This window comes from Sebastes umbrosus, chromosome 24 (assembly GCF_015220745.1).
Source record: "Sebastes umbrosus isolate fSebUmb1 chromosome 24, fSebUmb1.pri, whole genome shotgun sequence".
NCBI classification, from domain to species: domain Eukaryota; kingdom Metazoa; phylum Chordata; class Actinopteri; order Perciformes; family Sebastidae; genus Sebastes; species Sebastes umbrosus.
In genome coordinates, this window is record NC_051292.1 from 3,974,129 (window position 1) to 4,118,307 (window position 144,179).

A 144,179-nucleotide genomic window follows, 5' to 3' on the forward strand; every position below is an offset into this window, starting at 1 on the left:
ATGATGAAGTAACATTTAATTTTTTTATTTTATTAAATATGATTTTTATTTAATTTTAGACAGTTTTATTTAATAATTATAAAATTGTATTTCATCATTAGGTTAATCATTTTATTGGATGCATTTTTTATTTAATTTTAGACATTTTTATTTAATGATGAAGTAACATTTAATTTTTTTATTTTATTAAATATGATTTTTATTTAATTTTAGACAGTTTTATTTAATAATTATAAAATTGTATTTCATCATTAGGTTAATCATTTTATTGGATGCATTTTTTATTTAATTTTAGACATTTTTATTTAATGATGAAGTAACATTTAATTTTTTTATTTTATTAAATATGATTTTTATTTAATTTTAGACAGTTTTATTTAATAATTATAAAATTGTATTTCATCATTAGGTTAATCATTTTATTGGATGCATTTTTTATTTAATTTTAGACATTTTTATTTAATGATGAAGTAACATTTAATTTTTTTATTTTATTAAATATGATTTTTATTTAATTTTAGACATTTTTATTAAATAATGATGAAATATCTTTACATCATTCTCTGCAGCAGAGAAGAAGCTGCTGGTGTGTTTGAGGCCGCAGGAGAGCAGAGCTCCGTGCCCAGAGAGGAGTGTGTTACTCAATGCATAGCCATCGTTCAATCTCTGAAAGTTATCTTCTCTGCACAAAAGTTATTCAGGAAACACTTGCCAAAGAAACATCAGTTTGTCACAGTCAGCCATGTTTTTGTTTACATTTTTACGCCTTGCACCTGTAAAGTTTCCGATCTCCGAGTTGTCTCGAACGCAGCATGAGTGATGGAACTAAACACAGGTGTGTAACAGGTGTATGCTGCGTCTGGCTAACTGCTACATTGAGCTGCGTTAATTGAGGAACTTTTACCTTCAGTAGGTGTGCATAACAGTTGAACAAAGCAGATTGTGAGGACTTCTCTGGCAACAAAACTCACAGCATGACCTTCAGACAGGTCAGTACAACAATACTGTTGTGTGTAAGAGGTGTGTAAAGTGTGTGCAGTCTGTCATTTGCATTTAAAGGGGCTACATTTGAAATTCAGAGCATATCAAAATGGCTGCGGCTGAGCCAACAGCTCACATTAGCTAGCCAGCTAGCTAACCTGGCTATGTCAACAAAGCACAGAGAAACTCAGATTACAACACACACAGAGGGAGAGAGACTTCATTCACTTCTATTCTTGTAAAGTTATGACTTTATTCTCGTAATATTACGACTTTTTTCTCGTTATATTACGACTTTTTTCTTGTAAAGTTAGGACTTTATTCTCGTAATATTACGACTTTTTTCTCGTTATATTACGACTTTATTCTCGTAATATTACAACTTTTTTCTTGTAAAGTTAGGACTTTATTCTCGTAATATTACGACTTTTTTCTAGTAAAGTTAGGACTTTATTCTCGTAATATTACGACTTTATATTACGACTTTATTCTCGTAATATTACGACTTTTTTCTCGTTATATTACGACTTTATTCTCGTAATATTACGACTTTTTTCTCGTTATATTACGACTTTATTCTCGTAATATTACGACTTTTTTCTCGTTATATTACGACTTTATTCTCGTAATATTACGACTTTTTTCTCGTTATATTACGACTTTATTCTCGTAATATTACGACTTTTTTCTTGTAAAGTTAGGACTTTATTCTCGTAATATTACGACTTTTTTCTAGTAAAGTTAGGACTTTATTCTCGTAATATTACGACTTTTTTCTAGTAAAGTTAGGACTTTATTCTCGTAATATTACGACTTTTTTCTTGTAAAGTTAGGACTTTATTCTCGTAATATTACGACTTTTTTCTCGTAAAGTTAGGACTTTATTCTCGTAATATTACGACTTTTTTCTCGTTATATTACGACTTTTTTCTCGTTATATTACGACTTTTTTCTCGTAATATTATGACTTTTTTCTAGTTAAGTTATGACTTTATTCTCCTAATATTACAATTTTTTTCTCGTTATATTACGACTTTTTTCTCGTAATATTATGACTTTATTGTCGTAATATTACGACTTTTTTCTAGTTAAGTTATGACTTTATTCTCGTAATATTACGACTTTTTTCTCGTTATATTATGACTTTATTCTCCTAATATTACAACTTTTTCCTCATTATATTACGACTTTTTTCTCGTAATATTAGGACTTTATTCTCGTAATATTATGAATTTTTTCTCGTAAAGTTATGACTTTATTCTCGTAATATTTTTTTTTTTTTTCTCGTGAAGTCATGACTTTTTTCTCGTAATATTACGACTTTATTCTGTAAATCTCCGATGTTTTTTCCCTCAATGTGGCCCTAATACTCTGTAGTACATTGTCTCTTTGGCCCTCACTGCATTAGACTTATATACTATATACTTAGACTATAAACTGTGTTACCTTCATCACAATGCTCAAATGTTTTGCGGCTCCAGACAGATTTTTTTTCTTTTTTTGCCTAAAATGTCTCTTTCGATAGTAAAGGTTGCTGTAACCCCTGCACTAGTGTGTATGTTGACATTTAATGCTAAGCCTTTTTTGTGATAAGATAATCGGAATGAAATGAAAAGTGGCTGCCAGGACGACAGTCTGGAGTGTTTTGGCTGTGGGATGAGCAGACAGTATGAGGCCATGTGTGAATTATTATACAAGGTACTAGGCTACATCTTTCTAAAGGCAAATAAACGCCCAATTAACTGACCAAGTAATGGCAGTGACTGTCGTACTTGAATAACTACAGTTGTTTGAGCTTATAATTAAAACTACTGATGCCAAGATTTTTTTAATCAAAGCAAATATTTAAATAAAAAAATTGTAATTTATTTCCTAATCCTTTGAATTGTGTGTTTTTATGCAAATAACCACTTTAGATGACAAGAATACTAAAGACAAGAAACTAAACCAATACCTTAATGCAGCCACGAGGTGGCACCGTAAGACCAGTTTAGATCCAAGAGTGTGCACTGAGGCAGGCTGCATGGATTTCCCCTCTCTAGAGCCAAATAAACAGGAAAATTATTTAATAATTTGATGGTAATATTATGAATTATACAAGTTTAATGTTAGAAGAAAGTATAGCATTTAAATAGGCGTAAAAAACAAGTGCATACAAGATCCCAATGGTGAATGTAAATAGAATATAAATATATAACAATATGAAAATAAGAGGACAGTATGATATACCTCACTGTGCTCACAGTAGAATATCTACAGACAACAACAAATACTCTAATAATGAACATTACTGTAAGCAAACCATCATTTTCCTCCTTGTCAACCTGTGATGTAACATTTTGACGAGCATCTGAGGTAATGCGGAGATAAACCTGTTAGTTAATCTTCTGGCTGTGAAAGTGGTTTAACTGCAATTTCCTCTCCGTGGCATTTCATGCAGTTTCCCACAGCAGAGCTCACACATCTCCCACTCAATTTCTCCCTCTAAACCACATGTCAACTGACCTGACATTTCCTCATCTCATGGGCCCCTTTTTCACTGTGCAGACCGTCAGATGTTTGAGTTGGGAAAACGAGGAGAGACTCCTTGAACTTTGACATCTATGCCAAGAAATTCTACTAATTGTAGTTTGAAAAAGCACTTTCTGGGTATGGACGTATCCATTAATGACCAAAATGTGAATGTTCAGATTTGAATACATCAGGAACACCATTCGGAAGCTGCAGAACGATATAGAAACCTATTCAGTAGTGGTTAAATTTCAGTTAGGTAAGCGGATAACTAATGATTTTGGCTCATATAATAGCATTAAAATGTAACGCTGTTCCCTGGTTCTAGATCGAACACACAACGGCTCCGGGAGCTTGTTCGACAGAGTATACAAGACAGATGGGAAGTGACACTTGTGTCCAGAGGGCACCATGTTAGACTGCAGAGTCACTGGACTTCAGTAGTGTTTGTGTAGCACCTTGCTTCTGCACTTCCCTCAGACAAAAGAGATCATGTAAACACATTATTCTCCTTCACTGTGATGTCGGACTGCCTAACTCCTCAAAGCTGCGTTTACAGTAGAAAACCCCAGCTGCTCTGCCTCCGGCAGCAGCACAAAATGCATCCAGCCAGGATTTGTTGTCACCCCTCCAACTCGCTGGTGCAGCGGGGGTCTTTGATGCAGACGATGCCAGGCGTCGGATGGATGGTGCGTTGGTCGAAGGGTTAGCCGAGGTGTCAGGTCGCTGGAGCGTTTCGGGGCGAGTTAGATGCCAGTTTTGTTCAATAAATAAACTCAGACTAGAGAGGGAAGTGGGCAGCGAGAGGACGAGATGTGGGAGGGATGCTGGCATCTCCGATTCATTTAGAGCGTGTGACAGCGAGAACACAGACTGGGCTTTTTGGTGTTGGTTGGTGGTGGGCTGTTTGATTTAAACACAAGCGCTGTACAGTATGTAGGGTTGTCAGAGTTAACGGCATTATAACGCAACTTGTGATGTTTAGGTTGTAGCGGGCTCAGTTTTAAAGCTAGAGTGAAGATACTGGCATCATATGAAACTAGAAAACCTAAAGAATCCATCGGTAACAACATGTCATACTAGGTTGTCGTGAAGGAGGTTTAATAACGCTCCAAACTTACGCTAAATTTTGTTGAGGAAAAACTGTCATGGTCATTTTCAAAGGGCTCCCTTGACCTCTGACCTCCAGATATGTGAATGAAAATGGGTTCTACGGGTACCCACGAGTCTCCCCTTTACAGACATGCCCACTTTATGATAATCACATGCAGTTTGGGGCAAGTCATAGTCAAGTCAGCACACTGACACACTGACAGCTGTTGTTGCCTGTTGGGCTGATTTGAGCATATTGTTTATGCTAAATGCAGTACCTGTGAGGGTTTCTGGACAATATCTGTCATTGTTTTGTGTTGTTAATTCATTTACAATCATAAATATATCCATACATTTGCATAAAGCAGCATATTTGTCCACTCCCATGTTGATAAGAGTATTAAATACTTGACAAATCTCCCTTTAAGGTACATTTTGAAAAGATAAAACGTGTGCAATTAATCACGATTAAATATTTAATCGATTGACAGCCCTTATTTTTTGAAATTTCTATTAAATCATGCTTTTACTTGCTCTAGAAAAATAAATGCAAATCGATCACATGTGTTGTTGACACATTGTTCACATCCCTCAGCTTCATGTGATGCGTTAGCCTTGAGCTACTGCCGTCCCTGTTTGTTTGTTGTAATGCAGTTATCAGTGAACGCCATGGTGATGAGAAACACACTGAAGGTGATGGCTTTCTTTTTCAATGTCTGCTCTCAGGTGGCTCAGTTTTGTAGCCGAGGACGAGAGTTTAATGGGAAATATAGGCTGGGATTAAATCCCGGAGGGCACAGGATGATCGTCAGTCTGGATGTTTTTCATCTCACAGCAGTTATAGACATGGATATACACTACATGAGCTGATTTTAATGAAATGTGGCAAGCTGTAAATATAATTTCGATTGTTGGCACACGCTGCTTTATGTGGAGTCAGCTGACACGATGCGACGTGAGCAATGCAGGCACATGAACTCATCTTTTTTTCCCACATGTCCAAGAATCTGTAAGAAGTCACAATTGCCAGATGGCTCGCGAGACGCTCCCGGCTGCACCAGACATTTAACAGATATCACTCTTTGTGAATCTCCCCCTCTAGCTTCTTTACACTTTTATGCCTCTGTATTTTTATTTTCCACTGCATGAATCATTCATAACAGTGTGCCGTATAACTGAGCTTTAAGTGAGTGATGGCACTGAAATGTCACAGCAAAGTTTTCCTTCAGCGAGCACTTACCATTCATAAGTGAGCCTTCTTCTTTGCCATCAATCTATTTTCCTCCTTTGAAAATGTCTCTAAGGTCAACACGGGTTGCCTTAGCGACAACACGACATGAATTCCTCATCTTCTCCGTCAGCACGGACGAAATTGAGGATACCAACGCACAGCTGTGGCTGTTAATCAGTCTGATCTATAGTTCAGGGTGACACTCTGTACCGCTGTGGACAAATAATTAAGCCCTTTGCCATTTTGTCTAATTAGAGCTGATATTATCATCTTGCTCCTACTTGAGGAAAAGCGTTAAGAAATCGAGCAACGTAATCACAATCAAGACACTCAAGAGTGAGAAACGCTTTATAAAGGTCAGTCGCAAGGAGTTAGATCGCCTGGCAGACAGAAATTACACTTTGTTCTGCTGATGATTTTGCAACGTGACATTTAATTTTCAGCATGCAGGGTGTACTGTTAAGAAGTTAAAAAGCCCACTAATACAATGTTTGTTTGACAAATTTAACTATCCAACATACAGTATTAACCCCTGACCGTTCTGCCCTCTGTTTTTAGAGGGGTCGAGGGGATGTTCAGCGGGAGATAAATAGTCAACAGTAGATGTCACTTAGAAGTGGTGTACATCATCTGAAAGCTAGGGACCTGAAGATTAATTTGAGATGCTGCTCAGCACTGTGTGTCAAGTTGTTCTAGTCATAAAGTGTATAAGAACATGCAGCAGTTTTTGTGTTGATACCATTTGTTACACAGATTTGGTGCTAAATCTAACCTTGTTTTACCACTTGAGAATTGATAAAAATGATAAATAATCCCTCCAAAATACCACATTAAGACACCAAGACCTTGAGGAACACCATAGAAAAAGCCATGCTGTGATTTGGTATCAAAAAACTTTTGACATTTGGAGATTTCTGCAAGAATTGCATTTTTCGGCGATTGGATGGTGAGCACTTCTGTTGTGTAAACTGCACAGAAACCCCCTTATTGTCAATCTAGCTAGGAAAGCCATCCATCCTCTGAATGTACCAGGTCTCTAGTTTGATCCATCCATCCTCTGAATGCTCTAGGTCTCTAGTTTGATCCATCCATCCTCTGAATGCTCTAGGTCTCTAGTTTGATCCATCCATCCTCTGAATGCTCTAGGTCTCTAGTCTGATCCATCCATCCTCTGAATGCTCTAGGTCTCTAGTCTGATCCATCCATCCTCTGAATGCTCTAGGTCTCTAGTCTGATCCATCCATCCTCTGAATGCTCTAGGTCTCTAGTCTGATCCATCCATCCTCTGAATGCTCTAGGTCTCTAGTTTGATCCATCCATCCTCTGAATGCTCTAGGTCTCTAGTCTGATCCATCCATCCTCTGAATGCTCTAGGTCTCTAGTCTGATCCATCCATCCTCTGAATGCTCTAGGTCTCTAGTTTGATCCATCCATCATCTGAATGCTCTAGGTCTCTAGTTTGATCCATCCATCCTCTGAATGCTCTAGGTCTCTAGTCTGATCCATCCATCATCTGAATGCTCTAGGTCTCTAGTTTGTGGCTGTAAAGTTTCATGAGGCTGTGATTATCCTAGAGGTCACCAAAGGTCATTTTATACAGTGAGGTCAAAATAAGTTAACATAGGTAGCCTAGCCTGCTGCTGAGTTTAATTCTGCAAGCTGGCAATGCTTTCCACTTTTAGACAGAACACTGTTTACAGGTCACAATAAAAAGCTATTCATATTTAGATTCATATCATTTTAATTAAATCTTAAATCTGTGGGAAGGTAAAACAAAAGCAGCAGATGCTCTCCTACACTAATGAGTGGTGTAATGATCAGAGTTTATTAATAGAAAGAAAACAGAAATAATTAACTTTAGAAAACCTTCATCTACCTGCTTCCAGTTTGAAGTTGGATCACACAAGCTGAACAATGCTGACTCATATAAATATCTTGGCGTCTGTATTGTTGACCATATGAGTTTGATAAAAGGTGTTAAGGTTCTTGCTGAATCAGCAGGTAGAGCTCGGACCATCTGGAAGATATGAGTTGTTTCAGGCTTGTGTGTGTCCTGTACGTGATTATATTGCCGGGGTTAGAGGCTTTAGAAATATTGCAAAACAGTACCATAAGATATTTTTTGGGTGTGCACAAATACGCACCCGATTGAAGATCTTTATACCTCAGTTATGGAACCGGTTACTCGATATTTGTGAAAGTACTGTAGGTTGAAGAGGCAAATATTTATCTGGGATAAGCAGACTATTGGTTCTTGGTCTAAAGATATACTGTATGCACATTGTTTTAGTGACAAATTCTCAATATTGGTTTGTTTAGAGAATCTGTTTTTGTCAAGAACAAAAGGCAGTGGGCTGACGATGATAAAAAACTGAATATGGTACGGGAGAATTATGTTGTGCATGATTTGTCTAAAAAGCAAAGGTGTCTATTTGCTCAGTTGAGATCTGGTATTTTACCTTCGACTGTTGAAACTGGACGGTATGTTAATCTAGACAAAGAAAAGCGGAAATAAAAAATGAATGAATCAATATTTATAGTTTGGAGTTAGCTATACATGTGAGTCATTTGTATTTAATTAGCTTTTGGATAAACTTCATGGTTGGGCTTATATTGAGTATGGAAATTATGTAAAATATGTACGGAAACGCGCTACAAACGTCACTAAAAACACGTCATAAACGTCACTAACGTAACTTACAAAACTAAACACCGGTCTTGCACAAAGTCGTGTGTTTGTCGGACCCATCCACCTCTCCACCAGCCTGCCATTTATACGCCACGCAACAAAACTACGGTAACGTCCGCAATTAGGTTTAGGAAAAACATCAGGTTGGGCTTAAAATAAGTACATAAACTAAGTAAAATGCGTACAGAAATTACTACAAATTAGTACTAGGTTTAGGTTAGTTTTAGGTTTAGGCAACAAAACCACTTAAAACACGCTAAAAAAGTCACTAAAAACACGTCACTAACGCAACTTACAAAACTAAACACTGGTCTCGAACACCGGTCTCCTGGTTTAAAGTCGCTTTTTATTCTACGTCACTAGCTCTGAGGGTAGTATATAACACGGATGTGTTTACATTGCATGACACGCCAAAAGCAAGACTGGCGTTCTTATTGCATGCTAAATGCTTTGTGCATTATCGTGGCATTCATATGCCTTTTCATGCAAACAGGCTGACCGCTCAGTAAGTTCATCTTACCCTGATTTAAAAGTCAGCTCTGTTTGCAAAAATTCAATGTCTAAAGGTTGTTTAAGGCTGTCAAATCTTTGTGGAAAACCCACATTGATGTGAAGTGAAGTTCAGTCAAATAATGTGAAGTGAAGTTCTCATTAACCCGCATTGATTTTAGACTGAAATCTATCGAGCTGAAATTGGGCTTAATGACGCGGTTGAAATGTTCACATTCAGGCTTCAGGCAAGTTGTCTTTTCCTCAGGGGCAATTACAGCTGTCATATTCATGCAGGTCCCTCAGAGGGAGCTGGAGAGAATCTGCCACTAAGCGAAAAATGTCTCAGAAATAGCAAATGGATGTGCTTTGAAATAGGTGATTTATACGTTTCTGTGATTACGGTACGGCACAAAACACACACCGTTTCAAATCAATGCGTTTCTCCCACACAGCGAGCGTGTCGGCATGCAGGACGGCGTCGAGTGCGGTGCGACCGAGGCTGCTGGCTACCTGATTACCTGGAGGGGACGGAGAAATCATGGGGTGCAAACACTTAAAACCCACAGCACCCACACACACTGATTCGAATCAGGGAAGGACTGAAGAGCGGAGAGCGAAGTGATTGTTGTGGAGAGATGAGAAGAACAAAGCCCCGGACTGCATTTAAAAACACAGCTCTTTTCTATGTCGGAGAGTCAAGTAGCTCTTGTGCCTCGCTGGTTGAAAACGTACAGTGTGTGTGTTTACTTAAATTCTTCACCCCCCTCTCTACAAACATGACATCGTCCCCTGATAAACTGCTGCTGATAAATTACCCTTTAATCTTGAAATCATCAGAATTTCCTTCTGGTGCTAAAAATAATTTGACTCCAAATCAATCACGGAGCTCTTTGGCCTCGGGGCAGATGGAAGAGATTGGTCTTCACTACAACATAATCACTGCACCCTTTTGTGGTCATAGTTTCTCTTTAATAACTAATACAGCAGAGGGGTATTTTAGCACTTACGTAATTTAGTCATAACTTAGGGGTATGTAGGAGATCTGATAATAATGAGCTGAACAACTTCATCTTTTGCCTACCCAAACATTTCCCTTGGAGGGCCAAAACTGGAGGGCCATGGGCCAAAATGAAACACCTATTGTATTGTATTGTATTATTAAGATGCAAAATGGTACTAGGATCCCAAGTTCCCTTAATTGAATATGTTTTACATAGTTAGCCCCTTAAAACCCACCTGCTGAATACAATTGGGCTCATTTATGCAATTTATGCATTTCCAAGACTGTTTAGGGACCCCAGTATGTAGAAATATTAAAATACACCATTTTTAGAACAAGCAAAAATAACACATTTATACTGCATTCAAAGAACTGCATGTTTTCCCCAAACTGCATATGATTATCATAAAGTGGGCATGTCTGTAAAGGGGAGACTCGTGGGTACCCATAGAACCCATTTTCAGTCACATATCTTGAGATCAGAGGTCAAGGGACCCCTTGACAAATGGCCATACCAGTTTTTTCTCACCAACATTTAGCCCAACCTTAGAGTGTTAGCCTCCTTCCTGACAAGCTACCATGACATGATTGGTACTAATGGAGTCCTTAGGTTTTCTAGTTTCATATGATGCCACTATCTTCTAACCATAAACCCGAGTTTGGTACGGCCTCCAAAAGACAGTAAAGTCGGTTGGGTATTTTAATAAAAAAAAAGAATTTGCTAACATCTGGTGGGCCAAATCAAACCTGATGGCGGTCCAACTTTGGCCCCAAAAGTGAAGCCAAAACATCTGGATCGCCCCCTGGTGGCTGGCTGCAGTATAGCTCATAAGTAGGGATGCACCCTATCGGGTCCGATACTGTGCTCATGTACTCGTACTCGCAAAACGGCTCCGATACTACGGCACCAATACCACTTTACGGCAGCCTGACGTTAACCTCTCGTCACCATCTTTCGGGTCCTATCGCACGCGCTCACGCTCCACCTCCTCGACGGTGCGGGCGAGACGGGTCGGGTGGGTTGCAAACATCGCCGCAGACCTACCGAGGTCCAAGGACCTACCGCCGACAAACTACAAAGTCAAAGTTCACGTCAAATACATTTTTCCCGATTCTGATTGGTCAATTATGGCGTTCTACAGCCTGTTATTTCTTTATAACAGACTGTTGTTATGTATAACAGACCGTTGCTATGGCACAGTTCTAATGTCGGACTCTGACGGACAATTTCTGTGTCAAATAATTGATTTCTTAAGTAAGTAGTCGTGTAATAAGCGGGATAATGTACAGCTGGTGGGTCAAACCCCCTTCAGGGCGATGAAAGACCTCTCCTCCATCACCCTGTCGGGGTTTCTCTCACAACAATAACCGGCTCGCGGTACATTATCTCTTCCTTATCTCGTGTTTAATTCATACACAAACAACATGTACAGGAAGTTACAAGCACTCTCACTTTCAAGCTAAGCTAATTGCCTGCACTTGCTCCAGCTTCATGTTTATCATACCGACATGAGTGGTATCTAGTTTCTCATCTAACTTGCTGCACTTTTCAAAGACACTTAAAGCTCAAGTATTAGCCCGCCTGCGCTAATGTGTTGTTTAAAACATCTCTGGTGAACGTTGCAGTGAATTTCAGGTACAAAGTAAAAGTGTCTCTCTTATGTCCAAGAGCTCAGGATGTCCTCTTCACAGTCTGCTTGGTTTGGAGGACTCCTGCACTCTTGTGCAGCTTAAGAGGTTGGAAGAAAGGAAGGTAACTGAGGGTGAAACGCCTGTTTGGTGTTTTGTTAAATGCCCTGTCAGTTTCAGTACGGCACACTTGCTTAAAGGAACAGTGTGTAACATTTAGGGGGATCTATTGGCAGAAATGGAATATGCAATCTGCAACCACACCACTAGATGCCGCCAAATCCTACACACGACACCTTTCATTTAGTACCTCAGAATGATTTTATTTCCAGTGGAAAGCTACTGGCAGTGCTGCAGGCATGCAGGCGCAGAAAGCTGCTGTCTTTAATTTCATCTGAAGTGTGATTCTTTCCAAAGACGCTGTCATAAATAAATCAGTTTAAAGACACAAAAGGAATGAGATTAAATCATCACTCAACAGTCCCGGAATTGGGAATTAATGTTTCTCCGAAGCCTTCAGTGAATAACTGAATGAACATCCTTATGAGTATAAGGCACCTTTTATTTCTATCATACAGAGAATAGAGAAAGCACACGCAGTAAAAACAGATTAACAAGCATGTGAAAAGTCAATTTACAGGATGAATGAATTGTAATTAGTCTCCTCGTGTGAGCTAAACGATCACCTGACGACAAACTCTGCTAGTGAAACGTCTGAATTCAGTGTTCCTGGGGAAAGAGATGAATAATGTGAGCAGCCTGGCAGGCACACACAATTGTTAGACTCATAAGGCTTAAGAAACTTTGAGTTGGAAGTCTCTGAGCGGAGTATAATTCATTCTCCGACCAGAATCTTTCACGGTTAGGTGGAGTGATGGAGGGAAAAAAACTCTCAAATCTCATTTCCATAAATGGGCTATTCTGTAGAGCCACGCGGTGTGAATACATTTCGGGGGGGAAAGGCAGTCTCAGAGAAGCCAGATTGAACTTTTGTTATGTCAGTGTTGTAGCAGCAATGATTTCCAAAACCCCTGCGGAGGGCCAGAGATATTTCACTGCAACAAGCGTGAAAATAAACAGCTATTATTGGGGTTAAAGCCAAGATCTGACAGTGAGAACATCAGCGTGATCCATCACTTCTCAAGGACAGACACGAATAGAGACCAAGTTGGCGGTGAAATGGTGCCTGACGTAGCTGCTATTACTGTGATGGTTAATGCAGTTTGAAGAGAATTAGCATTTCGATAAAGTGGAAGCCCTTAATAAGCATAAACATTAAAGAAATACGCCTCCCTTCCTTCCTGTTTTTGCTTTATTGCAAGTGCTATTGCATGATTAGCTTGCTGGCTGAACAGCAACTATGCAACACTTGAACTTGACTTACCAAAAGGGAAATTCGCTTGGTTGAGGGTGCAAAAAATATACAAATAAAATCACTATTTTTATATTAATAATGGATCAAATCAATGCTTGTAATGTGAAAATTGCAGCCAAGGCTGTCTCAATAACTGCAACAATACAATACCAAAAGACCTTCGACTGGTGTTGGTAAGGAGTCTACAGAGAAGAGAGTCCTTCATCTCTGAAGCCTTTTCTCTCACTCTCTCCTGTCAGCCTCTTTTGAAGCGGTCAGGCTGATATTCTCTGGCTGTTTCTAATATTTCTCAGACTTTATTTTTGTCCCTTTGAGCTCTTTACAATGACATTCAATGACAGCAATATTTCTTTGCTGTTTGTCAGATATTCAGTTCGGTGTCGGCTTCTGCAGTAAAAGCTCGACTTGTTTTCACTTGTCAGGAATTTATTTACTTCAAAAACATGTTTAGATCAACCATCTGAAACTACGTTTAAAGGTGCAGTGTGTAGGATTTGGCGGCATCTAGTTGGTGTGGTTGCAGATTGCAACCGACTGAGTACTCGTCCACTCACTCCTCCCTTTCCAAGACTGCGGTAACGTGAGCTGCCGAGTACAAAACCGTGCACTCTGCAGCTCACGTTACCGCAGATTCACATTCGAGTCGGAGAACTACGGTGGCCTTCAGGTAACGTAAAAACACGAAAGTCTCTCTCTAGAACTAGGGATGCATCAATACCACTTTTTTTCAAACCGAGGAAAAGTACAAGTACTTACATTTGGGTATTCGCCGATATCGAGTACCAATACGAGTACTTCTCTGTGCCAAAAGACCCTCGTTAACAGCAAGCTGGAGGGTGTGAGCGACACACGGCAGGCTGGGGAGTCCCACATACGAGGCAGTGCGCCGCCACCGGCTCTAGGTCGGCTTGGAAAGGCTCGGGGTGAAGGTGGCTTGCGGCCGCAGCTTTACAGCGCTCCCTGCCCGGACCTTGTGACACAGTGGACGAAGGGCACGCTGCGCCCTGTCTCCCCGCCGGGGAGGGACGGGGCCCCTTTCTCTCGGTGCGACTGTCGACCGGGGCGGACTGTCCTTAGTGCGCCCCAACCGCGTCGTGCCCCCAGGGCGGGGCTCGGACCACGTAAGAGGCGCCTGGGGTCTGTGGCGATGTCTGCAACCCACCCGACCCGTCTTGAAACACGGACCAAGGAGTCTAACGCACGCGCGAGTCAGAGGGTGCAAGCAAAACCACGTGGCGTGATGAAAGTGAGGGTTTTGCACGTTTCACCCGCACCGTTGGGGAGGTGGAGGTTGAGCGCGTGCGATAAGACCCGAAAGATGGTGACGAGAGGTTAATGTCAGGCTGCCGTAAAGTGGTATCGGTGCCGTAAAGTGGTATCGGTGCCGTTGTATCGGAGCCGTTTTGCGAGTACGAGGACGGATACATGAGCACAGTATGATACCTGATACTCGGTGCATCCCTGTCTAGAACTAGTGTTTGGTTTGTCCGTTCTGGTCGGGACCTTTGCTTGGTCACCAACTGTCAGTACAACAAGGCTTCTTACTTCACTGATTTCTAATTAGTTTCAGCTCAGTGGGTGATTATAATCTATTTCGTCATATACGCACAGAAAACAAGTCAGGCCGACAACGAAATGCTGTAAAAAAACAACAAGTGAAAGAAAGCAGCAGGAGCTTTAAATCACTTTGAGGCTACTTAATTCAAGAGACTGTTTGTGGATGCTGATTTATGAGGCTGTGAAAAGGCCCGTGCAGCCAGTTTATCTGTCTGTCGTCTCTTTTCTCCAAGAAAACTGTGTAAACATTTCAAACAGAGCCATTATCTCGCCGTTGGAAGTTTCAGAGAATTATCATATTTCTTTGAACTTTGAAGGGAACGTGTCATTTTACTTCCACGGCTCCGAAATTGGGATGTAGTGTGAGTTTGACTGAAGAGACGTCATGTATACAGTAGTTGTCATGGTACATATGGGGCTTCCATCTGGAGTGGGGATCTTGTGAACGGCTAGTGATCTGTACATGGCAAAATGTACATATTCATGCATAGACGCCTGTATTTGTATGCCGAGAATACACATTACAAAACATATTTTCTCATTATTGTGTATCTTACTGTATCTTAATGACATTAGTGACACTGCTGTGATTTTACGCAGCCTGCACACGCTCTGTAATTGTCCATTATACAGTTTTAATACTATTTTCTTCGTCTAGTCCATCCGTCTTTGTCATATTGAATCACAGGGAACATTGAGTCTTTCTGTACTGATCAGTTTTTTGGAGATAATGTTGCACAGATGAGGCGCAGATGAATATAGTTTGACAAAAAAGCATTGCAACCCACAGCAGTGGATCCCAACCTTTTTTCCTTGAATCCCCCCTTACTTTCATCGAGAAAAAAAAGGTCATAACGCTAAAAACAAATTACAAATCCTCAAACTAAATCCTCAATTTGCATAAAATGATTGAGTGTATTGAATGAGTTAGTCTATTAAATTAACTTTCTTTAATAAATAGAACTCCTCAGTTTCGTCAACATAAAGTGATGATGTTTTGACATACATACATATGATCTTTCTTTTGGTAATGATTTAATTAATTTACTTTATTACACGGCTTTGTTGAATACTTGATTTTGATTGGTTAATCACTGCATTCTACGGTCTATTATTTCTTTATAACAGACCGTTGCTATGTATAAAAGACCGTTGCCATGTATAACAGAACGTTGCCATGTATAACAAACCATTGCTGCCATGTATAACAGACCGTTGCCATGTATAACAGACCGTTGCTATGTATAACAGACCGTTGCCATGTATAACAGACCATTGTTATGTATACCAGACTGTTGCTATGTATAACAGACCGTTGCTATGTATAAAAGACCGTTGCTATGTATAACAGACCGTTGCTATGTATAAAAGACCGTTGCTATGTATAAAAGGCCGTTGCTATGTATGACAGACCGTTGCTATGTATAACAGACCGTTGCTATGTATAACAGACCGTTGCTATGGGCGCAGTTCTGATGTCGGACTCAAAGTCAAAGTACACGTCTAATACATTTTTCCCGATTCTGATTGGTCAATCACTGCGTTCTACGGTCTGTTATTTCTTTATAACAGACCGTTGTTATGTATACCAGACCGTTGCTATGGACGCAGTTCTGATGTCAGACTCTGGCGGACCGTTTTTGTGTCAAATTATTGATTTCTTAAATAAGTAGCCGTGTAATAAGCGTGATAATGTACAGCTAACGGGTCATCGTTGTGAAATAAACCCCTTCAGGGTGATGCTATTACCCAACAATGACCGGCTCGCTGTGCATTATCCCTTTCATAATAGGTTGGGATCCACTGCCTTACAGTATTTCAGGCTTTTGTTATCGCCTGACTGATCTCCCTCTTTAGGAGTACAGCCTGCATCTTGAGAAGCCGTCAGACCACAATTCATCCAAACCTACTATAAAGCTAATTACGAAGCATGAGCTCCCTTTAACTCTGACTTTCACGTCACTGGAGACCTTTTGGGTTTGCCCCGAACGTTTTAAAGAAATGAAAGCAAACCATATTTTGCTCATCAAGTTTAAAGACGTAGCGCAGCTTGTTTACAAATTGGGCAGAAATGAAAAAGTGCAGTTCAAGGGGTCAATATTTGCATTGAGAGGCTTCAACTTCAAATAGATTAGAATTAAAATTTAGCCTCAAAATGTTGTTGTTATAACCTGCCATGCTGGTTTTAGAAAAACATCATGGAGGAGATTAGCACAATGAAGACAAGGACAAATCTTTTAAGCAAACCAGGCTTATTGACTTAAGGCTTTTACATGCTGTACGACTTGTTAAATAATAAGTCAAATGTTTGTAGGCTCACCTTTAGCATGATACACCTCGAAGGTAAAGGGCACAACAACATTTGCACAGTGGAATAAGAGCTCCGGCATGTGACACCTCGGGTGTTGATCAGCAGCTCAGAGATAAACACTCAAAACCAGACGACTGAGAGTCTTTAAAGGGACATTATTCTTTATTTATTTAAGTTTTTTCCTCAGGTTATCTAGTTTCATATGATACCAGTACTTTCACCCTCAAGGAGCGGAAGAGGTACAAAACCCAGAGCATCAAATCAACACGTTAAGGTTATAGAGGGGTTTATGTGCTGGTCTGTTTCTTGGCAGGTGCAGTATCACCTTGAGGTTGCCAGGCAACCAGCATCAATTCAAAGAAGTCACTACAGCCGGCCAAGAAATAGTCCCGAGATAAAACATGTTGATTAATTAGCTGTTTCCATTCTTTATTCTAAGCGGCTACTGACTGTGGCCTTATATTTAACATCCGCGCATGAGTATTAATCTTCTCAATCTAACTCTGCACTGTAAAAAAAAAAAAGTTCTTACAGTCTTTTATTATATTATAGTATATTATATTATATTATAGTATAGTATAGTATATTATATTATATTATAGTAAAGTATATTATATTATATTATATTATATTATATTATAGTATTTTATATTATATTATATTATATTATATTATAGTATAGTATAGTATATTATAGTATATTATATTATTTTATATTATATTATATTATATTATATTATAGTATAGTATATTATAGTATATTATATTATATTATATTATATTATAGTATTTTATATTATATTATATTATATTATATTATATTATATTATAGTATTTTATATTATATTATATTATATTATATTATAGTATAGTATAGTATATTATAGTATATTATATTATTTTATATTATATTATATTATAGTATAGTATATTATATTATATCATATTTTATTATATTATAGTATATTATAGTATAGTATATTATAGTATATTATATTATTTTATATTATAGTATAGTATAGTATAGTATAGAAAGAAATACAAGAAATTTTACATTTTTTGTCTGTATTTCAAAATAACAGAAAAAAAATGTAATAATTACATGTTTCATTTGTAATTTATATGTAAATGGTCTTAGATTTACAGTATTTTTTGTGATCACAATCGTAATTATGTGTATTTAAGCTTTTCTTGATAATTTTTAAAGATAATTATTCTGTTTTTTAGAGGTTTATGACTCTATTTAACAATTAATTTATGTATATTATGTAAAAATACAGATTTTTTTTTGCAAAACGTCTGAGTTAATGTCAATTTGGGCTTTTGCAACGTAAAATTACATGTTTCATTTGTGATTTATATGTAGATTTACAGTGTATTACTCTAGTCTAACAATAAATATATGTTAAAAGTAAAATATTTCTTGTAAAATTACAGTAATAAAGGCTAATTATATAAAGATAATTACTGTTTTTACAGTTTATTTATGTTAATTAACGGACAGTATTTTTTCCGTTTTTTAACAGACATTTTCTGGCGCCCCTGCTGCCGGAAAATTTACGTTATTTTACACTTTTTACAGTGTAGGCAAGAAAGCAAATCAGGATATGTTCGCAAAACGTTGTACGTATTACTCCTCAGGATTCAATCCATATCTGTCAAACTAGCCTTGGACAGCTTGAAGGTTCACTCTAGACCTTGCAAACTGCAGTTTGATAAAAACAAATGAGTCAATATAATATTGAATTTGGTCTGGTACATCTCGGTGGGCGTATAGGCTATACTTTGCCCTGTCAGAGCTCTAAATTTCATACTGTATATGCACATATTCTGCTTGTTGAGTGTTGACTATGATCTAAATCTCTGTGTGTTGTTTGATGATCGTTTTCGGCCTCCAGCAACTGACCTTTGTGGATTTTCAGTGGTTGCCTGTTATTTTTAGCTGACCTATGCTGACTGACTGCAGAAAATAAACTCCTCTGTCATTCGTCACCTACTCTCTCAGTGTGGGCGGACACTGACTGATGATTTTAATGGAAAGAACAAGCAAGAGGGATACTGTACATTAAGTTTTAGGGGATATATAACAAGCCTTCTCTTTATATGGATGACCCAGCGAGCACACTCTACCTTTTGCTCATGTGACTGCTCACTCTCAGTCCCTTGGGTGCTGTGCCTTTCAAGATGATTGACAGCATCCCGCTAGGTTAAGTCAACATTTCTCCGCTGGATCAGTCAGAATGATGTTTCTCCCGGGGGGATTAAATTTCATATTTCATGTGCCACTCTAAGAAAAATGGCAAAAATCTTAGACGTACTCCCACATTTGTGACATTTCACATCAGCAGTGAGCAATGAAAGTGATTTGAAAAGGCATTGACTCAGCTTTTCCCATGCAAAGGATAAGATGAGAGTAAAATTACAGCTTAAAAAAGCTGCTACTCTCCTGTAAAACACACCGTAACATGCCCATATATACTGCAGCAGCCACTGGACACCTGCTGCCAAACATCCACTAAAAATCCCTTACATTTTCCCCACAACAATGTATAGTTTCTACGTTTGTCTTGGCGGAAAGAAGAGTATTTTTTTAGCGTGTTTTCTTGGTTGAAAGGTTTCAGCCACGATGGATGTCACTTCCTCATCTCATCTCCACCTCCCCTTTCACAAAACATGAATCGTCTGGCTCCAGTACAGTCTTTAATACATTTAAGTTGTCCAGTATCTAGATGGCTAGTGAACAGTTCATTAACTAAAGTGGATGCATTCACTGACCTATGCGGCTCTCTTGTTCACTCTGATTTATTGCATTTTGTATTGAAATTCTCCCCTTTACAGACATGCCCACTTTAAGATAATCACATGCCGTTTTATGCATGCAGTATAATTGCATTATTTTCTCCTATACTAAAATGGTGTGTTTGAATATTTCTGCATACTGGAGTCCCTAAACAGTCTTGTAATTGCATAAATTGGTTATCTCTGTAAAGCTGAGACTCTTGGGGATCCAATGAGTCCAACTGTATTCATGTGTGGTGACGTTAATCCCCATAGGAGACATTTCATTGTAGTGAGACCATATTTTGAAACGTGACCTCACTGTATAAAATGACCTGTGGTGACCTCTAGGATAATCACAGCCTCATGAAACTTTACAGCCACAAACTAGAGACCTAGAGCATTCAGAGGATGGATGGCTTTCCTAGCTAGATTGACAATAAGGGGGTTTCTGAGCAGTTTACACAACAGAAGTGCTCGCCATCTAATCGCCGAAAAATGCAATTCTTGCAGAAATCTCCAAATGTCAAAAGTTTTTGACACCAAATCACAGCATGACTAGCGTGTCTTAATGTGGTATTTTGGAGGGATTATTGATCATTTTGATCAATTCTTGAGTGGTAAAAAATGGTTAAATGTAGCACAAAATATGTGTAACAAATGCGATCAACACAAAAATTGCTGCAACAACTTATTCGACATAATAGAGCATGGGAATGACCATCATATACTTCTATCATAATGTTCTAAGCTGCATCCCAAATTAATCTTCAGGTTCTCAGCTTTCAGATGATGTACACCACTTCTATGTGACATCTACTGTTGACCTGCTATCTCCCCCTAAAGATCCCGTGTACCCCCCCTAACAAAGACAAAAATAGGTCTGTGAGAAAGAGGGTCGGAGTGGAAAAGGTTAATCTAAACCACTACAGTCCATGTTTGCTCAGCCAAAAATGTTGGAGACATTAGTGGTGGTAAAAGTACAGTGTGATATCTCAGACCAGTGAACAGTGAGGGTTGGATCCAAAACACAAACTGTGGCCGTAATATCCTGCTTTATGTTCCATCTCGACCCTTTAAGGTGAGACTGTGAAGCTTTTGAGAAAAGAAATAACACCGTCTCTTACAAGCAATGAAACACCTTCAGTACACTCAGGGGTTGCAGTATGCTGCTGATGTGTTGTAAGCTAATGTTAGATAGATTTTGCTGTGTCATAGCAAGAACTCTGAAGCTTTTGAAGTGACACATCCGCTCTCATGCTGCTGGAACAAATCTCACGCCAAGTAAGAGGAAGCCTCACAGCCACTTATTTCTTCATGTAAAATATATAGTTACATATGTTAAATAGGCTTTTCTCTGCACACAAGATTAAGTCTGAACTTCAGGCTTTTTTTTCACAGTTTGTGTGGCTTTAGTTGACAGACAAATCACCTTTAATGCAAATTCAGTTTTCTCTACAATTTCATATTTAATCAGTATAACAGTAGCACAAGCAACGAACAGTAATAAAGTCAGCAAACTTATTCAGTAAAATCAGTTGTAGCTACACAGAAATATCTGTGTCTCCTACATTTTTGGCTGAGCAAACATTGACTGTAGCGGTTTAGATTAAGCTTTTCCACTCCACCCCTCTTTTTCATAGACCTATTTTTGTCATTTTTAGGGGGGTACAGGTTTAGGGGGAGATCGCAGGTCAGCAGTAGATGTCACATAGGAGTGGTGTACATCATCTGAAAGCTGGGAACATGAAGATTAATTTGGCAGCGTAGAACATTATGATAGAAGTATAAGATAGTCATCTCCATGCTCTATTATGTCTGGGTTGATACCATTTGTTACACAGGTTTGGTGCTAAATTTAATAATTTTTATCACTCGAGAATTGATAAAAATGATGAATAATCCCTCCAAAATACCACATTAAGACACCAAGACCTTGAGGAACACCACAGAAAAAGCCATGCTGTGATTTGGTAGCAAAAACTTGCAAGAATTGCATTTTTCGGTGATTGGATGGCGAGCACTTCTGTTGTGTAAACTGCTCAGAAACCCCCTTATTGTCAATCTAGCTAGAAAAGCCATCCATCCTCTGAATGCTCTAGGTCTCTAGTTTGCGGCTGTAAAGTTTCCTGAGGCTGTGATTATCCTAGAGGTCACCACACTGTTGCCTCCTTCAGGTTTTATCCATCCACTACCCGCCAAAATATCTGCCTGCTTCCACACTCAATGATCTGACCGTTTTGAGTACAACATCCGGGTACTTCGAGTGCGCTGCATTTTGCCGAACTTCCCAGTGTGAATTCACTTATGCACTCAAAATAGTAAGTGTAAGTACGGAAGTACGCGGATTGAAGCACTCTGGAGGTCTAAATTTGATAACGTTACGCTACTGGTCATACCAGACCAAGTACAGCTGTAGCAGCCAAACTCCTGGGAGTACTGAAGTGAACAAGGGTGTGTTTTATTGCTAACAAAGTCAACTTTTCATTTGTTGTTTCTTCTTTAAAAGTTATGATCTCACATCAAGAAAAACTGAAATAGATACTTTCACAACAAAATTGATTGCAATGCAAAATCCATGCGCTTGTTTCATCTCTGTGTCTTTATCGTTGAAGTCTGTGCTCAGAGTGAAGCTCCTTTCTCTGTTTATGTCGAGCTTAATCAACACCTAATCCTGCTGCTTTGATGTCACACTGAAGGGCACGTTCATCTCTGGGAAACGAGGAAGCAACCTCAACCTCAAGGGGCTGCGTTCGACTTGATCTGAGAAATCCTTTGGAAGCTGTGAGGCATGTGTGATATTTCAAGCCGCTGTGCCTAAGTGCTGTCTTCATGTATTTTGGAGGTAACCAGCAAAACACATGTCATATCAGTCTTGATTTATAGTCCAAAAGTATGTTCACCTTTTCTTATTCTTCTCCCTGTCATCACACACATATTCCCTCACATCACCGAAAAGCAGCATCCTCTGCTTTCCCCTCCCGCCCCCCCGTTGGCTTACCGACTCTCTCAGAGAGCGGAGCCAGCAGCAGGCGGCCCCGTGCCACCGTGCCATGTGGCGCGGCCTCGGAGATCACCATTTTTATAATGAGGTGTCAGCGAGGATGACGGATGATGTCTCTCCTCTCCTCCTCAGTTTGGACTCCGAGGCACTTGGTAATCGGAGAGCAGAGGAAATGTGGGAGATGTGGGCAGAGTGACTGAGTCGCAGGTTTTTCCGTCTCTCCCGTTAACACAGACATCAGCCGTGACGCAAGCGCGCGGAGAGAAGTGCCACAGTCCCAGATATTACTGCCAGGATCAGCCTGATCTGCTGATTTCCTTGGTCTTAATAATCTGATTCCCTCTGAGTCATCGGCTCTGATCAACACCCTGTAATTCTATTATGGTTATTTGGCGCTGTGGGCCTGTAAAATTATATTCATTGCCTCTTTAAATGTACATTAGACCAGGTTGTGTCATTGCTGCCTCCTCTGCTGGCTTTCTTTGCGTCACTCTCTAAATGTCACCACGGCTTCATGTATGTTGTAGCTACAGGTGCGTGTTGCATATACAGAGCTCTGTTTATGAAACAAGCTTAGTAGGTCATTGTAAAGACATGATGACATGAAGCATTGTTTTCATTCACACAAAAGAATATATAATAATTTATATTTGACTGTTGGGCTGTTTATTTATTTACGGACTTGGACAGACGTTCGCTGAAAGCTATAGCGAGCTGTGTGTTTGTGTTCAGCTCAGTCTCGGACTGAACTAACTCCCCTCCAGTCTTTCTCCCTTTCTCTCGTATCTATACATTTATGAAGCAGATTCATTCTGTCTGAACACCCGACACTCTACAGCTCTTAGAGGCTCTACTTGGGCACAGAAGTGACAATGCCAACAATAGATATATGAAAATAGCACATTTTACACTGTTGAGAGGATACCAGTTTTATGTAGGTTCTCACCATAGACTGTTTTATAAGAAGTGTCGTGACATGACGTCAACCATTGGTTTGTGGACTGCCGCTTTCAATTCAATTCAATTCAATTTATTTTTGTATACCGTCAAATTACAACAGAAGTTATCTCTAATACAAGTAGGACTAATAACACAAAACCAATAGTGGTGGATGGAAAGAGTGATAATACAACGGAATTGATGTCATTGGGTCGTCCTCGGACGGGCTTTCAAGCGGAGTTTCCAGCTGTCTCAGTCCACCATACATCTGGCTAGCTCGCCAGCACTGTCCAGCATCTCTCCTCAGTACGTCCATGTGTGTTGGTGTGGGACGTCCCTGTGATTGATGCCCGTGTGTTGGTTCCCGCAGCATCAGCATGCTTGCTGGGAGTTCTTGATGTCTTTGGCAGTGATCAGCAGTGACCGGCTTTGAAGCCTCGAGTTCGGCATTTTTTTTCAGCCGCCATCGTGGTTTTTGTCCTTCGCCATCTCAGTTATTCGCAACCAGAAGTGACACGAGAGATTGGAGCTAAGTACAATGCTGAATAAGACATTTTAAGGCGACTAAAAAGGTTATAATTAACTTTCAAGAACTGAAAACACACTGTGAAATGGTTAAAGTTGTAAGACAAAAACACGGACAACTCCCAGACTGGACAACACCGTGGTAGCGACCTGTCAATCACAAGGTTGCCACGCCTTTTTGACTCTAAATGGAACCATAATTTACTAAATGAACATCATGCTGTATTGAAGAAGACTTGGAACTAGCGATTGAGACCCTAAACTTCATGTTTATAATGTTTACTGAGAGAGAGAGAAGTAGGCTAATTTCCTTAAAGACTTCTATACAATCAAACTTCTTTTTGCAACCCTATGTAGCCCAATGATTATGAATGTTTCTGCTAAAAGGTCATGGCAATCCATCCAATAGATGCTGAGATATTTCAGTCTGGACCAAAGTGGTGGACTGACATTGCCATCCCTGAAAAATGAATAAACGAAAACACTGTATTTAACCTTTCAACCGATGAATTCTTAATCGGTTGAAACACAACACCCTTGTGAATAATCCACCACCTCTACATGTAGGTCAACACATTACATCATTAAATCAAATACGTCTTAGATAGCTGGTGTTTACATGGCCAGATAAATGGAGAGTTTGAATCCAGACACTAATTATGACCTTACTTTTGTTCCGATTGTCAAAATGAGGAAAGACTTAATCAAATTACCAACCAATTACGGTTTGTGTGTGTGTGTGTGTGTGAACCGGAGGTATTCCCAGTGTGAACTGTGCAGGAGCTGCTGTTGTTTGATGTCTCTCAGGCAGACTTGTAATAGACTTGGGTGTGCAGCTGCGTTCAGTAATTATTTTATCCAGTCGGGTATTCCTAATTAGAAAATCATACTGATGGCAGGATGGAGATGAAATTAAATTCCATGAATAACGCTTAAAAGCTTTCCTTTGATTTCATCAGCCACATACATGACACCCGTGCACCTTACACATGAACAAATTAAACATTTTATAAATGATGTTGTCACCGTAATGATTACTGCTTCTGTAATTATCATGTTAATGAGGGCCCTGGTGATGGCGCTCATTATCGGTTATTGAGAAAATAGTCCCTTAATGTGATGCGGCTACTTTTAGAAACTCGCTAACGGCTCAGCATTGATTTATTTTTCAGCGCCTGTGAATTTCTCCTGGAGGGTTGTTCATGCAGTAGCGAGACGTTTCGTACTGTTGCTTCTTCACTTTGTCCCCAGTGGCTGTGGTTTACATTAAAAATAAACCAGCCAGATACATTTCTCATGACGCAGTATCTCAAACCTATTGAGATATAGTACATAGAGGTCTTATACCGAACACAACACACTCCGTACTGTTCGGAGACTGAATAAATCTTTTATGTAACTTCATGTTAGATGCTTGGGCTGTGTCTGAAATCTCAATACTCCCTATACAGTGAGCTGTTTTTGCATCTATAACATGCGGCATAGCTAGCAGCTACTTTTTTCTTTCCATTGTGGGAATTTTTGAGGAGAATGCAACTGTATAAAGTGGAAACATCTCTCCAAACTTTACTACTTTAAAGGGACTATTTGTAACTTTCAGAAATGCTTGTTAACAGCGACACCTGTGGCCGTTAAGTCAACGAAAGTCAGCGTCGGGATCGCTCTAAATAGACATGAACGAGCATCGTTTAAAACAGTGAGGCGACACACGTCAGCTAAAACCACAACATCACTCTATATTTCAGCTGCTTGGCAGTAATGTTAGCTGACCAGACGAAGGTCTCTCCATGAATCACTGCTGATCCTAGTGTTGGCTTTTCGGCTGAAGCAGGAAAAGCGGGTCGGTGCCTCGGCTGAAGCAGGAAGAGAAACGCTATCGCCTCCCGACTGCGCCTGCAGGGAGACAACGACGATAACGTTTCTCTCTGCAGAGCCCCGTCACTTCACAAGACACGGGAAACCTCTGTTGGTCTGGAGGAGCTGCAGCAGTTATTTCTGCACAAACGTCCACTGTACATTCACTAGATATTCTCAGAGCTACTAACTCTTCTGCAGTGTGGAGTGAGCGCGCATGCACGTCTAGAGGTGGAGCGAGACAGCGAGAACGCACGCGGTATGTGAGTGAAGACCAGCAGGCAGAGGAGCAGAGACCCGGCCACATGCAAACGTGCATGGGATTCCGACCCGGCAGATTTATACGCTTAAAAAGTTAGAAACAGTCCCTTTAAACAAGAGTTGCTGTGTAGTTGGTTGCACCAACGATAAATCCACAAACAGTGGTGCTCCGATTTGTTCCCCCTGCCGTGTCCTAACAAAGATATAATAGAGAGGCTTTATGGCTCCAGGCTATAAACGCGTCTAAATGATGCTGGTGACAGTTGCGTTGCTACTGATGGATGGCTAACATTACCTTGAATTGGAGGCTGCTGCAGTACAGTCATACATATAGCAGCACCAGTCTGTCGTCTCCAACTACAGACCAATCCGGCGACTGCTTTGAGTGTTTTGCCATCTAGCGCTGCCGCCATTACTGCGGTGACGAGTCGCACTGTTTGCTCACAGTATAACTGGGGCCTTTCAGCTGAAAGTGTCAGTGGTTGCTCGTAGTAACTTACGTGAATGTTGGCGTACATAATAAACACAGATGTGCACTGTTTAATTTATGATTTATATGTAAATGGTCTTAGATTTACAGTATTTTTTGTAATCACAAACGTAATTATCTGTGTTTAAGCTTTTCTTGATCATTTTTAATGATAATTATTCTGTTTTTTAGAGGTTTATGACTCTATTTTAACAATTAATTTATCTTAGAAGAAAAGGATTTCATGGAATTCTAAAAGTATTTCTTGTAAAAATACAGATTTTTATTATGTTAATTAACGGACTGTATTTTTCCGTTTTTTAACAGACATTTTCTGGCGCCCCTGCTGCCGGAAAATTTCCTTTATTTTACACTTTTTTCTTTTTACAGTGTGTTTCATATTAAAGTAAAGGTGTTAACAAAGGGAACTGTATATACAAAAGACATATATGGAAATAAGATTGATTGGATTATATTCACCAGAAGTATAAAACATGACATGTCCCTTATAAATTAAAAATAAAATACCACTAATTTATGAGGGAAATGTCTTTATTATTTGATTTTTGGGTTCCTGGGTGAAAAATGTAATAAATAATTCCTGTCAATGACAGAAAATCAAACATTTTACTGTCTTAATTTAGATATTTTCCAAAGTAAAAGTCCCTAAAAGTGTAGAATTCAACTTTTTCCCATGGTCTGGTGTTAAAAAAGTTAACAAAAATCGCAATAAATCGTAATATCAAATCACAATACTTGAAAAATCGCAATACATATCAAATCGGCACCCAAGTATCGTCCCAGCATCACTGAGATTTCATTGAAATGAATGACGAGGCTGGTGTTACCAGGCCTTTATGTTTGTCTACATGTTTGCATGCATTGCTGTAAATGCTGGACATTAAATCTGCTTTATAAAATCAGGAAAAATATTCAACCAATATTCAAGCCTCCTCTTTGGATCCAATCTTGCCATATTACCATAATTAACTACACTTTTAATTGCTCATAGATCATAAACATGCCGAAATCAGTCAAGAGGCTTTCAGCTTGATTATAAAGTGCAGTTTTAATTAGGCAGCAGAATGAGGATATTTCTAAGAGCAAAGTCAGGGTGACAGCGGAGGATGTTAGACACCATAAGAGCTCCTTATATAAAGATTTTTTTATCTCTTTTTCTGCCCCACAGTGCCGCACTTCCTTCGGAGTAAAACTTCAAAGTCCTTCTGAAGCTGCACGAAATGGCAAAATGTGAGAAGAAATCCTCATGCGTAAGAAAACATGTAAGTAATCAGAGTAAATTAAAGTTAATTTTGAATGTATTAGGTTCCCATGCCCTTTGCTGGTTTCAAGATTTAAGCTTGAGGCGTCAATCACAGAAATAGATTTCCTCCAGAGGACATCCTCCATCTGTTAGAGTCTCATGACGATTGTGGTTGAATTGTGATTCTCAAGGAAAACAGTGCAAGATTGAGCCGTCTTTTTGGTGGTCGGCTCGACTCAAACACCTTTAACACAGAAAAGGAAGGAGAGCCAAAAGCCGAGAGTATAAACCTGTTCTACTGACACGTCTTCACACTTCCCTCCGGAAATTAATGCACATGAACGCTTGCCAAGCACAGCAAGCTGTTGGTCCCGGCTCGGAGATGGCTAGGGCCGACAACACAAACGCCAAATGAAGTAGGTAAAGTCCAAACCCATTACTATTAGCTCCCATAACACGAACCGAGTGATTGCTTTCTGCAGTAAAACGCGACTCTGTGCCAATACAATCAGCAAGCAGAAAATTGCTGGGAGGTAAGAGTCTCATAAATTGTCATATTGGGAGTCCAGTCTTGTCCATGAGAAATTAGAATCTATATACACAGTATATATATGTATGCATGCCCATACATGCCATGCAGGGTTTCATTCCCATGCACTCGGAGCCATATGCTTTGAATTGTAACTCTAATTGTTGCCGCCCCCTCTCAGCTCTTCTCAAGCCAGCCAGCCCATGTGTTTTTATAAGGAATATGTCAGACTTTGTACCGTGGAAACTGTTCTTTTCACTTCAGTTACTTAGCAACTAAATGACATATCTCGCTAAAGAAAAAAAAACCTCAATAGTGAGAAAAACTTCAGGACATCACAGCGATAAATCTGGCCGACGTGTCCAAGGTGGGAGTGTCGTCCCTGAAAGTTCTTCCTCCCACAATGGGCCATTAGCGCTGTTAGCACATCCTCCGTTGGTAATGGGAGTCATTAGAGCCATCAAGAGTTGAAGGACAAGAATGACAGCTGGGCTGCCAAAGTTTAATTTTGGCTGCTTCGAATGCCATTCATCCGGCTGCGTGTCGTGTCACAGACAAGTTTGCTCGCTGACAGTAACAGTCAGGAAGGTTGAATGACTTTACTTGAGTGAAGGAAGTTGTACAACGAGTCTGTTACAGAGTGACTGACTGAGTGATGAAGTTACATGATTGGTCGGCCGAGTGTTCCTCATTGGCTGTTGCTCTTTCAAGATGAAAAGGCGGGGAACTGTCCTAATATGTGATGGATAAACGGTTATAATAGTCAGCTAAAAGTAATGGATAAACAGTTGAAATAGTCAGCTAAAAATGAGCTTAAAGTAATGGATAAACAGTTGAAATAATTAGTTAAAAATAAGCTAAAAGTAATGGATAAACAGTTGAAATAGTTCGCTAAAAAATTGCTACAAATAATGGATAAACAGTAGAAATAATTAGTTAAAAATAAGCTAAAAATAATGGATTAACAGTTAAAATATTTAGCTATAAAATGAGCTAAAAGTAATGGATAAACCATTAGATGAATAAACTAATAATCCTGGCTCATTAAAAACCCGAGGTATGTATTTAAGTGTTAATATCTGACTCCTGTGTGCTGTGTTAGAGGTTAACTGATCAGAGGGAATGGACACAGACGGCACCAATACCATTAGTTTGTTACCAATCAGACAAGCGCATGTTGGTAACGAGGATAAAGACACAATAAGCTCCAGAGAAAAGAGATTTTTGTGGTCGATATTTCGGCCTTTCACCTGCCCGGGTTGGTTTCATCAAACCCCTTTCCGTCTTTCATTCTCTCCCTCTCTGAAAGCTGACCTTTCACAATGCGTCCTTCACCCTTTGGATCAATATCACTCTAAAGGTGAATTGAAAACCTCTTATTACATCTGAATTAGCCTCTCAGGACACAGAGAGGTTACCTTTCATCAGTACGCCATGTTCTGCTCACGTTATTATAAGGTGTGAAATGCACAGAAGCAAGAAAATAGAATAATACTTCATGGCCTGAAGGCTTTTATAGCTCACACACTGGCTTTCTTAACACAAGCGCTCTGCATGGTGGGCTGAAAATACCTATATATATGCTCCAGGGTCTGGAAATGGGAAACATTACTTAAGTGTTGCATTGAATCAGCAATGCAGCAACATCCAACGTGGATTTATTGAACAATACAGGAGGAAATGTACAAGTATTTTTGATTCCTTTAGGCTGTTAGGACACAGGGTTCCTGTTGCTCAACAAACCCCTGCCTTCGTAGGTAGACGCAGTGGTGCATATTATAGATTTAACCTCCTGCTCAGACCTCTGTAATGGAAAAACAGCGCTGTGTTTTGTGTTGCAAGTGGGACGAAGGAAGAGGAATGTACCTGAGGTGCGGATAGGCCATTAAGAATACCTGGTAGAGGGTTGGAAAGAAGACAAATGAGCTGTCTGTGTCGCTCTGTTGGGGGGGTTGTGTTCATTTCCTAGACGCTCCACCGTTGACTTCCATTACTGAACCCCGTGGCGGAAGGCAGCCATGACAAATAGCGTAGGATTCAGCGGCGGTAATGGCATACATAACAGAGTATGGGCGCCAGCAGCATGCAGGGGCCTGGGGAAACCCGTTGTTGGCCCGCATTACAGATGAGCTCTGTAGCCGTACAGGTGCTGAATAGTAACATCTGAAACTTGTTAGGATGCGTCACCAGTGTGCCGTCGCTTGCTTGCAATCAATGAGATTGTGAATCACAATTTGTAGCCAGGAGTAAGAGCAGTTATTTTTAAAGGACGTCAAGCTTGTACTTGTATCAGATCTATCTGTTGCAGATGCTCCTGCGGTGTTTTGCGTTTCAGTGTTGCGTTCCACAGATGATTGTCTCTCGCAGATACATTTTCAAACCCTAAAGCCTCTTGCTTTCTCTTGCATACGTCACAAGTAGGGATGCATGCTAGGATTTTTTTCCTCCCTATACCAATAACAGATAATTGACCTGCTTCTCATGATCAATACTGATAAGATAACGGATAATTTCTAGTTCAAAATGTACCTTAAAGGGAGATTTATCAAGTGTGTAATACTCTTATCAACATGGGAGTGGACAAATATGCTGCTTTATGTGAATATATGTATATATTTATTATTGGAAATCAATTAACAACACAAAACAATGACAGATATTGTCCAGAAACCCTCACAGGTACTGCATTTAGCATAAAACAATATGCTCAAATCATAACATGGCAGACTGCAGCCCAACAGGCAACAACAGCTGTCAGTGTGTCAGTGTGCTGACTTGACTATGACTTTCCCCAAACTGCATGTGATTATCATAAAATGGGCATGTCTGTAAAGGGGAGACTCGTGGGTACCCAAAGAACCCATTTACATTCACATATCTGGAGGTCAGAGGTCAAGGGACCCCTTTTGAAAATGGACATGAGAGTTTTTCCTCGTCAAAATTAAGTGCAGGTTTGGAGCGTTATTTTTACCTCCTTCCTGACGACATGGTTGGCACAAAAATCGCAAGTTGCGTCAATGCATTAAAGAAATTAGTGGCATCAAAACATATTTGCGTTAACACGTTATTATCACATTAACTTTGACAGCCCTAATAATTTTGTATTTTAAAAAGAAATGAATAACCTGTAGTTTATGCAAATCTAAGGGTAAGAAAGAGGGTAACCTAACCAAGTAGTTTTGTTGCATTTTGTGTTTTATTTTGTCTTAATTTACATTAAAACTGTTTAAAACTGCGACCATAATCCGGCAGAAAATACGTTTCCCTTGAAACATAATTGAGAATACAGTTTAGTTGTATGGGAACGTACAGGAGGAGACAGGGTTGGCCTGTCATAGCTGATGGTTTTAATTAAAAACCAAAAGCTTGAAACAACTATGCCTTTTTTGGGGGGGTAAAAACTCTTCTTCTGTGTTGTAATTATTTCCTGCAAGGAAAATATATTCTTTTGATTTCACAGAATAATGACATCCAGGAGAAAAAGAAAAAAATCTATAACGTTTTGCAGTTCCTCATAGCCGCTACAGTTTTTCATAGCAGAGGGCATCCTTTAACCGATATCCATTACAACAGTAAACAGCATAGCGATCATTAATATTCCAGCAACATGGCATATTTCACTGTGCGCTCTGACTGTGTAAAATATTTAAAGAGCCTCATGGGCTCCTGCACCGCCTGAGAAAAAACAAATGTGTTTCTGTTTTCACACGAGGCGAGATCCGCGTCTCTGAAGGATAGCTTGAAAAGAAAAAGTGTTTTTCTCTTGTTTTTCGGTCCAAGACGACAGATTAAAGTTGTGGCACCCGCGCGTTGCTATGGCGATGACTCCTGAGCATTCAGCCTCTTCCTCATCCCGGTCCGTGAAATGCGAGTTTGAACTTCCTGAGGGCTTCTCATCCCTCCTCCACCCCCCCGAGGACTTTGATTCATGTATTGGCCGGGGAAGCTGACTTGCCATTGTTGTTTAGTTTATTATTCATCTGCCTTTTTTCATGTTTCACTGCTGAATACATCTCACAGTCCATCTCTCTTCTGCTTAACATTTCAAACTTCAGTGGAGAGCGACGGGTCTGGAGGCAGATGCTGTTTATAATCTAGCAATATACCAGAAACCACTCTTTCTCTCACACACATAACGTCACGTTTTTCCCAATATTTATTTTTTGTTAAATAATGGACATGAAAAATACTGTAACCATGAACCAAACGAGACCGCTTCATAATAACTATATCATACTGGAGATACAGTGAAAGCAAAACATCACAAACATCAATACACTTAAAACCTCTCACAGACACGAGAGTATCCTGTTTCAACTCACAGACAATTACACATTTTATAGTATCACAATGTCGCACAAGCAGGCACCAGATGTGGTGAAATGCAGAAAGGAGTCAGCAGAGACTGCTTTGGTAAACATTTAGCGCAATGTAGACGCACAAAAACACAGACAGCTTCACCATCAGGGAAGGATTTCCAATGCTAATAAGAGCTAAATATATGATTTCATCACCTCGTCTCCCCGTCTGCTCTTCACCTCGGCGTTTCTCAGTTTGTTTACTTGTGCCGTTTTATTTCTCCCCTCCAAGCTTCGACGTACACGTTAACACTTAAGATGCTCCTCAGAAGGTGTTAAGAAGCAAAAAGAACGCTTCTCGTAACTCGACGTTTGAGAAGGAAGGGGGAGAAGAGAAAGCTACTGTACCAAAGACACATTTTCCCTTTTTGCAGGGAGGTAAGGCTGAGTAACACATGGACATGAAAACACTCTTTGACAGTTCACATTAACTATGTTTCTCCGGCGCAGAACCTGTAGGCCAAAACAAAATATTTCATTCTGTGCTGGAGGTGGAACTACAAAATACGCTCTTTGCAATTATGAATTATTCTGCAGAAGAAGAAAATGAAAAATCAGGCAGAGGCTACATTTTACTCGCAGCTCGCCCCTCCCAAAGGAAGCCATTATGAATAATTGAGAAACAACTTCTTCTAATTTACTTATGAGCGTTTTGTCAGTGTTTGCTGCTGGCTGAAAAACTCCCAGTGGTCAACTTTTCAGGAACTAAGAAAAGCAGCTTGGTTTGGAGCATTTTTAAGTAAGGAGAGTTCCTCAGAATGTGTTATCATTCAATTACAGTGAAAACATAAAAAATACTTCAAATTGGAGGTAAACTAAGAGCAAATTCATAATGAGCAGCTTGAAACAACTTATTTTATTTACTTATGAGCGTTTTGTCAGTGTTTGCCACTGGCTGAAAATCTCCTAACTCCCAGCGGTCAACTTTTCAGGTACTAAGAAAAGCAGCTTGGTTTGGAGCATTTTTATGTAAGGAGAGTTTCCTTCACCTAGAGTAAAAAACATGAAAATCCTTCAAATTGGAGGTAAACTAAGAGCAAATTCACAATGAGCAGCTTGAAACAACTTCTTCTAATTTACTTCTGAGCGTTTTGTCAGTGTTTGCTGCCGGCTGAATCTCCTAACTCCCAGCAGTCAATGTTTCAGGTACTAAGAAATCCCTCCAAATGCTCCAAATTGGAGGTAAACTAAGAAAAATCATAATGAGCAGCTTGAAACAACTTCTTCTAATTTACTTCTGAGCGTTTTACAGTGTTTCCTGCTGGTTAAAAATCTCCTCAGTCTTAGCAGTCAATGTTTCAGGTACTAAGAAATCCCTCCAAATCCTCCAAATTGGAGGTAAACTAAGAAAAATCCCAATGAGCAGCTTAAAGAGCACATGCCCCGTGAATCATCACAAATATGAAGTTACTACTTCACTGCCAGAAAAGTGACATTTATGAAATACGACACTGCGGTTTATATTTTGTGCTGTCATTTCTTTTGAGTCCCGAGATGGTCAAAAATTGTTGTGTGCGTAACTGAAGAGGTTTGCTGTTTTGTTTTGTCCTCCCTGTGTGCCGCCTGGAGCCCCTAATGGGATTCTTGTTGAGGGAGGTAGAGATAAGAGAGAAACCGACCGCGCGCACCATCCCATGACTCGGTCTCATTTCAGTTTCAATTTGCATCAGGCATTGTTCTGGGGACACGGTAAGAATTAGATTTCTCACCCCTGCAGGGGTATTTTTACCTTGTTTTTTAGGAGTCTATAAACTCACTGTGTTATGGTAAAAATCAATTATTTCGGTAGCGGACTGTTGCAGGAGACGTTCACAATGGTGGTGGAAGTGCTCCATATAGCCTTACAGCCCGTTGGCATGAAAAGGCGCATGAATGACCAAGGCATTTAGCGTGCAATAAGAACGCCTTTCTTGCTTTTGGCGTGTAATTTGTACGCCATGTAGTCTGTACTGACTGCAATGTAAACGTATCCACGTAAATATGCTACACTCAGAGCTAGAGACGTATAATAAAATGCAAAAAGACCGCTTGTGGCAGGTAAATGGGTCCAACAAACACACTACTTTTAACCAGGAGACCGCTGTTCGAGACGGGTGTTTTGTTTTGTAAGTTAGTGACGTGTTTTCCATACTTATGTTGCGTTTTTTCCATATGTATTTTACTTATTTTACGTACTTATTTTAAGCCCAACCATGATGTTTTTCCTAAAGTATTCCTTCGATGCTGGAAGGTGGACTTTTGGACAGAGCCAGGCTAGCTGTTTTCCCTAGCTGTTAATAGCATATAGACCTGGCATCTAACTTTTGTACCAATGTTTCAAGAATTTGGTTCAATGATCACTCTATTGAATAAATTAAGAGACCAAAATCATGACTACAGTGGCATATCCTGCAGTGAGGACATGAATTGGACTTGTACGAAGTGTGCTGAGTAAAACAAACTTGACTCTAAAAGTATGAAAATAAGAAAGTAGCAGCTCTAAGACTGGGATGTTTGCTCACTTTAATAATGCAAGGCTAAACCTGCCGGCCTGCCGAGCTGAATAGATATAAAATTCAATAAAAACAGTACATTTCCAAGAGCAAGGTTACCCAGAAGTTTTCACACTGTTCATTCATAATAAACGTGACCGGAGACCGAGATTTATTTTGTGAAGTTGTAAATCTACTGGCCATGAAATACAAAATAATAGCAACTCTGGATTAAGAGGCTTATCTTCATTATTCCTACTCAGCTATGGTAATTTAACATACTTAACAGTTTGCAGTTCAATAAACTATATAGGCTCTGATTTCATAATGCAACAAAACATGCAAATAAATACAAATTTAATTGAAGGCGAAAGCGTGCACAGACAGTGAAACAAATCCCGACTAAATCCGCCAAGTTCTCCAGAGCACCGAGTGCTGGCAAAGATATGGAAATCACTCACTGTTCTGCCTTAATTACAAAAGCGCACACGGAGTGGAGCCCGCCAGACGAGGTGTTTACAAGTGTGGCTCCGCCGGGGCATTTTGTGTGCCAATTGTCTGTCTGCGAGCCGAACTCGCCGCCACCTCTGCCACCGCCTGTAAACTCGTCTCGGACAGCGCTTGTGCCTGCAAATCTCAACTGTCACCCACACGCCATTGCCATTCATGTATTCATACGCCTCTGAAACGGATAAAAAGAGGGGGTTTAAAGGGACGGGGAGCGCTCGGAGATGGGAGGACATGAAAAAAGACCCAAACTTGAAAGTGATCGGAAGTGACAGCACTAAGCTGTCGACGTCCACAGTATGTAGGACAAAAGTATTACATCACACTGTTTAACGCAAATCCAGATATTTTTGTGCTGCTGCAGATGCCAACTGATAAAATACAAAGTCTACTTTTTTTATCTTAATATGTGTTAAATTATTCACTGCAACATTATCATGTCCATAGTTTGGCAGAATTTACTAAATTCATGAATGGAGTTGTGAATAAATGACACAGGAAATTTGTAATTTGGTAATCATTTCCTGTCATCAAAATAATATCTACTTACTTACTTAACAGCTCATGAATCAAACTTAATGTGCATGTACCATTCTGTGAGCATTTGAAGGGAAATTTGGGTGTAATTCTCAGAACTATTGCACTTTACACTTGCCACCTTTTGCTATAGAGTTTCGGGAAAACGTGACTCCGGCTAAACAATGTTTAATAGGGCAAGCCTCCTAAAGTTTTTCAGGTACATTTTAATTTTACATAAATCATTTCAAACTCTTACCACCAAACCAAACCAAAGTTAAAGGGACTGTTTGTAACTTTTAACAGTTAGTTAGTATAAATCTACCGGGTCGGTGTCCCATGCGCACTCGCATATGCGCGCTCGCGTGTCGCTACGCTGTTCAGACCGCTCCTCTGCCTGCTTGCCTTCACTCACACACTGCGCGCGTTCTTGCTCCACCTCAGGTTCATGCGCGCTCACTCCACACTGCAGAAGAGTTAGTAGCTCTGAGAATATCTAGTGAATGTACAATGGACGTTTGTGCAGAAATAAATGCTGCAGCTCCTCCAGACCAACAGAGGTTTCCCGTGTCTTGTGAAGTGACGGGGCTCCGCAGAGAGAAACGTTATCGTCTCTGACTGGGTGCCGGTGTCTCCCTGTTCACTCCGGCTGCGTTCGGGAGACGATAACCTTCTCTTCCTGCTTCAGCCCCGGAGGCTGAAGCAGCGGGGCTGAAACAGGAAAAGCCAACACTAGGATCAGCATTGATTCATGGAGAGACCTTCGTCTGGTCAGCTAACATTACTGCCAAGCAGCTGAAATATAGAGTGATATTGTGGTTTTAGCTGACGTATGTCGCCTCACTGTTTTGAGCGATGCTCATTCAGGTCTATTTAGAGCAAGCAAGCGTGAGCCCGACGCTGACTTTCGTTGACTTAACGGCCACAGGTGTCGCTGTTAACAAGCATTTCTGAAAATTACAAATCACTGGTTTGTTTACCTGCAAAGCTGTGTGTCGATTTGGCATTTATGCATGCTAGAGAAGTAGTTCCAAGAGACAGATTTGGTGCTATTATCTTCTAAGGAAATTCAAGAAAACGTAAAGTGCTGTTGGGGGGCAGGTCTATGTTCCCTCATAAACTTTTTGTCCATCCCAAATTAGGACCTGTGTTCCCTCAGCATCATCTTTGGCCCATGTTAAAAATCTGCCTATAACTTTTTGAGCTATTGCGCCAACAATATCCGATAACTAACAGACAGTCTGGCAAGTACTTGTCGCCTTCTTTGGTTGGGTTGGTTAGGTTTAGGCATGAGGAGTGACATTAGTTAGGTTTAGGGTAAGAATATCAGGTTAAGCCAATCAGAGGCGGAGTAGGGCCATAGTAAGAAATAAAATATGTGCTTCTGTTTGTTGTGTTTTCTCGGCCTTCGGAACAATAGCCGTTTGTTGGGCTGTCGGACAAATAGGGTTTCGGTCCATTGGGACATTTGTCTGACTATTGGGGTTTTGGAATAATGAGCATTTGCTTCACATTTAGTGTAACGCGTATTCTAATTTCCTTCTATTATTAACATTCCTCTGTACTTGTTTTTGCCCAACAATTGTCTCCGTATTGTAGCGCACGTTGAGCTCAGTTCTTTGAATGAAAGATGCTATTTAAATCAAGATTGTTGTTGTTGTTAATATTAAAGAATTGAAGGACTCAGATGCGGCGCGTCAGCAAAGCCATTTGTCCTCGGTTTTACAAAAGCGAAGCCGTGAGATGCGCACTGCAGGCGAGGAGAGGGTCCCTGAGAAACACCTCGTTAGTCTAAGCCGGGGAAACGGGGGTCTTTGTACTTAGGTAATGCTCAGAGTAATTGGCAGCACTGCAGCGGAAGGCAGAGAGAGTACATAAAAGAGACCACAGAGATAATTGAGCAGAAAAGGTGAGTTTGACTAAAGCACTTCTCCATGCCATTTGTAGCAGGGGCAGACCGGAGCAACTAGCTGGTGCAATCAGCCTTTCATGGATGAATGGACTTACTGCACTTCCTCTAATAATTCACATCCCGATGTTAATGTCTGCATCAGTATTCAGCATACATTTGCAGCAGTGGTGTAGCAGATTTAAGTTCCATGACGGAGCCTGTTTGATCCCAGTTTGTTATGCTACATGGTGGATCAACACAAGAAAACTGCCTCATTCTAAACACCAGGCTTTCTCATTTTACGCATGCCAAGAAGTACGGCTAAATTACACTCCTCAGATGTTTATCATCAAGATAAAGATGCACCTTATCGGCCGGAATAAGAGCAGTGCCGCAAATTGGTCCAAAAAGTTATTACTAAGAAGAATCACCTGAATATATGAATTTTGGTGTTTGTATATTTGCAGAAATAATAATGATGAAACATAACTCAATAAGAGCGAAACACTATGTCAGAGCAAAGCAAGGAGCTCGTCCAGAAAAAGCTGGACTAAATAGAACAACTTCTTGCCGTTGAAATATTTAAAAATTAGGGACCCAATGATATCCATAGTTTAGCCTTCAGTAGAATAATTCTGATAACTGAGAGAGAAACCCTGAATGAATGAAGATGAAACCACATTTAACACAAGAGCAGCTGAAATCCATACTGAATCATTACTGAGGTAATGAGTCCTCATTGTTCCACAGTACATTTACCTTTGGCACAGTAAGAACATAAAGACAGTATTTACAAGTACGCAGAAGTCGTAGTTTTTCACTGATATGTCCTCTGGCGAGTGAACAAACTACCGTGACAAATGAAGCCACACAACGAGCACAGGCACTTGATGTTCTCTTCAGGATGCAACAAAGCGGATGCTGCCAATTAAACAGAAGAAAAAAAAATGTCACCAAACTGAAAACGGCGTTTTGCCCGCCTCCCATTCTGCAACCATGCAAACAGAATTTAAAGGAGACCTTTTAAAAAGACCTCATAAACGAGGGCAAGGGGATATTACTCAGCGCATGACTCATAGCATATTAAGATGAAGATTGAAGAAAACAGATGGTGCACAAAGTAACCGCTGCTCCGACAGCCACCGACCACCCGGCTCTCCTCGAGGCTCAGCAGGTGCCGGTGGTGCTGACGGTGGTGTAGCTGAACTTGGACATGGAGGTGGCCATCGACGTGGCCATGGAGGTGGCGGCGAGGCCGTCTTCCCCTCCCCCCTTCCTCCTGCAACACCAGCGACAGAGCCGGTTGCGGCAGCAGCAGGCGAAGGTGGACAGCAGGGCCTTGCGGAAGCGCATGTTCATGAAGCAGTAAATGATGGGGTTGACGCACGCCGAGCTGTAGGACAGCAGGTGGATGAAGGAGATGGGCGCTCCCGAGAGGGCTTTGGAGGCCGACCTCAGGTCAAAGGCCTTCCAGGTGTTGGCCGAGTACAGGGGCATCCAGCAGATGAAGAAGAGCGCCACGATCACCATCAGCATGCGGATGACTCGCTTCTTGGCCTGCAGCTTGGCCTCCGAGGTGTTGCTGCGGGCGCGTTCGGTTTTGGCCTGGGCGGCGGCGGACGAGGCGGAGAGGGTCGGGAGCTCCACAGCGGAGGTGGGCTTTTTAGACACCTGGATGTAGCAACCGTCGTCGTCATCGTTGGACCCTGGGACAGCCCTTCCCACACCGTTCTTCTGGCCTGTCAGAAAATTGAAAACCTTTGGTGAACTTCAACTTAATGTAAATGCCAAGTATTAAAGGATAAAGGGATCTTTTAATGGGAATCATTACAGCAGGCACTAAAAACGGATTAAATGCCAAGGATGGAAGTTCGTGATTTTGCTGCATCCCGATGGAATAAAGCAATAGATTAACAGTCGCTACCGAAGGCTATTTCAGATCATCTCAACCTTGATGAATCATCCACAAGACTCCATGGAAACTGGTGCTCCTGATGCACGAAGTAACAACAGTTATACTTCACCTAAAGGGACCATAGTCCAGCTATATGTAACAGATTTTTACTTTTATATGGGAAATACCAACTGTGAGGCCAAAACACCCTTCCTACACCGTTCTTCTGGCCTGTGGAGGGTCAGAAAGTTTACCTTTGGAAAGCCTTGGTGAACTTTAACATAATGTAAATGCCAATTATCAAAGGATCTTTTAATGTCTAGTGTGAACGGGAGGAATCATTACAGCAGGCACAAAAGAAACGGATTAAATGCCAAGGATGGAAGTTCATGATTTTGCCGCATCTCGAAGGAATAAAGCACGATGTTAAGGAATAGATTAACTACCGAAGGCTATTTCAGATCGCTTAAACCTTGATGAATCATACACAAGACTCCATGGAAACTGGTGCTCCTGATGCACACAGTAACAACAGCACCTAAAGGACAGATTTTTTCCTTTTCTATGGGAAATACCAGCAGAAATTCCACATATGCATGAAACCAAGTAGAGTAGGACAACTGAGAAGAAGTCTATTTTTGGGTGTAACAGGTGCAGAACCTGTAGGTAGCAACGAAATATGTCATTTACTGCTTGAGGCAAAACAAACAAATCTCCTTCGCAGTCATAAACGGTTTGCCTGAGAAACAAACTTTAAAACTGACGTGTATTTATTCCTCAGTTTTCATGTTTAACCAGACTTTTGAGAAATCCTGCTGTTGCCTCTTTCTAAAGTAATTCAGGGATATAAAAAGTGAAATAGATGTTTTCTTCCTCGGTGTGAAGTAAATCGATGTGAACAGAGAGCCTGTTGAAGTTTGGATTGAATTTATGATGGAGCTCACCGGTGTTGGCGGTCTCTCTGCTCGGGCCCAGCTCAAACTGAATGCCTCGGAAGAGCTCTCTGGAGATCAGACCGTAGGCTACAATCATCACCACTCCCGGGACGAAGAACAGAGTGAACAGCAGCAGCACATACCTGAAAAGCAGCCAGAATGGAAAGAGATGAACAACACACACAGAGAGGGGGAAAGGGAGTTGAATCAGCCCTCAAAAACAAACCAAACACATCAGATTCTCCAGCTACTGGCGGAAAAACTTGCTTGTGAAAAGGGCTTAACAAATAAACCATACCACCCTTAAACCCTGCAATTTGGTACTGGGTTATTTCGGCTGATATCCTGCTTGTGAACTTGAGAAACTTTTCTTTCCTCACACACCTTCATGCATTTGTTGGAGCCGTGCTCGAGGCCCTGCAGATGGTTGACCCCTTCCGACAGCCCTCTTTCCACCCATTGTGTCTGGCAAAAGGTACCGCAGCATCCCGGGCCAGTTCTGCAGCTTCTCCCTGGAGCCAGGCTGCTCAGCATCCTGTGGTTTAACCTTCCCTCTACTGGCTCTACCTCCTTTTGGACTGTTTTTATTTACCACTCTGGGCCTTTTTGCTGCTGCAACGTTTGCATATATCTACCAATTTTAGATGCAAATGAATTAAAATGATTGATTTAACAAATTGCTCTGCGCTCAAACATGATGTTCTTCAAATTCATGTCTTCATCTCAACAGGAGGACACGTTTGGCCCCCATAGTTTGCCGAATGAGGCGAGCTAGTTCGACCAGTTGGACCAGTAGACCGCTGCAGGTGCAACACTACAACACACTACGTTCTTTAAGAAGGTAAGCCATCCTGTTTAACCAAGGAAAGGTTTTCAACACAACCTTATCAAACTGACAGTTTACACAGTAACAAACAACTGGACCTCATACGGATACAGCACATCCTACTATAGACAGTACACATGGCTTGTTTGTTTAACAATGGCTGAAGATTCTCTCGATATGTCACTCATGTCAGGATCACAAGTGTTTGTTGAGAAAGTTAACATTAACCAATGGGACTAGATTAGTCGACCCCTTCGGCCAATGACATTTTCTCTCCATCTCTGAAAACGCTTCGCCGATATTGTAGCTCGCTAGAGCCTCGAATCACTCAAATGTCTGTGACATCTCGACTCTGGCACCCAACAACAGCAAGATGACACTATAGATGTGTAACTTTAGCCTCCAGTCTTTCCTTTGTTTGGCCTCCAGCTAACACCGTGACATAATCATGACGTTGGCTTTAAAAGGGTCTGTATAACACACATAGACTGTATATAAGAAGTAGACATAGTTGCCGGGACGTCACATATTGGTTTGTGGACTACCGTTGAAGCCTCGAGTTTGGCTTTTTGGCCGTCGATATCTTGTTTTTTTGGCCGTTGCCATCTTATTTTTAAGTTATTGTAAATTGTAACCTTTAGGGTCACCTAAAACAACGCTGTGGTAGCGACCTGTCAATCACAAGGTAGCCCCGCCCTAAAGCATCCCCTGCTTTACGGTCTATCTGACTCTAAATGGGACCATAATTTACTAAATGAACATCATGCTGTATTGAAGAAGACTTGAAACTAGAGATTGAGACCATAAACTCATGTTTACAATGTTTACTGAGGTAATAAATCAAGAGAGAAGTAGGCTCATTTTCTCATAGACTTCTATACAATCAGACTTCTTTTAGCAACCAGAGGAGTCGCCCCCTGCTGGCTGTTAGAGAGAATGCAGGTTTAAGCCACTTCAGCATTGGCTTCACTTCTCAGACCCCGGAGGTTGCCGCCTGATATCATGACAGAAAGAAATGTTTTTTCAGAAGGCATTTCAGAAATTACATTTTGCCGAGTAAACATTGTTAGATATGCTGTAATATGACAATTGCGAGACATTTGGAGCTGCTCCGGGCTGTGTACGCGGCTGTTTTATGATCATAAATGTTCCATTTTGCTGGCACAGAAAGAATAATGATCATGGCTCTCTCTCTCTCGAGCGCCTGGATTGATGGCACCTCAAAGAAAAAGTACTGAGCTGAGTAAAGAAACTGAAGAAAATGTCGACAACAGTGTACATAATTCAAAGGACTCGGAGCCTGTGTCCGTATGTGACTGCTGATACCACTCTGCGTATATTACATACTATAAAACCTTCACGTGAAGTGAACTGAAAGGACAATTATAGTAAAACACAGAAAGAGTTAACCATGAATAAATAAGATAAATAGAACTACAGGTGTCACTTTGATGGTAATAAACCTTTACCATCTCCCGTTTGATTCGTCATAATCACAGTATGCTCTTCTCAACCACCGATGTCTGCGTCGCACATCAGTCAGCACATGAAAGCGACAGCGGAAAGGAAGTTTCATTCATTCTGTGATATTCTAATGTCTTCGTGGGCAACCGTCTGAACTCTGCACGGCCCTGCTCTTTCACTTCTCATTAAAACAACGGCTTCAGTCAGAGCCTCTCATCAGCTTGCTGTTTGATACTGTGGAAAATCGGCTAGACAAAAGCATGTAGGAGAGCGGGAACACCAAAAAAATCTGGTGGATATCTGTGCTTGTTTTGCCTCAAGGGGGAAACCCAGATGGACGGCTTGATGAATATTCATACGTAGCTCCCTCTTTGGACGGTTCCCACATCACCTGAAAGCTCCGTGATTATCAACCAGGACAGGTGTGTTCGGTTTATATTCATCATCAAAGAATGATATGCACGTGTTAAAGTTTCTGCACTACAAACACGACTACAAATAAACTCTGCAAGGAGCCGTCATATGTTTTTAATTTGCAATCGCATTAGAAAAGATGTATGGAAAAAGTAAAATTTGATAAAACTGAACGAATTGCGCGAGTTGATAATAAATAATATACGATGATGTTGAATAAATTTGGTAACACTTTATAATAACCATCATTTATAAATGGTGAATCAATAGTTAATTAATTTTTTACATTTTTTAAATTTTAAATTTTAATTATTTAATAGTTATTTTACTATTGACAGATAACAAAATGATAATTAATAATGTTTACTAATTATTAGTAATGCTATAATTTCTGTTATTTTATCATTAGTTTGTGTGATATGTTTATAAACTCTATATTGTATCATAGCTGATAAGAGACGATGACAATTACAATCTGATTACATTAGTAAACTATTAACAGTTTATTGTTGCACACATTATAACATTTTATATGCTATATTAAGTATTTGTTAAATGATTTGTAAACCTTTAAGAAATCTTTTGTAAAACATCTATAAACATTACATAGATTGATGGACCAGAAACAAATTATTAACCATTGACAGAGTATTAACTATCTATTTAAATAATGTTTAAAAATACTTTATAAAGTTATTATTAACCATTTAATAGCATCAAAATAACGTGTATAGATGGTTTACAAACAATTTCTTTAAAGTTTACAAATCATATCTTAAAAATTAACAAATACTTATATATATATATATATAGTATATAAAATGTTACAATGTTGGAATAACATAAATGATAGCATTACTAATAATTAGTAACGAGATTACATCATGATAACGTTATTACGAGCTTGAACGCACCATTTTGGAATATTCTCAGAGAAAGAGAAAGACGCAAGAATTACAAGAATATATATATATATATATATATTAGGACTGTCAATTGATTAAAATATTTAATCGCGATCAGTCGCATGATGGTCCATAGTTAATCTTGATTAATCGCAAATTAATCACACATTTTATCTGTTCAAAATGTACCTTAAAGGGAGATTTGTCAAGTATTTAATACTCTTATCAACATGGGAGTGGGCCAATATGCTATTTTATGCAAATGCATGTATATATTATATCGGAAATCAATCAACAACACAAAACAATGACAAATATTGTCCAGAAACCCTCACAGGTACTGCATTTAGCATCAAAAATATGCTCAAATCATAACATGGCAAACTGCAGCCCAACAGGCAACAACAGCTGTCAGTGTGTCAGTGTCCTGACTTGACTATGACTTGCCCCGAACTGCATGTGATTATCATAAAGTGGGCATGTCTGTAAAGGGGAGACTCGTGGGTACCCATAGAGCACGTTTACATTCACATATCTGGAGGTCAGAGGTCAAGGGACCCCTTTGAAAACGACCATGACAGTTTTTCCTCGACAAAACTTAGCGTAAGTCTGGAGCGTTATTTAACCTCCTTCACGATGAGCTACTATGACATGGTTGGCACCGATGGATTCTTTAGGTTTTCTAGTTTCATATGATACCAGTATCTTCACTCTAGCTGTAAAACTGAGCCCGCTACGACCTAAATACCTCTATAAATATATCTCATACAGGGATAACCAGGTTTCTCTTTAATGCATAATGTTATCTGTGTCATATTAAAATGTCTTTATTAACTGGTGAGATTATTCATCCCTCCAGAGTACTTATGCTGCCAAATCTTTTTTTTTATATAAACTCCAGTCTGCGTGAAATTGTCAATGCGCACCATGAGAATAATTACAAAAATCATTAACTTTGTCTTTGACGTGACAGAAATTGGTCCATTAACCACTTTATGGCTCTTTTACGTGTCTTGAAATCATTTGCTCATCATATCAGACTAAAAATGGACGCTTCAATAACTCCGTGCGCCGCTTCATTAGGTGCACAAAAGAAAAAAGACGGAAAAGGTGTTATCTCCTCTCAGCCGACGCTTTAACCCCTAACCCCGCTGCAATTTAGAAGACGGTCGTGATGGGCGAAGATGGATCTGTGAATTAAAACTTGAAAGGTCCGCATACTTAGTGACACATCTGGACTTTTGACATCTGAGCCTCGACTTTCTTCCTCCTCCTCCTCCTCCTCCTCCTCCTCCTTCTCGCCGAGCAGACTAATTAACTGGTCTCCCACTGCCTCGTCTTTCCCAGAGAAGCTTTGCAGTTTGATAGACAGACTGAGAAGCGTTCGACCACAAAAGGCTGTCAAGTAGGGAGACGGACAAGGTTTAGCCATGTTCTTATGCATTTTAATTGCGCCATCCTGCAGCACCTTATGTTTATGGTCTATGAAAATCCCTGAGTAGTATATCCCAAGATGCTCTAACATATCTCGTCCTTGGCAGCGAATCCGTCTACTTGGGGGGGCTTTTTCGCAACGAAGCAAAGCAGCACGTATCGGTCCTCGGAGGGCATGTAGATGGATGTATGGCTTTCCCAACGCCGAGCAATCCAGCAATAATTGTTTCCCTCCTGATATTTTAGATGAGCTTCCATCCTTTTCAGTGTTACAGGCAGGAGCAGAGAAACAATCATGTTCGTTTAAAATTATGGTTGCATGCATCCTCGCAGCATAAATGCTGAGGGCAGACTATTTTTGTCTAATGATGTCTCTACTTTGTGCCCCAGCGTCTCCGTTTTTTTTGGTGCGAGAAAACTGATCCATTTCATATCATGTCTCCAATTATTCCTCAACAGTCTGGTCACCTTTTTCATCTTAAAAAAAAACACTTAATGATTTCATTCATTTTTTTAGACTCCACTTTTACAGCTTCAGCCCAGGAGTTTGAGCCTAAAATGACAAGAATATAAGAGCCTTCTCTCCATCATTAGCTGGACTTGCATTTCTACCTGGGTAGGTAGAGAGAAAATACAGTAAAGGCGCAGTCGCACCAGCATAATCGCAATTAATCGCATGATTGTCCATAGTTAATCGTGATTAATCGCACATGTTTTCTGTTCAAAATGTACCTTAAAGGGAGATTTGTCAAGTATTTAATACTGTTATCCACATGGGAGTGGGCAAATATGCTGCTTTATGCAAAAGTATGTATATATTTATTATTTGAAATCAATTAACAACACAAAACAATGACAAATATTGTCCAGAAACCTGCATAAGTACTGCATTTAGTATAAAAAAAACTTTAAAAATGGCCATGCCAGTGTTTCCTCGCCAACATTTAGTGTAAGTTTGGAGCGTTATTTAACCTCCTTGGCGACAAGCTAGTATGACATGGTTGGTACCAATGGATTCTTTAGGTTTTTTAGTTTTAAAGCAACCTAAAAATCACAAGTTGAGAGAGCTTTTTGCTTTTTTTTGTTACCTGAAGGCCATGGTTGCTCCTAAAGTAGTGTCATTATGGTGACCTCTGAGCGTGGTGAACGGCGTCACCACGGTTATACACTCGGCGGCTCACGTTACCGCAGTCATGGAAAGGGAGGAGTGAGCAGAGGGGTACTCAGTCGGTTGCAATCTGCAAATCCTACACACTGCACCTTCAACTGCTTGATACCGAGTGTCTAGAAGGCACTTAGCATTGCCAAAATGTATTAACTTCGACACTTGTTACAGAAATTGGTCAAACTAATATATTACAACAAACACCTTTTTCCAGAACACATGGATTAACTAGCACAGTTACAAAACTCAATTTACTGCTCTGAGAACAGTGGAGGCGCTGAAGGTCTGTGCATGAAATTTGAGCTATATTACCAAAATGACCAAATCAGCATGCAATCTATTTTTCCAATTGCAAGCAATCAGTGGAAAGTGGTGTGATTGCACGGCTCAAAAAAAATGAAGCGACTTCCTGCTTGATAATGCATATGTAAATTACACAATTACACTGCATGTAAATCAGAGTATCCACGTTTATCCGCATCCAAAGCCGAGCAGATTGTATTCACCTCACTAACTGACTCCTGCTATGGAGGCACGTCCACCAAATTATTTTTATGCAAATCTTTAAAAAAGTTTTCACAGACGGAAACGTCTGATGAATGATGGATTTTGTCATGACTGAATGTGCCCATCCCTGTAGTCCCACCAGTACTCACCAGGTCTGCTCCGCCTCCCCGCTGGGCCAGTCCTGGCGACACATGTGGCCTACAGTCCCGTTGGACTTGGGGAAAGACTTGAGGGCGCTGAACACCGGGTATGGCACCATGATTAGCAGTGACACCACCCAGGTGGCGGCGATGACGCGGTAGGCGTGGGATCGGGTCTGCCACGCGCGGGACTTCAGCGGGTTGCAGATGGCGCTGTACCTCTCGATAGCAATGGCCACGAGGCTGAAGGTGGAGATGCTGACGGAGATCCCTGCAGGAAAGAAGAGACCACAAGAAAACATTTAGAGAGCTGGTCTGTTAGTCCATTCAGCACTTTAGCTCAGCATTGGGAAATATGCTTATTCGCTTTCTTGCAGAGGAGTAGACGAGAGGATCAATAGTACTTTCCTGTTTGTGAGGTAAATATAAATTTAAAGCCATGAGTCGGTTATCTTAGCTTAGCATAAAGACTGGAAGCAGCTAACCTGGCTCTGTCCAAAGGTAACAAAATCTGCTGTTAAAGGTGCAGTGTGTAGGATTTGGCGGCATCTAGCAGTGAGGTTGCAGATTGCAACCAACTCCCACTATTTTGATGTGTCAAGCGTGTAGGAGAACTACGGTGGCTGATGCAAAAACACAAATGGCCCTCTCTAGAGCCACTAGAGAGCACAAACGTGACGCATGTATCAATTTTCGCTCCAGTCTTTTCAAAATAAAATTACGTCCTCACAGGAAACAACTTGGTTAGGTTTAGGCAACAAAACTACTAAAGTTTAGGCAACAAAACTACTAAAGTTTAGGCAACAAAACTACTAAAGTTTAGGCAATAAAACTACTTCAGTTTAGGCAACAAAACTACTTCAGTTTAGGCAACAAAACTATTAAAGTTTAGGCAACAAAACTACTTCAGTTTAGGCAACAAAACTATTAAAGTTTAGGCAACAAAACTACTTCAGTTTAGGCAACAAAACTACTTCAGTTTAGGCAACAAAACTACTTCAGTTTAGGCAACAAAACTACTAAAGTTTAGGCAACAAAACTACTAAAGTTTAGGCAACAAAACTACTTCAGTTTAGGCAACAAAACTATTAAAGTTTAGGCAACAAAACTACTTCAGTTTAGGCAACAAAACTATTAAAGTTTAGGCAACAAAACTACTAAAGTTTAGGCAACAAAACTACTTCAGTTTAGGCAACAAAACTACTTCAGTTTAGGCAACAAAACTACTTCAGTTTAGGCAACAAAACTACTAAAGTTTAGGCAACAAAACTATTAAAGTTTAGGCAACAAAACTACTAAAGTTTAGGCAACAAAACTACTTCAGTTTAGGCAACAAAACTACTTCAATTTAGGCAACAAAACTACTTCAGTTTAGGCAACAAAACTATTAAAGTTTAGGCAACAAAACTACTAAAGTTTAGGCAACAAAACTACTTCAGTTTAGGCAACAAAACTACTTCAGTTTAGGCAACAAAACTACTTAAATTTAGGCAACAAAACTACTTCAGTTTAGGCAACAAAACTACTTCAGTTTAGGCAACAAAACTACTTCAATTTAGGCAACAAAACTACTTCAGTTTAGGCAACAAAACTATTAAAGTTTAGGCAACAAAACTACTTCAGTTTAGGCAACAAAACTACTAAAGTTTAGGCAACAAAACTACTAAAGTTTAGGCAACAAAACTACTTCAATTTAGGCAACAAAACTACTTCAGTTTAGGCAACAAAACTATTAAAGTTTAGGCAACAAAACTACTTCAGTTTAGGCAACAAAACTACTTCAGTTTAGGCAACAAAACTACTAAAGTTTAGGCAACAAAACTACTAAAGTTTAGGCAACAAAACTATTAAAGTTTAGGCAACAAAACTACTTCAGTTTAGGCAACAAAACTACTTCAGTTTAGGCAACAAAACTACTTCAGTTTAGGCAACAAAACTACTTCAATTTAGGCAACAAAACTACTTCAGTTTAGGCAACAAAACTATTAAAGTTTAGGCAACAAAACTACTAAAGTTTAGGCAACAAAACTACTTCAGTTTAGGCAACAAAACTACTTCAGTTTAGGCAACAAAACTACTTCAATTTAGGCAACAAAACTACTTCAGTTTAGGCAACAAAACTACTTCAATTTAGGCAACAAAACTACTTCAGTTTAGGCAACAAAACTATTAAAGTTTAGGCAACAAAACTACTAAAGTTTAGGCAACAAAACTACTTCAGTTTAGGCAACAAAACTACTTCAGTTTAGGCAACAAAACTACTTCAGTTTAGGCAACAAAACTACTAAAGTTTAGGCAACAAAACTATTAAAGTTTAGGCAACAAAACTACTAAAGTTTAGGCAACAAAACTACTTCAGTTTAGGCAACAAAACTACTTCAATTTAGGCAACAAAACTACTTCAGTTTAGGCAACAAAACTATTAAAGTTTAGGCAACAAAACTACTAAAGTTTAGGCAACAAAACTACTTCAGTTTAGGCAACAAAACTACTTCAGTTTAGGCAACAAAACTACTTCAATTTAGGCAACAAAACTACTTCAGTTTAGGCAACAAAACTATTAAAGTTTAGGCAACAAAACTACTAAAGTTTAGGCAACAAAACTACTTCAGTTTAGGCAACAAAACTACTTCAGTTTAGGCAACAAAACTACTTCAGTTTAGGCAACAAAACTACTAAAGTTTAGGCAACAAAACTATTAAAGTTTAGGCAACAAAACTACTAAAGTTTAGGCAACAAAACTACTTCAGTTTAGGCAACAAAACTACTTCAATTTAGGCAACAAAACTACTTCAGTTTAGGCAACAAAACTATTAAAGTTTAGGCAACAAAACTACTAAAGTTTAGGCAACAAAACTACTTCAGTTTAGGCAACAAAACTACTTCAGTTTAGGCAACAAAACTACTAAAGTTTAGGCAACAAAACTATTAAAGTTTAGGCAACAAAACTACTAAAGTTTAGGCAACAAAACTACTTCAATTTAGGCAACAAAACTACTTCAGTTTAGGCAACAAAACTACTTCAATTTAGGCAACAAAACTACTTCAGTATAGGCAACAAAACTACTTCAGTTTAGGCAACAAAACTACTACAGTTTAGGCAACAAAACTATTAAAGTTTAGGCAACACAACTACTTCAATTTATGTCACAAACCTACTTCAGTTTAGGCAACACAACTACTAAAGTTTAGGCAACAAAACTACTAAAGTTTAAGCAACAAAACTATACTACTAACTAGCTGTAGCTACAAACGGTGTATGAGAACAGCTTGTACTATTATATTCCATTTCTGCCAATAGATCCCCCTAATTGCTACACACTTGACCTTTTAACACGTTACACATTGACACGGTGCATCCCTACAACTCAGTCATCTTCACCAGATTAGCTTCTGAAACATGTACGCAATAAAACCTTTCAAAAGATACAGTACAAAATGCATCACGTTTCTGCTGACAGCACAAAATACAGCAGCCGGTAATTACTTACGAAGACAGTAACAAGAATGAAAACACCATTACAATACAACAACCTCCAAGATCGCTTTGGGTGCCATAAAATCCATAGGTCAAATAAAGCCCAATCACCTCCATTACCACCGTCATGTCAATCAGACTAAAAGGTTTGAAGACATTTACACTTAGGAGTCATTTTTTAAGGATGAAATCCATATCCTCTCAATAGTGCTGGCAGCTCTGTGACTATTACTTCATCTATAGGGTTCAACAAGGGTTCACTTCCTTAAGAGACAGTCCAAGGACAAGCTGTATTTGCATGTATGAATATGCATAATCAGTGGAGGGGGAGCAATCTCCGTCAGTGTGTATCCTGTGTTGTGAGGGCGAGACGGGGCGAGACAAATAGCATTAATAAACCCATACCTGCGTGTCGCCAGCACACCCCCCCAGGAATAAACTCACCACGCTGATCCCCTGTCGCTACGAGAAGCAACAACACATTAATCCCCATCCGTTGTTCCTTCACGACGGAAGAACATATCCTGTCTGTGCATTATCACTCAAGGGAGGAAGTCATGCATACTCCTATGGTGCAATTCAATCTGCAGGAACCATATTTGAGTGGTGGACTGCTGTATGAACGATTTATCCTCTCCGCGATCGGCCTTTGGCGATGGCCTCTCCTGCAGAACAACGATAACGTCCCTTTCTATTGTGATAAGCTTTGTTATCAGGCGCCGAAAGATTAAGGATTTAGGGTATATAGTCGACTGCAAAATGTGTTACTTAGAGAAAAAAGGGAAGTGTGATGTGGGATTTGATGTGGAGTCTGATAGAGACAGGAGAACGGCTTATCATATTCCTGCTCTAACAGAACAAAGGAGCTGACTGGTAGGGATACTCCAGAACAAAGGGAACATCATCATCACGAAACGACGTCTGAATGCCTTTTATGCTGCGCGAGCAGTCGGAGAGACCGTGCATTATTAAAAGCATTCCAGCTCTTTGCGAGCAGGGTAATTTTTTTGATTGCTGCTACACTGACATGAGACGTGACAGGATACTACATCAAACCAAAACCACTGGGTTTATTGGCTCAGAGCAGAGGGTTTTCAAACGGTGAGGCACATCTCCCCCCGGGACGAGACGTGCAGAGATACGGCGTGAGATGAAAGAGACAGGTGCATGTCATGTTCGAAACACAACAGGAAGTTAGATGTTGTTGTTTAGTCCGCCGTTTTGGCCCGTTCACAAACACTTTACAGCAATTTGCATCAGATAGAGTACTCTTTCTCAAAGTCTTAACACAGACGTATTTTTAGATTAAGTCTGAATTACACTTTCCGAGGTTATCATTATTAGATGATATGAATGAATGTCCATAAATCCATTTATATAAAAAGCTCCTCATAACTCTGGGCTGGGACGATATGTATTGCGTTTTTTAAGTATTGCGATTCAATATAACGATTTATTGCGATCTTTGTTAACTTTTTTTAACACTAGACCATGGGAAAAAGTTGAATCAGACACTTCTAGGGACTTTTACTTTGAAAAATATCTAAATTAATACAGCAAGTATGTAGTCAGAGATGTCCTGAAGTCAAATATATCAGGATCATTGTCAGGAATTATTTATAAAAAAAATTCCAGCAACCCAAAAATCAAAGAATAAAGACATTTCCCTCACAAATTAGTGGTATTTTCTTTTTAATTTATAAGGGAGATGTAATGTTTTATACTTCTGGTGAATATAATCTAATTAATCTTATTTTTATATATGTATTTTGTATATACAGTTCCCTTTGTTAACACCTTATTTTGAAAACCGGATGTAGTCACACGTGTATACATCCTCCAACTTCTCCAAGGTGGTCTCTAGCTCTCCCATCAGCTCTGTTCTCTTTATCCATCCATGGTCAGCTCCATCGGGGCCATTTGAATGCATTTAACATAAATGTCAGTGTATGGGTGCTCTACAGTTGTAGCGTCAGAAGATTTGACAACGGAGATGAGAATGACGGCCAGCTCGACTGCACGTTACCGCAATACGATGACGTTTCCTGCCCGTGACCGAGTTTTCATTGCAACGTGTGAAACTCAAAGTGTTTCCATACTTTGTGGCGGATGTCCTGACGATTTTTACCCGCATTTGGCAGGTGGCGGGTGCTAATTTCAGACCTTTGTGATATATATATAAGAATTACAGCGCATTACTTTTCTCAGGTATAGCTACGAACGTTGTGTGCCTGTTTATACCCCCCAAACTAGGCCATGACTATCTACCAAATAGAAGTTATGTAAGTAAGATGTGTTTATGTGTTCAGAAGAGCAGGACGGCTCGTTAGCAGCTTTCACCTGTGATCACAGAACTGGTGTTACAATTTCTATTTTTGTCAGCCTTCACTGTTGAGAATCCTTCTTACATGTTCAGTGACACAATCCTGATTGACTGTCAACCACTGTACTCTACCGACCAGCTGAAAAGCAGTCCCCTCCAGCTCCGGCTAAACAGAAGGAGGTGGGTGGCACCGTCAGCACATGCAGATCTTAACAGTGCACCGGCACCGTAAGAGTCTCTCACAATAAGTCTCACACCCACACATCTCTTTCAAGTGCTAAGCACAGACACAGAGAAAGACCAAATCACACACGGGGGGTTTTTCTTTTGTTGATGCTTGAAGGCGGTCATGCCCAGCAAGAGCCGGCTTACACTGATTGTGAAAATGTGGAACACAGAGAGGTAGGAATTATTTTTTTTTGTCAAAAAAGGAGCCACAAAAATAACGAGGAGAAGATGAAAAAGACGAAGCATTATTTATACAGCACTTTTATGACGTGCTTTACAAAACAAACAGACAAAGCAGGATTAAAAGACAAAGGGAGTTATGAAGAGAGCAGTGAAAACTATTGTTGGTAAAAGCGGAGATATAATTATAAAAGAAGCGCTTTTCAAGGCCTTTGTGCAGAAAGAAGTTCTAAACAGTTTGACATTTCTGGGGGAATGTGCTTAGTCGCTTTCTCGCTGAGCGTCAGAGGAGAACATCAATAGTACTTTCATGTGTGACACGTGGCGTTTGTCGCTCTTTATACTTCCTAGTTCACGATTACGTGGATTAAATTGACAGCCTGTTTACTAATTAACACATTACATCTGTAGGACAACCAGCACAAAACCTGCATGAGGAGTCGGGCTATATGACCTTCTTATGAGGCCAGGACTAGGGACTAGGGATGCTTATGTTCTTAACTGATAACCGACCCTCGTTAACTGATTATTAACCGTTAACCGACAAGATTTGTGCCTCGTACCAGCTGCAGGAGCACAACAGATATTCGTTGACGGGAGTCCCCAGTTCATCGTCCGGGAGCGTCAACTTGGCAGCTACGATGCCGCGTGTAGTGTCGCGGAAATGCAGCCACATTTAGTTTAGTTTAGCAGGTTGTCAGCTGTGTGTTTGCCCGGCGTAACGATACTTTGTCTGCCCGGATTAACTTTAGCAAGTATCCAACAAACAGTGTGTGTATTTGTGTTTCGTTAGCAGCTCTAGCATTGCCGGCAGCTTCGTGCTCGCCGCTGCACACGTAGTCTTTGTAACTTTAGCGAGTCTCCAACAGACCGTGTGTATGTGTGTTGGTGGTGCGTTTGAGGTTGTTGATGGCGTTCTAGCTGTGAACGTAGGTGTAGCAGTGTGTGTACAGTTTATGTGTCGGTGAATGAATGCTACGAAACTACAACTCCTCCGCTCCGCTCAAGCGAGCCAGACACCGCAGCCGACTTCCTGTATCCTCCGGACCACCTTTTCTCCTTAAAGTGATGAGCCGCTCCTCTGAGCCGCTCAGTTTTTGAGTTAATTATTAACATTTCTTTTGACCGTTTTAATCGATAGCGTTAATCGGTTAAAATGCTTAATGTCGGTTAACGCTTCAACGGTTAATTATGGACATCCCTATACAACATATATTCATATGCAGTGCATGGCAACATAAGGATGAGCAGCTCAGCTTGTGAGCCCCGTTAGAGGCTGAAGCCTGTGTGAGACGGAGCCACTGGTCCTCCACATGAGTGATGTTTTCAAGCCCTACACTTATAAAGACTGATCGCTGGGATGTTGTGCACATTGATACTGAAAGGAAGTGCACTTCCAGGTGATGTATAGCGCTGATACGCCAGTGATTTGAATTGATGACACAGCTCAAAGACTAGTGCGCTGCTTGTCTGAGGGATTAGATTCTCGTCCAGGAGCGGTCGGGTAGAATTCATCAACCCTTTTTTTACAGTTCAGTCCAGGTCCACTTGAGCATCTGTTTTTATTACTGGCGGGGGGAAGCAAACACTGATCCGAGATCAGCAGCGCTGATCGAGCAATTTGTTCGGCCTCTAAAGAAGAGTTATGAAACAGGAAATCTTTAACACACTTTAAAGTAGACTGTGGCAACTATATAGATCATACTCTCCCATATATTAATACTGTATGTGCATTACGCAGCAGTGCATTAAGAAGAGCACTCCCTTTCATTTCACATATATATTCAAATCTCAATATAGATGCTGCTGTATTAAACCGAGTGGACAGTTTCCCATTATATGCATGTCTCAGTTATTGCTGCAGAAAGCCCTCTCTAGTTGGGTTTTCAGATCAAAGCTTCTCTCCGTGTCTGTGATTCCAGACAAGGTGCAGCCGAGTTAATTACCAGCCAACTAACCGACTAAATGCTCCCATTTTTTGCCCCTGCACCGCATCTTCCCTCCTCGGGATGAAGAGGATCTAATCCTTTTTCTTGTTCATTAAACACGAGTCGGGCGAACACTCCCGATAACTGGCTTTTGAGCGAAACTGTGAAGTTTGGAGTGGAAGGGTCTCTCAGCGCCCCTCAACCTGCGGGGAAAAGACTCCTCAGCTGAAACTACGCCTGTTAATTCTTAGCAGTTGAAAGTTGCCCTGAAGAAGCCTTAAAGGCATAAAAAACTTTACAAATGGAATGAATGTGTTATAGGTGGCAGACGCGCTCGCAGCCAGCTCTGTACAAGTTTGCTGGAAGCCACGAAAAAAACCAAATTCGAATACATTATGCAGACTGCACCTCCAAGGGGGGGGCTGACAGACTGAGCTGGTAAGTAGGTTAGTAATTGCATCATATGACCAGCAACAAAAACCCGGATACATAAATGTGATTGAAGACCGCACACGTAGACAAACGCACCCGCCCCGAATATTACAACATCGATCTCATAACTGCCAGCGAGGCAGCACGGGGGCTATGATTCACGCGATTATCGAGCTGGAGGGGGGAGGCGGATAGATGGATGCGCGGAGGAACGGGAGAGTCAAAGGATGGATGGCGTATTATATGTCTAATGGCCGTGTGCTAACAGATGAGTTTGCAAAGGGTAGATGAGTTCGCCGGGCAGGTTTGGCGCGCGATCAATGGGTGAGGTCGGTCACAATGATACTGAGTATTGATTGGTTTGCCTGATAGAAGGCCTTGCTCGTGGGAGGTTCAGATTGGGGGGAGGTTTGATTGAAATGGGTGTTTACATGCACATACTGAGCAGCATTTATACGGTATTTTGCACAAGGCCAGAATCACTGCTGCTATAAACGCCAGGCAACCATTGTAAACAAGAATTTGTTCTTAATTGACTTGCCTGGTTGAATAAAAATATGGCATACGCTGTAACCACTCTGGACTACAAACACTTCCGGTGATTTAAAAGTACTACACACTAACAATCACTGATTTTTAAAGTAAAAAATAATTAGGGATGTCACAATACTAGACATTTAGCAGTAGATACTAATACCGGTGAAATTCCATGATTCTCGATACCCAATTCGATATAAGAAAAACAAAGCAAAATACACTTTGTACTAGTATTAGGGAGTTAAACAGGTCATGATTCCCTAAAATCATCTATCTAATAACAATTAATCGCACATTTATCTGTTCAAAATGTACCTTAAAGGGAGATTCGTCAAGTATTTGATACTCTTATCAACATGGGAGTGGACAAATATGCTTCTTTATGCAAATGTATGTATATATTTATTATTGGAAATCAATTAACAACACAAAACAATGACAGATATTGTCCAGAAACCCTCACAGGTACTGCATTTAGCATGAAACAATATGCTCAAATCATAACATGGCAAACTGCAGCCCAACAGGCAACAACAGCTGTCAGTGTGTCAGTGTGCTGACTTGACTATGACTTGCCCCAAACTGCATGTGATTATCATAAAGTGGGCATGTCTGTAAAGGGGAGACTCGTGGGTACCCATAGAACCCATTTTCATTCACATATCTTGAGGTCAGAGGTCAAGGGACCCCTTTGAAAATGGCCATGACAGTTTTTCTTCGTCAAAATTTAGCGTGAGATTGGAGCGTTATTTAACCTCCTTCGCAACAAGCTAGTAAATTATAGTTGGTACCAATGGATTCATTGTTTTTTTAGTTTTATATGATACCAGTATCTTCACTTCAGCTTGAAAACTGAGCCTGCTACAACCTCCAAAAGATTGGTGGCCCGTTGTATTTTTAAAAGGATAATTAAAAATCCTAAATTGCGTTAATGCGTTAAAGAAATTAGTGGCGTTAAAGCGAATTTCTGTTAAGGTGTTATTATCACGTTAACTTTGACAGCTCTAATTTGAACACATAATGATAACGTTATAATTTACCTTCACCTATTTACTCATTTACTGAATAGAGCTTGAACGCATCATAATGAAACTCACGTTAACCAACTCTCCTGCCGATTTCAACACGGATTTGTTGTTCACAATGTGGAAAAATAAGGTGTGTCTCCAGGCCTGGATGCGTCCACTGTGAGTAGTTAAAAACGAGTACCGTCATGTTTTCAGAATTTTGACCATGACTTTGTACCGATCGGTTCTCGTGACGTCACTAAAAATCCTAATATTCAGCACTCTGATAGGACTGGTAGATAGATAGGACCTAAGTGATGCAGAAGAAAAAAGTCAACTTTGGAAAACGCTGACTGAAAAATTATAGAATAACAGAGGAAGACACACACAGAGGAACCATACTGTATAAATGCCTACTGCATCATTAGTGAAACCATTCTTGCTGAAACTCCAGCTCCGAATGAAGCCCTCTTACTGGTTGTGGGGTCTTGCGGGGGCTCCTTTTTCAAGGCTGGCCGCCCGAGTCTTTCCTCTGGCTGCTGGCCGGCTTACATCGCAGCTGTCTTGATCTAATTGACAGTCAGCAAGCTCACCAGCTCTGAGAACTTTCTTCCCCCTTCAGTAACTCTCAATTGAGTGAAATGGCGGTACAGTCTTGGGAACAAAATACCAGCGGGCGGTAGTAAACTGACCAGTACACAGAACTGTTAGCAGTTAGCTCCTCATCTGGACCTCAGACTCTTAATCATTGCATGCATTGTGCAGAGAAACTAAGATGTCATCGCCGTTTTGAAGTGTCTGTTTCAGGAAGTAACATCTTTCACATTTGCAGTGGAGGACGTCCAAGTCATTATTCACAGTTAAATAAAATGCCAGTATTCATATGGTTGAGTGATTCATCATTTAACAATCAGTATTTATCAAACTACTCCGCGACCCTTTCCTTGACAAGCATACATATAAAATATCAGACAAAGCGGCCACGTAAAGGTTTGTATTTAAAGTCCGAGGCTGCTGCCCTCCTCCTCCTCCTCCTCCTTATCACAGCTCAGAGAACCCAGTAATTGAAAAGGAGAAGCCTGTCCTCGCAGATGGTGCATCGCATTGTCTGAGGCAATAATAGGATTGTGGACCTCGCGATTCAATACCTCTCCTAAGCCATTCAAAGCGAAGCGAAGGCACAGAAGTATTGCGGCAGATCTCAGTTTCTTTGCCCGCCGTGCTGCCTTCGGTGTGACTCAGGCCTCACGTGGCACCTCGACTCTGGCCTGATGGGAGCCAGCTCATCGCACAGTCACACTCCCGAAGACGTGTGACTGTCCGAGCACTGCGAGCACGACGGTTACCCTCTGACAGGCACAATGAAGCTCAGAGAAAAGCCTCTCCGAGAGCTCTTGTTAGATATCGAGCAATTTCCCGGCAGGATTCAGAAGCTGGGGCACATTTTCTAATCGGCTGCCAGCCACAAAAAAAAGAAAAAAGCCAATTTCTCCTTTGTAGAATAAGAAAAACGCCTTTTAACCCAGTCTCTGAATGACCTGCTCGCTCGCATATCACATTATTAGATTCATTTGATCTCTCTCTTGTTCCTGACATCTCATATCCGTAAATGATTTTGGAAATAATAGGGCAATTTCCTGCGACTCGAATTAGCATTTCATTTAAATATTGAATGGAGAAGGAATAACTGTTAGTCTGGCTCCGCCAGCATCTCCTAAAACTCATGAATTAACACATTATGTCTTGCTTGTTGAATCTGTACAAAAACGATAATGGGGGATTGTGTGCAGGACTTCCTGGAGATGACAGACTTTATACTAATCTTAAGATAACCAGCTGCTGTTTACAGAAAATGTTCTATGTTGATTCGTATTTTAATAATTTAATAAGTTATTTGACTAAAAAAGCAGAATGAAAACAGACACTAACCGAGGGAGAGATGATGATGATGCAAATAATATTTAATCTTGTTCTTCCAGTTTGACAGTTAGATAAAACGCCAGTATTCAATTGGTTCATCATTTAACAATCATTATTTATCAGTTACTACTCTGCGACGCTTTCCTTGACTGTAATGACAAGCTTACATATAAAATATTAGACAAATTATTAGACAAAACCAGAGGGTGGAGTTAAGTACAACCGAACGCTGAATAAAACATGTTTAGGCCGGACAGACGCCGTAGTAGCGACCTGTCAATCCCAAGGTAGCCCCGCCCTAAAGCATCCCCTGCTTTATGGTCTATTTGACTCTAAATGGGACCATAATTTACTAAATGAACATCATGCTGTATTGAAGAAGACTTGAAACTAGCGATTGAGACCATAAACTCATGTTTACAATGTTTACTGAGGTAATAAATCAAGAGAGAAGTAGGCTCATTTTCTCATAGACTTCTATATTTACAACCAGAGGAGTCGCCCCCTGCTGGCTGCTAGAAAGAATGCAGGTTTAAGACACTTCAGCACTGTCTTCACTTTTTAGACCGTAGGTATCAATCCTTTCAGGAAAATGAATTTCCCAGAATATCGAACCAGCTTCGTAACTCATCCTCACCCATAAAGTAGGAGACGGTCTTGCACATGGCGCCCCCGAAGATGAAGTCCTCCAGGATGTTGGGGATGAGGGTGAAGGGCATGCAGAAAACGGCCATCATGAGGTCGCTGACCGCCAGCGACAGCAAGAAGGAGTTGGTGACGGTCCGCATGCGCTTGTTCAGCATCAGGACCACGATGATCAGCAGGTTGCCGAAGACGCTGAGCAGGAAGATGAGGGAGTAGAGGAGGATGCGGAACGAGTCCATCTCTGACAAAGAGAGAGAGAGAGAGAGAGAGAGAGAGAGAGAGAGGACATCACTTATACAATCTGTTTTTGTATATAGCTCAGGAAGGAAGCACATTTGCACAAGTGAATTACCAGAGCTGTGAATTAATGGGACACGCTGAATGAATGTCTTGTCTTCTAAAATGGAAAATATTAACTTGTTTCATCAAAACCTCTCAGTGCGCCAGTTTTTCTTGTACCCGCGAGAGACAACAAAATGTTTAATGTAACTGGGAACAGTAATAAACAAAGAGGAAGAAGTGGAGGAACAAATAAAAAGTGGCAGAAGAGGAAGATTGATCCATTAAATGAACTGCGTGGTTGACAAAAGACTGACAAAAACAATCATTTTCATCATCTGTATGCCGTCGGTGCTTTTACTCGTAATCATTCAAGCAACCCACGTATTAAATGACGTAAAATAAGAAGAAGAAAAAGTGCGAAAATAACATCAATACACGAAGAGAACAGGCTTTGTCAGGTTGCACACCTGGGAAATAAGACTCCGGGCGCATAAACAACACCAAAGTCTATTACAAGACAGAATAACTTCACATAATCAACATCTTAAATTGCACCAGTGACAATATTTTCCTGCTCGCCCTGTGAGCCAAATTATAATTAAAGTAATAATACTGACAGAAAAAGATGAAGACAACCATGAGTGCTGCCGAACAGACTATGTCAGGTGGTAAACTGGGAATATAACTGGAAGAACAAGATCGAAATTAAACATTAGTTCCATCATGCACATCTTTCCCTCAGTTTGTGTCTGTTTTCATTCTGTTTTTTTACTCAAATAACCCATAAAATGTTTAAAACCGTCCTCTAAAATCAGTGTGTTTCACACGGGGTCCCTTGTGTCCGCGCTGCCATACAGCTGAGCATCAGCGAGAGCAGGGCGGCCCAGCCCGAGGGCTTTTGGGATGCTCCCTTCACTCACACCGGCCTGTCAAAGCGAGTCTGCGTGAGGTTGAGAGTAACCAACGGGACAAGGTCGGGGCCGGCCGTGCGCTGCGCTGACTGAGTCCTCTGATTAAAGACAGCGACATGAGGAGGAGTCTAAAGGTCTGCAGCAGAGCCTGCAGACGGAGCGCTGCACGTCACCTTGAGGGCACACAATCCTCACGAGGAGTGGAACCGGGACACAAACAGTACAGTATGTTCAGTACTGTATGTTCAGATCACCAAACACAAAACAATAAACTGTATTTTTATTATAATGTTGTCATCTTCACATAAGAAATACTTGTGCTCACAAAATAAAAATGGGCCGTTGCATTCAAAGTTCAAATTATTTCAACTTTGACCTCGGTTGCTGGTGACCTTTCAAAGCGCAACCAACGGCATAACAGCTCCAACTGTTGTTGTTGCCAATAAACAGTGAATGGCGTTCCTTGTGCACTTTTTGACAGCATATTCTCACAGTGAGCGAAGAGCAGATTTCTCATCATGTGACGGCAGCTTTAGAGGTTCTGGTAGGCAGATTTTGTTTTACTTCTGGAGAGAGCAGGCTAGCAGCTACATATTACATGCATGTATGCACAGAAATAAGAAATTTACAACACACTTACAAATGATAAGTTGAACTCACCAGCAATAAAACACACCATAGCTCTATTCAATACTTTTGTACAGTACGTATATTTGGTCTGGTATGACCAAGCAACTCAGGAAGAGCGCCAGTCGTCGATCACAACTCTCGTAGTGGTGGTACTGCAACTTCCGTGTCAGTCATGTGATGCATTGGGCCCAAAAACACTTTTTCCCATAGACTTACATTGGGAAAGAGACGTCTGTAACTCAGCGGCAAATTTTTTTTTTAGGTCAATCAACTTCCCAGTACGATCACTCTAATAGCCCCCAAAAAATTGGTTTTAAAGTTTTAAAACGCACTAATAGCAGAATCCAGAGTTATTTCCCTTCCTCTGTTCACGTGAGTGAGACCCAGACCGAGGCTGGAGCGCACGCCCTGACGACGGCGTGACGTTGGGACGCCGTGACCGAGTCATGTGACCGAGCGGAGGCTACTGCGCCTGTTCAAGATGCGGGTATTTTTCCAGGCTGGAGGTCGAGACATTTTCGCTTCATGCACCACTGAGCAACTTTCATAGGAATGAACGGGGCCCCGCCTCCAACGCTGTATCCAGTTCTCTTAATATATCTATGGGTATGACTAGTAGCTTATGGTGGCAAACTTCACATAGATATCGCTGCGTAAGGCCCCAATCACACGGAGACACGTCACCTGCAAAACCATTGTTTTCCTATGGCACAGTGGCGTGAACTCTTTTCTTGCGCTGCGTTTATCTAGTGTTTTTTATGAACGCGTGGTACACTTAAGGGTCGAAAACATGGTCACCCTACTCTAGACTTGATTCAGGACTTTAGTGCAAAAAATTACTTCTGACTTGCAAAACATTGACTTAGTGGAAGTTATCATATCACTGCATCAGTGTTTTGCTGCTTCCCTTTGCTCAGCAAAAAGCACATTCGTTGAGAATGCTGATTTAGTTGCTAACGTAGTTTCATCGTCTTACCGTCCTGTGTTGGTATTTCTTAAACTTCATTAGTGTCGGGGCGTCTTGCCAAAGGACTGCGGTTGAAAATTAGCCAGCTGGCTAACACTGATATACAAAAATGTTGATTCATGTGCATTATCCTTATAAATAAATTATTTTTAACACCTTTGAAGGGTCTTTCTCTCTGGCAATAGTCCCATGCTGCACCAAACTTTATGTGCTATTTTAGAAAAGTTTGTTAGAAATATATATATTTAAATGTTCTAAGAGGTGGTAGCCAACATCCAGTTATAGTTTTTCATTTATCGAACATTCTGCAGAGGAACAGGATAAGAGTAGCTGAGGGATTTGAAGCCCAGGACGCCGCAGGTTGCATGTTAAACACCTCTGCAATCTGAGAGAGACCCCTCAACTGCACATATGAATTATTCTTTTGATAAGAAAATCCTCTGATGGCATTGAGAGCAGTTTCATCAGCCGAAACACTGACATCACGGTCAAGTTAATAAAAGCAGCATCCACCTTGTGTCAGTCGCTCAGAGATAAATCTGCAATGCAGCTGACAAGTTTGACAAGAGTTTGATATCCAGATGTATGCATAATCAGGACTCACTTGAGTGAGACTTCCTATACAAACAGCAGGCGGGGAGTCCCCGTAGCTCAGCGGCTTCCTTTGTGTTAGATTGTGAGCGACCCAGCCGAGTGAAAATGGAATTATCTATTCATTGAGCACCAGCGGTATGTTGGCTCTCCTGAGCCCAACGTCTGCAGGACAATTCACTTTGGTTCCTTTGACTCCCTCGAGCGTGACAGCTGCGTTCAAATCCAAAAGCATCTATAAATACATCACGTTTGAGAAGGTGGCTCGTGTGCAGCAGGAGTTTTTGGGGTGGAACATTTTCGGCATGACCCAGGGCTCAACACTGCTGCTTATGTCAGGGTTGTTTATTTAACCTCTGTTAGCCTGAGTGTGTCCTGTTGGCTGTCCCAACTATAATTATGTTTCCCCGCAAGGAGCGTTAAAGTTTCATCACTTCACTTTGTGTTATCTTAAGGAGAGGATTAACACGACTTCATTAGGACAGCAAGTCAATTGAAAGGAATCTATTAGGGGATGCGGGGTAAGAGGAATATTTGTATGTATTGACTGATGGAGCTGCATCCTGATACATGAATAAACACCACGCACCGGCAACATTTTGGTGAGGAAAAACGGTCATAGCCATTTTCAAAGGGGTCCCTTGACCTCTGACCTCCAGATATGTGAATGAAAATGGGTTCTATGGGTACCCACGAGTCTCCCCTTTACAGACATGCCCACTTTATGATAATAACATGCATTTTGGGGGCAAAAAACATGTTGCATGCAGTATGCATTTGTTGTTTTTGTCTACTCTAAAATGATGTTTCTGGTGTGTTCTTTATACTATTACAGTATTCCTAAAATTATATTTAAAAAATCAAAATATATCGCCTTGCTTACAGTATCACTGATGTTTCTGACTGCGAGTAACAGCGACTTGAGCGTGTTTTTTCCCGTGAATCAGAGTGTATTTCACTGGTGTTTCTGACTGCAAGTAACAGTGACTTGAGTGTGTTTTTTCCCGTGAATCGGAGTGTATTTCACTGGTGTTTCTGACTGCGTGTAACTACGACTTGAGTGTGTTTTTTCCCGTGAACCAGAGTGTATTTCACTGATGTTTCTGACCGTGAGTGACTGCAATTTGGGTGTGTGATGCAACTATTTTATGGCAGGTATATTGCTCAAGACCCAAGGAAGTGCGGTGTGAAGTTGTTTGTTTTACTAGAAAGGAAATGCACTGAAAACATTTGTCAGACCTCGAGGATAGTCTTTAGTGAGAAACATTGACATATGGCACCTTTAAAGCTACCTTGCGGACTTCCTGATCACTCGTGGCATTATTGAGCAATGTTTAAATATAGCATCTTGTACATCAGTTTAATGCTATTCCACTGATTGACAGTTGGTGGCGATAATGTGTAAAGAAACACAGCGACATGTCAGAAAAGACAGGGATGAAGAGCTGCGATCTAGCAAACATGGATGTAAACAAGGCAGGTTGCAAAATAGTCTAAAATTCATCTTTGCAAGTATGTTCGAAAAGAACATTTAACACATTTCTAGGCTTTTCCAAGAAAACACCACAGGGTGTCTTCAACATAAATATGGATGCAGCTCTCTCTAATGCTGATTATGTGCAACCACTTCATCACATGAATGCAGTTTGACAGCTGTATTATTACAGAAACCACTCTAACGCAATCACATTTCCCAGAGTACAACTCTGTTGAACCTTAAATGACATTTTCATTCTTATTAACTTTTGGAAAGTCAGCGAGAAAAACATCTTTTTTGGGAGAAAAAGTCCTCAAGTCAAGAGACAAACAAATCCATCATTGGCTGACTTCTCTGTAGCCTCATAAAACATTTTCTCATATCAGTGACAGTGTAATCTCTCGGTGACAGAGGAGAAATGGTGGGACTGAGGATAAGATGATCCTTATAAAGCCTGCAATGAAATATGGTTTATTGCATTTTCATATTTGGTTCACTTGCACTCCCGGCTAATGTGATGGTTTTGGCAGGAAGGTGAATAAAAACATTGTAACTTAAGCTAAGAATAATGAACTTGTCTGTGCCCTTTGCTGTAATTTACCTTTTACGGTGTTCATCAGCTGCACAAACTGTCTCGATTCAAGTCTGTGTTTTGAAATCTATTTTTCTGATAGGCTTTCCGGGCAGAAGGACCCGCCGGTTATTAGGCCACATCTAAACATCTGTTTCCTTATCACCATTAATGGTTGTGTTTTGGAGTCATTTCACTTTTAACTAGTAAACACTCCAAAATTTCAACACAAACATGCCTGAATGTTTTCCTCAGAGTGCTTCCAATGCCAGATCTGTGTCAACACTGCCAATAAATCCTTATCTTACAACACAGAACACTCTCTGCTTTAAATCCACGTCATCCAATCAGACGCTCTCTGTTTCCAAATTACAATACAGAGTTCGGAGAGTTCACGGCATGTCTTGTGCCCTAACTAGGGCTGTCAATCAATTAAAATATTTAATCGCGATTAATCGCATGGTTGTCCTTAGTTAATCACAAGTAATCGCAAATTAAATGCACATTTTTTCTGTCCAAAATGTACCTTAAAGGGAGATTTGTCAAGTATTTAATACTCTTATCAACATGGGAGTGGACAAATATGCTGCTTTATGCAAATGTATGTATATATTTATTATTAGAAATCAATTAACAACACAAAACAATGACAGATATTGTCCAGAAACCCTCACAGGTACTGCGTTTAGCATAAAACATATGCTCCGATCATAGGTCTGACAAATGTTTTCAGTGCATTTCCTTTCTAGTAAAACATACAAACAACTTTCCAGTAAACACTGCTCTTCCTTGGGTCTTGAGCAATACACGTGCCATAAAATAGTTGCATCACACACACAAGTTGCAGCCACTCGAGGTCAGAAACATCAGTGAAACAACAAATGTATACAGACTGCAGACTTTTCTGACCTTCAAACTGCATGTGATTATCATAAAGTGGGCATGTCTGTAAAGGGGAGACTCGTGGGTAACCATAGCACCCATTTTCATTCACAAATCTGGAGGTCAGAGGTCAAGGGACCCCTTTGAAAATGGCCATGACAGTTTTTCCTCGCCAAAATTTAGCGCATGTTTGCATCTTCACTCTAGCTTTAAAACTGAGCCCCCTAATGCGTTAAAGAAATTAGTGGCGTTATTATCGCGTTAACTTTGACAGCCCTAATCCTAAAACACATCCAATCAAAAGCTTCTGACCTCCTCTCCAGTTTAATCACGATCACAGAAGCACGATCACTGAATATCAAGACTCCTTTCACCTTGAGTCAGGTATGCAGATCCTTTAGAGACTGACTGGATCAAACTGAATCCGTGGGCTTTATGACAGTCTGACTTATTGCAGATTTGATCTATTGGCCTTCTTTGTAGCTCCACACATGCATTACTCTTAAAAAACACGGTGGCAAATGAATCCTTTGACAGCAATTTAGCATTGTGCTGCGTGTCTGTATCGCATTTTATCGCCGTAATGAGGCAAGTTACTGTTACAGTCAGCACAGTTAAACTCAATTAGTCTCCAGCATGGTCTTCCCATGAGAGGAAAATATTGATCCTTCATTACCTTGACATTTTTGGAAGTTGGAGAGAGAGTTTGTTTGTAGTGTGCGAACAAGCTCAGCACATATTAAATTACCCACAAGGCCTTGACAGAGTTTTGCTCTCCAATCGCTGCTTCATTAACATCTTGTGAGATACTGAATATTTCATTGAAAGCATGTAAAGAAAGGACACTTGGGATGGCAGAGAGCACATGTACAGTATAGGTGTGAGCTCATGTCTATTTAAAGAGAGGCATTTAGCAGAGTTACGGCACTGAAGCCTCTCCCGTAAATCTCCGTCCACTCTGCTGTCTCTGCAAACATAAATGACAGGATGCCAGATGCCTGCTAATGTTGGACGGGCAGGCTGGCTGCAAACTGTAAATTATAGACTCCATGTTCCCGATAAAGGTGCATACTAATTATTATGGTATGGTGTGTGTAGATGCCTCAGATTCCAACAGTAATGGCTACATGCCATGTGTATGTCCGCTGTAGCAAAGGCAGCTCAGGTGAAGAACTAGCGATTTGCGTAAAAAGGCAGGTGCCTCAGGACAGCTCAGTCAATAACGATGACCAAACACCAATCTTTCCTAAAGCTAGAAACAGGAGAACTTGAACTTGACTTCATCGGCAGTGGAATGGTGCATGGTTATATTGTACAAACCACTTTGGGACACAATAATAACATACATGAACCTTTTAAAAAAGGTTTTGCTCTCATGGGAAGGTGTATAAATAGCACATAACAAATGCATTTGTAGGCTTTCCGCATGTCATCTTTACGCCATGCAACAACGGTAACGTCCAATTTGGCTTTGGCACCAAAACTGTTCAATTAGGTTTAGGAAAAACATCATGTTTGGGCTTGAAATAAGTACATAAACTAAGTAACATACGTACGGAAACAACGTAACATAACTACGGAAAACACGTCACTAACGTAACTTAAAAAGTCCTGTGTTTGTTGGACCCATTCACCTCTCCCTCAACCCGCCATAAGCAGTCTTTCTCGCTTTTTATTAAACGTCACTAGCTCTGAGCGTAGCATATTTACGCAGATGCGTTCACAGACTACATGGCGCACAAGTGAGTCGGCTGTGTCTAGAAGGAATCCTGCAATTTGAGAAATCTGATCCGAGATCTGCAGAAACTTACAAAAACTAACCTTAAATATTCAAGCTCGATGACTGACCTTTAACTATTCGAGATCAATACCTAACCCTAACCATCTCGCAAGGGTTTCCCCAACTTTCTTCTAGACACCACCAAATAATACATGAAAAACCAAGAAAGGCGTTCTTATTGCACGCTAAATGCCTCGCGCATTATCGTGTCATTCATGCACCTTTTCGTGCGTCAATCAAGGCGAATGCATCCCCAAACGAACCTCTTCCAGCCTTCCTAATGTAATTAATGGAGTTTTAATTGCTGTAATTACCACTAAAATACTTATTAAAGGAAGTGAAATTAACTTTTCTGACCCCAACTTGTTGAAAAATTGATTAATTGGGAGTTTCCTCATATAGTCTCATTTGAACGAGCACCACGTAGCCATTAGAGGAGCTGCATCTTAAGGGATTTCTTTATTGAATTAAACATGCAGTCGAGGTGTTTGTCACTCGATTTCCATAAATCACTATGTAAACAAAGCCCAAGGTGAGGCACCGGTGTTTCTAAAGGGGACGCCATGCAGTGCAATTACTAATTGGGCTTCCTCCGGACTATAGAGACCTCAAAGTTTGTGAGATTCAGACTTAACAAAGGAAAAAATCAATTTAGAAGTTACATTAAAGTTGCTGGTGGTTGCACAGCAGAGGGGCAGAGAGCCCTATGAAGCAGAGGTGTGGACTCGAGTCACACATTTGATGACTTTAGACTCGACACAATCAAAAAAAGACTTGCAACTCGACTTTGACTTTAACACTCGTGACTCGTGACTTCACTTGGACTTGGGCCTCTTGACTTAAAAATACTTTATACATTCCTCTGAACCCAAAGATTAAAAAGGCCTGTCTTGACTTGGGACTTGACTCAGGACTTGCCTGTCTTGATTTGGGACTTAACTCGGGACTTGCATGTCTTGACTTAGGACTTGATTTGGGACTTAACTCTGGACTTGCCTGTCTTGACTTGGGACTTTGCTTGGGACGTATCTGTCTTGACTTGGGACTTGACTCAGGACTTGCATGTCTTGACTTAGGACTTGATTTTGGACTTGACGTGGGACTTGACTTGGGACTTGCCTGTCTTTACTTGGGACCTGAGTGCCAAGACTTGGGACTTGTCTCTGGACTTGCCTGTCTTGACTTGGGACTTAACTCGGGATTTGCATGTCTTGACTTAGGACTTGATTTGGGACTTGACTTGGGACTTTGCTTGGGACTTGCCTGTCTTGACTTGGGACTTAACTTGGGACTTTACTTGGGACTTGCCTGTCTTGACTTGGGACTTGATTTAGGACTTGCCTGTCTTTACTTGGGACTTGAGTGCCAAGACTTGGGACTTGTCTCTGGACTTGCCTGTCAAGTCTAGGGACTTGTCTCTGGACTTGTCTGTCTTTACTTGGGACTTGACTCAGGACTTAACTCTCGACTAGTTAGTCTTGACTTGGGACTTGACTCTGGACTTGAGACTTACTTGTGACCTTCAAAACAATGACTCGGTCCCACCTCAGCTATAACGTAGTGCTGTATTTGCTTTGTCACTCGACGAGTCACATGACTGAGGATTAACGGACAGTGAAATGAGTCGTCCACCAGAGTCTGACTGATAACCTTATAAAGCTCCGACCCGCCTCCCTCCTCTCCTCCGCTATCACGGCTCCATAAAGCCGCTGAGCAGACAGCTCAATACAACTACTGCACGGTTGAGAGGATCTTTATTATTGATGCAGGCGACACTATACATCCTCATAATCTGTGATACACGTGTATATGAAAGCCATAATATTGATTTTCTGTACTAAACGTATACTAACACGGCGGGGTTGTGCACGAGAGGCAGCAACTCATACTCAGGAGGGAGTTCATATTTGTGAATGGTTAGATATTAGAAACTCCTGAGCACTAACAAGCCTCCCAGTCTTTATTTATGAACCCAGAGCCCGAGGTGACTGCTGGGTTTCCCTCCTAAAAATGAAACGGTGTTCATTTAATCCTCATAAGATCCACATCATGATACCTTATCTCACATGCACTCAAAAGGACGAGCCGAGCTCAGCAGAGTGCCAAGGTGCAGCTACAGATGCTGTTCCACATCAGCGAGGCATTGTCTAAACTGAACTGCTCTCCAGAGCCCTGAATGATTACCATAATGTGATGTACGTCAGCTGTTGTTTCCTTTCTGTGCTGCAGGAGTTTCTTACAGCACTGCAGACAGTCTGTGTCTCCAGAATTAATATGGATCACAAAGGACATCATGCATTTTACATTCTAGGAGGATTCACCCATATTTTTGCTTCTACATTTGTGCAATTTGTTTACAAACAAGTTTGCAGAATTGGCTATTACCGAGTCGTGTTTGCAATGCACCCGTGGGTGTACTTACAACTACCACTGGATTGCTTTGATCCTGAAGACAATTTTAAAACATGATGGTTCTCAGGCAAGCTCTGGTGTTACATGATTTCTAAGCAGGTATATGGTAATTTATTCATGATGGACATCAGAGATAATGTTATCCTTGGAACATGCAAGTCGTATCGATTCTAAATATATGTATATTGTGTCCGTGTGCTCAAATTTGACTCAGAGAAGGGGTGTGATTTTTGGTGCAAATTGGGGCAATTTGACCAAATCAGTGTGACAAACTATATTAACTAACCTGCATGCACCTGTCTGTTTTACTTCACACAGTATCTTAGCCTCATACAACGGTTCGTATGATATCGTATGAAAAGTTATTCCTAATTTTTCATGCGTTTTCCTACGAATGTCCAGCAACACGTGATACGCATGTCAATTTCCGCTCGTTATATGCATACAGTATTTTCAAAATAAACCTCGTCTTCACAGGAAACATCTTAGAAAAACAAAACTACTTAGTTTAGGAATAGATCGTGGTTTGGGTTAAAATAACTACGGAAGTAACTCTGTAACTTAAGCACGGAAGTTACGTGATGGCAACAAAACTACTTAGTTAGGTTTAGGAAAAGATCGTCTTGGTTAGGTTTAGGCAACAAAACTACTTAGTTAGGTTTAGGCAACAAAACTACTTAGTTTAGGAAAAGATCACGGTTTGGGTTACATAACTCCGGAAGTAACTCTGTAACTTAAGTACGGAAGTTACGTGATGGCAGCAAAACTACTTAGGTTTAGGAAAAGATCGACTTGGTTAGGTTTAGACAACAAAACTACTTAGATAGGTTTAGGAAAAGATTGTGTTTTGGGTTGACTTCTGGTTTAAAAAAGGCCATGCCTCTGCGCATGCCTCCTCCCCCTATCACCTGTGCCTGATCATGCGCTGTGCCACCAGTACCCACAGATACAGAAACTGTGATGGACCTCGCATTTAACCCTTTAATTTCTCATTAGGCTCATTTCACACACCATTATTTTGTATGCTTTAATCTGCATCAAGATAAACAGCCTTAACTCTACACTTGGACTCTGCATCTCTCTGTTTCTACACTCTCACCTGAGCACAACAATAGTGTCCTGATCCGACACCCTGAAGCGATTGCTGCCACACCTATTGATCCATAGAACACACACATTCTCTCACACATCTGGTTTCACATGAGGTACGAACAGCAGTCTACTGGGTGAAAGCCCGGTGTTTTTTGACACCTCAATTCAATTACGTGGATAACATATAAATTGATTTGGGATATATATGAATTACAGTGCATTACTTTTCGTAGGTATAGCTACGAACAGTGCATGAGAACAGCCTGCCTTGTGTCTCCCACACCTCCCTGAAAAGGCACACCCCTCTATAGTATCTATAGAAACTAAAAGAGAAGGGAAAGCTGAACAATTCATGCAGGTCTGGCAGTACAGCGGTGTAATGGAGCAGCCTACAGTGCATAGTGATTGTCTGAAATATGATCAGTCTCAGGTCGGTCAGGTAAGAGTAGATGATAATATATATAAAGGTGTGAACTTCAAGTATCTCCACCCTTTAGTCACTGAGCGTTTGTAGGCTTTTAAAAGAAAGGGTTCAACTGATCCTCTTGATTGTGTATTTAATCGTCTCCATCTTAAGGGGTTTAGTCGCCCAGCAGCTTTGAAGCAGAGGACGAGAGCAGAATACATGTTCACCCAGGAGACGGAGTTTCTGTCTCATCTGTCCTCTGTCCCCCCGGTATAGTTAGTAACTGACTTGATTAAGATGCACTCTGCATTCACGTTAGGTTTTTAAAGCTAAAATGGCATAAAAATAACTAACTACAGCTTCTCAAATATGAACATTTTCTCGTGCAATAACCTGAATACCTTTGGGTCTTGTATTGTTGGCCTTGTAATTTGAAGATGTCTCCTCGGGCTACGAGAAACTGATTGCCATTTCCACTATTTCCTGACATTTTATTGACCAAATGATGAATTGATTTAAGTCGTACATATAGAACCTGTAATGTGAAATTTCGTAGCTTCATTTTTTATTTAAAGTCATTGTTTTTTTATGCTCAGTACTCTGGTTCAACATACGTGGAAATATTAGTTATTTTGCTCCAATAATAAGCAATAAAAATACGTTTTCGCAAATTAATTTTAACGCCACTAATTTCTTTAACGCATTAATGCAAGTTGTGACTTTTAGGTTGTAACGGGCTCAGTTTTAAAGCTAGAGTGAAGATACTGGTATCATATGAAACGAGAAAACCTAAGGAATCCATTGGTACCATGTCATACTAGCTTGTTGCCAAGGCCATTTTCAAAAGGTGTCCCTTGACCTCTGACCTCAAGCATATGTTTTATGCTAAATGCAGTACTTGTGAGGGTTTCTGGACAATATTTGTCATTGTTTTGTGTTGTTAATTGATTTTCTATAATAAATATATACATACATTTGCATAAAGCAGCATATTTGTCCACTCCCATGTTGATAAGAGTATTAAATACTTGACAAATCTCCCTTTAAGGTACATTTTGAACAGATAAATGTGCGATTAATTTGTGATTAATCGCGATTAACTATGGACAATCATGCGATTAATCGTGATTAAATATTTTAATCAGTTGACCGCCCTAATAAGAATGCATCACTTTCTATTTATAGTAGGGCTGTCAATCAATTAAAATATTTAATCACGATTAATCGCAAAAATGTTACGCACGTTTGGAGCGTTATTTAACCTCCTTCACGACAAGCTAGTATGTCATGGTTGGTACCAATGGATTCATTAGGTTCTCTAGTTTCATATGATACCAATATCTTCACTCTAGCTTTAAAACTACAACCTAAAAATCTCAATTTGCGTTAATGCTTTAAAGAAATTAGTGGCATTAAAACGCGTTATCGTGTTAACTTTGATAGCCAACTATCAAATAGTCCTTTTTATACAAAAAGCTGAGAAATATTGCTCAATATTTTTGATTTATGCTTTTTTCCCCCAACATAACAAGCAAAATAAATAAATAAGAAGCTCAGTCTATTTGCATGGAAAATAAATTTCTCAGCTTCATTTTTCATTTCAACTCTCTTTGCTTTAGTGTTTTCTGCTCAGTGCTCTGCTCCAACATGAAAATATGTCTGAATATATTTACTTTCTTAGATTCAATTTGATCAAACTGCTGTTTTTTATTTCAGAATCCTTTTTGCAAAGTGAAGGACAAAAATCTCCAATTCAAAGAATCGGACAGCAGTAAATCCACAAGTGGAGGAGCGGGGGTGGCGCTTTAATTTCCTGTCCTGGCTCTGGAGCATCACATCTGAGAGCAGCAATACAGCTGCATAATCAGCCTGTGTTGGCCTAAAGGGAGGCAGCAGAGGAGGAATAGCTCCACCAAGGATTAAGGTAAATAAAAGAAGACCATTTGCGAAGTGTGTCACAGAGGGGATGGGATGAATCTATCAGCAGGACATTCCTCCTGGTCAAACACTGAGCACGCCCCGTGGCGTTTTGATTGCTCTCCGGGTCCTATACAATACGCTGCTGCATCCTGTATAAGGTCAATAAAAGTAATGCAGCACAGAAGGAGGAACGGGCTGTGAATTATTTAGTGGAGGAAGATTTGAAATTTTCTCAATACTGCAGCGGTGGCAGGGGAAAAAGGAAAAAAGAAATTAACTCTCGCCCACGTTCAGACATCATTACCTAATCAGCCCCTTATTTTCCCAGTGGTGTCCCGATCGGAGACGCAGCTCGGGGGCCTCGTCTCCTCTGGTGAGGGGTTTAATCTCCTCGACGGGGGTTGTCAGCATTTTGAGAATCATAAGAAAACATTTGAATTAAAACAGCTCCTCACTCTGCTTCATGCTGCTGCTTGTGATTGTGGCGTTATTGATGCAGGGAGAAACAGTAAATTGGGCTGCCCTGTGATTGATTGCATGCAATGAGGCTGAGGAACCTGATTTAAACAAGACTCCTGATTGCAAATCATTTTATGGTAAAACAGAGCGAGAGGAAAAGATTAGAAAATGTTTGGAAGGTACTTTTTTTAGGTACGTCTTTAAGCAGGTGATCAGTCACAAGTGGCAGTTTTTTAATTAGACGCAAACAACCTGATTAAGATGAAATATAAGCATCTTTAGGCTTTTATTTTGGAGGGAATATTCACCGTCAGATTGATTTTATGAGAAGAAGAAGAAAATAGCTTGAATATTTTATTCCCAGTGCCAACAGACAGCACAGATTATAAAAAAGGTGTAACACCTTGTTTTTTTCCCCATCTGTTTCAGGCCAGATGTTGAGAATCCAAAGCGGAATACAGATTAACCCTTTAAAACCGGCCGCTATCCTGTTTTACGGAGGTTGTAGCGGGCTCAGTTTTAAAGCTAGAGTGAAGATACTGGTATCATACGAAACTAGAAAACCTAATGAATCCATTGATAACAAGTAATGACCTCTGACCTCCAGATATGTGAATGTAAATGGGTTCTATGGGTACCCACGAGTCTCCTCTTTACAGACCACTTTATGATAATCACATGCAGATTCTTGCACGCAGTATAAATGTTTTATTTCCACCTATTTTAAAATGGTGTGTTTGAATATGTCTGCATACTGGGGTCCCTAGACAGTCTTTGAATTACATAAATTGGGTATCACTGTAAAGCTGAGACTCTTGTGGATCCAATGAGCCCAACTGTATTCATGTGTGATGATGTTAGTCCCCATAGGAGACATTTCATGGTATTGTATTTGAAACTTCTCTGTATAAAATGACCTGTGGTGACCTCTAGGATAATCACAGCCTCATGAAACTTCAAAGCCACAAACTAGAGACCTAGAGCATTCAGATGATGGATGGCTTTTCTAGGTAGACTGACAATAAGGGAGCAGTTTACACAACAGAAGCGCTCACCATCCAATCGCCGAAAAATGCAATTCTTGCAGAAAAATCTCCAAACGTCAACATCACTTTTTTCTATGGTGTTCCTCAACGTCTTGATGTCTTAATGTGGAATTGATTCATAAAAATGTATTGCTTATTAATGACTATAACAACAGCAAATTAATCTCCAGGTTCCCAGCTTTCAGATGATGTACACCACTTCTATGTGACATCTAGTGTTGACTATTTATCCACCGCTTAGGTACGTTTTTAAGCAGGTGATCCGTAACAGGTGGCAGTTTTTAATTAGAAGCAAACAACCTGATCAAGATGAAATATAAGCATCTTTAGGCTTTTATTTTGGAGGGAATATTCACTGTCAGATTGTTAAATTTAGCTCCAAATGTGTGTGACAAAATGATATCAATGCAAAAAATCCTGCAACAACTTATAAGACATAATAGAGCATGAAGATGATTAATATGTAATTCTTATTAATGACTACAACAACAATTAATCTCCAGGTTTCCAGCTTTCAGATGATGTACACCACTTCTATGTGACATCTACTGCTGACTATTTAACATCCCTTTAGAAAAAAAAAGAGGGCAACACCTCAGCTCGGATGATTCATGAGGCAGCTTTGGTGCAGCTCCAGAAGAAGAGAGAGGAAAAACCAGAGTAAAAGCCTCACCTTTGACTCCTCTGCCCGGTCTTGGGGGGACGGATCCATTCTTGCAGCTCATATTATAGTCGCTCACTTCCAGGCTGAGGTTGCCCATCACCTCCAGGCAGCTCGCCTCCAGTGCGCTCCCGTTGCCCGGCTGCAGAGCCATCCTCTCCGGGCTGTTTGACGCACTGGAGAGACGCACTGCTAGTGAATCAACTTGTCGCCTTTTTCTTCATTCAACAGCCGGAGAGGGGGCGGTTGTGAAACTTGGAGAAAACCAAGAATGTTAAACTCTTAACACGGTGTGATAACGGGGAGAATAGCCAGACCAGAGAGGAGTTGGTCTTTGGAGAGGAGAGGAGCGCAGAGCAGAGTGCACAGACCCGGACTGTGGAGGAATGAAGCTGCTGCTAAGGCAACTGAGGAGCAATCTCTGTCTCTCTCTTTCACTCCCTCCCTCTCCCTCTCCCTCTCCTTCTCTCTCTCTCTCTCTCTCCTCCTCTCTCCATTCAGCTCACGACTGTCACTGTACAATTCAACCAAAGCAGTACAAAAATAGGCGTCCTATCTATAGCTGGGGTGACTCCAGGTTCACCTCCCTAAAATTAGATTTAATTGCAAATTTTTGAAGTGACAGTGGAGGTAAAACACATGGTGGATATGTGTTAAAACTAGGGCTGTCAATTGATTCAAATATTTAATTTTGGTTAATCGCATGATTGTCCGTAGTTAATCACGATTAATCGCACATTTATGTGTTCGAAATGTACCTTAAAGGGACTGTTTGTAAGAATCAGAAATGCTTGTTAACGGCGACACCTGTGGCCGTTAAGTCAACGAAAGTCAGCGTCCTGTTGCTCGCGCTTGTGCTCGCTCTAAATAGACATGAACAAGCATCGCTCAAAACAGTGAGGCGACACATGTCAGCTAAAACTACAATATCACTCTATATTTCACCTGCTTGGCAGTAATGTTAGCTGACCAGACGAAGGTCTCTCCATGAATCAATGCTGATACTAGTGTTGGCTTTTGATAACGTTTCTCTCTGCAGAGCCCCGTCACTTCACAAGACATGGAAAACCTCTGTTGGTCTGGAGGAGCTGCAGCATTTATTTCTGCACAAACGTCCACTGTACATTCACTAGATATTCTCAGAGCTACGAAGTCTTCTGCAGTGTGTAATGTACGTGCATGCACGTGAGGTGGAGCGAGACAGCGAGAACGCATGCGGTGTGTGAGTGAAGGCAGGCAGGCAGAGGAGCAGAGACTCCGGCCACACGCGAGCACGCATGGGAAACCGACCCGGTAGATTAATACGTGTTAAAAAGTTACAAACAGTCCCTTTAAGGGATCGATTAGAATATTTAATCACAATTAATCGCACATTTATCTGTTCAAAATGTACCTTAAAGGGAGATTTGTCAAATATTTAATACTCTTATCAACATGGGAGTGTGCAAATATGCTGCTTAATGCAAATATATGTATATATTTATTATTGTAAATCAATTAACAACACAAAACAATGACAGATATTGTCCATAAACCCTCACAGGTACTGCATTTAGCATAAAAAATATGCTCAAATCATATCATGGCAAACTGCAGCCCAACAGGCAACAACAGCTATCAGTGTGTCAGTGTGCTGACTTGACTATGACTTGCCCCAAACTGCATGTGATTATTAAATCAAATGATTAATTAAAGTTCAAGGTAACTATGCATGTAATAGTGTCCGATCCCCGAGAGCCTTCCTGTTCTTCTTCTTGTTTTCATAGATTAATTGATTGTGCTGCTGAGATATACATCAAGGGTGAGTGAGCGTGGAAATACATTTGTCATGGGTGGGCGCTGAGGTCAAGAGAGACAGGGATGTAATTGCAAAGTCTATACCACTTAAAGGACCAGTGTGTAGCATTTAGGGAGATCTATTGGAAGAAATAGAATATTAATATGTTTGTTTTCTTTAGTGTATAATCACCTGAAAATAAGAATCGTTGTGTTTTTGTTACTTTAGAATGAGCCGTTTATATCTACATAGGGAGCGGGTCCTCTTTACGGAGTCCATAATGTTGCTCCTTCATGTTTCTACAGTAGCCTAGAAAGGACAAACTAAACCCTGGCTCTAAAGAGAGACATTTGCATGTTTGCATCGGCCACCGTAGTTCTCCTACCTACAGTGTAATATGCAACCTCACCGCTAGATGTCGCCATATCCTACACACTGCACCTTTAAGTCTCTTAAGTCCTCTTTTGGCGAGGAAAAACTGTCATGGCCATTTTCAAAGGGGTCCCTTGACCTCTGACCTCCAGATATGTGAATGAAAATGGGTTCTCTGGGTACCCACGAGTCTCCCCTTTACAGACCACTTTATGATAATCACATGCAGTTTGGGGCAAGTCATAGTCAAGTCAGCACACTGACACACTGACAGCTGTTGTTGCCTGTTGGGCTGCAGTTTGTGATGATTTGAACATATTTTTTATGCTAAATGCAGTACCTGTGAGGGTTTCTGGACAATATCTGTCATTGTTTTGTGTTGTTAATTGATTTCCAATAATAAATATATACATACATTTGCATAAAGCAGCATATTTGCCCACTCCCATGTTGATAAGAGTATTAAATACTTGATAAATCTCCCTTTAAGGTACATTTTGGACAGATAAAAAATGATTAAATATCACCCAGGGCCCCATAAAAGCTTAAACCAGCCCTGCCTGAAAGGCCGTCTTAATCGTTCTCAGGTCCCTCAATTAAAGCATCAGTGTCACCAGTTTTGTTAGAAGTAATCTTTCAATAAATTACTTTAATTTCATGTCCCATTTCGGCGGATCGATAACGGAACAATCTCTTTCTCTCTCCAGGAATGGACGCTGTTGATTTCTCTGCTCGAGTGAACAACCTCCAGGTCGTGCAGGATGTCAGGAAGGATCATCAGTTGGATAAAGAGCCGCAATTCTGCAGCGTTTAAAGGCAAGTACCGGATACCTTTTTTTCCCCCCTAAATTGCCCGGTGATTTAAAGCAGAGGATGGGTGCCATGGTTACTAGTAGTTTTTTGGCACAGGAATAGATATTGGACATCCGGTTGTTGAAAGAACTTTCACTCTTTTCTTGTTTACACTTTGACTGTTATAAATGATGTGTTTTAAACTGGAGAGTGTGTTGGATGTTTTTCTGCAGCTTGTGCAACAACTGTAAGATTTTCCATTTGGCCGACCCCGCAGGAGTACGGCGAGGGGTTCTGGGACTCCTGATGTGCAGCGTGATGGCTTTGTTTATGGGGAACGATCTCGGAGCGCCTCCGGATTTAGTCCGCGCGTTACCACTTGAGAAATGATACCGCCGCTTTGAAAAATGTCCGTAGGCTGCGGGGGAGTCTTTTTTGCACTGTGGGGGAGGAAGGGCTTCACTATTTGTGTTTGCGATTTGCTTGACGGTTGCTGTCAGTCCCGCTGATGGTTTAACAAGTGATGCAGCCGCTGTTGTTGCTGCTTTTATACGCCGCTTTGTGTGGGCGGTGTGTGTGTGTGTGTGGTGTTCCAGCTTGGCCAACATGTGCTGGTGTTTCTTCCACGTTTTTTTAAGATAACAGCTTATTAAAGGAATGCCAAAAGTCGCTCCCTTCTGCTTCCTCTCAAACCGACGATGCTTTTTGGCAAGTTTTGGCAGCGGCTCCACATTGATTTTCACTGTGTCCTCACGCAGGTCATGACCAGTATGTCTGATGAGATGAGGAACTGTTCACCCGCTGATACTCCAGGGTGGCAGAACATCCTGTAGAGGCATTTTGTTGGTGTTGGTGTTGTTTTATTTTAGTGGAACTGCAGCAAAAGCAGCTCAGGTGAAGCACTAAAGCTACCGATTTGCGTAAAAGCTGCTAATTTTAAGGGCAAACAAGTGCCTCAGGACAGCTCAGTCAATAACGGTGAACAAACACTCATCTTTCCTGAAGCTAGAAACAGGAGAACTTTAACTTGACTTCTCAAAATGATTGTTTGCTTCATCGGCAGGTGCACGATTGTGTTGTTTGAACCGCTTTAGGACATGGATCGTAAGAAAAAGTCAATAATTAATTGTAATATCGAATTGCAATACTTAAAAATCGCTATCCAATCGCACCCAAGTATCGTGCTAGTATTGAATCAGGAGATAAGCCCTAATAATAATATACATGAACTTTTAAAATGAGAGGAATTGTCCTTAGTGGAGGAACATTGCCTTATAATATCACTCGAAAGACACAAGTCAACCCGATCTCACGGGACGGTGTATAAATAGCACAACATTAGGACATTTCGTGTGTCATTTGTTCGCCACGCAACAAAACTACGGTAACGTCCGCAGTTAGGTTTAAGCAACAAATCCTCTTATAGTTAGGTTTAGGAAAAACGTCATGGTTGGTTAAAATAAGTACGTAAACTAAGTGAAATACGTACGGAAACAACGTAACATAAGCATGGAAAAGATGCCACAAACGTCACTAAAAACATGACAAACATCACTATAACATAACGTACAAAACACTAATCTCGAACAACCGGCCTACCAATCAAATGTGGTATTTCTCTGGTTAAAAAACTGTCTGATACCCGTCTAAAATTTTAAAAATTATTTTTTTTATTAATGTTAGTAGCAAGAAAATATTCCAGAGTCATTAAAGGGTTTCAGAGGCTCCCTTACAAAGAATTTAATTTCACTAGATAATTATTTAATATAATCCCGTGCAGTTCCTGTAGGCATTATAATGACCTCTGTAATCACGTGATTATCATCTCCTCATGTTGCAGACAGACAGGTAGATGTTGACTAGTAAAAGATCAAGGGGAACTTTTCCATATGATAAAAACACTACCGTACACGTCCATGGCCTCAGGTGTGTGTATTTATCCTTGACATGACAACACTTCTTTGTTCACACAAGGACGTTCTCCTAATCCTAATACCTTCACATCCAAGTTTGAGCCTAACTCCACCCAAAAAGGGGCTGGAGGATGTTAACTTTCTTTTTTAAATTAAAATTTCATGAGGTAGATTAATCCCAAACAGTCGATTCTATCTCGGCATTGGAGGATTGCAAGGTTTAGGGCTGATTTAAAATACTAGATTGCGTGTTGAGCCATTTTGAACCTGTGAAATTATTAAATATATTTGGTAAGAAATGTCAATATTAACACCAGCATTGATGCGTTTCATCAAAGTACAGTCATACCATTTAGTTTACGGCTCTTCGGCTGTAAACGAACTACACCACAGCATGAGTATGAACACAACGAGGCTGTAAGGGCGGACAAGTTGGCGTTTAATAGTCTCATTTTGTCACTTTTTTAAGACACATAAAGGCTTCAATGGGGTATTTATTGAAGCATTTTATATCGTAGAACAAGACGTTAGAATCTCTTCAGCTTGTGTTAACCACAGACCTTATTTCAGGCATCTAACTAAAAATCTATTGACTTCCAGACGAGGGAACCGGAAGTGCTAAAACGCTCATTTCCAGGTTTTAGGGCTCATCCCTGTAGAAACCCTGTAAAAGCCACCGACCCATAAGAACCCACAGGAATGTATGCGCCAAAAAGTTTGTCCGTCCAGATGTTTAGACAGCTTTTCCTCACCAAATGCACTCTCCAAGTCAACTGCACCTCATAAAACAACGAGTCCAACGCCGATATAAACTGCTTGAGTGACCGTAAAATGTTCCCTAAACCAAACTTTAAGATGCTATCAGCGAGGCTTAAACAGACAAGCTTGTGTCTGAGTGCAGCGGAGCGGCCTGGCCCCCTCTCATCCAAAAGCATTAGTGCTTTCATCCATCATTATGAAGAAACAGCCCGTGATGTGCGCTTTGATTCTCTGTCTGCGACACGAACACATCGTCGGTTTGTGCACACAACGCTGAAACCGAGACAGGTCTTGTCTCTATATCTTATGAGCGGCTTATGAATAGACAAGATGCACATGTCAGCAAAGGAGTGGGAACAAAGACTTGAGTTGCTGAGGCGTAGTTAACATGCAAGCGTTTTACTGTCAGGCTATAGAACAGACTGAGGCAGATAGAGCTCTGAATAAAAGGAAAGGCTGCACTCCTACACTAATTAATCTCAAAGGGCTAACTCGGATTAAAAAGCACGGTGCGGATGTTGGTGAGGATTTGCCAAGAATAACAAGTTACATAAGTTATTAGTTGACAACTTGCTTTTTATTAAGAGATTGTGCACTTCTGAAGTTAAGATGATGATTTCCTCCCATTAGGAACTGTCATTGTATAATGGGTGTACAGGTGTTTGCAAGCACTGACTATCTTATGCTACAGATTTGATCTAAACTCAGCATTGTGCTGACATCTGCTGGTCAGATATTACATGAACGAGCCCTACAAACCACCATGTCTGTCTACAAAGAAAGCAGACCTTTCTATAGTGGCAGCATATTTAATTTTACATCTAAACAATTGCATGATTGTCCATAGTTAATCACCATTAATCGCAACTTAAAGGGAGATTTGTCAATTATTTAAAGGTTCCATATTGTAAAAAGTGCGATTTTCATGTCTTTTTATATTATAAAACAGGTTTAAGTGCTTTATAAATACTGTTAAACTATCAAAACGATCAATATACGGAGAAACACACACAGTCCGTATTCAGAAATTGTGCGTTTGAAACAAGCCGTTAGGATTTCTGTCCATTTGTGATGTCACAAATATACAATATTTAGACCATTACACGGTTTTAAACGAAAACATTCTAAATGTGTCCCAGTTTATTTCCTGGTTGCAGTGTATGTGAATAACATCAGCTGACAGGAAGTAAACATGGACCCAAACTGTTGCCTAGCAACGCAATTCCGTTGCAAATCAGTTGAAATACACTAAAACGGAGCGTTTCAGACAGAGGGTAAATACAGGTATATTCAGGCAGACAGTATGAGGAAAGTAAAGGGCTTTTTTTAACATTAAATCATGTAAAATGTTCTAGTAGAAACACAAAATACAAGTATGAACCTGAAAATGAGCACGATATGGGACCTTTAATAGGTCAGAGGTCAAGGGACACCCTTGAAAATGGCCATGGCAGTTTTTCCTCGCCAAAATTTAGCGCAAGTTTGGAGCGTTATTTAACCTCCTTTGCAACAAGCTAGTAAGACATGGTTGGTACCAATGGATTCTTTAGGTTCTCTAGTTTCATATGATACCGGTATCTTCACTATAACTTTAAAATTTAGCCGACTACCATCTCCGAAAGACTGAATAGCGACTGTTGGATTTTTAAGAAGTTTATTAAAAAGGTGTTAATGAGTTAAAGAAATTAGTGGCTTTAAAGCAAATTAACTTCGACAGCTCTAATTTAAACTTGTCCGAGTTAAAGTCCCTTCCATTGAGAGCCTATTACGTCAGTTCATTTGGATCAATTTTCCCAACAGAACTTCAATGTGGAAAAACTTTTAATGCATGACAATAAATCACACGCTCAGACTCCAACTACCTCAGCACATTGTGTTACTAAAGTATACTGCAATGCAGCAATGCAAACACACGTAGAGAGAAAAGAATACTCTCAAAATGCTGCAAAATATTGAGTGTTACAGCAGAGCAAGTTGTGGTTTAATGTTATATTCTTATTTTTATTCTTAATAAACCAAACGCAGGATCTGAAGACCACAATGAGGACTCCTCAGCAGCGCACTGCGGGGATACCATTAGAGCTTGTTATTCTAAAAATGAAAAACTAGATTCGATTGAGCCTATAATGTCCTGCAGTCCACCTGAGCACAGATGATGTTCACCAGCTGCATTTCAGCCTAACTGATGAATAAAACATGGTTTTTGCCTCTGGTGTATTATCATGATTAAATTCTAATGTGTTTTAAATGCCAAAAAAGACTATTGTTGTATCACGGTTGCTGATATGTCAAAGCATGCCAACTGATAGGGAGGTTATGGATAGTGAGATCCTTTACAGATAATGATCTTATATAACAACTCTACCAAATGATAAGCTTCATATAATAGAACAAGCAATAACAGAGGATTCAGGTAATTAATAATTACCTGAATGAAAGGATGTTATTTGACCAGAAACTATAAACAGTTACCCCCCAAGGTTAAGCCATGATTTTCAAAATAAAAATCACGTTTAGCGTACAATAACCTTTAAAGGTTTTACGCAACAAAACTACGAAGAGTCTACAGTCATGCTAGGCTGCACTAAATGATGTTAACATGCTGGCATGCATACAGTGACAATGCTAACATGTTGATGTTTAGCAGGTAATGATTACCATTTAGTATAGTGCAGGGGTCAGCAACCTTTACTATCAAAAGAGCCATTTTAGGCAAAAAAATAAATAAAAAAAATCTGTCTTGAGCCGCAAAACATTTGATCATTGTGATGAAGGTAACACAGTTTATAGTCTAAGTATAGAGTATATAAGTCTAATGCAGTGAGGGCCAAAGAGCAAATGTACTACGGAGTATTAGGGCCACGTTGAGGGAAAAAACATCTGAGATTTACAGAAAAAAGTCGTAATATTACGAGAAAAAGGTCGTAATATTACAAAAAAAAAATCATAACTTAACGGAGAAAAAAATCGTAATATTACGAGGAAAAAGTCATAACTTTACGAGAAAAAAATTAAATAACACGTAAAATTACTACCGTACAATATTATGACTTTATTCTCATAATACTACGACTTTTTTTTCTCGTAAACATATGACTTTATTCTCAAAATCTCAGATTTTATTTTTTAAAACTTTCACCTCCAAACTGAAAACCAATACCATTAATTAAAATTTTACTAAAAATGTCCAAATCAAATAATCAAAAATAGCCTTTTATTGACAGGTTGTCCCCCAAAATGTTCCTTTTGTTAAACAGAATAAATAACATGTGCAACACCTGCATTTACGACAGAGCTCTGTGTGGACCTTTGCTCTTTTTCATTAGTGCAGCCTCATTATTTTTTCTTTTCATGTCCTTGACTTAATGTACCTTATCTAATCTTCTCCCTCTTGTATTCATATTATAAAAACATATTCTCCTGTGTGGCTGGACACAATGCTGTTACTCTCAGACTAGGATGTGGGTTACATAGGAAACCATATGAATTACACATATCATGTCATGTCACGAGGAAGGGTTTCAACAGACTCGACTAAATATCATTTGCACTCTGTCATTTGTTGACCACAAACGGCGCTGATTTCACAGCCGTTCACTGCTCCGCTTATACATGTAAGTATGTTTAATCTTAAAAAGTTAGCAGTTGAGAAACAAAAAAAGTCACACTTAAAAAGGTAGCTAACAGCAGCCAAGAGAGAAGCAGCTTACACAGCAATTTAGTGCAACCGAATGTGGCTCCAGTCTGTTTTTATGGCTGTGTTTTTATCAATTTTCAAAACAATCTGACCCTGGTGACTATATAACAATGACTAACTGCAATTAAAGATATAAAAAAATCATCACCAACCTATTTTAAAGGATATAAAGTCAGGGATCTCAGCTGAGATGAATCATTAACCAACACAATGATAGCGTGCGTGTGTGCTGCCGGTGGTCTACGACGGAGACAAAGGTGTATCTTTATCTGATGGATATCTTCTATAAAGGCTCGTACCGTCCTGAAGTCAGTGTCGCCGACACTTGCAAACGAGGAGTTTGCTTTCACAAAGTGAGAATGCTTAACTCTGTGGGACTGAGCCTTGTGGTGCTGCTTTCAGCGGTGGGAGCAGCCGCGGTGGAGAGGTGAGTTTCATTCAGGAAATAACACACTGGCGGCTACAACGAGGCTGAGGGGACGCCACTGTGGCAGCATTTTTATTTAAGACGTTTTTGTACAAGTACAACATAATATTATTGAGGTTCACAAAACCACTGCTTCTCATGTGTTGCATGTATTTTGACATATGCAACAGAGCGGAGTATGACTACTACAAATACCATCCCATGCCGGAGGTAAGAAGGCCTGATCGCTGCTCTCACACACTTTAATTTGACTTTCACCACACACACATATCATGATGTGTAATGTGTGTATTCCACTCAACAGATCACCAACTGGATGGCTCAGGTTGCGAAGGATAACCCCGATGTTGTGACCGTGTTGGAATACGGACTGACCTATGAGAAGAGGACTATTAGCTTGCTCAAGGTCAAATAAGCTTTGTAATTTATTAATTTCAGATCAGAAATGATTAAATCCCAGAAGGAAACGGGAGTGTATTAATCCCAAACTGCATGTGATTATCATAAAGTGGGCATGTCTGTAAAGGGGAGACTCGTTGGCACCCAAAGAACCCATTTACATTCACATATCTGGAGGTCAGAGGTCATGACAGTTTTTCCTCGCCAAAATTTAGCATAAGTTTGGAGCGTTATTTAACCTCCTTGTCGACAAGCTAGTATGACATGATTGATACCAATGGATTCCTTAAGTTTTCTAGTTTTATATGATGCGTTAATGCATTATAATCGCGTTAACTTTGATAGCCCTATTATTTATATTGTAATAAATACCGTTATTTATGAAAACAAAAATCTGAATTTTGTCTTAAAACCATTGTAATGTCTGAGATGTGTTGCGGTTTACAGGGCTCGGGTTCTGGGGGGTTGAACCCTTACCCTAGAGCCGGCCCTGTTTGTGTTATATATCAACCTAATAAGAAGCTGTATGAATTCCTCTTCCAGATCGGCGTAAATACAGGAGCGAAAAAGAAAGCTATCTGGATGGACTGTGGTATTCACGCCAGGGAATGGATCGCCCCGGCCTTCTGCCAGTACTTTGTCAGACAGGTAAGAGACACGCGATTAAAAAACACCACTTATTATTTAAAGGTGCTATTGATAACATTCAGCCACTAGATGTCGCATTCTCCCTCCCACGCTCCTTTGCATTCACTTTACAACAAGTGGTTGCCAGTTCGTTGCACAACCTGCATATTATGAATCTTTCGTGGTAGAGTAAAAGTAATTTTGCAACATGTAAAGATACCTGTAAAGAGAGAATATTATTTACTTTCCAAACCGTTTTTATTTAGCTTTGTTGAGGGGGTAACATCATGTCTAGAGTTGATGACTACATATCCTCCAATATATCAATCTGACCCATTTCAGATCCTGCATGCGTACAAAACCGACCCAAAAATGCAACAGATGATGAAGAACATGGACTTCTACGTGACCCCTGTGCTCAACATGGACGGCTACATCCACTCCTGGAAGGACAACACAGTCAGTGCTTGTGTTTGATGGGTTTTTATCAAATTACTTTTTTCTAGGGTCTCTGAGTCTCGAGCCACAGACGAGCAGGATATTAGAGAATGACGGTTACGTTACAACGAGCTGCAATTCAATCAGTGGATAAATTGATTTCTGGTGCTCAACATGACCCAAGTACAAAATCACCTCATTTTCAAAATACGATGAATGGAAAAATTATATCAAACAGCAATCCATGGCAGCATTAAAGTATGTACAAGTGGTCATTTAATTTCTTAATAACTTGATAGAACGAGCAGAACCAGCTGATTTAACTGACTGAACTGATTTTGACCCGTAGACTCGACTGTGGAGGAAGAACAGGTCACCAGGACCTTCAGGCTGCGACTGCTACGGCACCGATCTCAACCGCAACTTTGACGCCACCTGGGGCAGTGAGTCTTGTTGTGCTTCTCCATCTCTGTAATTATACAGCCTGTTGCTTTGATAAGAAGCAAGTGCACAAAGAAAACTGCTTTTTTCTGAAGCTGTCTCATCAGGAGCTAATAGAAATGCTCACACTTGGCACCTTTAAAGGGGTACAAAAGAGCAGTCTGAAGCGCCGGAAACGCTGGATCCTACAATTCCCACAATGCAACTCAGTACTACAAGTCATTCTACCCTCCCTGCCTAGTAAATAGCTACATCTTTCAAACTCCACACCCTAGATTGTAATGGTCCGCGTCCACAGCCTCCGTGCTTTCCACGCCCCCCATTCATTGTCTATGAAAGCAGCCGCGCAATGCATTCTGGTAGCGTGGAGTCGCGATTCGGGAGACTAGGCGTCACGACGCTCGCTCCTCATTTACATAAAGTTGAGGGCTCGTCTACTTTATGCAAATCACGGGCGTCCGACGCAACTCGCCGCCTCTCGAAACTCCCGAGAATCTTTTAAAAGACCAGATCCACTCCTTCCGTTCTTACCTTTCACAATAAAAGCCCTAGACATATAATATGCACAGGCGAGTGTTTTGCAATTTTATGACGTGTATTTGTAACGCCCCCGGTGTGTAAAGTGCCCCTTTAATTTTTCTAAGCTGCTACATTTCCACTGTGCATTGCATTGTGGGCCAACAGTATCTACCATCAAGTGAATTCAGTATGTAAACTGACATCTTTGACTTAAAGCTGACACGTTGAACGATAGCCAGTTGTACTGTATGTCTGTTGTATTGAATTTTAACACCTCTTACAACACATTTTATTGGACTCAATGTCCCATGATGCTCTTTCACAGGCCAAGAGTGGCCAAAATGTGTTAATGCAACTTCAAACATAAATGTTTTGCGTACATTTATATTGAAGTTGTCAGATTATTCCATCTCTTTGGCTGCTTTCACAGCGATCGGGGTATCATTTAACTGCTGCTCACAAATCTACTGCGGGAGCAAACCTGCGTCCGAGCCCGAGGCCCAGGCCGTAGCTAATTTGGTAGGAAGCCGGAAGGAGGACTACCTGTGTTTCCTCACCATCCACTCCTACGGCCAGCTGCTCCTGGTTCCCTATGGAAACCCCAACTACACCGCCTCCAACTACAATGAGCTGGTATTTACATCCACACACGTTTCTGAACACAACACAACAACACAACAAGTCAGGATAAAAGTGTATGTGCATCTTTATAGCCTGATTAGCACTGCATGCTTCTACATCAATAAGGAGAGTACTCTGCATATTGCCATAGAAACGGGGCTTATGCAGATCACAAAAAGATCTTTTACAAACACCTCGGTACTCACGTTAACATGAATCTTTGGATTGTGTGTTGGATATACAGAATATTTGAAATGCATTACGACTTCACATAGTGTATACAGACCACATACGACGTATGACGGATGCCATTAACACACTCCGAGAGCGGTCAGCCCTCATCTGCCAAGACAGAACAGAGCAGGAGGAAGCTGTGAAGCATTGATAGTGGAAAAAGAACGGCTGGCTGCTGATAGGAGGGAGGCTGAAGCAGGTAATAACCCACTGGAGCCACAATCCAGAGAGAATTATGCAAAGCAGGATTATGTCTGTTCGTCTCTCCGGCTTCAGTATGACTCTAGCGGAGGGAAGCCACTCAAACTACAGCATGTTCCTCTGGCTTGGCAAGACGCAGAGTCACATCTCATGGATGATGTGACGAGGTTTCTTTTCAATTATGAACCTCAAATGAATGAACCTGGAGCTGGAGTGGTTTATGAACACTCTCAAATTGATGCAAGGACAGCCTGTCGGGTGTTCTATATGTTTATGTTTTTAAAACATTACTATCGGCTGCACTGGTAGACTCGGGTGCAGCAAAAGTGCCCTTTTGGATGCCGCTATGGTAGATAAAACATGATAAAGTGCCCTCTAGGGTGCCCGTCCAGTAGAAAAAATGTGATGAAGTGCCATCTAGGGTGCCCTTCTAGTGGAGAAAACGTGATAAAGTGCCCTCTCGGGTGCCCTTCTAGTGGAGAAAACGTGATAAAGTGCCCTCTCGGGTGCCCTTCTAGGGGAGAAAACATGATGAAGTGCCATCTAGGGTGCCCTTCCAGTAGAGAAAACACGATAAAGTGCCCTCTAGGGTGCCCTTCCAGTAGAGAAAACATGATGAAGTGCCACCTAGGGTGCCCTTCCAGTAGAGAAAACACGATAAAGTGCCCTCTAGGGTGCCCTTCCAGTAGAGAAAACACGATAAAGTGCCCTCTAGGGTGCCCTTCCAGTAGAGAAAACATGATGAAGTGCCACCTAGGGTGCCCTTCCAGTAGAGAAAACATGATAAAGTGCCCTCTAGGGTGCCCTTCCAGTAGAGAAAACATGATGAAGTTCCCTCTCGGGTGCCCTTCTAGTGGAGAAAACATGATGAAGTGCCATCTAGGGTGCCCTTCCAGTAGAGAAAACATGATGAAGTGCCCTCTCGGGTGCTCTTCTAGTGGAGAAAACGTGATGAAGTGCCCTCTCGGGTGCCCTTCTAGTGGAGAAAACATGATGAAGTGCCCTCTAGGGTGCCCTTCCAGTAGAGAAAATGTGATGAAGTGCCCTCTAGGGTGCCTTTCCAATGGAGAGAACGTGATGAAGTGCCCTCTAGGGTGCCCTTCTAGTGGAGAAAATGTGATGTAGTGCCCTCTTGGGTGCCCTTCTATTGGAGAAAACGCGATGAAGTGCCCTCTAGGGTGCCCTTCCAGTAGAGAAAACATGATAAAGTGCCCTCCAGGGTGCCCTTAAATTGAAAAACATGATAAAGTGCCCTCTAGGGTGCCCTTCCAGTAGAGAAAACAGGATAAAATGCCCTCTAGGGTTGTCTTCCAGTGGAGAAAACGTGATAAAGTGCCCTCTAGGATGACCTTAAATGGAAAAAACGTGATAAAGTGCCATCTAGGGTGCCCTTCCAGTATGTAGGCACACAGAGTTGGTGTAGATGCTTTCAGTGACTGTATGACAAAAGCTAATGTCTGGTTCCTCAGATGGAGGTGGGTTTGGGTGCCGCAGACGCCATTCGGAGGGTCCACGGGATGAACTACACCGTAGGAACCTCACCGGATGTTTTGTGTAAGTCCACACGTCATCATTTCTAGCCGTGCTTGCAGCGTAAAAACTAAAACGTGTACCCTCTTTCTACAGACGCCAACTCTGGTTCATCCAGAGACTGGGCTCGGATGCAGGGGATCCCCCTCGCGTACACCTTTGAGCTGAGAGACAACGGCACATTCGGCTTCGAGCTTCCCGAGGATCAGATCCAGCCGGCCTGTGAGGAGGCCTACAGCGGAGCCCTGCACATCATCAACTACGCCCACGACAAGACCTTTAACGGTGCCGTGGCGACCACTGCTGCAACGCTGTGGACCGTGCTGTTAGCAGTGGGTGTCACCGGCACCCAGCTCTAGATGACACAACGTTTTAGGATTTTAGGAAAAATAATTTGTTGATAAGTTATAATCAAAAGTCTGGAAATGTATCTGTTGATGAATAACAATGCACCCTTGGTTCAGCTATTATAAAACTGCTGTGAAGTGTCTTTGAATGATCTGAATTGTCTGTTAATAAACTTCCCATGTATATTTTTATATCATTGAATCAATATAAACATTATCTGGCGCCAAAGAGTTATAAAAAGATTATTTTTTTGTGTATTTTAAACACTTGTGAAACCAATTCGCCCATCGAAATTGCATTTTATTTGTTGCTTTCCAATAAATGACAATCTGTACGTCATGAATTGCTTCTACTACATTTGTAAAAAATAGTTTTTAATATTGGCAAAACATTGCAGTATGTACCATAACAGAAAAACATGATGTAATACAAGAGGTATGTCTGTATAAAAGTGTCCCAGGCGGTTTCAAAGCTGAGTTTCAGTGCTCGTTGCTGTGTTCCTGAACGGCTGGAAGCCTTGTTGTCTCAGACCGGCTAGCGGCAAGAAGAGCTCGTCCTCTGGAGGAAACTGGTCCCACCGCGTCCACGTCCAACCTGGAAGAGAGAGAACCGCTCAGGTAGAGGGGGAATATATATATTTTTTTCCATTTAAAAACAGTAGTTCCACTTCACATACCCTCGTTCTTCTCTGGCTCCAGGTTCTCCGGCTCTCCCGGCTGCGTCCTGTCCAGCTGTCCTTGCATGATGATGGTGACGTAGTGGTACTGCTCCTCCAGTCGGATGGAGTTCACCACTGAGGCAAAGCTGACGTTTATCAAGCGCACCCCTGCTTCCTCCAACACCTCTCTGTGAGCACACTCCTCCCACGTCTCCCTTTCAATGACATAGAAACGAGTGTCACATCCACTGGAAGTCCATCACATGCACGTCATATATGTACAGCACATTGAGGAACATATTTAGACTACTGCCCCTCCATTTGAGATCTCTTTAAAGGTCCAATATTGAAATTTTTTCATGTATTTCATGTCTTTTTTTTATTATAAAGCAGGTTTAAGAGCAACATAGATACTGTAAAAGTATCAAAACACTCAATCCACAGAGAAATACACACATAAACTGTGTTTTTTTAAACACGCCATCAGGATTTCTGTCCATTTGTGATGTCACAAATCTACAATATATATAGACCATTTCACAGGCTTCGTCTATGCACTACATACTCAATATGTGTACTATCGTTCAACATACTTTTGTGTGAATATAAACAGTAGTATGCATCTTTTCGGACGCACTGAGCAGTAATCTACGTCGTCACTTACTGAGAGCCTCCTTGCCGGTTGGAGACATGTAACCATGGTAACCCGTGCCAACCTCATGTAACCAAGTCTGAATTCATTTAAAATATATATTAACGCCTAGCAAAGTGAAATCTTATGCTTACAGTTAAATTGAAGCGTTATTGATGTTACAGAGCTGCCCGTCAACATCCGTTATGAACGTTGTCGTCACTACCGCATTGCATTGTGGGATATTTATGCTGCCGTAGTGTCCAGCGTTGCATACTGTAGTATTTCACCGGAAATAGTATGGAATTCGTGGTTTCATACTAAGATTTCGGATATACTAAAATACCTCACATACTGTTTTAGCGTACTAAATAGCACGTTAGTATGGAATTTCGGACGCAACCTTTGTTTTTTAAACAAGCTGTCAGGATTTCTGTCCATTTGTGATGTCACAAATCTAAAATTTTTAGACCATTTCACAGTTTTAAACATTCTAAATGTGTCCCAGTTTATTTCCTTTTGCGGTGTATGTGAATGACATCAGCTGACAAGAAGTAAACATGGACCAAAGCTGTTGCCTAGCAACTTCTGTTGCAATTCCGTTGAAATGCACTAAAACAGAGCGTTTCAGACAGAGGGTGAATACAGGTATATTCAGACAGATATGAGGAAAATAAAGAGTTTTTTTAACATTACAGCATGTAAACATGTTCTAGTAGAAACATATAATACATGCATGAACTTGAAAATGAGCATAATAGGGGACCTTTAAAAAGAAACCACACTGAACCAAACTACATTGGAAATATAGCTAATTTTGTGTTTGTGCTCACTTATTTGGCAAACACTTGTAACAATGCAAATTCAGACCATATATTGATGTTTGCTGAACACTTCGGGATAATTCGGCTCAATTATAACTTTTTATTTCATTGTATTTTCTCTCCTAATGACAGAAAAACTAACTAGCAACCTACCCAAACTCCAGGTGTCCACCAGGCAGCTGGTAGGTCCCTTTGCCCATGAGTGTCCTCCGTTTCCCGAGGAGAACACAGCCTGGATGGGCTGGGTCTGTCACCAGCACTCCAACACCAACTCCTGGACGTTTCACTGCTTTATTTGACATCTTATTAAACTTAAAAACGACTCATAAAGTCAGATAAACAGACCTAACTCCACTGTAGAAGCTAGCTAGCTAGTTGGAAGGTATGAGAGGGTTCCCCATTGAGTACTTCCGGCTTCGCTTTAAAAAAAAATCGTTTGGTAGACAAGGCCTCTCTTGTTGTTTTATCTTCTGTACATTAACTTCTTGTTTGGCTCTGTCAACAATATTATAATCTATAAGTAATAAGTAGCTCATATACCACACTATATCGTCTTAATTGTTCTATTTAGTCAGTTATTTTGATTGGGCTGTGCTATGGGAACTCTCTTGACAGTTAAACACTCTTTGGCTACAGGGTGCTTCAGCAGCATGAATTTATCTGAACTATAACCTCTATAATATGTTATTTCTTTATATAATGGATAATAATTACACTTATTACCAGCTGCAGCTACTAAACATAGGTGTATCTATAATAATAATGTTATATATATATATATATATATATATATGTAATAAGTGTAATTAAATATATGTGTGTATATATATATATATATATATATGTGTGTGTAATTACACTTATTACCAGCTGCAGCTACTAAACATAGGTGTAGCTATAATAATAATTATATATATCTATATATCTATATAGATATATATAGATCTATATAGATATATAGATCTATATATATATATATAGATATATAAAATTATACTTATTACAAGCTGCAGCTGCTAAACATAGATGTAACACTGCCACCTAGTGACAAGTTGTGCTTAGTGTATATTGTAATGATAGACCTACAAAGAATATTATGATGACTGTACTGGAGAAGATCAGTGTAATCACTGCATTTATAGGCCTTTGTTAGAGATTATAGGAGGAAGAAGAGTTTTCTAAATAGTCCTTCAAATCAGGGTTATTATAGTAAACGAAAATAAGCAGTGAAAAATATTTTTTAAACTGAAATTAAATTTAAAAAAAACTATATCCTTTACGAAAAAGTAAACCCAAACTATATTTCCTGTTTAAAAACTAATACAAAATAAAATAAAGATGAATGTAAATTAATTTCTGTTTTAATTAGTAGTTAGAGCTAAAAACTAACTTGAATTATTGGGACACAAGTTTAATTCAACACATTTCAATTGACCATCTATCCCATCATAACTAAAAAGAAAAGAATGAAGACATCTTTTAATCATATTTGCTCCATTTCTACTTACTGCTGCTTTAAGTAAAGGATCTGAATACACCTCTGGTTTAGTGAAATGATAAAATGATCACTTCATCACCTTTACTCTTGTTGCATTTAGCAGTTTTCCACCAACACCCGTTTTCCTCGCTCGACCTGCCTGGCAGCTCTGGCCACGCCTCACCTCACCTCTCCCTGCTCTCACCTGAGACACCAGTTTCCTCCTGTCAGTCCAGGCAAGCCTTACCTCTTTATACACGTCTGCATCTTTCTCTTCCACTGTTCTGCTTCGACATCTCTGAGTAAGCAGTGTCAGGATGAGTGCTAAACTGTGGACAGAGGAGCAGTTTAACTGCCCCGTGTGTCTGGATCTCCCTAATGATCCGGTCACCATCCCCTGTGGGCACAGCTACTGCATGGCCTGCATCAAGGACTACTGGAGCAAGGACGACCCCAAGGGGATCTACAGCTGCCCCCAGTGCCGCCAGACCTTCTGCCCCAAGCCCACCCTGTGCAGGAACACCATGCTGGCCGAGGCCGTGGAGCAGCTCCGCAAAGGGGCCAGCAAATCTGATGTACGTGAGTCCATGAGAAGCGCCCGTGGTGTCACAGCCTCCACTGCATCCAAACCCAAAGCGAAGCTCTCCTCCACGGCGGTGCCTTGCGACATGTGCAAAGGAGAGCAGAAAGCGGCGGTCAAGAGCTGCCTGGTGTGCATGAGCTCATTCTGCGACGCCCACCTGAAGCCCCACAAGACCAAGAAGGCCCTGAAGCAGCATGAGCTCATCTCGCCCACGAGCAACCTGGCCGAGAAGATCTGCACCGAGCACAAGTACCTGCAGGAGTTCTTCTGTCGCCAGTGTCAGATGTTCGTCTGCTGGCTGTGCACCAGCAACCTGCACAAAGGTCACGAGTGTGTGTCCACCAAGGCTGAGCGCCTGGAGAAGCAGGTGAGGATGGATGCTGGACCGGCCTCAGAGACCAGATATGTGATCCAATATCAAATATAAGGGCACTTTATCATGTTTTCTCCACTTGAACGCCACCCTAGAGGGCACTTCATCATGTTATCTCCATTTAAGGGCACCCTAGAGGGCACTTTATCATGTTTTCTCCACTGGAAGGGCACCCTAGAGGGCACTTCATCATGTTATCTCCATTTAAGGGCACCCTAGAGGGCACTTTATCATGTTTTCTCCACTGGAAGGGCACCCTAGAGGGCACTTTATCATGTTTTCTCTATTTAAGGGCACCCTAGAGGGCACTTTATCATGTTTTCTCCACTGTAAGGGCACCCTAGAGGGCACTTGATCATGTTTTCTCCACTGGAACGGCACCCTAGAGGGCACTTCATCATGTTATCTCCATTTAAGGGCACCCTAGAGGGCACTTTATCATGTTTTCTCTATTTAAGGGCACCCTAGAGGGCACTTTATCATGTTTTCTCCACTGTAAGGGCACCCTAGAGGGCACTTTATCATGTTTTCTCCACTGGAAGGGCACCCTAGAGGGCACTTTATCATGTTTTCTCTATTTAAGGGCACCCTAGAGGGCACTATATCATGTTTTCTCCACTGTAAGGGCACCCTAGAGGGCACTTTATCATGTTTTCTCTATTTAAGGGCACCCTAGAGGGCACTTTATCATGTTTTCTCCACTGTAAGGGCACCCTAGAGGGCACTTTATCATGTTTTCTCTATTTAAGGGCACCCTAGAGGGCACTATATCATGTTTTCTCCACTGTAAGGGCACCCTAGAGGGCACTTTATCATGTTTTCTCTATTTAAGGGCACCCTAGAGGGCACTTTATCATGTTTTCTCCACTGTAAGGGCACCCTAGAGGGCACTTTATCATGTTTTCTCCACTGGAAGGGCACCCTAGAGGGCACTTTATCATGTTTTCTCTATTTAAGGGCACCCTAGAGGGCACTATATCATGTTTTCTCCACTGTAAGGGCACCCTAGAGGGCACTTTATCATGTTTTCTCTACTGTAAGGGCACCCTAGGTGGCACTTTATCATGTTTTCTCCACTGTAAGGGCACCCTAGAGGGCACTTTATCATGTTTTCTCTATTTAAGGGCACCCTAGAGGGCACTATATCATGTTTTCTCCACTGTAAGGGCACCCTAGAGGGCACTTTATCATGTTTTCTCCATTTATGGGCACCCAATAGGGCACGTTTTAGTATAAGTGTTACATAAGTAATAATATAAGTAAATAATATAGTGTTTTATATAAGTGTTTGGTTTTTAGTAAGTGGTGTAAAACTGACATTTAAAACAGATAGAAAGTGGGCAGCTGCTTCTAGAATAGGTGACAATCCTCCTGCTAACCGTCCTTTGTGTGTGTGAGGGTGTCATCCTCTCTCCTTTTGTGTCTCATTGTGGCTCCATCCAGGCTGAGGACATTCCTAACTACATTCCTCTCCACGCATTAACGCTCCACCCTCTCATGTCGTCCTCTGTGTCACACTCACTCAGCTGTTTCCTCGTGCTTGTGTGAGATTGCTTTTCAATGTTGTGTCTTTTTGCACCCTCCTGTAGAAAGTGCTGTCGGGGCTGCAGACAGAGAACCAGCAGAGGCTGAAAGACCGAGAGCAGGAGCTGAAAGACATGAAGAAGATGATGGAGGGGATGAAGGTTGGTTGGCTGCACTGATTTAGCAAGTGCACTGTTTCGCAAAAGGAAACTCCCCTTAACCCTGCAGTAGTTATTTCAGATAGGGGTCAGTTTTCTAGCATTTACGGGCACCCTAGAGGGCACTTTATCACGTTTTCTCTACTATAAGGGCACCCTAGAGGCCACTTTATCATGTTTTCTCCACTAGAAGGGCACCCTAAAGGGCACTTTATCATGTTTTCTCCACTAGAGGGGCACCCTAGAGGGCACTTTATCATGTTTTCTCCACTGGAAGGTATGTGTATATTGGCATACTGAGACCACTTTGTCTCTCCCAGCGTTCTGCAGACCAGACGCAAGACGACACGGAGCAGGTGCTGCAGGAGTTGCAGCGCTCTGTGGAGCGTCTGCAGGAGCTGCTGGAGGAGCTGCTGGATCAGGCCAGACTAGAGAAGATGGGCCACGCTCAGGAGGTCACCGACAACCTGGAGGCCGAGGTCAAGGAGCTGAGGAAGAGGGATACGGAGATGAAGGACCTGGCCCGCTGCGAGGACCACATCCACTACCTGCAGGTGGGCTGGACAGAAGAAGAAGGTGGTGGTGGAGGGTTAGACTCAGCTTCCCCATAACTAACCACCATATTGTCCTTCAGACATGCGAGTCCTTGTGCAGCCCCCTGGAGTCGGGTGACCTTCCCACTGTGGTGGTCAACCCAGAAGCTTCCTTTGAGCCTGCACGAGAATCCATCCTAGACCTCAGGGATCGAGTCGAGGAGCTGTGCAACCAGGAGCTGAGCAAGATCACCAAACAAGGTCTGTCACAAGATCCTCCTATCTTGTTTTATTATTCTGTTTTCATGTCTTATCTTCATCTAATCGTCTGTTCTCTTCCAGTCAACGACACGACTCTGTTCACATTGAAAGATTGTAAGTGCCAAACATTTTTCTTTTCAACATAAATGTAACTAAAGTGGTAGTTGTGTTGCTAACTTCCTCTCATCTTATCCAGCCAGCCGGGGTGCAGGACAGAAAGGAGGGCTTTTAAAATGTGAGTATAGATTTTTTAATTTGGATATATAAGAAAGTCAGTATTTCAAAAAACTAATTTCTCATTTTTCTACAGTGTTTGGTCTGGGTTCTCGCAATACAAACAACCGTTCACCAGGTATGTCCAGTGTTTTCATCTACATCTTTTCACTTTGTCATCTTTTATATAATGTGATTTCTGTCATGTCTCGCAGCTAATACGCCCTCGGTGGGAGCGCGGAGTACAGACAGACGAGGACCTGGTAATGAACTCTGACATGTGACAATATCAAAAGTAATTCATCCATGCAGCCCGTCTTAAACGTCATATTCACATTTTATTATTCAGGTATAGGCGTCAGGGGTCAAGACGTGAGGAGTAGAGACACGCCAAGAGGTGAGGCTGTTGAAGAAAACTTCTAAATGAACCTGCAGTGTGAGTCACTACTCTGGATGGAGCAGTCAAAATGTGTTTTAAAATATGTTTCTTCTTTGCAGCAGACAGAAGTAACACAAGCTCACCAAGACCACGGGAGCGGGAGCGGGACCAGGAGAGGGACCGGGACAGACAGAGGAAAGAGGAAAGAGAGTCAGGTAGGTTCACTCTGTTTACCGGCGGGTTGGTCACACCGGCTTTGATTTAAAAACAAAGACTTCCTGATGATAATGTGGCTGTTACTTCCTACTGCAAGAAATGTTGGTAACACTCTCTATGACGCCTATGTCTGTAAGGCATTGTAAACATACTTATAATCTGCTTCTAGCACTGTATGATTATATAATATATATATATATATATACTTAGTAAGCTGTTATCAACTGACAATGATCGTAACCCCAAACTTGATCTAACATCCCACATGTCCTCCAAACAGTGAGGGAGACCAATCTGAGGCCGAGTCCCAGAGCCAGTCCCAACCCCAGCCGCAGAGAGTCTCAGTCTCCTTGGAGCAGGTCCAGTCAGATCCAGGCCGTCCCTGCTGCGGTACCAAGCCCGACTCGGAGCCCAGCCACTCTGGCTCCAGCCCCAGTCCCAGCCCCAGCTCCAGCTCCAGCTCCAGCTCCAGCTCAAGCATCACCCGGAGGTACAATACCAACCTTTTCACTAAAGCAAAAACACCTGTATAGTTGAGCTTTGACAGTAAATGCTCACACCAGAGTGTTACACATCTTGTTTTCCATCTCCTTTTCCTTTCAGGGTCAGGTTTCAGTCGGATGTCGTCGATCAGCAGCCTCTTCCGCTCCCATCGGCGCGGCACCACCGCGGCTACCCCGATTGCCGAGACTAATAACCCATGTAAGATCACACTCCGACTCATATACTCTAATTAAATAGATTGAAGAGTATCAAACAAGCTTAATCTAGTAATTTGTTCAGACAACACAAAGTAAGACAACAGCCTTTATATAAATGAATATCCTTCTTTTGGCTCCTCCAGTCCTTTCACCTGAATATGGACAAGTTAACCCCGGCCTCTTCTTGGACTTGCCCACCACCGGCACCATGAATCACACTCCTGCTTTCCCTGCACGTGAGTAACTTTATCTGAATCAACACATGCATCGTAACTCTTTGTGCTTCTCTGTGCATGAAGTGATGTATCGTTTGCTTTCCCAGTGAGAGAAATCAACCTTGACAGCATCCAGGCACCGGAACCGAGGACCAGAGAGGAGTTCCTGCAGTGTGAGTCTCCATGTTTCACTACAGTTCAGATGCTGCAGGGGTTGAAAAAGATAAAAACATATCACTTCCTTTATAACAATCGTTAAAAGGTCAATATTTGATAAAAATAAGTCCCAACTCAAAGTCCAATTAGCAGCTTTTTCAAGCACTTTCAATCACATCACATGGTCTTCATCAGCAAGCGATTTTGCTCAGTTGCCATGGAGATGATCTGTTAACATGCAAGCTCAGTATCTGTTACGGTTTCACAGTACTTCTCGTCTGTGTTGGCATAAAAGTTAAGCATTAAAATTCATTTTTGACCTTGGAAATTGTAGTTTGACAAAACAAACCCAACTCAAGGTCCTCTTACTAGTTTTTTTCTGGGGCTTTCAACTGTATCTCATGGTCTTCATCACCTTATAAACCAGCACGGTTGAGAAGTTCTTTTTTCTGTATGTAGACATGGCAATCACAAATATGACACAACAACAGTATCACATCTAGCAGTTATAATAATTAGCTGGAGTAGTTAATTATAATATATAATATATAATTATAAAAATATGACCGATAAGGAGATGGTGTAGCAGGTAAAAGTATTAATAGCAATAATAGGAAAAATAGGTAAAAACAAAACTTAAAAGAGGGACGGACTAAATTGTTTAAACAAGGAGAAAAATTAATATAAATAAATCAATAAATAAAATATAAGAAACTCAAAAACACAACAAATCATTTGACAATCCAGGTGAAGAATTAATTTTCCAGAATATGTGAATAACTGTCCATTAAACCCTCTAGACGCGGTGAGCTTGATCCTTGACCCCAACACGGCCCACCGCCGGCTGGCCCTCTCCGAAGGCAACACCAAGGCCACGCTGCAGGCGGCGGGGCAGCCCTACCCCGACACTCCCCAGCGCTTCGACGGCTGGACCCAGGTGATGTGCGACAGCCCGCTGTACGCCCAGCGCTGCTACTGGGAGGCGGAGTGGCGAGGCCGGGGCTCCTCTATGGGCGTCGTCTACGGGGCGCTGACCAGGAAGGGAGCGGACGCCCGCTCGGGGCTCGGCTACAACGCCCAGTCCTGGACCCTGGAGCTGTCGGACACCTGCTGCTCGGCCATGCACGACAACGAGAAGAAGGACATACCGGTCACCTACTCCCCCCGCCTGGGCATCTACCTGGACCTGTCCATCGGGATGCTGGCGTTCTACAGCGTGGCGGAGAGCATGACACACCTACACACCTTCCGCGCCAACTTCACCCAGCCGCTTTACGCCGCCTTCGGGGTGGGCAGCGGGGTCGGGGTGGGTCTGGACTTCGCCCTCGGCCAGTTCAGCTCCAGCTCTGACAGCATCAAGATCTGTCCAATGTGAGCACGCCGGCTGCTACCGGCACGCCATCAGAACAACAAGTTTGACTTTCTGCACAAGTTCTTCCACCAAGTATGAGTAATAACAAACCAGAGGGTGAGTCAGTGGCTTTGTTTCCATTGCTTTATTTTAAAAAAGAGGCAACTGAATAATAGCCATGAGTAGTTTACAGAGGATCATGATCTTAGAGGGAAGAAGTGACAGGACGTTTTTTATTTTAGCCAAAGAAAGACACAAACCGGAACCTCCTGTTTTACTGGAAAACAGTGGATATGACAACAAATCTAAAAGATATGAACAGTCTGGGTGTGCCTTCTTTCCTCTTCTCTCCACTCCTACAAACACACGAAACATTAAACAAGTTTCTTTTAGTTAAATATGTTATATAACTAATGCATCACACTTGAAAAATAAAACGTTTGGCTTAATTTGGATTCCTTTCTGTAGGCCTCTACATGTGGAAAGCAAAAAAAAAAATACTGCTACATATATTAAAATAAGTTAGCCGACATGGTTACAACAGGTATGCTGAATTCTTAATATGTTAGAATCTGTATACGTCAGATAGTGGTGTCACTAAAACATAAAAAGTGCAGTAGCTGAGTGGGAAGTCTGGTTGGATTGATGGATGTTAGGGACAACAGGGGGTCAAGCACAAAGCTCTATGATATTATAGAATATAAAGTAGTAATTAGGATGAACTTTCATATGCTTTCCTACAGAAATACTCCCACCTGCTGGCCAGTGTGTGAACCGCATATGTGAGACCAATTTTAAACAAACGTGATATACAACTAAAACGATGTGTTAACAGACTAAGGCCTGAGATAAGGAACAATCAAATTTATCTTTTTTAAAGGCCCGCAAAGGCCGTGGTGAAATGTTTTCAACCGAGCAGTGATCCTCGAATTAACGTCCAAATCCCACTGAGTGCAACTAATATATACAAACATGGCTTCACAGGAGCATAAATCATGTGCTGGCTTCTACTTAAGGCCTCATACCATTAAAAACACACTAAATACAAGGACCGTTTCTCTTCTTTTTTTTGCCTGGCGTCTGATGTGGTTTCGACCTCGGATTCATCCTGGCCCCACCGGTCTGCCGACAGGTGCATGCTGGGGCCTGTAGGCGACGGTCGTGTCTAGAATGGAAGTGACAAGTTCCGAAAATGTGCGAAAACTCTCGGGAGACTCGCTGCCTGACGACCTATCCTAACCTTGACCGTTCAATGTCAATGCCTAACCTTGACCATTCCAGGTCAATACCTAACCTTGACCATTTGAGGTCAATGCCTAACCTTGACCATTCCAGGTCAATACCTAACCTTGACCATTTGAGGTCAATGCCCAACCTTGACCATTCGAGGTCAATGACTAACCTCAACCATTCGAGGTCAATGACTAACCTCAACCATCTCGCGAGAGTTTCTTAACTTGTGGGTTATCTTCTAGACTCGACCGCAGGCAAGGTTGCCTTTGACGTGCCATGCAGACGCTTACAAGAGGCGGGAACAGGGGCGCGGCACATGGACGGTCACCAGACATCCGTGCAACATTGTAAAATCATTATAAGATTAATGCTGGCATGTTAATGGCATGGTCTGACAAGGAGATTAGCCCGGCAGTATGCTATTAAACCAGCTAGCACTTAAAAGTCCTCAAGTAATGACAGCTTGTTGAGTCCCTTCTCTTTTTATTTGGAGTTGACCTTAAACCATTCACTGTATTTGGGCATGGTTACTATTTTATTACAGACTAATTTATTCCGACCCACTACAGAACAAGCCCTTGGAATAGCAAGACTGGATGCTCAGCCACTTTTCACTTACTTTCCCTTCTGACATGAATAAAGACCACCTTCCCCTTTCCTTTTTCTACCTTTAACTTAACTCATTCTTTTCTAATCCACATCCACAAACCTTCGACCACTTACATGTTACCTTTCCTTCCCTCCTCTACCTGAACATCCAGAGCCTCGCGGGAAAACTACAGAACCTAATTAATGACTGAGAAGGTATCCAGAGCTGAAGAGCCCAGTCGGAGGCGAGCTAAGGCCCCGTAACTAGCATCATGGCAAACATCTACACACATAGACACTGCGGTATAGCTAAAAACAGTCAGTTTTAATTCAAATTGTGCTTTAAAATTAAGTCATAAAAAGGAGGGACTGTCCCTGACTCCTCTCTCCAAAGGCAGAGAGGAGGAGAGATGAGGGGAGGAAGAAGAGGATGGAGGGGTTCATGTTCTGGAGAGGTCCATCCACCTTTTCCCCCTCAGCGTTTGGTTGACGTTGACGGGACATGGGAGACAGAGGCAAGATGCCGGCGTCGTTCTTTGGGGTTTCCCCAGGGTGTTGGGGGGAGGGCAAGTGAGGTGGGGTGAGGACGAGGTGTCGGTTTACCGGCTGACTTTCCCGCTCGGGCACCGATCATGGCCGGGAGGCTCTGGTTGCGCCTAAGGCCGTCCAAAAGGCTTCCTCCACTTGCTGACACAAAAGTAGCAGAATCCTGGTGTGGTGCCGACGCCTCTGACGCCGCACCCTGGAGCACCTTGGTGAATCCCAACCGCCGTAGCCTCTCCACCAGGCCGAGGTCGGGCCTGGCTCGGCCTGATTTAGGGGACAGGACAAGGGTTGGATGTCCCTGGGAAGGGCTTGGTAGGTCAGGATGTGGGGCGCGGCCCAGATTCAACCCGTAAACGTCCTGGAGAAAGAGCTCCGCCGGCCGCGAGGCGAGGAAATTGTCAGCGGGGTAGTGGCGGGACTCCGGGGGCACCGGGGGCACCGGGGAGGGAGCGGGTGAGTGGGAGGGGGAGTTAGGGGGTGTGCTCGGGAGGAGGCAGAAGAGGGGCTGCCGGGGTGCGGGTTTCGGGGACGGAGGTGGGGTGTCAGTTGAGACTTGTGCGGAAATGCCCCTCTCAAGAACCAGCTTGGCCAGCCCTCTGGTGGGCACAGGGGGGCGTCGAGGGGGGAAGGAGTCACCCAGACTCAGTCTGCAAGGAGTCAAAGGGGTGCTAGGACCTGTCCTCATGGAGCTGGGTGTGTTGGCCATGAGGGACGACTGACAACTGAAAAACATGGACAGACACAAGGTGAGAAAAGAAACATACCCTTTGTAGGATGTCATTATTCTTTCTCATAATTGTCCCATTTGACCCTTTAGAGAGGACTTACCTTGAGGTGACATGTGTGATGTCGCTGGGGTGCAGGATGCTGCAGGTCGTGAAGGTGTAGGTGGAGAAGGTGGAGCTCTGACACTTCCCTGGATTTTGGACTGAACACACAACAAATCAGGTAATGAGGAAAAATTTACTCATAATGGCAACAATGAGCAGTAATATCTTAAAAATTACCAGAAGAAGATGTTGTTGTTGTTGTTGTTGTTGTTGTTGTTGTGGAGATGCAATATTGACTTTGTGATTGGACCACTGTCGTGCAGGCTCCTGGAATGGGCAGAGATGATAGGCTGGATTTGTCAGTGACATGTCGGGGTGCTGCGGGGGTCAGACAGAGGTCTGCTCTGACCGAGGAGGAAGTGGCGGGTGTCCCGGGTGATGCCGGCAGGGCGGGAGAGAGAGGCGTGCCAGGGAGAGGTGACAACAAACGCTTCTTGTCTTTCCTCTCCTCCGGCGTAGACGAAAAGCGCACCTTGAAGGTGATCCCGCCTTCCTCTTCCTCCTCCTCGTCCTCTTCCTTACCGCGCTCCGCCGCCCCCTTCTCCAGGACGCCTATGTGATCTTCCTCCTCGTCCTCCTCCATGTCGGACATGCGGTAGACGGCGTCCTGAACCAGTGGGCAGAACCCTTTGGTCACCACCCCAGGGTGGGGGTCCAGGATGGTGGCCAGGTGTGGTTGGGCCAGCTGCTGCCAGTGATGGAGCGTCAGCGAGCCTGAGAGAGAAATGTTGATGCATCAATAAAAAATATTTTTAAGCAAGAATGACTAAAACGTCACGGGTACCGGCTTGTAAAATGTGAATATTTGCTGGTTTTCTTACCTTCCATGGGCTTGACGATCTGAAGCTTCTCAGGCAGGAAGGTCCTGAAGACGCTGGAGCCGAAGGAGAGCTCCGACAGGTTGGAGAACGACGACATAACGCTGCCCATCGGCGAGCCGCAGCCGCTGCTCTCTCCGTCCCCCTCCGCCCCCGCCATGGCCTGCAGCTTCTTCTCGCGCTCCGCCTTGAAGAACTGACGCTCGCACAGGAAGTTCTGTCGTCGCAGCGACAGCCGGTGGAGGGCCCTGGTGAGGTCGTTTCCTCCCGGACAGCCGGGCTGGCCTATTCGCACCTCCTCCCTGCAAAGACGAACACATTTATTGAGCTGAACGGCAACAAACGTCATCCTCGAGTTCAAACGCAAGACGGGAACGTTGGTAACGTACCCCTGAGTGGACTGGAAGGGCTGCGAGGTCATCACCAGAGAGCTCTGTCCTGAGCCGGGGATAGGAGGGGTCGCCGAAGCGGGACGCGACGCCGAGGCGTTGATGGAGCGGACGGTTTGGAAGACTCGCTTCTGGGATGCTCTGCAGGGAGAAGAGGTCAGAGGTCAGCGAGGTCCAAGTATTGTCAAGTCCCATGTCAAGCCCCAAGTCAAGACCATCAAATCCCACGTCAAGACTATCAAGTCCCAAGTCAAGACTCCCACGTCAAGAACATCAAGTCCCACGTCAAGCCCCAAGTCAAGACTCCCAAGTCCCACGTCAAGACTATCAAGTCCCAAGTCAAGACCACCAAGTCCCACGTCAAGACTCCCAAGTCAAGACCACCAAGTCCCATGACCACTAAGTTCCATGTGAAATCCCAAGTCAAGACCAACCAAAGTCAAGTCCACCAAGTCCCACATTAAGTCCACAAAGTCCCAAGACCACTAAGTCCCATGTCAAGACCACCAAGTCCCACATCAAGTCCACCAAGTCCCACATCAAGTCCCAAGTCAAGACCAACCAAAGTCAGGATCAACCAAAGTCAAGACCACCAAGTCCCAGTCAAGTCCCAAGTCAAGACCAACCAAAGTCAAGACCACCAAGTCCCACATTAATTCCACGAAGTCCCAAGACCACTAAGTCCCATGTCAAGACCACCAAGTCCCATGTCAGGATCAACCAAAATCAAGACCCTTAAGTCCCACGTCAAGTCCCAAGTCAAGACCACCAAAGCCCAAATCAAGTCCCAAGTCAAGAGCAGCAAGTCCGACGTCAAGTCCCATGTCAAGACCACCAAAGCCCACATCAAGTCCCACGTCAAGTCCTCAAAGACAACGTTGACACGATACTGTAGACTAGAGAACCAGAGGTTAGTGAAAGCAGCCGTTATGTCCTTGAGGTTAATTAGAATCTGTCCAAAAAGACCAGCGATGGAGATAAATGTGGACTACGGGACAAAGAGCTTGAAGTGTCCAATAAAAACAGTTAGGATTTATGTGAAGGCGTATAAAGAGGACTCAATATATCACCGGCACACTCACTAAATCCACCCAACGAGTCTGTGATAGGAAGTGGTATTTAAGAGAAAATCGACCCAGTCTCAGCCTGAGGACTGTCTCAGTGTTTTTCATTACGTTTGGGTGTCTGACCTTTGGTCCACGGAGGCGGTCTCCTCCTCTACACTCAGCTCTCTCCTCATGGTGCACTCGATCTCCGCTGCCAGGGAGTCCTGTATATAAACACACAATATTAAAGGTGCACTCTGTGGAGTTTTCTAGGTGCATTTTATACCTTTAATTTAACCATCGTGTTGTGTTGAGTGTTTCTCTCACCATGGGGTAGAGGCCGTAGGAAAATTGCCGTCTCATCCCAGCAGAGGGAGTGTTCTTATTACGAAGGTCCCTCATCTCCTCCTGGGATTCATGGAGCATCTCTACACACTCCGCATTCCTGTCCGCCATATCGTCCAGCTGCAACACACACGCACACACCAGCAGCGGTTATACAAATGACTTTGTTTCTGTATGCAGCAATTAATTAAGCACTTTAATAGATATTTAAATTAGGCATGCATTCTGACTGTAAATGTGTTATTTAATTTGTCAACTAAATTGTCTTAAATACATTTCTAAACCTATTAATGGATTTACAAAATTAACATAATTACTAATTAAAAGATTAATTTAAAAATAATGTGATTTTTAACCCTATTTAAATGAAGTGCTTAAACTATACAAATTAAATTTAGTTATTTATTTATTCTAGTCAATCAAAGAATCACTGTATTTTGTTAATCTGGGTTAGTGCTGCAAACATGCGAAAACAGTGTCAACATCTGGTTTAGTGTTTTCTGTGGTCAGTTAAAGTAAAACTGGTCCAGTTCAGGAGTCCTTTCATACATGAACATGATCGGAGAGAAAACGTCCTGCTGGTGTGTGAGACTGTACCTCAGCTGTGAGCTGTTTCTGAGCGTCTTTAGACGCCTGCAGGTGGATCCTCAGCTCCTCTTTCTCCAGAGCCAGCTGTGTAAAAACAAAACAACATATAGCAAGCATTTAAACACAGATACACAAGTCCAGAGTCAAGACCGCTAAGTCCCACGTCAAGTTCCAAGTCAAGTCCCAAGTCAAGACCACCAAGACCCATCTCAACCCCAAGTCAAGACCTAACAAGTCCCACGTCAAAGACCCCAAGTTCCACGTCAAGTCCCAAGTCAAGACCCCCAAGCCCAACGTCAAGTCCCCAGTTAAGACCACCAAATTCCAAGTCAAGACATCCAAGACCCATGTCAAAATCCCAAGTCAAGACCCCCAAGTCCCAAGTCAAGAACACCAAGACCCACGGCAAGTTTCAAGTCAAGACCCCCAAGTCCCACGGCAAGTCCCAAGTCAAGACTCCAGTCTGACAACTCCCACCTCTGGTGCCTACAGTACGTAATCTGTAACAGCAGTTCGGTCTCCTCACCTCCTTGATGCGGTGCTGCAGCTCTACTATCTGGGAGAGCAGCTGAGCGATCTCCTCCTGGTGTCGGAGCAGCTCCTCGTTCTTCTGGGACAGTTCGTCCGTCAGAGACACCATCTGGCTGTTGGACTCACCTGGAACCAACACACACACACACGGACCAAGATTAAAATCAGCCCTCCAGACACCAGACTGCTTCCTTTCAGTGTAGATGTGCATCTCACTCACGGAGCTCTTTGACACAGTCGATCACTAGCTGCTGCTCCTTCTCCTCGTAGGTGATGGTGTCGGTCTTCAGTTGACACGCCTGGAGTGGAGACGTTGAGAGGAACCAGTAAGAACTTCCATAATCATATAATTCACTTATTAATTCTGCTGTCAACTAACTTCTCAAAATGTGGTCTATGATTTAAAGCTTCCCCTTTCACTTCTCGTACCTCAGACCTCAGGGACAGGTTCTCCTCCTCCAGGTCCTGCAGCTTGCCCTGCAGAGACTCCAGCTGGCTGAGCGCTGCGGCGGCGGTGGTTCCCCCCGGCGGCCGAGTCTGCCGCAGCGGCGTGGACACGCTGGAGTCGGTCTCGCTCTCCTCCGAGGCGCTGGCCACCATCCGCAGCAGCTCGTCCTTCTTGCTGAGATCGTGCTCCACCTGGTGAACCTGGACAACGAGTTAGAGGTTTGTGTAGAGTGATTACTGTGTGATCTGATTCCTGATATTCTTAGAGGTTCAGAGAGACAAACCACTATACGTTTTCCTATAATTTTTAAAGAAATAGGATGAAAAAACTTAAAAGTGCCATCCTCAATAATAACAAACTAGCATGTGTGAGCTACCTGGTCCAGGGCCTGCGCCAGCTGCTCCTCCAAGGCCTCGTTGCGTTCCTGCAGCAGGTGGTTCCTCTGTAGGAGTGACTGTCCGATCCGAGCCGCCAGCTCCAAGTCCCTGTCCCGCTGTCCAATAAGAGCAACAACCAATTACATGCTGCTTTTTAATACAAAACTAAATAAACAAGCGAGGGGGGGACACCTACCTCCGCCAAAAGGTGTGAGACCACTTCGATGTCATTGTAAGTCTTGGTCATCTGCTCCACGCGGTCGCCACTGAGGACTGGCCAGAAAAGAGCATTTTTAATTTTAGGAGACACACACATGCAGTTTATTATGAACACCGTGGCATGCAAAGATTTAGATGAAACCACCGTATCCTTCCACTTTACTTACTACCTAATAAAATGTTCTGACCACAAGCAGCCACTTCCTCAACAATCTTTACTGTAACAGCCAATCATGAACTAGTGTGGTTACAATATAGGTCACCCATATTACTGAAACACTACCGGTGCCATCTGATGAAATAGCTCCACAACATGGCTAAGTGGTTGCTGGTGGTCTGAATGTAATGAAGCCACGACAGCACTATACAGACATGAAGTATGCAGGACGGAACCTGCCCAAATAAAAAATAAATAAATAAATATGCCATTAAATGAGGCAAAAATAATATAAAAAATAAATGTATGCATTAATTAATTGATAAAATGTGACATAAATTGATATTTCTGTTTGCATTTTCTTCCATCTATCTATGGAATTTATTTAATTTTCTTAACTTTTAACATGCATTTATATTTGCATTTATTTTTTTATTTATTTTAAATTGATTTTGTCAATGTATTTATTCATGCATGTATTTATTTATGCATTTATTAGTTTTTTATTAAATAAATACAACTTAATAATGAATAAATACATTTAAAAATCAGTAATATTTCTGTTTAACTTTTCTTCTTTATTTATCTTTGTATTACTTCCCACACGATCTATCTACTCTTCAATTTAATTTTCCCTTTTATTTATTTATTTTTGCATTTATTTTTACATTAATTTATTCATTATTAAGTTGTATGTATTTATTTAATAAAAATAAATAAATAAATACATAAAAAAACATACAACATTTTAATAAATTCATAAAAGGGAAAATTAAAAAGAAGAGTAGATAGGGGAAGTGATACAAAGAAATAAAGAAGCTAATTAAAACAGAAATATCAATTTATGTCACATTTTATCAATTAATTAATAGCTACATTTATTTTTTATATTATTTTTGGTTCATTTAATGGCATAATTATTAAGTCATTTAATTACTAATTTTTTTATTTTGGCAGGTTAAGGCCTCCATAATAAAAGAGACTGCACACACACACACACACTTTGCAGTGCTACAGTACTATGAAGCTGACTACAGTGGCAGACAGCAGACCAATACTACGCATGTCTGCTGTCATCTACATGCAAAAAGCCGAGAGGGGCTCCAGGTCTGTGGATCTGGACTGGCTCCAGATCCAAGTGGAGGTGCAGCTGTCGGAGCCACATTGTGGACCGGAGCCCCTCTCACTCACACCGGAGCTAAATGAAGAAGTTGCGGAGCAGAACAGGCAGATAGAGAGAGAAAGATACCTTTGGAGAGGCTCTGAGAGCCGGGGTGGGAATAAGAAGAGGGCTCCAAAGCAAGATACGCTAGTGAGAGAGAAAGGAGAGAGAAAGGAAGGGGAAGATCAGAAGGTTGTTTTAAAGATGAACGGGACAGAAAGACAGGAGGAAAGGAAGTAAGAAGCTGAGGGTGAAAGCTGAAGCTTCGATAAATCAACTTCATTTAGAACATTAGTTTGTTGAGAGTCTACACATCAATTAGTTTGTTCCACTTTTAGCACCTGAGTGGTTGTCACCAGCTCTGCACCGCTCGCCCTTCCACCTGTTTAAAGACAAGTGGCAACTCTATTGAAACATTGCCTTTTACTAAATATATTTAACAACTAAATGTTGCCCCACTGGCCTAACAAAACTACTTTTTTAATATTTTCTTTGCTGCGTCGATCACACACCTAGAAAACTTTATTTTTCATCATACAACATTGCACATCTTTGACGCTCGACGTCTCTCTCCTCTCTGTACATTCAGTATAGTGAAGCAATCTACAGTTCAGCAGGAATTAAATGCAATAAGCAGAGCTAGAAAAGCTTCAAGTGAAGCAGCTGTGTCATCCAGTAATCTGAGGCCCACAGTGACCTCTGGATCTGGACACTGCACTCCGCTCCAACAACCAACGGTTAAAAATAACCTCCAGCCGTCTTTGTTACACACAGGAAGACAGATACTGTGCACACACACACAATGCACATAATCTCTCATGTTACTGTACATTTGATGCATAGTGTCTCTCGCACACACATTTACCTACTGGGAAGAGTATTGTTTTTACTTATAGGAGACAGTGACTGAACTCTGGCCGCAATAAACTACATAACTGCAAAGTCCAATGAGTGACAAAGTTAGTACTTTTATTTTAATATTGGTTCTTGTACTGCTGGCATAATCACAAACAGTGCAACGACCTCTTAAGGAACCTTTGACCCTAATAAACTCTAAGCTGCAGGTCCAACATTCGTTTATCTGACAAATTTGAAAAGCGTAGTGTAAGAAATAATTGTTAAACACAAAAAAGTATCAATTCCACGGGGTAAAAATGCTAATTTAAATGTGCAGGATCCAGTTTTGGAGAGGACGGTTTTGCTCAACCGAATGTGAAAGTTAGAGACAAACATTAAAATAGAGTTGTGTAAAGTTTCTGCGGCTCAAACAGCATTTTTTCCAAGTCAGACAGCTCCGTCTTCAGATTTCACAACAAGACACAAAAACAGGATACTTGATACTTGTACCATCATGAAGTATTGAAATATTCAGGCTGTATAAACATTGTCAGCATTGTCTAAATACGCCAGAACCACACACATTTCTTCATATTGCTTCAGGACAACCAGGGGGCACTTTAATATTAGCATGCCTTGCCTGTTCAAGTGCATCAGGCGCTATTAATAGGCTGCGTTTGATTTTACACCGCAGAAGTGGAGCAAACGTTCGACCGAGCAGTAATATGAAACCGAGACTTCCCTTACTGTACCCTTCCTCTCACACGTGCAATTAACAAACACATATAAACACCACCTAAACACCTACACTATACAATAATATCATGTAAACACAAGCATCCGGCATCTACCATGTTACACTGCAATCTTCTGGGACCAGTTGCATAAAAATAGACCTAGTCTTTGTCTTAAATATAACTTTGAGTCAGACTTGGTATAGACACTTAAATGTATCTGTTGCATAAAGCTTCCCTATGAGTGACTAATGGAAGACTGACTTAGATAACGTCATGGATAAACAGTTGAAATAGTTAGCTAAGTGACCTTCTAACAGATTGTTGTTGCTATAGCAACAAAGCTAAGGCCAAGACTAGTCCTAAACTAAGTTTATACAACTGTTCCCAGAGAGGAAGTACAGTATGTATTGCAAATTGTGCACGCATGAGAAAAACATAGAGAGGAAGTCGCATCTGTTTAACTGTCAACGCTGCTCCAGCTGCAGCATACCACAACTTGTTTGAATGTAAACACGCGAGCATTCATTCAGACTTGCCCACTTCCTGTATTTCAAGGAACACACACACCCACAGTGTATACACACACTTTCCCCTCCACCCTGTCACGTTCTGCCTGACCTTGCAGACTCTCTCTCGGTCACACACATTCATACCGAGCACCACGCTAACGTCTGCACTCACCTTCCTCAGCGAAGTTATCGTAAACCTCCTCATTGTGGATGTTTAAAACCGGCATTGTCCAACTCCTCTCTCTAGCGTCCTGTCTGTCTTCATCCTCTATCAAACCCCCCTCCTGCCCTCGTCATCACACTCTGTCTGTCTCGTGACTCTGAGCTACACTTAACTCTGGCTGGATCACTGGATTCCTCTCTCACTCACACACTGTCAGAGCTGTCTGCTACACACAGGCAAAGACAATGATGTGCCAAATAATATCCACGCTAAATCCCCTGTGATTCTAACTGAAGAGGACGTGCGCTGTATAAAATGAATCCCCCCACGTGTCTAATGCACTGAGACACACAAACACACCATCTGCTCACTGATGCCCGAGAAATCTAACTGCACTCACTCATGTAGCGGAAGGTCTCCTCGGCCAGCATGGGGGAGATGGCGCTGTGCTGGCTGGGGGGACATTCGTCTGGAGAGCAGCTCGGGGAGATCGCCCAGTCCTGGCTGTCAGACAGGTAGACGGAGCCGGAGTCGGCCGAACCGGAGCCCTGCGAGCCGTACCGCTTCCCGCTGCTACCCAGCCCCTCATCTGTGGGTTATAAAACAGATAAAATATCACGTGTTTGAGATTAAATAAATGATCTCCTGCACTGTAAAATGTCCAAAAAGGAAAGGGGGAAAAAGTACAAACAGGTCCTCTTTAACAGATTGTAGGAAGTGCATGGTTATTATTATTGGAGGCCACTATCAGCTGTATTACTGTAATAATGGCGATGCATTACATTGGAAACAAATCAAGGCTTTACCATGTTATCATGCATCACAATGAAAATATAATGAATGCTTTTATTTGGTAAAACGGTGCAGCTCTGCATGGTGAGATGAAGTCAGACTGCAGTGAATGTGTGTTTTGAGGGCGAGTGTGGGCTGATGAAGCATTTGAATATGTGTGTGTGTGTGTGTGTGTGTGTGTGTGTGTGTGTGTGTGTTCTTGGCTCAGGCGCCGTACAAGCTAATGTCCTTCCACTCGAGCAAATATGTGGTTTACTGGGACAGATGGGGCTAACTATAGCATCAAGCCCAAAGACATACTGTACTTAAGGGAAGTGTGACATTGGCAGAGCAAAATTGAAAATGTACACAAATCTTACAGCTGGCATACTGCAGATATTTCACTGATAATATGTAATAATTACTTTATGCATTTGAACATATAAAAAATGTGCAATTAATTAATTGCGATTAATTATTTAAATTGATTGTCAGCCCTAATAATAATACTATTAATATAATATTGATTTGACACCCTACCTGTCTCGGTGCTCGACTCCTTCTTCTCCACCGCCCGGGGTTTGACTTCAAACATGCTTGGAGCAGGAGGAGGGGTCTCCCCGCTCGTAAACACAAAGCCAGACAGAATACGGGAGCCGTGCTATCGCTGTGACATCACATCCTGTTCTTGCACTGATGGCGGGGGTGCCCGCGCACACCTTTACCTGAGGAGAGAAGTGTTTGACGTTAAAGAAAGATGAAGATCCCAAATATGGACATATTAAAAAAATGCCACACTTTGCTCACGTTTACAAGCCAAATAGAGCCAGCAAAATGTAATAAAATCAGTTTAGTGGTTAAAGATGTTCATTCCTCCCACAGTATTTGCTGCTGGACATGATAACTGCTGATTGTCTGGCATCTTCTTTAGTGTTTGACAGATGTTAGGTGCCAATACAACCATTTAAATTACATCGGTCAAGCCTTAAAATCTCAAGAAGCTACACTCTCTTCCGTCTGTCTGACGAAGAGATGCATAAAGAGTCACTCATCAAGACGTAGGACATTTATTAGTACAAGCAGACCAGCTGCTATAAATTTCCTTCTATGTGCCACATGTTTTAAGGGAGGACCAAGGGGTGAGACATGGCCCTCCCACATCCTGTTGACTATCTCTATGGGGACTGCTCCAGGGCTTAAAGGGATGACTGACGAAATGAGACAGGATGCACCCTCTTAGAGGGATGAGCTGCCAGTAGACAATTGGGAAAATGAGATACCAGCTGTGAACACGTGCTTCTGTACAGTATGTTACTGTTTTGGTCTCCGTTTTGTCCGTTCGTATATTTACTCACACATTTCTTCTATTCCAAATAGCTGCTGGAAGACTTAATTACAGTACAACTCCAGAAATGTAGTATCGCACTTCATTAAGTTGGGAAGCTTGTGAGAGACGGATTTAAAAAAGAACAGCCAAAATTGAAGCAGCAGAGGCCAAGGTATCCTGACTTTTTACCCTGTTAGTATGAGTAATGCCTCAAACAGCTGGATCCTACACTTCCCATAATGCTATTTGATAGCATTTTCAATATCAGTGTATGTTATATTTAGAATATTTTCACCGCATTACCTCGCCATCAGATAGCCCTTTCCGACGGGGAACTAAAACCGTTATATCGCTGTCTTCAAAGCCACCAGACTCCATTCACAAAAACAGTAATTTTACCTCACAAAACACGGGAGTTGCTGGTCTACTTCTGCTTCGATTGGTTAGTTTGTTTGTGTTATTGTGTGACTTTTGGATCCAAACTAACGTGGCGTCCACAGCAGTACGTTGCTTTTTTGGGAAAATATCAATGTACTGCATAGCATTTTGACGCTAAAACAATTTGAATGTTTAGAACTACAGAATGATATAAAAAGCTAAAGAAAAAGGTAAAAAAAACTAATAATGGACCCATCCTTTAATTAGATAGAGAGGTGTGTTATTGTGCTGTTGTGGTACATCAACTAATGATATCTACTTTACTAAAAGGACACTGTGCAGGTTCATACATGCTACAATCCTTTACAATCCCAGTACCATCAGCATCACTGACCTGTGCGGTCAAACATGCCTGTGTGTATCAGTAGGCATGCCTGTGGAAAGACGAGTCCTTGGGCAACATTCATCCTCTGCTTACGTAACATTGAAAACTGTTTGCTCCATGAAGGAGATTAATGTCATGCACGCAATGCTCCAGTCTAGATGTGCTGTTTGGCATTAGAGACTGCACTGATCCATTAATGATGACACTGGTATTGGAATGATAATAGTCACATTCACATAAGGGCCGATTCTATACACAAAATATCGTATATATTAATCATCTTTAATAGCTACTGACACCAGCATGAGCTGGGTAAAGAAATTCTGCACCAATTGTGTTCTTAGCAACATCTTTTCCATGCAAGCTTCTTCTTTTCCCTGATTTAAAATGCTGTGGCTGATCTTGACCAAGTGCCTGTGAGTCATCTCATGAGTAACACTGTCACAGACAGCTTAGTGTTGGTGATACAGCCTGGTCTTGACTGGAAACTGAATAGCAAGCTTGTAGTCCCAGGGCCTCTTTGGCAAGGTTAAACAAAAAATACTCACAAAAATCTAATGGAGATAGATGTGTGGTTTACACACACATAATGTCCTGTGGTTTGAAAAAGCTGGCGAAAACCCAGACCACAATCTGGAAACCGCCACTTAATGTTGGAGACAGATTATTGCACATTATAAAAAGTGTAAAATGTAACCGCAGGATGGCAGCCCTGATAGTAACTGACAACACAGCAGCTTTATACATAACACCAGCCTGTCAAAGCGTTCCCAGAGGGACTGTCTGCTTGCTTACTTCAGCTTTTCATCTCCCTTCACGTCTAATCTTTTCTTACAGCTGATGCTCTCATCCAGAGTGACCTACAACAAGTGCAGCAGTAGACATGTCAGTATCTGAATACCATGCTGGGAAGCAGCACGTGACTCTGACTGCATGACCAACCAGAAACCTCTGACTGGACTTCAGACATTACTTGCCAAAAGAAGAAAACTGTACCATTTTGTAACCACCACCAACAACATAAATATTGCAATATTATGTTTTGTGATACAGAATCGATTCTCAAAAACACTATTTTTAATTAATATTTTACATGCAAAGATGAACTCAGTCAATATTTTATGTCATTTGCAAAGAGATGCCCCCTCTCAGTGTATGTGCCCTCTAAAAGTAGTGCTATGATGTTGGATGTAATGATATATTTTTTTTAAGTAATTAAGGTATTCAATCAATAAAAATATTTAATCGCGGTGTTTTTATACATACATACATTGATATAGTATGTATCTTTGAGATACAGCTGATGACTATCTGACAGAAACTTCTCAAAGTGGAGAAATCGGAACAACACGGTAAACACCAAATATATTCTGTAATACACAAAGTTGGAAACTGACAAAACAAAACCGTTTAAATGTAGTTTGAGTGTGCTTCTCAGAGTCTCAGAGACTTCTCTACTGTATTTCTGTGTGGAATCAGACTGCCAGGTTGAAAGTGTATATATTATGACAGATGGAAATACTCCTGGTTCTAAAGTATTTTTGGGTCTGCCCTTAAACTCTCCTGTTTTAATATAACATGTAAAATAACATAAAATAAAATAACACAACATGTGAAATAACATAAAATAACATAACATGTAAAATAGCGTAAAATAACATAAAATAAAATAACAAAACATGTAAAATAACATAAAATAAAATAACATAACATGTAAAATAACATAACACGTAAAATAACAAAAAATAACAACATGTAAAATAACATAAAATAACATAAAATAACAACATGTAAAATAACATAAAATAACATAAAATAACAACATGTAAAATAACATAAAATAAAATAACATAAAATAACATGAAATGTAAAATAACATAAAATAACATAACATGTAAAATAACATAAAATAATAAAATAAATTAACATAAAATGTAAAATAACATAACATGTAAAATAATATAAAATAACATAAAATGTAAAATAACATAAAATAACATAACATGTAAAATAATATAAAATAACATAAAATGTAAAATAACATAAAATAACATAACATGTTAAATAACATAAAATAACATAACATGTAAAATAACAAAATGTAAAATAACATAAAATAACATAAAATGTAAAATAACATAAAATAACATAACATGTTAAATAACATAAAATAACATAACATGTAAAATAACAAAATGTAAAATAACATAAAATAACAAAATGTAAAATAACATAAAATAACATGAAATGTAAAATAACATAAAATAACATAACATGTAAAATAACATAAAATAACATAACATGTTAAATAACATAAAATAACATAACACGTAAAATAATAAAATAACAAAATGTAAAATAACATAAAATAACATAACATGTTAAATAACATAAAATAACATAACACGTAAAATAACAAAATAACAAAATGTAAAATAACATAAAATAACATGAAATGTAAAATAACATAAAATAACATAACATGTAAAATAACATAAAATAACATAAAATAACATAACATGTTAAATAACATAAAATAACATAACACGTAAAATAACAAAATGTAAAATAACATAAAATAACATAACATGTAAAATAACATAAAATAACATAACATGTTAAATAACATAAAATAACATAACACGTAAAATAACAAAATGTAAAATAACATAAAATAACATAACATGTAAAATAACATAAAATAACATAAAATGTCAAATAACACGTAAAATAACATAAAATAACACAACATTTAAAATAACATAAAATATCATAAAATAACATAAAATACTAATACATATCACTACTGCTCAGTAAACGTACAGACGAGTAAAACCCCAGGAGCTGCTCTCCAGTTCGGCATGACTTTAATATAATAAAAACATTATTATGATGATGTTATTATCATCAGCTACCGTTAATGTTGTTGCTATGCTGGGTGAGGATGCAGCTTCTCTGTTGCTAACGTCGCAATCTGGAGCTCAAACTGTCAGAATCTCTCGTTACAACACTACAGACATGAAATAAGATGATTAATTATTATAAAACTCACGTTATGTCAGAGTTATTCCTCAACATCTGCGATCCCAGTGTTACATACGGAGTCTGTTACATCCGACAACCAGCAACCAGGAACAATGGAGCGGAAGGGAGGAGACGACAAAACACGAGTCATCAGTGTGCGACACTGTGTCAACGCGATGACGTATTTATCACGCGGCAATTATCTGTGTCAAAATAGGCCTGTCCTTAGAATAACATCCTCTGTTATGTTATTTTACATGTTATTTTACATGTTATGTTATTTTACATGTTACGTTATTTTACATGTTACGTTATTTTATTTACATGTTATTTTACATGTTATGTTATTTTACATGTTATGTTATTTTACATGTTACGTTATTTTATTTACATGTTATTTTACATGTTATGTTATTTTATTTACATGTTATTTTACATGTTATGTTATTTTACATGTTATTTTACATGTTATGTTATTTTACATGTTACGTTATTTTATTTACATGTTATTTTACATGTTATGTTATTTTATTTACATGTTATTTTACATGTTATGTTATTTTATTTACATGTTATTTTACATGTTATGTTATTTTACATGTTATTTTACATGTTATGTTATTTTACATGTTACGTTATTTTATTTACATGTTATTTTACATGTTATGTTATTTTACATGTTATTTTACATGTTATGTTATTTTACATGTTACGTTATTTTATTTACATGTTATTTTACATGTTATGTTATTTTATGTTATTTTATTTGATGTTATTTTACATGTTATGTTATTTGATGTTATTTTATTTGATGTTATTTTACATGTTATGTTATTTTATGTTATTTTACATGTTATGTTATTTTATGTTGTGTTATTTGATGTTATTTTATTTAATGTTATTTTACATGTTATTTGACATGTTATGTTCTGGGAAGTTTGGCACATAAATGCACCACATTCTCATTCTTGGAAAATTTTATTTGCACAAATCCAAGTACATGAAAGTGAAACCTATAGGTTTAATGTGTTTCATTCTGAGTTTCTTTCTTACATAAACGCCCTTAAAGTCATGAATAACAAAAATGCATTGAAACTTCTTAGTATAATAGAAGAATATGAATTACATGTACAGCCCTAACCCTAGCCCTTAATTTATTATTATTATCTATTTATTTATTTATTTTTATTGTGTTTTTTTTTTATGTTGGTCTTTCTGTTGTCCTTTTATGTTTGTCACAGCTTTTTGTTTATGTTTTTGGTGTGTTTCTTTTGTATGTAAATGTTTTTAATGTTTTCTGCTGTTACTATGGATAATGTCATTTTCAAATAATAATAAAAAAAATTAAAAAAAATAATGACAAAGAAAGAAGGGAACTGCTATCAGGAGTAGATGATGGAAATATTACAATGGGGGAATCTGCTAGGAAAGACATCTAAGAAAGTACACAATCTACTAATTAATTACTTAAGGGCAACAGGAATAATGGAGATAATTTAATTATTAGTATTATTATCATTGTTATTATTATTAATTTTTATTTTATTGTTTTTGTTGATTTTCATAAAGCTTAAAACGTTCCTGTTTGCTGCTGCCTTTTATTAAATCAAATAATGATCTTATACCGCACTATAGCTTTTACTCTTGTGTGTTATACTCTATTATAGCTTTTTTGTGCTATACAAATAAAGCTGCCTTGCCTTGCCTTTGTTTTTTTGTTTTTATTTTTTATTTATTTTAATTATTATTATTTTTTTCCTGCCAGTTTCTAGGAAAGACATCTGAGAAAGTACACAATCTTCTAATTAATTACTTAAGGGCAACAGGAATAATGGAGAGAATTTAATTATTAGTAGTATTATTGTTATTATTATTATTAATAATTATTATTTTTTATTTTATTGTTATTGTTATTTTATTTGTATTTATTTATTTGTATTTTATTTGTTTCCTGCACAATCTCCTGTTCCACACTCCAGTCCAGTAGGAGGCTGTAATGCACCTCTAAACTAGTTTGCCAACCAACAATAAAACACCAGAGAAAGAAAGAAGCAGGATTGCATTTTGCACATAATCTGGACACAAAATGAGAAACTTTGTAGACAAAACGTCGCGTATGATATCAGGCTCTGCTTTGTGTTGTTAACTCATTTACATCGAAGAAGGTAAGCAGCTTCTTTACATCATATAAACACACACAGACATGTTGTTTACCTGAGCCAGCTCACGTTAGCTCACTCATAGCTACATTAGAGAAGAAAAATAAACAATAATAATAATAATAATAAATAATAAATAATAAATAGCCTATGTTTGTTAATAGTCACTAACTGACAACATTAACTGAATAATAGTGGTGTTTTATTATGATAAAAAGGCTGCAGTTAATGTTAACCTTGAAGTGGAATTGCATTGCGAAATTATTCATTTTTTTTATTGTACTTAACAAATGAAGCTTTGCATTACTTCTTTTTAATACATAATAAACAAAAACAGATGGATAAATATGTTAACTACTCATATGCTATGTGAAGCTTTATAACCAAACACTGTTTTGAGGTACATTTGACTATATAAATTAAATAAATAAGTAAATAATAACAATAAAAAAAGAAGATTTAAGATTAAGAAGAGTTTCATATCACACTGTAGGTTAAGCCTGCTTTCAAACAGAAGGCTAAAGGTAAAAGCTAGTTCTGCTTAATCCTCTTAAACAATAAATCTGTGCAATATTAATACAGTGAATGTAAAATACATTTGTCTGTGCAATATATCCTTGATGCAATACACACCTCAAGTGCTTTATTTACATTTTATTTATTACATCTACCCTACCTATTTTACAAGTGCAATTACCTCTGTTTACATTACATCTATTTTATATTTTATTCCTCCAGTGTAACACTTCTGTTTATATTTATTTATTACATCTACCCTACCTATTTTACAAGTGCAATTACCTCTGCATTTTTTTTTGTTTATTTGTTTTGCACAATTTAAGACTATACAACATAACAAAAAAATAAATGAATAATATAAAGTGCAGGAAGAGGCAAAAAAAAACACTGGGCTTATCTGGAGCCTCCACCTAGAGACAAGATTAATATAAAGAAAGAGGGTTTACATCACATCTATTTTTATATTTTATACCTCTACTGTAACCCTTCTGTTTATATTTATTTATTACATCTATTTTACCTATTTTACAAGTGCAATTACCTCTGTTTACATTACATCTTTTTTTATATTTTATACTTCTAGTGTAACACTTCTGTTTATATTTATTTATTACATCTACTTTACCTGTTTTATTTGCTTTATAACTGTGTGTTTTACCTGTTAAATGTTTTATCTGCGTCGTTTAGTCAAGTATTTGTTTTAAAGCACTGACTAGAAGTGGCAACTGTGAATCTCGTTGTATTCAATACGATGACAATAAAGCTTTCTATTCTATTATATTCTATTCATTCACTATTTTCCTCTCTGATTCGACTGCATTGGGATATCTGCTGGTAAATCTCCCATCATTGTCTCATTAGATCACCTGATGCAGCCAGGTAAGCTGCAGGCGGATGGATGGATGAATGGCTGAGGCTGGATGGATGCTCGCTGCTCTCTAATCTAGTGGAGGATTGTGTCTCCTATTACACCGCTGCGCTCCTCCATCCTCCTCCTCCTCCTCCTCCTCCTCCTCCACCTGTGTCCCTCCATCGCGGTCTCCTGGTCTCCTTCGGCCTGTGAGCGGATGAATGTGATTATACCGTCGCCCAAAAGGACTCCATGTCTTTCTTGGTAAGAAACCATGCATGAATTTCACTTTGTGTGTGTCGCCGAGTTGTAGATGTAGTCACGCTTCAGTTGTTGATGCCTCTGGTGGTCTGTTCAGATAGCAATGCACCAAAAAATATTTATCAGATCAGATATTGGCATTTTTCTGAATTATATAAGAAATATTCTTTGGATTGCATTGCATCTGTATTTACATATATATTAATAATATATATTGGAAAATCTGTGCATCCTCACATCTAATGGGCACATCTGATTATGTATGCAGCTCTTATCTTGCTCTGTTGGGACACATCAGCTGCCTCTTTGTTGCCTGTTATCATCACTCTCTCTCCACTTCCCACTTCCGATAAAATGCCCTAATAAGTGCCCTCGCAGCCCAGATGCTCCCAGATGCTTGCCTCATCTCTGACCCTCCCAGTGTCTCACCCTCCACTCCCAGGCTTCCCTCTCCACCTCTCCTCCTCCTCCTCCTTGTCCTGTAGGGCATGTCTCACCTGTGCTCCTCCCCTCCCCCCCCTTCACCAGGACTGTTCCTGCATCTCCCACACTCAAGTCCAGCCGCTGGACATAGAGGAGCAATATGAGGACATCAGCCACCAGTTCCTGGTCAGTAGCCAAGACACTGTCAGCATGGAGACAGTTGTCACACTGATGCTCTCTCCCATCACTATTCATTTCTCATCTATCTGGAGGTGCCTTAAAGTTGTTATAACTATTGGAATAACATTGCAGCTGTTCGTAAAGGGGTACTCCATCAATTTAAATTCCATAACGTCCTGACTTTGAGTTCCTACCACGGGTCAAGCTCCAAAAAACAGTGGATACCACAATTCAATAATCAATACTAGAGTACGTCCTTGTTTATGAATGAAGCGGTACAGTTGAAGCAGCGGTGCTTCTGTGTGTGTTTTATCAATCAGCAACGGTCATCCCTGCAAACTCCACACAGAAAGTTCCATTACTTTCAGAAAGTACTAGTGTCTTTTTGGGGATAAAAAGTCCCTGGAGTTAAATTTAGACCCTGGTCCCCGGGGTTGAAACGCATTGAGTTCCTCAAAAGGTCCATAGTTCCAGGGGAAAGTTCCTGCAGTCCAAACACGGCTTTATAATCCCAGTTTATAACACAGGGTTTTTGTAATGAAGTGTCAATTTTTTCTCAGAAACAAAAAACAAGAAACGAAAGTGCCCCTTTTAAAGTGTTGCTGATAATCCACAATATTGATTTGATTGATTTCACCGGAGAGTTTGCCTGCTTTATGATATTCTTCTATAACTATAATCATTCTTAACACAGTACTTGATATTTAGTAATAATTACAAACTACTTAAAATGTAATGCAAGTGTATAAGGTCATTTTCACCTGATGATATAGACAAATTCTAGGACGCTATGGATAAAACCGATAAAACACATTCAGCTGGTGTGTTTTTAAAGTGGACATAGCATGACAAACTTACTTTTTCAGTACTTGTGCTCATAAATTTGGGTATCTGGAGTGTCTACTAACCCACAAACTGTGAAATAAGACAACCCAGTCAGTTTTTGTGGGCTGCCTCGATAAAAAAACATGTCATTCAACAAGCAGACTGGGCTTTTTATGGAGGGGATCTTAAAGACACAGAGCGTTTCAGACAGAGGTTGAATAAAGGTATATTCAGACAGACCGACAGTATGAGAAAAATAGTGTTTTTTGAACATTAAAGCATGTAAACATGTTCTAGTAGAAACCCCAAAATACAAGTATGACCCTGGAAATGAGCATGAAATGTCCCCTTTTAAACAAAGCTGCATCAGAAACACCTGCAGCTGTCTGATGCTGAAACCAAAAGTCTGTTTGCATCATTAAAACTGCAAGCATCCCCCTCCTCCCAACCCTTTACTCTGCACGGTGGGACAGTGGCACCGCCTGGTGGCCATCGTCCCCTCACACATTACCTCACCACTATAAGAATTTTTAAAGAGGTAGTAAGTGACATTTGTATAATACCACAGTACAAAATTATTAGAAACTACATACAACCCCACTTCAAAACATCCAAACTATCCCTTTAAAGTGGCCGCACATGTGTACTTATATGATACACTGAATTTATAAAAGTATAATATATGTGTGTGTGCATCCCTGCAGAGCTGTGACGGTTCTGAATACACTCTGCAAGGGCCGGCAGGTGGCGATGACATCACAGGGCTGTCAGCCGAACCGGCCCACTACCAGCTACAGTCTGAGCTGGGTGAGAACACCACAACATGCACTCCAGTCAGACCTTTAGTTGCATTTCCCACCCAAATATACAACTGTAAATTTCAATTCTGTGTGTGACAGGGAGGGGCTTCAACAACCTGAGCCAGGTGAACATGGCACGCCACCTCCCTACCGGCCAGCCGGTGGCCGTCAAACAAACCAACCTGGACGAGTGCACCGAGGAGGAGCTGATGCAGCTCATGGTGAGAAAAAGGAAATGTCTCCTCAAAGCTTATTTTGGGGGTTTCATAAAGTTTTTGAGGCATGCTTCTGTATATTATCTGGTCTCCATCGAGGTTTGTTTGTGTCTCAAACCCCAGAACGAGGTCCTGCTGTCCAGGCTGTTCCGTCACCCCAACCTGCTGACCTCTCGCCTGGTTTTCAGCTCCTGCTGCCAGCTATGGATCCTCACACCGCTCATGGGCTACGGTCAGCCACTGCTTCACCTCCAATAACTTTGTGTTTGGCCCTTAAAACCCATCAAATGTAGTGATTATGAAACATTGTGCTGTGTACACTGACAGACAATTGACATTCTTTATGGGTGCATTTCTTTATACAAAATATTCTCAAGCCAAAATTATTGCACTCACAATTTGCACCACTGTCTCAAAAATCAGATAAATCGCTGCTGATTTCATAAGATGTATCTGCTCATCTGTCCTCTTGCCTGCAGGCTCTGCAGACACCTTACTAAGAACATATTTCCCAGATGGAATGAGTGAATCCCTGATAGCGTACCTGCTGTACGGCGTGCTGAAAGCGTTGGAATACCTGCACCGGATGGGCTACGTTCACCGGTCAGTGGGAAGAAACATCTGTATTACAAGGGAAAGAAGTATTCAAAATACTGGTCTCTTAAAGGGCGGGTCCATTATTGTTATTATTTGAGGTTTTTATATCATTCTGTAGCTTCCCAGTGGTGTTCATTATGTATTCAAATTCCTCAGTGGGGTGAAGGCCAGTCATATCCTGCTGTCAGGGGAGGGCCGTGTCTACCTCTCGGGGCTCCACAGTGTTTACAGCATGATGCGTGATGGGAAGAGGATGAGGGCGGTGTTCGACATGCCCCACCACAGTCCCGCCCTGCTGCCCTGGCTCAGCCCCGAACTACTGCGACAGGTCAGGACTCACTAGATAAAGTAACATTTACAGTGTGAGTGTTTTATCCCGCCTTATTCTAATGTATTCTGTCTTCCCTCTCTTCATTGTGTTGGCCTCAGTAGGACCTGCACGGCTACGGAGTGAAGTCTGATATCTACAGTTTAGGCATCGTGGCCTGTGAGCTGGTCAGCGGCAGGGTGCCTTTCCAGGACATGCTCCCCACTCAGGTAATGAAAACGCCTCCAAGAAGAATATGCATGTGCACATTTAGCTGTTACAGTTTGCATCAATCTCCCCGTTCAGATGCTGCTTCAGAAGCTGCGCGGCTCCCACTGCTGCCTGCTGGACGTGGCTCCGTACCCGCTGGGAGAGCTGGGGGGGCTGAAGGTGTCGCGCTCCGGCGTGGACTCCGGCATCGGGGAGAGCGTGGCCACCGGGAGCATGACGCACAGCGCCACCGCCCCTCCCACCGACCGACCTCAGAGCCCCGGACCCAAGAACCACTCGGCCACCCTGCACAACCTGGTCCAGCTGTGTCTGCAGCAGCAGCCTGAGCGCAGGTCCTTATTTGACAGTTGATCTGATATATTTGCATTCATATACAGCACACAGATATTAATGCAAATGAGTGTTTGTGCTGTTTTTGTCTTCCATAGACCGTCAGCATCTACACTGTTGACCCACGCCTTCTTCAAGCAGGTGGGTTTATTAGTCGGGATGCCTATTTTAATTATATTTTATCAGTACATTAACAGTACATTATGTTGTGTCGTTCTGTGACAGGTGAAGAGGCACAACCGAGACACCTTCCTCAGCCTCATGTACCCAGCAGTACCCCTCACCAGCCCCGAGGACCCTCCAGTATCCTGCCCCCCCGCCCCGTCCTGCCACGCTCCGGCGTCAACCTCTGACGACGCCGCCGAGGCCGTGTGGGACTTCTCCTAACCCCAGAACCTCCTAAATCCTGACTAGCAAGCCAAACACGAGACAATCAAAGCAAAGCAATGAGGCCAAATCCTACTGTGCTTTTATTTTGTATTATTAACCCGACTCTCTGAGCCTTTTTTTAAAGTAGTTTTGTAGTTTTTTTTAATATGTTTGTCTGATGCATACGTGGAATCGTGGGGTTGGTGTCGACGAGACTGTGAAAGTGCTGGAACAAAGACGCTGCTCTGATCATATATTAAGGATCTATGATAATAATAATGGACTGTCAACAGTTGGCTGACTAATAATTGCGCACTTCCTCTGAGATAAAAGGCAACTATGAGTTAAAGGAAAAGTCCACCCAGAAACACTATGTTAAAAACACCTATTTGTGCTAAAAGTATGTTGTTTTTACAGTTTACTTTTCATGTTTCCATGGATAACGGTATTTTTTTTAGGTGTGCCTGTTCTCTCCTAAAGGAAATGAAGAAAAGGAGGACCTTGTTAACTGAATCTGAAATAAAGAAGTTAAAGGTGCTATTGATAACATTAAGCCACTAGATGTTGCATTCTCCCTCCCCTGTTCCATTGCTTTCACTTCACAACAAGTGGTTGCCAGGCACTTAACATCAAACTCAGCCAGTATTTTTCCACACTAACTGGCTCACAAGCCTTGTTAGAAGTGGTCAGATATCTTCTACAGATATAAACAAAACATTAATTTTGGACCTACCAAAATTTTCAAAATGATTAATTCACAATTTGTTTTAGGAAAAGCCATACTTGTATTCGGCACCTTTTTAAAGGCTCTGTGTGTGTTTTTTAAATATATTTGTGTACATAAAATGGTATCAATAACACCTTTTAATACATCAAAAACTTAAATCCTAATAGGTAGTGATTATGCAAGGGTGGATTTTTCCTTTACAGTGTTATTATGTATTCAGACTGTGAATAGTCAATACTTACTGTAGGTACATAAAAAAGATATTTACAACACAAGTGCATATATATTCATCTATATGGGTTTCAAACTGAGTTGAGGGGGGCGTTAACAGGCAATTTCTGATTCTTACAAAGAGTCCCAAAGGTGTCTAAAACACTAAATATCTATGCTCTCGCCAAAGCCACCAGACTCCATTGAAAAAACGTATAATTTTACTTTGCAGAACACGGGAGTTGCTGGTCTATTGCTGCCTCGATCGGTTAGTTTGTTTGTGTTATTGTGTGACTTTGGTGTTTTAAAAGGTTAGTTCGGATTCACCAAAGTCACACAATAACACAAACAAATTACAATCGAGGCAGTGGTAGACCAGCAACTGCAAGGTAAAATTACTGTTTTTTTCAGTGGAGTCTGGTGGCTTTGGCGAGAGCATAGATGGATACAACTGCTTCACTTGCCTGTCAGAAAAGGCGCTCTGATGGCGAGGTAAACCGGCGAAAAATACTCTAAATATAGCGTACACTTTTTGGAAAACTGGCCATAATCAAATCATATTTCCGCTGTATGTTTGAACATATATGCACAGTGTTTTCCCCACATGTATAATCCTTTTAGAACATGTTTGAGCCAATAAGACAAAGTTAGCTCTGAAGAAAAGAGCAATAGAATATAGCTAGAGTTAGAAACCATCAGTAGATGAAAACTTTCCCCCGTCCTCGTCGTCTGTGGTTCGCCAAAAGATTACTTCTACTGTGCTCTGTGACCACTTCTCCAACAATGCCTTTATGTTTTAATGAATATGGTGATCTATCTGTAACTGTGATTAGGTGTGCTGTGTATGAGAACTGTGATCTACAGTACATATCAAACATGGTAGCTGTATGAGCCTTATATATATATATATATATACATATACATATACGTATTATAAATGATATATATGAATATACATTTGATTTCTAAACTTGCTGTTAGTCTTGAGTCATTTTTTTAAAGATGTGTGTTTATAGAAAAGTGTTGTTTTTTTATTATGAGGTTGTTATCCAGTTAACTAATTATATATTCTAATTAATGCCTGTCAATAATAATTGCCCACCCAATGTTTAAGTATTTGCTTGATATGGACAAAAAGCTCATATAATCTCATATAGCTGAACTGTCAGAGACTGTTTTGATTTGTGCACATAGAGACGAGCAGATGACGGCAGCTTCTTCTTCTTCTGCGTGTGAGGAGACGTCCAAATCCAGCAGCCCAGCAGACGGCGACAGCTTCACCTGTACAGGTGAGTCTGTGTTGGTGGTCATCAGTGGTTAATTTAGGTGATGTTAAGGGTGCAGTGTGTTCAGTGGACTGTTATGATGCAAAAAGACACAGGAAGAGTTTTATTTGTTACATTTTAAGATAAGGAATAACACAAGTAGGCTATGTTATTTTAACTTTTTTTGTATTCTTAAAAAACTTACTTTGTTAACCCCAAATAAATTGACAAATAAAGGGGTCTCTGGCTGTCTTAGAGTAAAGGGTTTGGTATGTTTTCTGGGGTAAATTAAAATATTTGCTCTTTTAAGTAAACATTAATATTGTGGCAAGGTCGTTTTGCAGCATAGTTAAATCCCAATATATTATTTTTATAAACAGTAGTTAATGTTTTATTAGTAATCTTAAAAGTTGTGAAAAGTAACTAGTAGGGTAAGTATTTAATCGCAAATTAATCAAATTTTTTATCTGTTCAAAATGTACCTTAAAGGAAGATTTGTCAAGTATTTAATATTCTTATCAACATGGGAGTGGACAAATATGCGGCTTTATGCAAATATATGTATATATTTATTATTGTAAATCAATCAACAACACAAAACAATGACAAATATTGTCCAGAAACCCTCACAGGTACTGCATTTAGCATAAAAAAATATGCTCAAATAATAATATTGCAAACTCAAAAATGGCCAATAAGTAATATATCCCTTTCAAGGTCTATTGACTTCCCTTTAAAAAAAAAAGGGAAAAACATGAAACCTTTTCTTTTGTAATTTCCTCATTTGCTACTTCCTCTTTGTCATGGATTTACACAGTCATGCATGAATAAAAATAAAAATGCAGTACTACTTTTGCCAGTTTTGCCAGTACCTGCTGCAAAGCAATGCACATTTTATATACAGTAATTAAAATGCAATAAAAAAAAATTTTGCAGTACATTTTTCTGCAGTAATATATTCATACAATATTTTTTATTTTTTCTTTGAAATAAATCATTATCTACACAGAGAGACATTGCAGTTCTGTACTGGTCCACTAGATGACATCACAACATCAAGCTCTGCAACCAAGCCCAGCCCCTAGCAACCACGTAGCTCCACATCGACAACGTAAAGTGGATAAACTGTCGCAAACCTGAATTTATGTTCACTTGGTTGGTAGTGTTTTTGTGCCAGTTGCTGCAGTGCATTATGTATCCGGTCTCCCCTACCAAAATAAAAGTTTTAGTTAAATATTTATAATATATATATTATATTTTCACAAGTATTGACATTTAAGTATGGTTGAGTAATTAGTAAATTATATATATATATATATATATATATATATATATATATTATACTCTGGGAATTAGAAATATACAAAATTCAGAAATAAACTCTGTTTAAAAAAAGAAAGAGTGGAAAAAACAAACATTTATGTCATTGTTGTTTTTTGTGCAGTTATTTTTAATCTTGTGCTTTCAGTTAGGGCTAGTTAGTATCACGATAATATCGTTATCAGGAATTCTTTCAGCCACGATAATCGTGTAGTGAAAATCTAATATTGTGACAGCCCTACTTCAAGCGTAATATATCACTTAGTAATCAAATATCAGTTTTTGGGTAGCGCAACTTAGAAGAAACTTATTAGAAAGAGCAGAAAAAACAAACATTTCTGACATTGTTGTTTTTTTGTTTTTTTTTTGCTCAAAGTCTTTTTATTGGTATTCTGTACAAAATCCAATAAATAATTGTATAAACAAATTATACCCCCCTCCCACCCCATCCCTATAACGATATTACTGCATCATAAATAAGCAGAGTTAATTTCATAAACAATAACATTTATACATATAAATTAATTAAATCTGATAGCAACATAAATGAAACATATACCAAACAAAAACAAAAACAAAAACAAATTAAAAAAAAAAATTAAAGAAAAGGAAAGGACCAAAAAAAAACAGAAAAATAAGTAAATTAAAAATAATAATAATAAATAAAGAAAAAAAGAAAGAAACTAAATAAAAAAGAAACTAAGTATAAGTTGTAAATTCAGCAGTTTAAAACTTCAATGTCAATTGACATTGTTGTTTTTGTGCAGTTATTTTCTCATGCTTTCAGTGTGGGCTCTTATTTTGAAATAAACCCAACCTCTCTTTGACAGGAAGTTGGTGTTCTCTGCATCCATGCTGTTTCTCTGCAGCTTGACACATTCACAACAACTCAGTGGACGACGTCAGTCAGTGACAGTTCGGTCTTTTCTCCACACAGGTGAGTGGTCTTCTGTTTCTCGACGGGTTTGATCCACTTTATCAGGTATTAATAGTCATATTATGTTATAAATGAGAGGTGTGTGTAGCTGTGCAGCTTCAGAGAGGAGGAGGAGGTTGTGTCACATGAGGAGGAGGAGGAGGAGGAGGAGGAAGAGAGGCTACAAAAACAGAAATAGGCTTTTTATGACAGCTAGCTTGGTCAGGTAAGGTCAGTAACTAATTGTCTTGTGTTTATTATCATTAATAGCTCCAAACTCTGCTGGAAATACCCTCTGCTTCTGGGCTGAAGAAGAAGAAGAAGAAGAAGTGGAAGTACAAGGCCTCTCTGGAGTACACAATGGAATAATTCTTGGAAAGTTTCCTCCATTTTTTGCTCATCTTTGAAGGAGTTTTGCACAGACAGTTCATGATGCTGCAGCAGCTAGAGGTTTAGCTCATGACTGGAGACCATGAAGCAGCCAGGGAAGTGACCTAGGGTGGACACTACAGCCTGAGGGTGCACACTAAACCCTCACCCTCCTGGGCACCATGGCATCCAAGGAGAGACTGTACGAGGTCTGGATGCTCTACTGCACTAAGGTAAGCTATGCACACTAGGGCTGGGGCTATGCACACTAGGGCTATGCACACTAGGGCTATGTACACTAGGGCTATGTACACTAGGGCTATGTACACTAGGGCTATGCACACTAGGGCTATGCACACTAGGGCTGGGGCTAGGGCTGGGACTATGTACACTAGGGCTGGGGCTACGCACACTAGGTCTGTGCACACTAGGGCTGGAGCTATGCTCACTAGGGCTGGGGCTTTGCACACTAGGGACTGGGGCTATGCACAATAGGGCTATGCACACTAGGGCTGGGGCTATGCACACTAGGGCTATGCACACTAGGACTGGGGCTATGCACACTAGGGCTATGCACACTAGGACTATGCACACTAGGACTATGCACACTAGGGCTGGGGCTAGGGCTGGGAATATGCACACTAGGACTATGCACACTAGAGCTGGGGCTAGGGCTGAGACTATGCACACTAGGGCTATGCACACTAGGGCTGGGGCTAGGGCTGGGAATATGCACACTAGGACTATGCACACTAGGGCTGGGCTATGCACACTAGGACTAGGTCTGGGGCTATGCACACTATGGCTGGGGCTATGCACTAGGGCACATTAGGGCTGGGGCTATGCACACTAGGGCTATGCACACTAGGGCTATGCACACTAGGTCTGGAGCTATGCACACTAGGTCTGGGGCTATGCACACTAGGGCTGGGGCTATGCACACTAGGGCTGGGGCTATGCACACTAGGGCTGTGGCTATACTAGGGCTTGGGCTATGCACACTAGGGCTGGGGCCATGCACACTAGGGCTGGGACGATACACCGATTTATCAAGTATTTAATACTCTTATCAACATGGAAGTGGGCAAATATGCTGCTTTATGCAAATGTATATATATTTATTATTGGAAATCAATTAACAACACAAAACAATGACAAATATTGTCCAGAAACCCTCACAGGTACTGCATTTAGCATAAAACGATATGCTCAAATCATAACTTGGCAAACTCAACAGCTGTCAGTGTGTCAGTGTGCTGACTTGACTATGACTTGCCCCAAGCTGCATGTGATTATCATAAAGTGGGCATGTCTGTAAAGGGGAGACTCGTGGGTACCCATAGAACCCATTTACATTCACACATCTGGAGGTCAGAGGTCAAGGGACCCCTTTTATACCATTGGTACCAATGGATGCCTTAGGTTTTTTAGTTTCATATGATGACCAGTATCTTCACTTTAGCTTTAAAACTGAGGGCTACAGCCTCGGAAAGATCGATTGCATTAATGCGTTAAAGAAATTGGTGGCATTAAACCAAATTTTGTTCATCATGTCATTTTTAAACCAAACTCACTGATCGCCATTATTTTGTGGCAATGTTGAGCATCTTTTTATACCACTTTTCAGCATGGAAAACCTCTGAAACAGCACATAAAACATTATGGGACTCTAAAATGCTCCAGTTAAAACCCAGACTAATGGAATTGCCTGCAGATCCCGGAGGATTTATTGGTTGGGGACACATTAGGAGTATGAATGAGTAATTAATTCACAAGGAACCAATGTAACGTTACTACAAATAGCTCTCTGTAGCTGAGGTCAAGCAGGAAGCTGAATAAATGATATCTTATACCATTCCCATCAACTCTAAAAACAGTTATATGCTATGTGGTCAGGCTGTAAAATCAAATGATGGTAGGAAGGTCTTACAATGTGGTGCAGTGATCCAGTGTAGGATACTGCTTTGTTTTTACAGTGGAGATGAATGAATGACACTCGAGTAGAGACAGCATCTCTTGAGTCAGCTGTTGGCTAGGTTTAATTCACTTGGCGATAAAGCACGCGCGCCCTGGCGTCCAATCAAAACGGCCTCTCTGAGCCGCTCCTCACGTGAGCCTGGCTGCAGTCACACACTACCCACCGTAATCCCTCACAACAACACACACAGTGCACAACCCTCCCTGAAGTGTTTACCCCATAAAAGCAAATCTGCAAGTTTAGGATGTGAATAATCTTCAAGTATGGAAGCTTGATGCAAATAGAATATCTAATGCAAGTTGTGTAGGTGTTGGGGGTATTCAAGTATTCACACACGCACACTTGTCACAGTCACTTGTGAAAATGCCAGCATTTGTTGCAAGCATACACATTGCATTTGTTCTAGCAGGAGTGTGTATTTGCATTGACTGCTGCAAGGAAGGATCATTTCATTTCATCCTGGCTACGAGCCAAGGGTCCACCGCCGGGCCAATATTTCTCTCTGCTTGAGGCAAAAGAGATGCTGAGAGAGAAGCATTTAAATATATATATATATATATATATATATATATATGTGTGTAGGGGCCTGTCTTTCTCCCCAAGCAGCTGAAATGTCAGGTATGCCCGGCGGGGAGACTCTGCTGCACCATTAAACGTGCATGTATGTAAGTGAGGGTTGCCAGGAGAACCTGCAGTCACGTGGCCTTAATCAGATGAGGAATGCTGCTGTGAAAGCCCCCCTGTGTCCCACCGATGGGTTAATCGTTTCACAACCAACCTTAACTATTAGTTAATGCTTACTGCTGTGTTAACTAATGTTAATAACCAGTTTCAAACAATAAATAATGTATAGATTATAGGGCTGTCAATCGATTAAAATAGTTAAATTGCAAATTAATCGCACATTTATCTGTTCAAAATGTACCTTAAAGGGAGATTTGTCAAGTATTTAATATTCTTATCAACATAGGAGTGGACAAATATGCTGCTTTATGCAGATGTATGTATATATTTATTATTGTAAATCAATTAACAACACAAAACAATGACAAATATGGTCCCGAAACCCTCACAGGTACTGCATTTAGCATAAAACAATATGCTCAAATCTTAACATGGTAACTTGGTAAAACTTTTTAATGATTAACTAATGTTAATTAATGTACCGTTATTGTAAAGTGTTACCAAAAACAGAATAGAGTTCAAGCAATAGCTATTTAATGTAAATTATATGATTCAGTTGGTTGACTTAGAAGGTATTTGTTTTATTGTCGTGCTCGCCAACGGTCTGTTTAATGATTGACAAATCAGTGGAGACATCACTCCCCTCAGGGTCAGAGGTCAACACTTGCTCTGCTCTCTGAGGAGTCCGATGTGTATTGTTGACAGCAGAAGCTTGTAGAGTACAAGCAGCCTGAGGGTGGCATTTAGGAGAACCAGCTCCGTCAGCTACAGACATCAGCTGTCTCTGTATGTTATTCACCTGATCGTAACCCGGCAGCCGATGCTGAAAGACGAAGAGCTTGAGTTTGTATTGAAACAGATGTGCGATGCTTAAATTAATGTCTTAGCATTTTGACACATGACATTGTAATAATAATTCCAGACTATGTCTCGAGCCAGCAGTGGCAGCTGTTCACATGTTGATTATGATGAGGTCAGAAATTGTTGGGTTGAGCAGCTGTTGCATCAGACTCAGTGTGTAGAAGTTTACTGGTGCTGCATTGGGATTGTATGGGAAGTAACTGTTTCCCTCTTTTAGCAAACGCTACTCAAGCAGGAGTAAGCAGTGCATTTGTTAGGGTCTATTTCCAGGCGTTATGTCCAGGACTTATTGTCTGCTGAGGCTTTTGAAGGTTTGTTTACACCTGTAACTTTTTGTAAATATAGCTGTAGAATAAGTCTGAGTCTTCATCATTGCATTGGTGAATATACTTGTAATATATATGGTCAAAATGAGGCTTATTATTATTTAAAGGTCCCATATTATAAAAAAGTGAGATTTTCCTGTTTTTTTTATTATAAAGCAGGCTTAAGTCCTATATAAATACTTTGAAAGTATCGAAACACTCAACAACAGGGAAATATACACAGCCCGTATTCAGAAACTCTGCATTTGAAACAAGCTGTCAGGATTTCTGCCCATTCGTGATGTCACGAATATACAGTATTTAGACCCTTGACACAATTTTAAACGTTCTAAATGTCTCCCAGTTTATTCCTGGTTGCAGTGTATGTGAATAACATCAGCTGACAGGAAGTACACATGGACCCAAGCTGTTGCTTAGCAACACAATTCTGTTGCAATTCCGTCAAAGTGCGCTAAAACGGAGCGTTTAAGACAGAGGGTAAAACCAGGCATATTCAGGCTGACAGCATGAGGAAAATAAAGGTTTTTTTGAACATTATAGCATGTAAACATGTTCTAGTAGAAACACAAAATACAAGTATGAACCTGAAAATGAGCATAATATGGGACCTTTAACATAGTTCAAAATAGGCTGGTATACCATGTTTTAAATAGTTGGACCGTAGCACCTAGAAACAATGGAAAACCTTGCAGGTTTCTACCCACAGTAGATGGTTATAAATAGCACAAGCGAGGCTTCTGTGTGTTAGTGGATGTCTGAAGCAATCAGATGGTTTATAATGTATATAATGAGAATCTGCAGTAAGTTGCGACTCCAGCTTGCTCCTCAGAGTTGTAGAGAGCTGAGAGGTCACAGATGACGGCTAAGACCGTTACGTAACCACCAGCGATCCTCTTAGCTGCCTGTCATTGGCGTGTTGTCATCGAGCACCGCTGGTTGCAGCTGGTATACAGTGGCGCTCCTCTTTAACCAGTTTATTATCCAGGAGGGCTTGTCAGAGAAAGTGGAGGGTTTAGCAGACCTCTGAATAGTGCCAGTTACTCTCTTAAAGCCTTTGTCTGCTGCAGAAAAGTCCTTTTTAATTCCCAGCCACAGGGAACATGCCTCAGCAGCCAGGGGCATCATTTCACCCTTCAGCGGCTGTAAAGCTGAATCCAGTATCTTAATTCTAGAGCAGGAATCCTCACTGCCTTTTAATTGTCCACAAACCAGAGATTTCTGGTTAAGATTCACAGAACCGTCATCCTATCTTCTTATGTCACCCCACCCTACCCTGCCTGGTGGAAGCGGAGAAATTTGCATAAGCCCCTGCACTTATGGGAGTCAGAATAGCGAGAGGATGAGGGGGGAAATGAGGAGTTGAGCTGGGGACGAGCGGAGGAGGAGAAAGTGCCTCGGTTTCACATATTTGCTCAAGTAGATTACTCAGGTCTTTGCTGCTTGTTTGCCTGTTACGGTCTAATCTCTGTTGTCGCACACACACACACACACACACACACACACACACACTATGCCTCACACACACTCAGGCTTTGGTTTATGTGCCGGTATGCAAAGTTTGTTCCCTCAGGCTGGCTTTCTTTCATTCTCTCGCTTCTCGTTTTGCCTCTGCGCTATGAATATCTCTGGAATAACACTGATGTCACTGACATGGTGTATCAGACTTGTGGTTAAAACACCGCCCACCAGCCTCTTTAAATACAGTCTTGGCAGTGACGTCATGGCCAGAGGAGTTGTCACTGACGGAGTGATGTTGGGCTGTGATGGTGGCAGAAGCAGAGTGACCACAGCCGGGAGGGGACCTTTAAAACGTTGTGGTTTCAGTGACTCCATCCACTTCCACCAGATCAGGTCACTCACTGCCCAAATTAAGCAAACAGACACCCGTCTAGATGGCCGACCGCGCCTGTCTGGAGGGGCGGAGCGCTTGCTGGGACTGTGATGCTGCACTGCGAGGCAATATTTAGACCATTTACACAGTTTTAAACGTAAACATTCGAAATGTGTCCAAGTTTATTCCTGGTTGCAGTGCATGTGAACGTCATCAGCTGACAGGAAGTAAACATGGACCCAAGCTGTTGCCTAGCAACGCAATTCTGTTGCAATTCCGTCAAAATGCGCTAAAACGGAGCGTTTCAGACAGACGGTGAATACAGGCATATTCAGGCTGACAGTATGAGGAAAATAAAGTTGTTTTTTTTAACATTACAGCATGTAAACATGTTCTAGTAGAAACACAAGATGAAGTATGAACCTGAAAATGAGCACGATATGGGACCTTTAAAGACTGGTGAACAGACGGTTTAACTGAAACCGCTTCGTAGGTGTACAATCAGAATCAAGTATTCACCCAGACCTTGGTATAATATCTGTTATTATCATTTGCTATGACTAATGCTGGGAGCGTGTTATTAGTTGGAAGGATATGAAACCACGTAGCAGAGCCTGATCTGCCATCACAGGTCAACACATGTATCTCTTGTTTCATTCTGTTAATGAGGATCTCAATTTCCTGAATGAAGCGCATTGATCTGTGTTGCTGGTGACCTTGTTAGCTCTACAAAGGTCATCTTAAATCATTAGGTTGTGATGTAGTAGCTTGGCAAAGTGCCTGATATGATACATTCATAGGAGAGGAGAGAGGCATGTGATCTCATGGGAATTGTTTTCAGGACACAAGACGGTTGTTAGAGTCGGGACAAGGTGACTGTTGTCGGGTTCCTACTCGTATGTCTAGACCATTATGTGTGCGTGTGTGTGATGAAGGCCATGGATAAACAGAGGCATGGACAGCAGGGTGTGTCCCTGCCTGCCACAGTCCAAACCCTCAATGGACATCTGTGCTGCCGAGCCGCTGCCTAAAAGAGGACATTCATTCACACACACTCAGTCATTCAGCCACCGCTGCTAGCGAGCTCAGTCACTTGAGAGTGAAGCTGCTGCCATAAATCAACGTCTCATTTCATGGACATAAAGACAATGCAGTAGTTATTGCTTGAGTTAAAGGACAGCTTTAGCACAAGTAGGCACAGATAAAAGGATTTTTCTCCCCCAACAGAAACATATTCACTCGTGGCTGTTCCCTCTCACACACAGGCCAGCATCACAGTACTGATGACATCATAGGAATCGCAGAGCGCTGGCTTCCTGCTCCGTTCTGGCTGATTCCCACTCTGACACGCAGACAGAAGCAGTCAGCCTTTCAGCCCCTCGCTCCCACTCTTTAGCCAGATGGCACTGCTATCCTGAGAAAACCCACTTTTTCCAGTTGTTGTGTTTTTTTTCATCCCTTTCAAGCTCAAATTCATCATCCTTGTTAAAGTAAAAGCTTGTTAAAATTGGTTTGGGAATCATCTGTGGCCGTGTGTTCAATGGCATCATGGGACATTTTCAGGTGTGGACAGTTTGCAGTATCCCGGTGGGAATAGCTTCAGTGCAGGAAAGAAAGAAAGAAAGTGCTAAGAAGATCTTTTATTGGCTTGTGTTCTCATTGCTCATCTGTTTCTGTCTCCTGGGGCAGCTTAATATAAATTAAATGTTCTTTTTCAACGTCGACTGCTCCTTAAGATGAGTGACAAATGTAGGGCACAAACCTCAACAACTGTGAAAGACGAGGAGAGGGAGCAGAGTTTGCATGATGGTGCTTCAGAATCCATCTCTAATGGCTTGAATGTTGAAAGTAGTGTTTTTATTTTAGACAGGCTAGCAGTGCAGTTCAAAGGATTGCAATGTCAGCTGATCTGTTGGTCTGACACTCACACACTGATCCGTCATATTGCATAATATTGCATATTGCTATGAACTCATGTTCCCCAGAGAGTGGAACTTTTTTTTTTGATCAAATTTTATTGGTTTTAAAGATATGCATTGAAAATTAACATTTTTTTTTTTTTTTACATAAATCGAAACAAAAATATATTTGAAAAAAATAAATACAAAATAAAATAAAATAAAAATATTGAAAAATAAAATAAAAATAAATAACTAAAATTAAAATGATAAAATAACAATATTTATAATTTATAATAAACTATTAAACGAATAAACTGAAAATAAAGCCAAATAAAAATAAATAATTAAAATAAAAAATAACATAAATAAATACAAATATTTTTAAAATTATATTTATAATTTAAAAAATTGTAAATATAAAATGATTATTTATAATTTATAATAAACTAAAAATAAAGAAAAATAAAATAAAAAATTAATAATAAAAATAATAAAATTATTATTTATGAAAATATTTTTAAAATTATATTTATAATTAATTTATAATAATACCCCCTACCCCCCTAAAAAAATCTAAATGAATGGCCTCCAAGCCTGTGCCGGTCAAACTATACTGCCAAATGCACAATATAGTGACTGGTGTTATTGTATGGTAATCTGCCCCTACCTCACCTCTTCAGCCCTCCTTGACCTTAATAATCTCACTCACACCCTCCAGACGGCTCAAAGTCTTTATGACAGGATGATCTGCTGGGGGGGTTGTGAGATTTACTCTTGTATGATGAATTAATGATGCTTTCCAAACTGTACTGGACCATCCATCCTGCATAGAACACGCCATATTTATACATACTAATAGTTTAAAAACGCAGAAATGTTATAATACCACTATCCGTCAGTTTGTCTCATGTGTAGAATTATTATGGGTTTAAAGCATTTTCAGTTTATTCTGATGAAACAAGTCTTTGGTTGTAGTAAAACAGGACTGTCCTGCGCAAATTGTTGCACTCTACGTGTTGCCAATTATTATTTGATTAATTGTGCAGCCCTAGTTTGACACAATCGTCCACTCAATGATGAACTGATTAGAATTTGGTGGTCAAAGGTCACTGTGTCCTCACAAAACACGTTTTTGGCCATAACTCAAGAATTCATATAATAATAATGACAATTTCACACAAATATTTAACAGGATTAAATGAAGAAGTGACGACATTTGGGACAGACATGCATGTAAACTTTAACTTGGCGGAAGCATACAACCGCGAGGCGGTAATACTGGTTTGAGTCTAATTGAGCACATATGTCCCAGCTCTTGTTATTGAAGCAGTGTTCCTCTGTGTTTGGTGTCCTGTGTTTGTTCCTGTGGGCTGAGGAACTCTACTGTGACTCTACAGCAGGCTGAGCCAGGCCAGCCTTCCTCCGTGGCCCGTGTTGCCACCCGTCCTTTGCTGGGCATTGTTCCAGGAATTTAGGAAATGTCGATCAGCCGGCTGCTAGTAACTCCCCCTCACAATGCAGCCGAGCCTGTTTTCCACTCCGACAGGTGCATGTTTTAGCTTCCACGCCCTGAAAAGATAAGACACACTCTCACCTGAGACATTCCTGCTATCACGTGTTTGTCGGTAACAGCTCCATAAACCATTATATCCCTTTTTTTTTTTAAAACATGGTATCAGTATACATCTTGTCACATAATCTGAAATTAGTATCCTTTTGTTTTTAAACTTGATTTTGCTGCTTACTGTCAAAGTGAAAGTGAAAATGTCTGATTTAAGTATTTTAAGTCCTCGAAGCAATGAAAACCTTCAGCATTTGAGAAGCGTGTGTTGATCTTTCACATCCGTTATCGGTCGCTATCAATCTGAATTACAGAGAGACAAAATAATTTGCGGCCTGTTGTTGTGGAGGAGTAGAAGTTACAGAGGACACACACAATAAACTCAATCAAACTGCAGACAGGAAGTGTCAGCTGCCAGACATTTATCTATTTTAACCATGTCAGCTTTTGTCCTCGAATGCCACTAACTATATTGACTCCTTTCTTTACTCCACTCTCTCTCTTCTCCATCTTTATTGCTCTTCGCTCCTCTTCTTTCTTTCTGTCGTTTCATTTCTCAGAGGGATCCGGACTACTTTAAGTTATGGCTGGAGATTTTCATCGGCTCCTACGAGCGATGCCTAGATGTGGACTTTGAAAAGCCACCTTCAAGGTAACGTGGAAACCTGTTGTGATGCAAACATATTTCTACATTTATCTTTAAGAGACCCACAAGACCCGTTTTTTTTGTCTTTTTTAGGGGGGTGCAGGAGGTCTTTATGGGGAGATAGCAGGTTGAAAGTAGATGTCACATAGAAGTGGTGTACATCATCTGAAAGCTGGGAACCTGGAGATTAATTTGAGATACAACTCAGCACTGTGTGTCAAGTTGTTCCAGTCATAAATCAGAAATTAACATGAATTAATTGATTAAAATAAATTGTGAAAGTATATAAATGTATTTGAAAAATAAAAATAAAAATATTGAAATTAAAAATAAATAACTCAAATTAAAATAATAAAATAACAATATTAATAATTTATAATAAACTAAAAATAAAGAAAAATAAAATACAAATAAATAATTAAAATAAAAAATAACAATAAATAAATAAAATTAAAATAATAAAATTATTATTTCTAATTATAAAAAATGTAAATATAAAATTATTATTTATAATAAAATAAAGAAGAATATAATAAAAAATTAAAATAATAAAATTAGTATTTATGAAAATATTTTTAAAATTATATTTATAATTAATTTATAATAATACCCCCCCCCCCTAAAAAAAAAAACCCAAAAATGAATGGCCTCCAAGCCTGTGCCGGTCAAACTATACTGCCAAATGCATAATATAGTGACTGGTGATATTGTATGGTAATCTGCCCCTACCTCACCTCTTCAGCCCTCCTTGACCTTAATTGATTAAAATAAATTGTGAAAGTATATAAGGGTTATTAATTCTAAGTCCACTGACCACCTTATTATATTTAACAATACACCAATGCAGTTTTCTGCATCTGGTCATCCCAAGTGGGTTCAGAACTACCTCGTCTTGTATGCATCATCCACAGCGTGACAGCATGCAACCCGAAATAGCACGGCCACGCCAGATGCTTTTCATGCAGAGCGGGTCACATTTTGTTGCAGGTGATGCTCCGATCGGTGTCGACATGGGAACATATGATGCAGGTTTATGTGAGAGTTCTTGAAGAGATGGAGTGGGGTGGTTAAATCCTATTTGTAGAGCTTTTCATCTCTCTCTGTCATTTCCTTTTTCCTCCTCCTCCCCTGACTCATTTTCTCCCATCCTCTCCTGCTTTTCATCCAACGTTAATACCAGATAGTCAAGCTTAGCTATTAAATGTTAAAATGGCTTGCTTCTGTCTTCTCACCATTTCCTTCCCTCTCATTCCCCTGCAGCTGCCACATCTGTCCCACCGGCACTCATTGCCTTGGTTTGCCTGCTCTCTCTCTGTCATATGAGCAGTGGAATGAATGCCTGAATGCAGCAGGCATGTGTGTGATTGAGTGAGTTGTTCTTGTGTATACTGCAGCGATACTGTTGTGATAAAAGCTTCTTTTCGTTGTGATGCGTCTGTTGTGTGTCTCTAGGCCAGACGAAGTCCCCCCGGTGCTGACGCTCCTCCCCGACAACATCCTGCAGGTTTTGCGCCACCAGCTGCTGCAGTGCGTCCAGAAAGCCTCCGACGGCCTGGAGCCCGAGCAGCAGAACCTGGCTCTGCTGCTGCTCAAGTTCCTGATCATCATCTGCAGGTCTGGGCAGTAAAACACACACAAAGTCCCCTAGAAGTGTATGATTCAACTTTTCCCCATGGTCTAGTGTTAAAAAAGTACTTTTTTTATACATGTCAAATCGGCACACAAGTAACGTGATAGTATCTAATCAGGAGATAGGTGAAACGTCAAGTGTTTTTCATAGATTGTGCAACTGATAAGCTCATGATCTGCTTGTATCTGATAGGAACCTGTCCAACGTGGAGGAGATTGGCACTTGCTCTTACATCAACCACATCATCACCATGACAACACTCTATATTCAGCAGGTCTGACTCCACTCTTTTGTCTTTGCACTGTTTCTACTCATTTTGGAGGAACATAAATGTGGATGTGAGACACATGAGAGCAGGTGTAAAGAGGGTCTGTGTGTTTGTGTGTGTTGCAGCTGAAGAGCAAGACCAAAGAGAAGGAGATGGTGGACCAGAGCCAAGCGGAGGAGTT

General features: G+C 40.8%; 7 protein-coding genes and 1 long non-coding RNA gene across 18 annotated transcripts in view; 5 read left to right on the top strand and 3 right to left on the bottom strand.

Annotated features, from left to right (window-relative positions):
- The first annotated feature begins 852 nt into the window (after window positions 1-852).
- LOC119483590 lies at window positions 853-29,258 on the top strand. Its single transcript, XR_005205746.1, has 3 exons — window positions 853-989; window positions 22,346-22,491; window positions 27,888-29,258. It is a non-coding gene; the product is annotated as an uncharacterized LOC119483590 (long non-coding RNA).
- Window positions 29,259-38,509: 9,251 nt separating this feature from the next.
- On the bottom strand, window positions 38,510-76,837 carry cckbra (cholecystokinin B receptor a). Its single transcript, XM_037761753.1, has 5 exons — window positions 76,696-76,837; window positions 60,589-60,837; window positions 47,928-48,189; window positions 41,073-41,206; window positions 38,510-39,973 (listed from the first exon to the last, which is right to left on the bottom strand). Exons 1-5 carry the CDS (start codon window positions 76,835-76,837, stop codon window positions 39,402-39,404), a joined length of 1,359 nt encoding a protein of 452 aa, XP_037617681.1. The 3' UTR covers window positions 38,510-39,401.
- A 3,338-nt stretch (window positions 76,838-80,175) lies between these two features.
- On the top strand, window positions 80,176-102,915 carry trim25l (tripartite motif containing 25, like). 3 transcript variants are annotated; one of them, XM_037761674.1, is made up of 16 exons: window positions 80,176-80,208; window positions 95,676-96,318; window positions 97,914-98,009; window positions 98,327-98,560; window positions 98,641-98,800; window positions 98,882-98,914; window positions 98,997-99,035; window positions 99,111-99,152; window positions 99,229-99,276; window positions 99,363-99,410; window positions 99,512-99,607; window positions 99,889-100,098; window positions 100,212-100,310; window positions 100,453-100,545; window positions 100,632-100,697; window positions 101,481-102,915. In XM_037761674.1, the coding sequence occupies exons 2-16, from the start codon at window positions 95,686-95,688 to the stop codon at window positions 102,053-102,055; spliced, it is 2,472 nt and encodes an 823-aa protein (XP_037617602.1). In that variant the 5' UTR covers window positions 80,176-80,208; window positions 95,676-95,685; the 3' UTR covers window positions 102,056-102,915. The 3 variants fall into 3 exon arrangements, with proteins under 3 accessions (XP_037617602.1, XP_037617601.1, XP_037617600.1); XM_037761673.1 differs by lacking the exon at window positions 80,176-80,208 and having other exon boundaries at window positions 94,881-96,318; window positions 99,515-99,607; XM_037761672.1 differs by lacking the exon at window positions 80,176-80,208 and having other exon boundaries at window positions 94,882-96,318.
- On the top strand, window positions 85,856-92,117 carry LOC119484010 (carboxypeptidase O-like; the record flags this gene model as incomplete). The annotated part of the gene is made up of 10 exons (XM_037762566.1): window positions 85,856-85,910; window positions 86,285-86,420; window positions 86,591-86,630; window positions 86,725-86,826; window positions 87,363-87,467; window positions 87,789-87,905; window positions 88,234-88,327; window positions 89,275-89,477; window positions 91,370-91,454; window positions 91,527-92,117. Coding segments are annotated over 10 exons (1,200 nt in total), but the record flags the coding sequence as incomplete, so codon positions are not given.
- Window positions 92,061-94,476, bottom strand: nudt15 (nudix (nucleoside diphosphate linked moiety X)-type motif 15). The gene is made up of 3 exons (XM_037761811.1): window positions 94,045-94,476; window positions 92,455-92,651; window positions 92,061-92,372 (listed from the first exon to the last, which is right to left on the bottom strand). The coding sequence occupies exons 1-3, from the start codon at window positions 94,191-94,193 to the stop codon at window positions 92,245-92,247; spliced, it is 474 nt and encodes a 157-aa protein (XP_037617739.1). The 5' UTR covers window positions 94,194-94,476; the 3' UTR covers window positions 92,061-92,244.
- Window positions 102,916-103,730: 815 nt separating the features above from the next.
- On the bottom strand, window positions 103,731-119,597 carry trak2 (trafficking protein, kinesin binding 2). 5 transcript variants are annotated; one of them, XM_037761658.1, is made up of 17 exons: window positions 119,468-119,597; window positions 114,866-115,050; window positions 113,955-114,143; window positions 111,396-111,455; window positions 109,967-110,043; window positions 109,770-109,886; window positions 109,375-109,593; window positions 109,166-109,244; window positions 108,941-109,071; window positions 108,424-108,498; window positions 107,809-107,946; window positions 107,626-107,705; window positions 106,436-106,576; window positions 106,050-106,348; window positions 105,406-105,942; window positions 105,227-105,326; window positions 103,731-105,120 (listed from the first exon to the last, which is right to left on the bottom strand). In XM_037761658.1, the coding sequence occupies exons 2-17, from the start codon at window positions 114,918-114,920 to the stop codon at window positions 104,328-104,330; spliced, it is 3,090 nt and encodes a 1,029-aa protein (XP_037617586.1). In that variant the 5' UTR covers window positions 114,921-115,050; window positions 119,468-119,597; the 3' UTR covers window positions 103,731-104,327. The 5 variants fall into 5 exon arrangements, with proteins under 5 accessions (XP_037617586.1, XP_037617587.1, XP_037617585.1 ...); XM_037761659.1 differs by lacking the exons at window positions 114,866-115,050; window positions 119,468-119,597 and adding an exon at window positions 111,650-111,690 and having other exon boundaries at window positions 113,955-114,142; XM_037761657.1 differs by lacking the exon at window positions 111,396-111,455 and having other exon boundaries at window positions 106,050-106,576.
- Window positions 119,598-121,396: 1,799 nt separating this feature from the next.
- Window positions 121,397-128,056, top strand: stradb (STE20 related adaptor beta). Its single transcript, XM_037761757.1, has 12 exons — window positions 121,397-121,604; window positions 122,979-123,231; window positions 123,757-123,837; window positions 125,361-125,463; window positions 125,556-125,677; window positions 125,795-125,903; window positions 126,151-126,274; window positions 126,425-126,596; window positions 126,701-126,805; window positions 126,882-127,138; window positions 127,235-127,277; window positions 127,362-128,056. The coding sequence occupies exons 2-12, from the start codon at window positions 123,220-123,222 to the stop codon at window positions 127,521-127,523; spliced, it is 1,290 nt and encodes a 429-aa protein (XP_037617685.1). The 5' UTR covers window positions 121,397-121,604; window positions 122,979-123,219; the 3' UTR covers window positions 127,524-128,056.
- Window positions 128,057-131,843: 3,787 nt separating this feature from the next.
- nbeal1 (neurobeachin-like 1) overlaps window positions 131,844-144,179 on the top strand; it is a 40,241-nt gene continuing 27,905 nt past the window's right edge. For 3 of the 5 annotated variants that reach the window (XM_037761625.1, XM_037761623.1, XM_037761626.1), the window contains exons 1-7: window positions 131,844-131,964; window positions 132,214-132,545; window positions 142,015-142,106; window positions 143,361-143,468; window positions 143,553-143,714; window positions 143,923-144,004; window positions 144,124-144,179. The exon at window positions 144,124-144,179 is cut by the window's right edge and continues 72 nt beyond it. In XM_037761625.1, the coding sequence (XP_037617553.1) occupies window positions 132,495-132,545; window positions 142,015-142,106; window positions 143,361-143,468; window positions 143,553-143,714; window positions 143,923-144,004; window positions 144,124-144,179 (551 nt within the window). In that variant the 5' untranslated portion in view covers window positions 131,844-131,964; window positions 132,214-132,494. Of the gene's footprint in view, window positions 132,010-132,213; window positions 132,546-142,014; window positions 142,107-143,360; window positions 143,469-143,552; window positions 143,715-143,922; window positions 144,005-144,123 lie in introns of all 5 variants that reach the window. The other 2 variants (XM_037761624.1, XM_037761628.1) reach the window with 2 other exon arrangements.

Excerpts from the sequence above, each read along its gene's own strand:
- cckbra (XM_037761753.1), bottom strand. The coding sequence starts at position 76,837 with ATGGCTCTGCAGCCGGGCAACGGGAGCGCACTGGAGGCGAGCTGCCTG. Across the intron at positions 60,838-76,695 it reads ACCGGGCAGAGGAGTCAAAG|AGATGGACTCGTTCCGCATC; the intron begins GTGAGGCTTTTA and ends TCTCTTTGTCAG. Across the intron at positions 41,207-47,927 it reads GGGGAGGCGGAGCAGACCTG|GTATGTGCTGCTGCTGTTCA; the intron begins GTGAGTACTGGT and ends GCTGCTTTTCAG.
- nudt15 (XM_037761811.1), bottom strand. The coding sequence starts at position 94,193 with ATGTCAAATAAAGCAGTGAAACGTCCAGGAGTTGGTGTTGGAGTGCTG. Across the intron at positions 92,652-94,044 it reads GGTGGACACCTGGAGTTTGG|GGAGACGTGGGAGGAGTGTG; the intron begins GTAGGTTGCTAG and ends TGTCATTGAAAG. Across the intron at positions 92,373-92,454 it reads GGAGCCAGAGAAGAACGAGG|GTTGGACGTGGACGCGGTGG; the intron begins GTATGTGAAGTG and ends TCTCTCTTCCAG.
- trim25l (XM_037761674.1), top strand. The coding sequence starts at position 95,686 with ATGAGTGCTAAACTGTGGACAGAGGAGCAGTTTAACTGCCCCGTGTGT. Across the intron at positions 98,010-98,326 it reads AGATGATGGAGGGGATGAAG|CGTTCTGCAGACCAGACGCA; the intron begins GTTGGTTGGCTG and ends TGTCTCTCCCAG. Across the intron at positions 99,608-99,888 it reads GAAAGAGGAAAGAGAGTCAG|TGAGGGAGACCAATCTGAGG; the intron begins GTAGGTTCACTC and ends TCCTCCAAACAG.
- trak2 (XM_037761657.1), bottom strand. The coding sequence starts at position 114,920 with ATGTTTGAAGTCAAACCCCGGGCGGTGGAGAAGAAGGAGTCGAGCACC. Across the intron at positions 109,245-109,374 it reads ACCTGTCCCTGAGGTCTGAG|GCGTGTCAACTGAAGACCGA; the intron begins GTACGAGAAGTG and ends TCTCCACTCCAG. Across the intron at positions 107,706-107,808 it reads CCTACGGCCTCTACCCCATG|GACTCCCTGGCAGCGGAGAT; the intron begins GTGAGAGAAACA and ends GTTTATATACAG.
- stradb (XM_037761757.1), top strand. Across the intron at positions 125,464-125,555 it reads CCAGCTACAGTCTGAGCTGG|GGAGGGGCTTCAACAACCTG; the intron begins GTGAGAACACCA and ends TGTGTGTGACAG. Across the intron at positions 127,139-127,234 it reads CAGCAGCAGCCTGAGCGCAG|ACCGTCAGCATCTACACTGT; the intron begins GTCCTTATTTGA and ends TGTCTTCCATAG.